Here is a 144,179-nt window from a genome sequence, read left to right as displayed (position 1 = left end):
TCTCCTTCAGGCTTATACCCCACAATTGGGAGGGTAATGGCGACATACTAACAGCTAAGCTATCCCTATCTCCTAAAAACACAATAAACATGCACGTCATCTATAGACCACCAGGCCCTCTGACAGACTTCCAAAGACTCATCACACACTTACTCAGTGAAAATATCAAAAAATCCACTAAAACCCTACTCGTAGGCAACATCAACCTAGGATTTAATTACCCCCTTGACAAAGCCGCCACCTCACTTTCCAAAGACTTGGCAGATCTAGGCTTCACCCAGAAAATCACCACCCCTACCCATGTCAAAGGCCGCCCCCTAGACTGGGTAGTTGACCACAACTGTGACTCCACCATCACTTCTAACTATGCTCACCCCTGGACAGATCATACCTGTATACAATTCACTATCCCCACAGCTCCCAACACTAAAATCACCACTCATGCTACGCTAGCTAGAAGTGCTAAAAAACTCACTGCAGACAACCTCCGCCCTGATATCCCCAGCCTCTCTCCCCCCTTTTTGCAAGACCCAAATGATATATTCAAGGACACAATCACTCATGCAGTGAACTCTGTTGCCCCACTAGAAGAAAAGAAGGGAAAAAAGTCCTTACACTCTAACTCCTGGTTCACGGATGAGCTCCAACACCTACGTAACGACAAATGGCAGGTGCTAAAAAAACTGGCAGGCAAACCCCTGTTACACAACTAAAGAAAACTTCAAAAATAGTGCCAAAAATACAAAGAAGCCATCTTTATTCCCAAATATGAAGCCTACAATAACATAATAACCCAAGTTAACTCCCAATCTAGAGAGCTTTTCACTATCTTTAACAAATTCACAGACCCTCTGATCCGCACGGACGAAATCATTAAAGATGAAGCTTGGTATAACAGCATACAAACTGCTATGCTAAACAAAATTGATATGCTACAAAATAAAATTTTAAAACACTACCAATCCCTTCTCAAGCTAAACACGGGCCAGCCAGCTCTGTCCCTGCCCAATAGCAAAACTATCAACTTCCCCAAATTTGCTTTTAAAGACATTTCTGAAAGAGAAGTCACTGACATTCTTAAACATCTCAAACCATTGCAATGCAAGGGTGATGTATGCCCCCCCCAACATTATCAAGGATTGTGCTGAGCCACTGGCCCCTCTCCTTACCGCCTTCATTAACTCTTCCTTTAATTCAGGCAATTTCCTTAACAGCCTTAAGGAGGCCTGGGTGCGCCCACTTCTAAAAAAGCCTACCTTGGACCCTGCCCAACCTAACAACTACCGGCCCATAACAACTTTCACATTGCTGCTCAAACTACTAGACAAATCTGCTCACGTCCATATCCAAAATTATCTAGAAACCAATTCCACCCTAGGCAAAAGGCAGTCAGGTTTCCGCAAAGGGCACAGAACGGAAACCGCACCGTTAGATCTAAAATATCAAACAGCACAAATCCTAGACAATGGCAAGCCCACCCTCCTCCTCCTTCTTGACCTTTCTCCGGCACTCGACCTGGTAGATCACAAAACACTCACCACACACCTCATACATGATGCTCACTTCTCTGAGCATGCTGCTAACTGGATCACATCTTTCCTAGAAGGAAGAGCGATGAAGGTCTTCTCCAACACAGCTAATGCAACTCCCACCATTATTCACTGTGGAGTACCTCAGGGATCCTGCACTGCCCCTACACTCTACAACCTTTTCACTAAGCCTCTTTTTGATAGACTGGATGCACTGGGGATCGCATACACCAACTATGCCGATGACACCCAAGTGCTCCTCCCTCTATTCGGCTCATACTCCCAAGATGCAACCACCCTTCAACAAATCTACACCACCATTCAAGAATGTATGGCCACCAATGGCCTTTGCCTTAACGGGGATAAGACTGAGATCCTTATCCTTGGCCAAAGATCCACCCTAGTAAACCAATACGGTCTCTACACCAACTTCAATATCGACAACTGCATCATTCCCCTGCTATCATCGGTTAAGACGCTAGGGGTCCATCTAGATGCCACCTTGTCCATGAATAAACAAGTCAGCGCTATTTCTTCTGCCTCTGCCCTAAGCACCACACTCATTAACGCCATCAAACCCTTCCTAACAAAAGACAACTGTCTCTCTATGGCCAGAGCTACCAGGCCCTAAGCGTGAGTATTGTAATGCACTACTTGCGGGATCTTCCACAAAAACATAAATAGACTACAAACCACTCAAAATAACACACTTAGAGCAGCCCTTAGCATACCAAGGAGAGATCACATCTCTCAAGCAAGAAAATTGGCTCATTGGCTCCAAGTCAAAGACCACATCACATTTAAAATTCTCACGATTGCTCATAAATGTGTCAACCTCACTGCACCATCCTACCTCTCAGAAACGCTATTTAAACCCACTTCAACAAGACCCACGAGGACCTACTACACTAACCAACTCACCATCCCACGCATCCACAGAACCAAAGCATGAGGAATAGGCTTCCTGTATCTAGCCCCTAAGTTATGTAATGCGCTCCCCACGGTGCTCAGGTCAGAAACATCACTCTTCACATTCCGTAAAAAACTGAAAACTGCTCTCTTTAATTAAACTCTTCCGGATACTACGGTTCCCTCACACTCCCTTACCAGATGTGATATAAACCACCTCATCCTCAATGAGTACCCTATGAGGCCTTGTTTTTTGCCACCTATGTAACTAAACTGTGCTTCTGCTATCTATGTAACTAAATTGTGACCTCTTTATACTGCTACCTGTGTAACTAAGATGTCACTCATTTCTGTAACAAGTGCCACGATGCTCCTGAGCTGATGTGCGCTATACAAATCCGAATGAATGAATGAATGAATACATAAATAAATAAATAAATAAATAAATAAATAAATAAATAAATAAATAAATAAATTATCTGATTCACTAATCATACTTTGAACTGACCCTTTACACTTTGTGCTGAGCGCTTTGCACCACATACAGAGCAACACTCAGGAAGGGTGAGCGCAAATAACAAAATAGGGGGTGGAACATGCAAAATCCCTGGTCAAGGAGGAAAAAGAGGAAGAACTTGGGTGTGGGTAGGGAGGCACTATGCAAACAGCAGACACACCCCATCAAGCGCTAAGGATACCCTATTCACAGAAGCTATCGTGCAATCGTCTGGAGTCCAAAGCAGAATGCACTTCTCGCTATCTTACTGCCACCCATTACCGGTTGCAAAGCACAAAGCGCAATGAAAGCTCAAGCATAAATGTGCAATGCAACCCCAATTAAAATACGATTGCCGGCATGCTGGATCCTTCATTGCTTGGACTGATATTATTGCATGGAAGGAGGGCCAGAATAGTCCATCCATGAACAATATTATTTGTGATTCCAGATGAGGAGGTGTATGGAAGATAACACTTCCCTCCCCATGTCATCCTAGCCCTGGTCAAGGAGTGGGAGAATGACCTGGTATGGACCACCATATGTTCACAGGCTGCGCCACCTCTGGTCAAAGTTCTATCAGCCCTACACAATCAAGGTGCCACCAACAGGTATTGTGCTGTATCCTAACATGTTTGCATAGACACATCCACATGGCATGCACACTGCAGGCAAGGCAGGATGTGTGTGAGGAATTCTATGCATTTGTACAGTTCCCACAGGTACTGTGGAGCCATAGACTGCACCCATGTATCGCTGCAACCCGTGGAGCGCATATTCAGAGTGTTTAAGTTAGGCTTCCACTACCTTCACCACTTAGGTGGTGTATTGCTATATTCACCCCTTTTAATGTGGTCAATCATTTCCTTTTTTGTGTACTGCATATTATATAGCAGTAGAGGTGCAGGAGGGCTTCCACCCTCATCTACAGGTATAACTCAGGCAAACAAGTACAGGGACATGACACATACAACCAGGTTTCATAAACCTACATTCACATGAATACCAACTCTGGTGGAACACACACAGTAAAGCCACATCTCTGATGGCCTACAATTATGCAATCAAACTTATCCACCTTGTCCATAACAAAAATCTGAGAAAGCGCTTATTAAACTGACAAACTTTGTGTGCCCTGTAGCACAAAAAAAGTACAATGCTATCCCATCGACATACATCAGATGAAGTGCACAAACCACCACCACAGTCCAAGTTACTTTGTCACAGGCCTATAAAGCAAAACATAGTAAAGCCAGCACCAGGAACTTTGTTCCCATAGTAGGTGCTCCCCTGAGCGGCATGCATCAAGTGCAAAAAAGGGCACACCTGACGGCCATCTTGATTATGTGTCCATCCGCACAATTGCTGATGGACCAGTCTACCTATCCCTAACACTGGCCAAAATGCAAAACTTATTAAAACCAGCCTCAAGCACAATGTCTCCATACTATTTGCTCCACTGAATGGCATTCATCAAGTGCAAAAAAGGGCTCACCTGACTGCCATCTTGATGACGTGTCCCTCTGCACATTTGCTTCTGCACCAGTCCACCTCTAGTCACGACCACCAAGTTCGGCCTCCTGCAGTGGGGAAATTCAACATCTGCCCCCCGGACACCCTCCACATGCATATCTCCGATACACTTGTCCCTTGTCCAATCACGAAGATTCCCACCAGAAATTCCAGAAAGCAGAATAGCCAACCACAGAATACACAAACAGGAAGAAGGGCAAGGTAACACACCCGTCTCCATCAACAGCCTTTGTCCATATCAATGGGAACACATCGGGAGCATTACACATGACATATGAGAAAGATATGTCAGCCTGCGACACATGCACCTCACCAGCAATGCAATGCATACCACAGACATCACCCACATGTTTACACATCAAGTGGATGATCCACCTATGTGGATCGTGACAGTCAGTTGTTGAGCATGCCCATGCAACATGGACAGAGATTGACTGGGATCCAAAAGAAGCCCTGGAAATAATATTCAAAGTGGACTTGTATCACATGTCTAGTACAAGGACAACCCTATTCCTATAAGAAAATGTGGAATCACCACACAAAAGAGGCACAAGGTGCTGAGTCCTACCATGAAAGTAACAAAGTTCCCAATAGGCCCGCCCAACCCTTATTGAGTGGCCACTTGAATTGACACATGCCAGGAGATGGCATGAATGGCTGACATGACAGGAGTGCAAACACAATCCCACACAAAAAATGAATCTACTGCAGGAACTCTCACCAAATGGAATGTTCACCTCTATGTGGCAGGCTGTAGCAGTCCACAACTCCATATCAGTTGAACCCACTCAGCATAACCACATGTTCAGTCACCTAGTCCATACTTGTGCCCACCACCATGAGCTGTTGACTCACTGCCCTCGAGATCACAATGACCCTGACATGATGAAACCAACAATAATACAGTCCACCATGGAATGAGGACAGAAATAAATAATACAGTCCACCTTGGATGGAGGTAAACATGAAATCCAGTCCACCTTGGAAGAGGACAAAAATAAATAAATCAAAGACAGTCTAACATGGATGACAAGAAAAATAAGTAATACAGTCCACCTTGTAATGGGGCAAAACAATAAATAAATAAATACATATTTCCACCCTGTAGGAGGAGATAAAAAAAACAAATTGAAAAAAGTGCATGCCCCCACAATGGGCTCATGCATACCAGGGTGCATGAAGAAGCGGTGGTGGCAAGAGTATAGTGGTGTATGCGGAGATGGCCAATGTTATCATCTGTGTGGTTCAACTGGAACCCCTGTCAAGTCATGGATCCTGGAATGGTGAACTCTGACCAGGCAATGCCAAAGACTGGTCATCATTGTCTATGGCCTTTCTTGAGAGGAATGCATACATGAGGGCCCCAATAGCTACATGGTCTTGGTGATGGATGTTGTGAGTGGCCAAATATTCATCATGCATTGCGACAATTAACGTCTCCAACGGCATGTGAGAGATCGTCTCAAGGAATCCATCTCTTGGCAGAGGTTGATCGTTGTTTCAAACATTGCATCATGCACAGATTGCCTCATGGAATCCATGTCTTGATGGTGGGACTACCTTAAGGCTAACATATCCATCTGCAAGCATTTACTCTGTGATTCCATTTCCTGACCTCAGGATTCCCTCAAGTCCATCATCTCCAACTGCAGGCATTTATTATGGAATTCTATGTCAGTGTTCCCTCAAGGTGACCAACTCCTACCACTGGTTGTCCCTTGCGGCCAACAACTCATCATGCAGGGATTGTCTAAAAGCTGAACCATCATAACAAATTGCCTGCCTCAGTTGTTACATGTTCTCTCTCCTCTCCTGCCGTAGTAGGTGGAGTTGGGCAGAGTGTGCAGTATTTCAGCAGCTGGCATGTTTTGCCTTGGCCAAAGAGTGCTAGGGGACCACTCCAGTGGTGATAGTACACAGCACACATATCCTTTAATATTAACATTAACATCTCCTGCAGGACCTCTCCCTGTTGGGCACTTCCACACAGCAACTGTTCCTGCCACTCTGACTGTACAGCTGGCACACCTCAACCATGTATGCAGGGCCTGCCAAGCTGGGATGCTGAAGTCTGGGCCTGTCACAGTGAGTGAACAGTCATTGATTGGCAGTTGTCAACCCTCTGACTGACACCAGCCTCCACTGCTGGCTTCATGATGGGCAAAAGTATCCTTGCAGACACTGAAGCCACAATTGATGCAGGGCTTCCCACTGTTAGGTCCATGGTCTTCTGGCTCTCCTCCTCCAACTCAGCAGCCTCAAAGAACTCAAAGAGCTCTATGTCGCACAGACAACCTAGTGGTGTACCCTCCACCATGTCCCTTATTATGCCCTCCACATAAGAGTTGGCAGCATCATCTGAAGAGTCAGCAGGTCTGCTGATGATGGCCTGCAACACAAGGGGATTCTCACCGGGCAAGGCACCCTGGGATGCACTGATGGATGACTGTGCCTCATCTTCCTTCTCTTCCTGCTCCTCTTCCTGCTCCACCTCATGCTCTGCAACCTCCTCATCCACTGAGTCCTCAACTGCCAACATTCGGACAATAATATTTAGAGGCCTACCTATCTGGCTCAACATGCATATTTGAGTTTAAATGCAGACAGACGTAATAGGGCCAGCCACATATTCATCACACATTGAACCTGGGCACTCTGAAATATGAAAGGCTCAGATGACTGACATGCAATGCCCTGTGCAATTATAACAGTGCATATCAGGATCAGCATCAAGTCACAGATTGGTGGAGTAGGGTATCATACATACATACAGACATGTATGAGAGTGGAAGGTGTAACCATATACCGATGGAGGTACTTACAGTCATTGTTGTTATATGATCATGCATCTCATCACCTAGTGTCTTCCCTACACCATGGGCATCAGTGTTAAACCTAGTTGGAGGAGCAAGGGGGGATTCTCATACAGCATCCAGTCACCAACTCAAGAGGAGTTAGACGGTGATCTGAGCCAGGCTCATTTCTTAGAGCATACAATGGAAAGTGTTATACAATGTAGCCATCCCTTCTTTAAAGTCATTTTTATTTTTGCAGTCCTTTCTTTTAATAATGCATTTAATCTTTCACAGGTGCCATTCACCTGTGGGTGGTAAACTGAGAAAAATATATGCTTAAAGCCTAATAGGAGAACCATTTGTTCAAACAATTAATTTACAAAATGCAGCCGATTATCAGACCACAAGACCTCACACAAACCCCATTGTGGGAACACCTCATGCACAAGGAAGTTGGTGGCACATGTGGCATTAAGGTGCATGCTTGGACCTGCCTCGATGCATCTAGAAAAAGGGAATACCACAACCAGCATACATCTGTAACCATTGCATGTCTGCAGAATAGCCACATAATCAAAATGCAGATGCTGAAATGGGCCATTGGGTCTAGGGATTGCTCCTCACACTGTATGCAAAGTGTGCCATCCAGAAAATGTCTGGCACATGATGCAATTTGCAATAAACTATAACTTTGCACATACTCTAACATGTTTGTTGAAAGCCAATCTTCTGTAATAGTAGCAGCAAGATTCTCTTCAGTCGTATGCGCTGCATAGTAAAGCTGCTCAAGTGCTACCCTCAATAATGCAAGAGGCATAACTGGCTTTCCAGTGCTATCCTGCCTCCAAATTGCCTCTGTGAGTGATAAAGAAAACATCCTTTTCCTCCATAAGGACAGATGAACTGTGATAGACTAGGTTCAGCCAAGTACCTCAGTACGTTTGATCTAACGTCAGGATATTGGCAAATAGCCCTGAAAGACCATGTCAAGGAGAAAATTGCATTCTCCACCCAGGCAGGCCTCTACCAGTTTAGGAATATGGCTTTTGGACTAAAGAATGCACCTGCTACATTCCAAAGGATGGTCAATCAAGTTCTGAAAGGGATGGAGGACTTCTGCATGGCATACTTAGATGACATTTCATTGTTCAACCCTACATGGAAAGAACATGTTGATCACTTAGGATATATTTTGCAGGCTCTTGAGCAGGCCCATCTGACCATAAAGGCAAGCAAATGTCAAATTGGTCAGAGCAAAGTGGTCTACCTTGGTCATGAGGAAGGAGGAGGTGAAATAAGGCCATTGTCTAGAAAAGTACAAGCTGTACAAAACCGGGCCACCAATACTACTCAAACCCAAGTGAGAGCCTTCCTAGGTCTCACTGGGTACTACAGGAATTTCATAGAGAACTATCGGACATAGCTTCTCCCTTTAATGTGATCTCCTCTCCAAAATTCCCTAAAAAGGTTAGGTGGAATGAGGAGTGCACTCAAGCCTTTGAAAGCCTGAAGAAAGCCCTTTGTCAAGCTCCAGTCCTAAGAGCTCCTGATTATCACCAACCCTTCATTGTGCAGACAGATGATATGATATGATATGATATGATAGTTTATTTATATAGCGCCTATACACAATGTGTTTCAAAGCGCTTCAAGGCAAGGGAGGGAACAAGGGAAAAAACAATGACATTCTTACAGGCCATGAACAGTAAGGATGTGAAATTAACTATCGTACTCGGCCTGACGACATTTCAGATAGTGCAAGAGCTAAAAGCTAAAACATAGATAAGGAATGGAGGGGGAGAGTGGGAAGGAAATGGAAACAGACAGGCGACTACCGTACTAGGCCTGACGACATTTCTGGTAGAGCCGGAAAAAAAACAAGAGGTGAGGGAGAGGGATGCAGAAAGGTAGAGGCGGAACAAAACAAGCGACTATCATATTAGGCATGACGACATTTCAGATAGTGCTGGAGGGGCTTTGGGGAGGAAAAACAAGAAAGGGGAGGGAGGAGCAGACAGACGAGGTTGCTATCATACTAGGTCCAGGGACAATTCTGATAGAGTAAGTGCATAGAAGAAAGTAAGGGGAGGAGATAGGAAAAGGGAGAAGGGAAAGGAGGAGAGAATAGAGAGTTAGCAGTCAAAAGAGTGGAGAAGCAATACAGGTATAGGTGCAGTCCTTAGTCAACTGGATTAGAAAGGTAGGGAGCACCCCATTTGCTTCATCAGTAGGAAACTGAAGGAACCAGAAACAAGGTGGGCAACCATAGAGCATGAATGTTTTGCCAGTGGGTGGTCTTTGAAGAAGTTTAGACCATACCTGTAATGCTCACCTGACTCCCACGGAGGCGCTGGTCTAGTCTGGGTTGTTGTGGCCTCTTCGAGCGTGATGTGCAGAATTCTGAACACCAGCTGAACAGGACTCTCAAATCTTGCTTGTCTGGCCCGTAGGAATATCCTTCTGCATATGAGAAAGGGGATTAACATTCTGCGGAATAGTGTGCTTGCTCCCCCCTTTCCCCCTTCGTTCTTCTCTAACTTCCTCCGAAATCCCTGGTTGAAGCTCACCTTATGGTTTGAAAGGATGAACTCTCCATCCTGCTTCTGGTGCAGGGGCGCGTGTTTGTACAGTTACTTCACTGGTTTTCAGAATGGCGCTGGCGAAACCCACTTGACTTTTCCGAACGGAACGCCGTAAGTATGAAGATTACAAAAGTTCAAGTGTAGAGCCTCCTTTTCTGTTGCCTTCCTAACCTGTGATCTGTCCTTTATTTCAGGTGAAGAATGAAGGCGATGCGTTGAGGGACTGAATTGCCGATGGTAAACTCAGGTGAGTTAGCGATGAGGGCGATCCCTCTTAATGTCTTTATATTCCTCCAGTAATGTCTTTTGTCCTTTCCCCATAGGGGCCGGGGTGCGGTACCTGCCAACGAAGCGGCGCCGACCCGAAATGAGGAATTGTCCGCCAACAGAAGATCGGTAAGTGTTATGGCGGAAAATTATGCTTTCCTCATATGTTCCTTCTGCTCACCTTTTGTCTCTTCTTCTCTCCCCTAGGCGCAGAGATGTGGCGACCGGTGCAGACAGTCGCGGTGGAGCCAGAAGAAATCCCTAGGACAGGTGAGTGAAGCGCGGCGCTGCAGCGAGCAACACGGTGCTTTTAAATGAAAGTCTTTTCTCACGAACGCTGGCGTGAAGGTTCCGGATGCAGGTAAGAAGTTTGATCAAATTCTTGGTTTTCACCTTTCTCTTCTCTTCTTTCCTTACAGGTGTTTCAGGATCGAGGCGGGCGTGGCTGGAGACCAGATGCAGGAGCAGACACGGTGAGCGTTCAGCTGCTTGGATGCAGAACAACGCGAAGCGTGAGCTACTGTCTGGGCGTGGCTTAAATAGCTCCCAAAGTAGTTCCAGGTAGGTATCCTTCCCCGGCCACGCCCGAGTGGCAAAATAGTCCCAATGAAAAAATAGTCCCTTTCAGGTCTCAGGGAGGCCTGAATCTTGCAGCATGGTCTGCATCAGGTAAGTGCACTAAACACCTTCCTTCATGAGCCTGGCGCCTATGGCGCCAGGACTGATGTCCAACATGAGCCTGGCGCCAACGGTGCCAGGACAGAGTCCAAAGAGCCCCTATAAGGGGCCGCTGGGCTTTTACCCTGGAGCATGATGCCTGCTCCCGAGGGTGCTGGGCCTGGCCTGGTGCTCCGGGGGTAGGCTTCATGACAATGCCTGTATGGATCTACTTTTGTAATTAAAACTGACCACCAACCCTTGAGATGGTTAATGCAAATGAAAGGTGAGAACCCAAAACTTTTAAGATGGTCAATCTGCCTCCAAGGGTCTGATTTCACCATTGAGCATAGAGTAGATGTCACCACCAAAATGTGGATGGTCTCTCTAGGAAGTTTTTAACCAACTTAATCTTCCTGTCCCTTAGTCTGGGGGGCGGGAGAATTCTCCAGAATGGCTAATTTCCCTTACCTAATGAGTGCCTCAGCAGCTTTGCTATATTTCTAGGATTTATCTTTCTCACCTGGTAAGAGTGTGAGCCTTTTTTTCCACTCTTGCATGTGTTTTCCTATGTGGATTTAACATTTCCTTGTGCTCACAGACTGTGGAGCCTCACCTACTCCATAGGCATAATCTTTTTACTGTATGTTACACAGCACCTTCAGTGCAGTGACAGAGGGTTGTCTTTTTCAGACTTTACAACTCCAACTCCATTTTCTGAGACTGACTACTGTCTCTCAGAAAATGTAAAGTTACCATTGACTTTATTAGTCTCTTTTAAAACTCACAGACCCAGTACAAACTATCTTACATAGCACTGTGGAAAGGGTTAATACTTATCCCTTTTTGTCTGTTTCTCTTGGAACATTGTTTCATTCCCTTTTCATTAGGACTCAGGACTGGCTGGTGGCAGTGGTAACTACCTTATTTTTCATACTGCGGTTATCTTAAATAGCCATGGTATTGTTTTAGGCTATCTTGGTAGCCTCAAACTTAAACCTGCTGGACCATATACATTTTTATACAGTACCGGCTGGGTTTATCCACCATTTCTTTTTGAAAAAGTCTTTCTCGTGTTTTACTCTGCATGCCAAACCAGGTTTGGTTCCTTTGTTCTCCGTTCTTTAGCAGGCTTCTGCAAAGAAGCCTTCCTTAGGCACCTGTATGTCCGAGGGGGACAGGATGTGAGGGAGGGGTTTAGGACTCCCTGCAGAGGGTCTCCTCTGAGACCGATGACGCACCCAGATATGATTGGCTGTGGTGACTGTCCCGGCGGGACAGCCAACCTGCTGTGTGATTGACAGCCGGTCTGTGTGAATGGGGGAAAACTGCATAAAAAGCAGGTCTCTGGGACGGAGAAGGCAGAGTCGCCACTGGATCAAGAGAACCGAGGAGAAGCTGACAGAAGAGGACCTCTACCATGCCTGAACCGCCCGGTGAAGCACTGCTGTGGGTCCGAATCTTCAACTTCGATGACAGGGAATATCTGCAAGAAATCTTGTGCCCTTGAGCTGGTGGGAACAACCAGTTCACCAAACTGCTCGCCAGGCCTCCCTTCTCTGGTCGAATTTGCTGTACAGAGCTCTAGTGAACCAGATAGCCAGGAAGAACAGACTCTGCTTGCATTTTAAAGAGCGCACCTTTTATTTGTCGCTTTGCCCTGCTGCTGGTTTCTTCCCTGGGCAATGCAGGACCCTCCAGTCTTCCTTCTTCTTGTCAGTCACTTCAGGACGCGTGAGCCACAGGACCTGCCAGGAAAGTCTGTCTCAGCTACAGCATTCTTCTTCTTTAAAGGTTCTGTGCTAACCCGGTTGTACATTTCGTACAGCCGCGGTGAAAGTGTGGGAAATCTTTCGCCAATCTGAGGGCTTGTCCTTCTCCATTCTTTAAAGTAACTTTTCATCCAACCAACTTCGTTCTGAACTCTTGGCAAAGACTTAACCGCAAATTACTCTGAACTGTATGATGCTCTGCAAAGACTTTGGTCCATTGACTATGGGCCAGGCCCCTTTACTTTGATTTCTTCACTGTAGTTCCTTTTTCTAGATTGGCCTGCTTATTTACTTGTTGGTGCTGCTCAATTTCTGTCTAACTTTGTCTTTCCCTCCCTTTTAAATTGCTGGAATGCCATTTTGCTCACACTTCATTTTGAGCCTAACTTGTCCAGAATCTATTGGGTGTGGTGTAGTGTATTAGTAACGTGATTTTTCAACTGCTTGATAATGGTGAATTGTTTAATAACTGATGTGTAAATAAATATATATGTTTGAATCATAGTAATTGCTGTCCTTTGTGTAACTATTGATACTGCTCACTTTACACTTGAGATAAGTCTGGCTGCTCAGCCATCGCCACCACTTTCCTGTGTAGTACAGGCTTGTACCAAAGGTACATTTGTACTGTCACTTGTAGTACTGATTGTGTGTGGTGTTCCCAAAGGGTACTGCATATAATTCTGCCTAACATGTTCCAGCAGGAGTTAGGGAAAATGCATCCCCCTGCCCCTATACACTATGTTCTGTTTGCCATGGCCCCTAGTGTGGGCATTCCAAGTGGTACTCATTCTTCCTTGTGCTGCATGTTTCTGCATGCATTTAATTCCATGAACCGGTTCCAAATATTGCTTTTTTCATTTACACAAAGTTATTGCTCACACAAACTACTTTGCACCCACTTAGCACTTTTTCTGTAAATTAGGCCCACGGTCTAGTTGAGAAATGTTTTTGTTAGAAATCTGTAGTAAATAATTGAATGAATAGTTCAATTAGTATTTATTTTTATTGTATTGATTATTTGTGAGGTGCCTGTACAACAGATGGTTTTTCAAGGCATATTATTAGGGTATTTATAAGGAGCAGACTTACCTTTTGGAAACAACTCAGAGCTTAACACCTCATAGAAGGAAGCACATGGTGAGGAAAGCAGAGATATAAGGGAGCAGGGAGCTAACTACAGTTCTGGAGGGGGTGGACAATTTGAAAGCAATTGGTCTACAAGCAACAAGGAGAGAATACAGAGGGAGCAGATCACACAGTCTCAGGTTAAGTGGCGAGTGAAGAGTATGTGGACTGAAGAGTTAGGGAGGATACATTCCTTGATGAGAGGTTCTTCCTGAAATGTAGAAATAAGGGGATGAGTCTGGTGATGACAGGGAGGAGGTTCAAGAGTCTGTGCCATAGACAGAGAAGGCCTGTCTTCTCGTTAGTTCCTTCTTGCACTGGTAGGGTTCAACTCTGCATATTCCATTACTTCATGGTCTATGGAGATGCTGCGTTTCTCAGCGTGTTAGGTCAGGGCGATAGCCTTGTATTTGATTCAGCCGGATTTGTAGCTGATGCATGCAGCATGAGCCATCGCTATTTGATGAGGGTCGAGGGGATGTGGTCGAATTTGCTGATTCCTTTGATGACTTTATTATCACAAAGTATGCACAGTTGACCCATTGAAAGCTCACATTATTTTCAGGCACACACAGTCTCTAATGAAGATAGAGAAGTGGACAACAGGTCATTGTGTGTGTGCGTGCATGTGTGTGTGTGTGTGTGTGTGTGTGTGTGTGTGTGTGTGTGTGTGTGTGTGTGTGTGTGTGTGTTTCTCTGTGCGTGAGGGAGAGAGTGAGAGCAGGATTTGGAGCTATGAGATGGGTATTAAGTAAAACAATTAAGGTATGTTTTGAGTAACTAAAAGAATAAAAAGTACCCCAAACACGTTGATTGCAAAGAATGCAAAAGTCGTCTAGTGTTTCTATGACCTGCAGCCTATTGTCAGAGCTATCATATTTTCAGTTTCAATATGTTCCATGGTCTATGCATTTCGTATATCTGATGTTGTGAATACCCTTCTACAATTTGAAAAAAGGGGGTTTGGAGCATTAACAGAGCAAACAATTTTGACTTTTGTTTTCTCATTTGCCAGTCACAGCTATGATGGTACTATCTGGCCAACACATGACAACAACTGAAACATTGCGTGAGTACCTGTGCGCATGGTAGCAGTGCCTGTCAAATGTATATCTAACAATGATACAGAAGTCAACATTGTTGTCTTTGGAAATACTTGTTTTCCTTATTGCATTAACCAAAGAAATAAAAAGACGGTTTGTCTGCTCAATTTTCTTGGCGTGTTTCAAAAGGCAGCTTCCTTGCAAAATCTGGAAAATCCCAGTTTGCTTTATTCATGTTTGCTTTGTTTCTAATTTACAGCTGTTAATCCTCCAGCTGGTATATCGGTGTCCATAGGATTAGAGCATCTTCGCCCTCTCCAAAATAATTGCACACCCGTGATTAGATTTGATTGGAAAATACCCCAGCTCGCCTGACGATATCCTCTGTTTTCTGAAATAATGTATCACTGATGTGCTGTTGTGGAAGTTCCGTGATTACTCGTAAGGGCTTCAACGTGGATTATGTTACCTTTTTCTTTCAAGCTGATTTTGTGTAGCTAGATAGTATTACGCAATTATTGTTTTTACACATCATTTTCAACTAATGGGTTAAAAGTGTGGTCTTTCGCTTTTACCAAACGTGCTCATAATTGTTCACAACGTATGTATTTGATGATGGTGGTTATCACATGAACTTCTGGCAAAATGTGTTGGGCCTGCCCTTCTCCAGCTCTACTCAAAATGTTTGCTTGGAATTGGGTCTGGTTTCTTTGTGAGCTATGTTGCTGATAAGTAGGTGTGTTTTATTATTATTATTAGTAGTATTATTAGTATTATTATTATTAGTATTATTATTATTATTATTATTATTGTATGGCTTTACCCGGAATGCCCACTTTTAGCAAAACTGGGCAAGCACTACGTCATGGAACACAAAGTGGGAGCTGGGGACCCCTGTGTGAGCCTTTTCAAGAAAACCTGTCACCTAATAAACTGGGAACCACATTTTTAACACTGCAATGAGTTCCAGGTACTTAAAGGGGTCTTCACTAGGAGAAGTGGGTTTGGCTTCGAAACAATGATCCTCTATCACGGCTACATGGAGACCGATGTATGTGCCAAGCGACACATATATATTTGAAGCCTCAATGTTATCTGTCTCTTTGCCCTGATCTGGAGGGTCACATATCCCGCCAACTGATGCAGACAAATCAGCTCCCGGTGCTCTCTGTATGTGGTGTAAAATTGAACTTACCAAAAGATGCAAGGTATTGTAGAATCTGCAAGATCCCTGATAACTTGGAAACTGCAAAACATCTCCTTACCAAATGGCCCTGCCTAGGGCCTCTTTATATGACCACTCCGAGTAACCTAGTGTATGATTATGATTCCATTAAGTTGAATGAATTTTAGATCTACTGCTCTAAAATCAGCTGCAACCCATTTGGCGTGTATTGGGTAAGGAAAATAGGAAAATTGAAATAGACCGAAATGGTAGCAATTTGATTGGAACTGAGGTGAATTGACTATGAACAGACTTTGTCTCTGAACTATAATGACATGTTTTTTATAATGTGTATGGATGGGTTTTACCATTGTTTTATTATAATATGTTGTCATATATTAATACTTATGTATGTGTCAGTTGTCGTGCATGTTTGATTTATTGTAAACAAAAGTTCCTCATGAACTAAATACAATAAATAAAATAAAATAAAATAAATAAATAAAACATTTTCTGCAAAGATGGCTGGTTACCTTTAAGAATAAGGTGATCCGTTAATTTCCTAAAATAAATCTATGTTATTCTTACATGCCCCATTTTTGTCTGAATTGGGCATCACATCTTTAATGCAGTAACAGGGCTGCCCATCACTTTCTGAACATTTCATATAAGAAGTCTTAAAGGTCAGACCTACATAATCTTGACAGCGTGTGCACTTTGATGCACGTTTTCATGAATCATATGCATAGCCATGCACCTAATGCGGAATTGAGTTATTTTCTTGCATCACCAAATAAATTGGCATCCTTTGTACCGACGTAACTTGTGTTGGACGTATCCTGCAAGTGATGTTTGTAAATCCGTAACACGGATACAGCGCTCTCTATCTCTCCCTCTGTCTGTCCAACTCTCTCTGTCCCTCATTCACTCTGCACCTCTCTTTCTTAGTCTTACACACTGATACTTTTTTTTTCACTCTCACAAACACACGCACAAACATGGGCACACCAACTAAAGCATCTAGACTTCTCTGAGAAATCTTGCCATCTTGTTGTTTTATTTACTACACCAAATGCACTGTTCTTTTCTTGTTGATTGCAACCTTTTAAAAATTCATATGCAGCCATTGCAGTAAACATGAGACAGGATTATAATGGCATTTGTCAGAAGGGAGCACAGAAAGCACTAGATATACATCAAGAACGGAGGTTGAAGACAATCAGACCATCTCATTTTCACATAAATCTGATTAATGCTTGCAAAACTACCATAGTAATAAAATGTGATGTGCACAATTGATGACATTATATTGCAAACACTGTCTTAATAATACCGGCGCGATCATATATTGGAAGTTTGATGGAAACAAAGCTATACTCATCGCAATTTCCCTGATCTCCCTACAGATTAAAAAACCAACATTGCAGTAACATAGAAATGAGTCAAATCACATCTCCAGAGGAACAAAAACCTTCCTTAGAAACCAGAAACCCACGAAAACATGCCAATGCAAGTAATACAGTAAATATGTGTAGTCAGTCTTGAAGAACTAAAATAACATTTGTGTGAAAACTATATTGTTGAATTCAGGCTCGTACTGGCCTATGGGGCAATAGGGCAATGCCGAACCAAACACGCAAAATGCTAGTGTGGGCCTGTTTTTTCTGGTCAAAGTGGGCTACCTTTGTCCCATGTGGGCTAGTTTGACAAGTTAGTTCACCATGCAGCTGGTATACCCAGTGTTGCTGAGTTTACAGTGTATTAAATGCACGATGTGTTATCAAAAACCTTCCCCTAGGGTACTATTCAAAGAGACTGTCACAAAAGGAACGAATTGCCATTTGCAACTGCGGCTCACTTTTTCATTGGTGCCTGAGAACATTTTACGTCCCAGTACGATCCTGGTTGAATTGTCTTAAAAAAAAAAAAGAAATAGTACCTGAGTTATGTCTGTTTTATGCAATGTAATACAAGAAATGCATTGCTTGAATGGCATGCATTCTGAGCAGGAACAAAGGCTATTGCACTGATTTCATTCACAGTCTCCTCCCTTCCATGGTTATTAAACATTCATTACGATATGGATTCATTAAGTTTGGTGTCAGAAATGTCATTATGCTGTACTCTATTATGTGAGTATTAGTCCTAAGGTAGGCTGTCTTTTGCACCTATTGGCAGTCAGGGCAAAGCAACACAAGCTAAGCTCCCTCAACTGGAGTAGGATGAGTGAGATACAAAATACAGGATTCATTTTACATAACATGTCTGTTCAGACAGAGGTATGTTTTAAGTACTGTGTTATCTCTCATATGCAAGTAGATTTGTCACATGCATATACGATAAGTGTTCTGCATAACAAACCTCCGAACGCTAGATGGAAGCATTCTAAAGGTTCATGCTGGCCACAGAAATGGCCAGCCATTGCATTTCCACCAAGGTGTATGTCAGTCTTTCCTTGGTCCATTGAGCATGCTTGGTTGTAATTCTAAAAGGTGTATGTGTGAGTCGATGGCACAATATGTAGTCGGAATTGTCGGCAGCTTAGGCTCCTGGCCCAATTCTTCTGCCCAAAGGAAACATTTGTTTTTTTCCGAATCAGCTCGAAAGAAGGAAAGCTTGAGTCAAAAACAGAGCAATTGCTAGGACAGTTACATATGGTTGGCACTTATCAGCTGGGATTGGTCCTCGTTCTTTAAATATTCAAGTCTTTAAACCGTTTTTTTCTTCAGATTTCGTAGGGTGATATTGATAGAGCTGTAAAACTCTCAGGGCATGCAATGGCTTTTTCACAGAGGTCCTATGTAGTTAGGATAAACTTCAAAGAGGATCCTTCCATGTCAGAGGAAGGAGCTACAGATAAACTCTGGTGTTCGATGCAGATTTGTTGGGGTCTTGTTGTTGCACCCCCTTTGAGAGTGGCACTCCATGCATAGAAGTTAGGCCACTATGATGTGAGCTGGTGCATAGGCTCTATTCATACTAATGAATACCAGGGGAGCTTGCACAAGGCATTCTATAAGAAGGGCTCACACTGAAAACTGCAAGTCACTGCTGTTGTAATTAGAGATTCCCAACACACTCACACAATATTGATCTAGTTGGGGGTGATGTGGAACAACACATGAAAAACTGGCATGTGCCATTATCTATTTCTTCTCCTTTCCCAAAGGAGTTTGCACATTTTTCAGGTATTCCGGAAGGAACACTAAGGGAAAGATACCATGCACGTTTTGAATGTTCAAGAAATCCAACAGTGTCTCAACATCATGAAGTTCATGGACCGGCTGGATTCAGATGGGCTGCGCCTGTGTTCATCAACTGCTAAACAGCAGGCACAGTTCATCAAAATCCAATCTGGCAGAGGCTCTGATTGCAAAAGTAAATATGGTTAGGGTATTTCTGCCACCTAAAAAGATGGACACCCTTTGCATCAACTCCAGTGTCCCACTGCTATATTTTCGACCCTAAATGCAGAAAAAATCCAGGGCACTATAACAAAACTGCAGGGTATCACGTTTTGCATTTCACCACACATATTTTAGATACGAATGTGTTGCAGCTAATCCCGGCTAGGTTTGACTCCTCTCAGTTATCAGTGTAATTATGAGGTAGTCCAGCTGCATGCCCTTGACCCTTACCTACCTTATACCATATGGTGAAGTCAAGTCTATGGAGATATATAGACAACAGGAGCAACAGGGGTTATCTTTCTGTTGTGTTAAGCAAGTTTAGGGACTAAAGCGTGTTTGGACCTTGATGCCTCTTAGTTATCTAAAGTGGCAAAATGATCTCAAGCTTGCAACTGAAGGCTTATGCACACTTTTAATTATTCTCTAACTTTTTATTTATCACTCAGATGTGTCCCTCTGAACAATATATGTGTTTTGAATTCTAGTGCTTGGGAAATAGATGGTTCATAGAGAACAATGTTACACCTCTACAATGTCTTCTGTCACTCTCTGTTACCTGATTACGGGTGTTAAGGCTGTCAATGAGGCAACTGTAGTTCTATTGTGTGTGAGGGACTTCAGATAGTGCTACGTGAAGCTCAAGATGGGATTCACCTCTGATGGGCCTTCTGTGGTTCTGGTTCGTCTTTAGTTGAGCAGAACGATCTTCAGTTATATAATTATGTGGAAGTTAGAGATAAAAAAGAAAACTATATATATTTCTAAGACATGTGTTCTTTCGTTGGCAATCAGCTTTTAGGCCCCGGAATTGGATGACAATCGAAATTAATATATGTCAACTGATTAGTGATGGAGTCCAAATGGTTTGAAAATAAAAAACAGGATCTATGTTTTATCAAGGGCTAAAAAAGACATGCAAGACTTATTAGTACAGGTGTTCACTCTACAGCATGTCATTGAAGGAAAACTGCAAATTCATACTTAGGGTAAAGGGAAATCAAATGGCAACATCATTTAATACAGATGTAAAGAATACATTTTGATTTAAGAAAGATTATTCCTCACTATAAATATTATTGCTAGTGCAGCTGAAGAGAGAACCCATGTTGAAACGGTGTGCCTGCAAGCAGAATGGAAACAAGTGGCTTGGCAACTAACAATGTATATACTCTAATATTTGTAATGTGCTGCACTAGACAATCATTTTTACACGACAACAATTATATAAGAGCACATGATCGAAGTCACTTCAAATGAATGTTGTTAGAAGATTATAAACGCTTAATAGTATCAGAGGTGCATATCTGTGTGGGTTATCTCATGCGGATTCCAAGTTGAACTTGAGCGGCTAACCTGGCTTGGCGGTACGGAGTATGAAAATGTGTTAATCGGGATACACTGAATTCTTCTCTTGTGCGGTCATGGGATCTTCGACTCAATGCATTGAACCTATTATAATGTAAAGGATAGCACAATTATGGGATGGGGTACCACAGTCTGGGATTGGATGTGGGAGCTGCTGGTTCTTTGTGTGTATGTTCATCCTATAATGGTGCTATTAAAAACGGGACGAACCAAGCTCCTGCGAGATAAAGTCTTGCATAAATTTTCCGTGGGAAACTACATGCAGCCAACTCCTTATGTAACAGTACAGTCAGATCATCACCTGTGTAAAAGAAAGAAGGAGAAACAGAAAGATTGATGTTACCATTCCTCAGACACAGGATATTTAATTAGATCCTGTAAAACAGGGGTATTCCTGTCCTGCTGATTTACGAGAAAAAAGAAAAGCCTTGAACGAAAAATGTAATTCATACTGTTTACGGGTATTTGAATTAAGGAGTGTCCTGAACAACCAACATAATCCTGTAACTGTGTGGCTTCACACCATGAATCTACCTTATCAAATCTAATCATTAAAAAATGTGTGAAAGAGGCTGTTTGCTACTGGATGTTCAATTATTCGTCAAGGATTGTTTTTGGCACCCTACATAAATATACCTCTGCATATTTTACCCTTCTTCCGGCTCAGAGCTTTGTGACTAGAGATTGCGCATGACTTGGAGCCCTGCTCCTTGACTTTGATATGTTTTTGGGGTGGACAACAAGGGTCCTGCATTTAGATTGTGCATCCTTGAAAAGTTGATATGGTTCAGTCTTCCGTCCATAACATGTGTCATTGTATGAAGAAGGCCGTCACCCTAAATGTTTCCTGCTGGATTTTCTATATTACTGCAATGGTCATTCAATGTATCACACATAACCCTTTGATAAATCATTTTGCACTTGTACGAGCTTCGTAGGTTATAACCAGGGTTGATGCAGGGATCTCTGCCTGCGATAAGCAAATGCTGTGTGATATTGGCAGCCTGGATGTAACGGAATGGGGAAGAATACATTTTTGAGATCAATGACCGTAAAATATGTCACGTGGGGATACTGCAAAGAATAATGGCTGGATAGCATAACACAGGGAATTCTGCTTCTACAATATTATTCAGAAGGCAGAGTTCTTGTATCATCCTCCAGGTTGACCACTTTTGTGTTTTCACTGGGTGTGTAGCTGTGTTGTTTGGGAATTGTTGATTTATGCCTTGCTGCCATAATGCTACAATGGTGTCATGCATTCCCTCGTCTGCCTCTCGTGACAAGGGGTAGTGTCATACTCTACGTAACACTGCACCCTGCTTTATTTGTATGCAAACAGCCCCTATGCTCTTCAATAATCCTACATTTTGGGGGTTACTAGTCCATAAGTTACTGGGTACCTTGGCTGTGTCCTCCTGTAAGTGCATTGGCACTGCCTTGGCAATGAGTGTAGTGTGGAGAACCCCTCTGTGTTAAACTGTTTTCAACTGTGTTGAACAACTGTTCGTCAGATACCCCTCTTAGTGGCAATGTCGGGCCAATGCACACACCTGTACACCATTCATCTCCTTCATAATGTACGCATAGCAGAATTACCTTATCCTGTTTTGCGATCACTGTTTCTAAAGCTTGTGTAAGGATGGTGCCTGGCGTATGTTGCTAGGGGACTGATGGCCTAAATGAAAATAACCTTGGCACTCAATGGTTTGTCATTTATCTGTGGCACTCAGCCTATTAAAACTGTCACTGTCAAATCTGAATGTAGGGACACCCCTCTCGTGGCACTGTCACTAGTCAGCACCCATGTTATTGTGGCGTCCCTAGCATGGTAAATTCCTGGTGTTGAGCCACACCTTCCTCAGTGAATTAAATCGTCATGTTTGATTTAGTCAGGAGGTCTTTCCCTAAAGGATTTACTGGGGTGTCCTGACAAAACAATAAGGGGGGAGGCAATTTGTGGGTACCTACCTTGATGGGTAAATCTTAAGTAAAAGGAATTGACATAATTGCCCCAGAGAATCCCTGCATGTCCATAACTTTGCCTGCAAAGTGAAAATGTCCTTGTCTTTTACAAGATTTTGTGGCTCCTGTATCGACCAACAACGTAAATGTCTTGTTTCCTATCTTTACTTCTACCCGGGGTTCCTCTTTCAGCCGCAGTGACTGACAGAACCGGGCATGTCAGAGTTCTCTCTGGGCTGTCCTATTAGGGTAAGTGTTCCTTCCAGGCAGTGGGAAGAGGTTTCTCCTCAAGAAACATGCTCCTTTGTAATGTGTTTTGGTCAATGTGGCAAGGTATTTTTGTCGTGGGGATCAGTAGTGGTCAAGGGGCGGAAGTTGTTGCACATACAACTGCACAGTGTTTTGAGAGGGGTAGTAAATTGTTTATGGAGCAGGTGTTGGGTATTGGAACTACTGTGGTTGCATGGTGTTATGCGGCTGCATGGAGCCAGGGGCATATGTGGCCAGCGGGAGCTGCATCTTGGATGGTGGGTGATATGTGAGCACATACGCCGGTCCACTATGGTATGCTCGAGAATCATGTGTGGGTCTGCTCCTACATTCCTGTGTAAAATGTCCCATTTTCACACACAATGAACATGGTCCTCCAAACCTTGGTCTCACCCTCACTGAACCCACCTCCTCTTCCTCTTTGAAACTCCCCTCTTCTCCTCTGGAAATTCCCCATCTCCCTTCTGTCATTTGCGTACCCTGGGTACTCCAAGGCCCAATCCTTCGCATGTCTCGGGTCTGGTCTTCCCTCGGCAGAGCTGGTAATCATAGCTCCTTCTATGCTTATTTTTGCTAGCTTCTTTTGGACCAATTTTGCTTCTGCCGTCTGTGCTTGCTCAGCTTTTTCCTTCTTCTTCTCTTGTCTTATCTTAAAACGGTGCACTATATTTACCTGAATCCTGGCTCATCCCTTTGCAGCAATACCTACCATCTTGTCCAAGTTTTTTTGTAGTTCCTTGGGAAGACCATTATTCAGCATGTGATAAAATGTTGCTATCTTATTTTGCCATGGTTCCCATGTCTCTGTCCTCCACATCTCCTGAATATGATTTAAATAACGGGCAGGGTCTTTGTCTGGTTTCATAGTGTGGACCATAATTGAATTAATATCAAGGGTGTCTGACAGGGAAATAATTTCGGAGTCACGAGGGGTCGCACCTGAGACCCCTGAGGTCTACCTTGCTACCCCTGTGGTCTCCAACACTACACACGAAAAAAAAATGTAAAAAAACAATAGATGATCCTGGGCTGTGGCCAGCGCCATGTGGTTCTTTGTTTCTGGAGTGTCTGGCTTTCTTGTGCAGGCCTGTTAAAAAAACACAGGGGGTTCCACAAGTGTAAATCTTTGAGCAGAGACTCTAAAAAAGAAAGAATAGGAAAAACAAATCATTTGTATTTCTGGAATTCTATACAATGATTGGTAGACTCATTAAAGGTGTATTTCAGACATACTTCAAGGGGTGAGTCACAGATTTAGTGCCACAATTAATGCTTTGTTGTAATGTGCCTATATTTCCTATCTCAATGGCAGACTGTTCATGATGTTTGTTTCCATGTATGAGTTAATGGGTGTCCAGAATGCGGGATGCCGTTCGAGTGTGCTGCTTTCCCTAACCCTCTTCTAAATTCTTGAATACACAGTTATGAAGCCCCCCAATGGTATGCATTTTGCCATCTCTGAAGACTGAAAAGTAGATTCACTCAGGCTTGACATGTGGCCAACTTTGCACCAGACCAGCAGATGAACTGGCCTGATGTTAAGTCTCAGTTAGCAGTTCAATGGTATCCACTACAGAGCATGATTTGCTTTCTGACATTGAGAACATTCAGACGTGTAATTGCTCATTTTACTATAGCCGGTAAGATAGTTCCAGCCGGTAAAATAGCTCAGTGGGTTGACCGTTCACTGCTGCAATGTGTGTGTCATCTGCAGGTTGCAGGTTCGAATCCCGGCAAGGCCAACTCATCCTTTCATCCTTCTGAGGTTGATACATGAGTAACAACACCAGTTGGGAGATATTGAATGTATATTAGTACTATATAAAGTGCATAAGAGTAAGTGCCTTATAATAACACATTAGTATCATTGGCCTTGGACGTCTGCGCACATTCACAGTAATTTTGGTGATATGGGCTTATACACACTGATATTAATGATACATATAATAATCCATTCTTGTTTGAAATGTATGTCACATTACAGTGATAATGTAACCATATTATTTGTAGTGTACTTAGGAAAAATGCTATGTGATGCCATTTCCTGTTTTGTCAAGTAGTGAAAGTTTGTGTTGCATTGCTTCCTGTGATGTCACTTTGGGGTGGGGTCAAATGTCATCAGAGGTCAAGGGTCATGTGATGTCACTTCTGCTACCCATGGCATTGTGGTGAAATGACATCCCTGGTGTCTGAGTATGCCAACATAAAAGCATTCCATACATGTGCTCTACAATTATTTAAAAGGCCATGCACTATGATTATAAATGTTCATCTCTACCCCTTGGTACCCTGTCTCCCATTATATATTGTCCACTTGTTCCCCTAACAATGATAAAAAATAAACTTTTCATGTCCCCTACCGCTAATGTAGTCCCTGCTGTTTGCCTTTCTAAAGCATATTTCAATTTGTCTGCTCCTGCTGAGAGTTCTCGCTCCCTTCTTCCTTTCATCAGAGCCACTCGGCCCAGGTGCAACCTCAGTCTCATCCGCCATGAGGCCTTGCCCTCTGAGCTCCTTCTTGTGCAATCCCCTGCTCCTCATTGCTCACTCCTCCTCTGCAAGCTCTGCTTCCCTGTCTGTATAAACTGAGTCATAATCCACACTAACGATGCACTGCAGAAGCTCGGGGAGGCACCCCGGATTGGGATTATGCTCACTTATCGCTACCTGGAAATCTTTAATGACTCTGCTATCAACCCAAAATAAAATCTCACCTGCTCTTCCCCTCAGTGTGTCCCTGGTTCGCTCAAACTAGCTCCTCCTCTTTTGTTTTCAGTGCTACTTCTAATTCTCTAAATCTATAATCAAAGTGTTGGTTGTGGTATTGGTATGTCCCCCTGGGGCTGCTAGCTTGTGCTTGAGGACAGGTGCATAGTGAGGGTTGGTGTACCCCACAGCGGGCTGGAAAGGGAAGCACCCATATGGAGGTGGAGTTGAGGGGGTCTTGTTGAGTGCAGGCACAGGCTTGACCTCTCATTACTGTGAGCGGCATCCTCTAAATATTCAAACTTCTTCCATAGTTCCAAAACACTCTGGGCCTGATTCATGGAAGTGTTTTATAATGGTGCAATCCCATAGGAAAACGTTCCATGAATCAGGCCCTCTGTCTACTCTTTAGATTGTCCCTTTATGTAAATATGTACACATGTGCCCAAGCATCTCCTTGTTGTTTGAACCTTCTTCTCAGGCCAACATGTGAACATGTGAACATCCTTCCTACAGTTCCCTGAACCCATTCCCAATGATATTTCAATGTCTTCTCCTTATACTGTGGAAGTGCTGCACACATATATTCTAAGGGGTTACTCATGCTTCATTTTGAAATCTGTCTTACTCTAAATCTCGAATTTTACTGATCGCCAGTCCAGCAGCATTTCCAAAACTCTCCCAGTATCACATGCACACCCCATTTTCCCCCTCATTTCAGCCCTGCCCCTTTCTTGACACTTCTACCCACACGCTCACCACATCACGCCCTTATCTCCACAACTGGGCACTCAAAGTCCTACACCAACACAATTCTATATACACAATTTTTAACAATAATCATTAATAAAAACACAGTTATTTACACAATGGCGTAGTGCCTTCGCCCAGTCTCCTTGCTTACAAGACAAGGGAAATCAACCCTCCTGTTGCTCTCTTCTGCGGAACAGAGTGATCCCGGGTTCTCTATATAACTACAGCACTGTCTTCCCTTTTATCATAGGAGATATTCCATATCAATCCTTTTCCTGTATCCCTACTACACTGCTTATGATGTAATTGTTCCCTGCAATGGAGGAGATTCACCTGGCCACTACTTCAACCTTAGCTAATGTCACCATGTGGTCTTTTCTGCTCACAACACATTAACACCAATCTTGCTTGTTTGTTTGTTTATTTGTTTTATTTGCTTATATTGCGTTCCAAACCCAGGGGTATCTGGGTGCTTTCCTCAGGTACATAGTTACAATAATATACAAAAACAGTAGATAATACAATACGGAACACAAGGTAAATACAAAAATTTACAGAAATATTCAGAGGTGCAGAAAGAAAAAAATGCAAGTTCAAGACATAGTTAAGGTAGCGGATTGCAACGGGTCTAGGTGACCTGTGGGCATATCGTACCTAAGCTATGGGCAGGGTAGGTGAGGATGCTGGGTCATGGTCATGATGGTATGCAATGGTCCTTAATTCGATTGCAAAAACAATAAAGTTTTCACTTTGTTTCGGAAGTATGGGAACAAGGGTCTGGACCTTAATGTCACAGGTAGCTTGTTCCAAGTCTTAGCCGGAAGCACTGGAAAGCTGGAACCACCTGCTTTGATAAGTTTATTTTTCGGAATGTTGAGACAGTGGGCATAGTTTGATCTAAATGTGGCTGGCGCGGGGGATATTAAGATACGTTCTAAGAGCATTGTTTTGCAAAACTTGTAACTTGTGGAGATTCTTCTGGCTAGTGCCCAAGTAGAGAGTATTACTTTAATAAAATTTGGACAGTATGAGGGCTCTTGAAAGGGTGATACAGCTATCGGAAGTCAAGAAAGGTCTGCAGGCGTTCATGAGTTTTGATGTGTAGGCTGTTGAGGATGAGGTAGCTTTAATTTGTCTTGCGAGAGTTAAGGCAGAGTCAAGATAGAAGCCTAAGGTTTTTGCTTCCTTCTCAACCTTGATGAGGTTGCCATCAATATTGAAGGAGGCATATTTAGGGCCTAGCTTGTTGAGTCTTAACTTGGATCCGATGGGAAGAAGCTTGATTTTGTCATTGTTGAGACAAAGGCCATGTTTGGCCATCCAAGCTTGTATTTTGCTGTAGATTTCGTTTAGGAGAGTGGCATCTGATTGGTAATCCCCTGACAGAGTGATAAGTATTTGTGTATTATCTGTGTAATTTGTGTATGATATGCCTAACTCGTTTAGATGGTCAAAAACGAGCTTGTTGAATATATTGTAGAGGGTAGTGGATAGACAGGAGCCCTGTTGGACTTTGCGCGTGATAGGGGAGGGGGTGGCTGGCGCAGTGGGGGAAAAAACCCTCATGGATCTGCCCATAAGGAAAGAGTTTACCCATGCTGCAGCTTTGTTGGAGAAGGAGGCGGCTGTGGTAAGCCGCTTCCTTCTCACCTCACCCTTGTTTTTCACCCGCCATGGTGCACTTACGTTCTATGTTTTCTTCCAAGTTCCTCTGATGTGGTGTCAGCCTCCAATCAACTGCACAATTGGGAGTATTTCCATACTCCAAGGAGCGTCATGCAAATTTACGACAAAACTGAAATCATTCAAAATAGGTCAACGCGAATGGCACCTCCGAGACCACACTAACTGTAAAAGTGAATGTGTGTTATATTGTATCCAGTGCCCATGCGGACTAAAGTACGTGGGCCAGACCACGAGGGCAGTCAATCTACGTATAGCGGAACACCATTCACGGATCAGGTGTAAGAACATAACCGTTCCATTGGTGTCCCATTTCATCACAGCCAGACACACACCTAATGACCTCATCTGGTGGGTACTTGAGAAGGTGAAGGAAGGCCCTGACCCCTTGAAAAGCTTATTACACTGAGAGTCCAGATGGATATACCGGCTGGATACATACCATCATGGTCTGAATGAGTCCTTCCAACCAAGCCTATTTTGATCTCCCGTGTCCCAAGGGACACATACATACCTCACCCATGACCAGAGGGGAGTGCACCACAGCAAAGCCCTTGCTTCCCTCTCCCAGGACTAAATAAAATACATGGGCACGGGCTGCAGTCTGCACTATTTCCTGTGATGTATGCTGGGCCATTTATACCCACACAGACAGACCTATCATTCTTTCACTCAAATACACAAGCAGGATCCCCAGTATTCCCCACCTTCTGGCTCTACTGGCGTCCTGCAGTGACGTGCCTTCACGACCCGCACAACCAGACATACAGCCTTAATGCTCACAAGTCTCACACGGGCACATACCTCCGCACATATCCCTGGCCCACGATCCAGTGATACCACTCGCGGCATTATCACGCACAGTGACACGTCCTGAGCCGTCGCAGCTCAGGCGTCGTCCGTTACCCAGGAAATACAAAGCCACCAATCATGAAGCATGCCACACAACGAGCCCCATGGCTCCTGACATTGCGCCAATTAGAATCTAGCTCCCTGTAGCGGTCGCCATAACTACCTGGCGGCGTTCGCACACACAAGACTCTTGTACGCGTACAACTAGCTGCAACAGGAGACATGGGCACGGGCAGTGAACAGGGAGCGTAGGAGCCCCTCCCAACAGGTGAGAGATGGCAAGACAGCCTGAGCTCCTCTTTCTTCACGCACGAGTCATGGGATAAGGGGAGAGAGATACGAACAGTACCACATTACCGCTCCCAGTCCCCCGGCCATTGCGGGTCAGATGACACACCAGTAATACTCTTTCCTCCCACAGACAGACGCTTAACCTGTCCAGAAGCAAGCACTGCAGAGAAGTGGTCTCTCCCTCGCACAGTCCAGATTCCATCTCAGCGACTGTAAGATGGCACACCGGCCACCACAGAAGCACAGGTCTACACACAGAGACCAGGATTAAGGTAATCAGGCATCACTAGCCCAATACTCCAAATTCACTACCCTTTTCTAAAATAGGTTTCCGATAAGAGTTGACCCCCCCTCTACTTTCTCTACTTTTTGTCCCCTTCTTCCACATCGTATCTCCAGAGGCACTGAGGACTATACTAAAAAGCTCTCTACAGTCTGCACCAGCAGCCGTCTGCCACGGGTCCTATGCGAGTGCCCCACCCACCCCGGATTTTCCAGGAGACTTGGGATCTTGATACAGACGATGCCACGAGCAGAGCCGGTACCTAGAGCTTTTAAATCACTAAATACAAGCTGCACTATCAGCTCTATAAACCTGAGGTAATCCCACACTTTTCTTCTCCCCCCACCCTTGTTTTTCTGATCTTGACACAGGGTCTACCAATTGGACGCCCTGAAGAAGGTGCCCTGTACTTTGCAAGTACTTTAAAGCACCGAAACGTGCACACACGAATCAGCGCATAGATGAAGACCATGGACAGAATATTTACCTTTTCTTCACCCATTAGTGTGTTAACCAAATGTTTTCGAACATGTTGGCTAAATCTAGAGATATCCCTAAAAGTCCAAAGACCTAGACTTTAAAAAGTCAAACTTGAGCACTGAAGTTTAGAGAACTGTTAATACTACTCTGCTTAAATAACCAACCCTCGAGGAAACCACGCCTCAGAACTCATGTGACACTCCATACATGTTCTATAATTGTTCTGTTTGATTGTATGTCACGAAAAATATGTTGTAGGAAATATTTAGGCTGAATTTATGCTTATTCCTTCTTTGTACATTGATTGTTTGGCACTAAGAATTTAAAGTACAACACGGTTATATTTTGTTTTGTTTTGGTTACACACTGTATATATGAGTCACTGTAAATTGGTCGCTACACACTTGTTCCATATAAATTGTTCTTTTACTATATAAATTGTTTTCTCAATACACTTGGTTGCATACGGTCATTATTCTTTAGTTTGGCAGCCACAGGGCCCGAATCAATAGAGGCATTTGTACAAACTATAGAAACAGACATAGACCGCAACCAATGCAGAGAAATGTGAAGAGCTCCTCAGTAGTCCCCTTGTCTAACATTCAGTGACGACTCAGACAAAGACAAGGCAGGAACAAGTTTTTCCCCCTATCAATCTAAGGAGGGCCACATAGAATTTATAAACTGGGAAAGGGGACAACTTTTTCTTTGTTGGCATAAACTCCAAGGAACAGGCATGGCTTCTGACATCACGACACAAGCAAACCTCCTCAGGTTGTGCATGTGGGACTGTTTGCTGCAGATGGGCTCCACAACCCATGATGTGAGTTGGGGAATCCTTGAGCTTCCAGAAGATCTGGAATCATGTCTGGGCCCCTAAATGTGTAGGCACAGACCCAAAACATATCAATAAAAAGAAATCCAAGAGTGTCAAATAAGCACTGCATCCTTTGCGAGAAAAGCATGTTTATTACACACAAATACAGTCAGGAGTTTCCAACAGTCCTGTGGAACTGAAAATGAAACTAAGAACTCGGCTTGTCTATTTCAGGTTACATCTTTTATAGGAGAAATTGTGATTAACATAAACTAAGTATATTAGTTTCACAACATAATCCCACAATAGCCACTGGTCAATACCTATACAAAAAATGTAAACATCCCCAATATTTGATTACCCTATTGGTCACATTTTATCCAAAGACAACCCTTCGGAAATTACCTAATGTGTAATCATCATACACCACTGTAATTTGATGTGTGAATTATACTCAGGTACTTTGCTGCACTAATAAACGTTCCTTATTGGTTATGGTAGTGTGGACCATCTGATGATGTGCATACCCCCAACAGGACCCAATCAGGGAGGGGGTGTGAATGACGAGGTTACTCATGCTCGGTAAGGCAATGGTCTTCTCATTGTACAAGACACTGTGGCATGCACAAATAGCTCCGTTGACCATACATTTAAATGTATTGGCATCACCTTCTAGTACTCCCATCTCAGAACATGGTACATATCCAGCATATCTACCCCCTTATCTCCCTCTGAACTTAGGTTCCCATGATTGGTGTGATTGGGACACCAACTCTCAGGCCTGAATGTTGTGTATTTATTTATCCTGTTTGTGGCACTGCTTGCAATTCAGATTGGCCTGGCAGCTTTTTGATGGGGGCAGTATTGCTCCGGAATCTAGTTGTACCACTTGACACCCTGCTTCCTTCTCAAAGAGCTGGCCTGTGAAGCTGCATCCCTAAACATCAAAGTCCAGTACAAATATTCTGTGAGCTGCACGGCTTGATACAATTAGCAACTGTCTGCGCAGTGCATCTTCCTGTTATCTTAGATGTCTAAACATTCACAGGGAGCGAAATAGATTTCTTTTTATTATAAACTGACACAGCCCAAGCTTTAAATGGGGCCTGCTTCTTCTCCAAAATGGGCACAGATCACCACAAGGCCCCTAGATCCAAAATGGGCCGGACTCTCGCTTACTTGTCACATAGCCCTCACATTCACCGAAATACATCTCTGACTCACTGTCTTGCTCTCACCCTTTCTCAACTACCTGTTTGAATACTCCTCTAAGCACTACATAGGTGCTTTTGCTTTTTTCTGCTGTATCTTGAAACCTATGCTCTTTCTCTCTTTCCAGTAATCTCACATCTAGATGTTTTTTTTTCTGCTGTATGTTGAAACCAAGGCTTGTTCCTTTTATCCTGGACACTTGAATCTAGGTTGTTGCTTTGCTGTTTTGTGGAGTTGGTGTCATGCTCCTTCCTCATCTGCTCTCAGGCCTCCCTTGGCCCCTCTCTCCCCTCCCTTCCCACTCTCCTCTATTTTTCCCGCTTCACCTGATGAGGTCTCTAGACAAGTCGACTCTATGAAAGTCTCATCCAAATTGGTGCTACCTGGCTCTTGGGGAATTATCATGCATAACCTTGCCTCGCTTAGCTGTTTCTGCTTTCATTCCTTTGCTACTTGGCTCCTCCCCCTTATGCATCAAGCATTCTCTTGTGCACCTTTTCCTCGAAAACTCCTCAAAAGCTCCCTCCTGCCTGAGCTTTACCCTTTCCTCCCCGTCCTGCACTTCTCCTCCTCCCCTTCTCCCCTCATTTCTGTTACTGCACCTGCATGCTCCGAATCGTCTCATAACCTAGTAGCAACATTGTTGTTTGTCTTCTCCCCTGCTCATCTCATCCTTCACTCCCTTCCTCCCCTTCCCCCTTTTCTGTTACCGCATTTGCACGCTCCAAATTGACCTAGTAGGGATGTTACTGTTTGCCTTCTTCCCTGTTCACCCCAACATTCACTCCCTCCTTCCTCACCCTCCCCTGCATTCTTGTTGCTGCACTTGCACAATCAGAATGACTCAAGACCTAGTAGGCATGCTATTCTTTCTTCCCGGTACCTCCCACTCCCTTGTCTTGATGTGCCCTGAAACACCATTCGGCTGTATAAGTGCATTACGAATACCCAATAAATAAATAAATAATCCACTATTGCTAAATACACAATCTACTACACATCACCCTGGCACTATCTCGATGTCCACAACATCATTGCATTGTGGCTATTTGTATAAGACTTTATGATGCTTCTAATATTTGTCAAAGAAAACTATGAATAACACGTCAGCAAACTGCTGTGCCAAACAGTAAAATACTAACACTGAAGGCCTACTAATATATTTTGTGCAATTTAAACTTGTTTTCACGATTGGGATGCTGCACTTACATCCCAACACTGACCATGGTCTGAAGTGCCACACCCCACTTGCTAGTGATGTGTACAAAGTGTGACCAATCAGGGTTCTGCATTTAGACTGCCTCCTTGAAGAGCTGAACAGTCGGTGGCTGTGGAGATTTCAACTACAGAGAGAAGTTGTGGGTATGCATTGTTTAACACACAGAGAGTTACTTTGATACACATTACCTCCAACAATGGGTATAGTATCCTTTCTGTTATCAGATATACTGTAACACACAAAACAGAAAAAGGACAGGAAGCTTCACTTGAGCTGATTTATTTATTACACCATCAATGCAGCCCTAACACTCTCCCTAAAAAAGGACACACTATCCTAGCCCTTCATGATGTTCCTCACCCTAGAGAGTGCTGGTGCACCGACTAAGAGCGGGGGGTACATGCGGGCGATTCTCACCCTGTTCCTACATGCGATGAGATGATTTTCACAATATGATTTTTCACAGAGATTGCATTGTACCAAAATTTTTATTCTGGCACCAAACAAGTTAAAAAGTTGCAATTACAGGAAAGCACGTTTCCCGGCTGCACACTTAAGTCAAACAGACAGTTCACGTGGGACTGCACGTCAGTGATTCAGACAATTTATTTTCCCTCCGTGAGGTGTGTCTGGTTGGCCCGAGTGTAATGTCTAAAACATTTTAAGAATATAAATATCAACAGCACACACTCGTCAAATGAAAATGCACCCGCTACTAGGCTCTTTCTTTGGAGTACATACACAATTAGATTGTGCGAGAGCACGTGATGATACATTAACAAAATGTATCATTGTATCATCACTGATGCTGCACAGAACACCTAAGGTGACGCCATGGGCGGCACCTTGGGTCCCAGACCAGAGTCCGGGAGGAAGTGTCTGTGATGCCTAGGTCAGGGAATCTGTAGGAAAAAATATTGATTACGTTACATAATACCTATAATAATGGCACAAGATCTTGTACAATATGGTTTCACCAAACAGGTAAATAGAGTCACTATTTGTGGTGTTCAAATAAAACAATGAAATTTGATCTCTTCATTGAGACCGTTAGGAAACAGACTTCCCAATCTGTCAATCCAGAATGTTTCTCTTTTGTTAAGTCGCTGACCCAGGTCTTTGTGTGGATTAATCTTGGTAAGAACCTCAAGGATCAGAAATCTTATTTGAGCCAAGTTGTGGCCTTCGCTCATCCAGTGGCATGCAACTGCGGAATTCGTATTGCCGTTCCGAATGCAAGAACGATGTTCATTCCAGCGTGTTTTAGCACTTCTTGTAGATTGACCCACATAATACTTGACGCATGGGTATTTGATTGCGTAAATGATGTTCACGCTATCACAAGTGCCATATGTTTTCAGGTTGATTTTTTTTGTCCGTGCGCGTATGATGTACGATATTTCCCTTAAGTACAAAGCTGCAATTGGTGCAGTGTAAACACGGGTAGGTCCCGGTGTGTTGTGTCAACGGTTCTTTCATCAGTGGTCTAGTGCTCACTAACTCGTCTCGTAGATTTCTGCTTCTTTGATATGCAAACACTGGTAGCTCTTCAAAAAGATTTTGTACTCTAACATCATCTTCTCTGTATCTCTTTATTACTTCTTTCTTCCTCGAATTGCTATCTTTCTCTTATTTCCTGCCTTACATTTTTTGTAATGTTTTGACACTTGTCACCGCAACGCGCATGCATCTCACATGCACGCCGCGGCTCCAACTTGCCTTCCTTGAACATTGCTTCGCAACATAGTCAACAAGTGAGCCTCCCAGCTTACATCACGCATTCCGTGCCACGAGGACATAAATAGTTCCGTTGCCTAGCAACGGCCCGAAACGGAAGCTCCTGATTATTCACTCGCTCCCAGCTTGGGTTGGATGCTGCTTGCAAGCGCTCGTCCCGCTGACCATTTGGTACGTGTTTTAGGCATCTTTTCTGATAAGCTGACTTATAGCATTTGAACATTTCTTGATATACGCATTTCTGCTCACAGACATTTTCACACCAGGAGTACAACGTCAAACTAGGTGGTTAATTGGACTTAAGCTGGCATACCCTACACAGGATTTTTCCTGTCTTATGAATATGTCATTTAAACATTCAGGTAACCTTCCTCTTCCCCCACTGATCTTTGTTCTTTTATTATTCTTTTACCACACTAATTGGCTTGTTCTTCTTTTTATTTTTTCCATTATTCTGTTTCTCCTTATCATTCCTTCACGACTACAACTACAACAATGGGTATGTGTTATGCTTTCTACTATGTTTGTGATATATTTATTTGTCTACTTCACATTTCTGTACAGATTTGTTATATTGTCTGTATGCAGTAATTGACTCGCCCTGATGATCGAGATTGTTTTCTCCGAAATGCATTGGCATGTTAAGTCAACTTATTTTGGATGCTGTGACATATTTGCTTCCTCGCTAAGGAGTTATTAGTGACTGTCAACTTTTGATATAAATCATTTATTTTTCAATTATGGACAGCGCCATTTGTGATAATTTACCACAATTTCATTTGAATTCATCGAATTGAATAGAGAATTATCTACTACATTAGTGTTTTTCTAAGTACTTTTGAAATCCCTCATCCCAATTGGGACCAAAAACGAGAGTGATTGCGTGACTAGGTTTGTTACTTGGCCTTTTGCTTTGTATGTTTTTGGAGTTTGGGTGTCTTCTTTTTGTGGAAAATGGTGTATCAACATCGCACAACACATTTGTGGGGGTTCCAGTGACCGGGCTGAACAAACCATCTTAGTGGAAACAAAGTAATGATAGGGCAGTCTTGGCTGTGATAATGCACCCAGAAACCGCTGTGGTTATATAGGATCTAGAGAAAACTGATTAGTAAGGGCCACACAATCATGCAATGCAAATTAACATGTTGAACAGCTAAAGTGGGGAGATCTTTAAACACCACAAAGTGGTTCTTGTCACTGTTCCTGCCCTCTGTCATGGAATGTATTCAACTACAGGACTCTCTATATATGAAGTGCTATTCTGTTGTGAACAAAACCAGGGAAAGAAGCACTCAGACTACATTGGATGATATTTAAGGATTTGTATTTTAAAAATTAAAAACACCTAGCTAACCCTATCACTATGACGAAAGTTCCCTACCTAGCAAAAACTACGGGTGCACCTCAAGTCCAAAGTAAAACATCTTCTGTCCAAATCCAAACCAACTAAGTGGCCCTAGCAGAGAGGCTTGCACAATAGCCTTGTTATGGGCCTCTGCCTGGCCCAACTTGTAATTTACTCAAAGTTCCTTTAGATTATAGTGGTATAATTTTCACTATCTTCGTATAGAGACTCTTGGTTAACATTATAATAATCTTCTGTATTGGTTTCACTCGGCCCTTGATAAAAATAAAAAAAAAGAATTAACAAAACTCTTCCTTCTTTTACTTTTCTCAGGTTTTATTTCAAATGCCCCAATCCCTCCAGGATTCCTCAAAAATACACTGCCTCCAACTTGTGTGGCACTGGGAGTCGCCAAAGTCCCCAGGTAGGTGTCCTGTATCACAATTACAATATTTAACTTAGGTTGTCTGCCTGCTCAGGTATTGTGGATTCCTGTGGCTGCATGCACTCTTCTAGCTTTGATGCAGAGAATTCACCCTCCTTTCACTCTGTTGCCCATTGGACATATGTCCGTGCATCCGTTTTTAGAAGCCTTGTGGGCTTTTCCATGCTTGATATAAAGCATACACATTCCTTTTACTCTGTTCTTCATAGGGCCTGTGCCAGTTAGCTTCTCTTAAGTTCTCTTGCTTTTGGTGGCTAGTCCAGCCTTAATATACAGCGTTCGTATCTCTTTGACTCTGTTGTAGTGAGGTAGTGAGCCTGTTAGCTTCTCTTAATTTTGTTTTTGTTTTTGGCAGCTATTGCAATCTTGATATATAGTGTTAGTATCTCTTTCAGTCCATTTCAGTGCAGCCGAATGCCTGTTAGCAATTCTTAGGTTCTCATGCTTTTGGTGGCTATTCCAGCCTTGATATATAGGGCCTCATTACACGGACGGCGGTAAGGGTTAACGGTCACCGTTAATGGCAACGGTGACCGTTAACCCTTACCGCCGTACTACGAGGTCCTTTTGCGGGTTGGAGGATTTAACGCCTGCTTCTTGCAGGCGTTAGTATCCAACCCGCTAAGGGACCTCGGAGCTAATTACGGCACCGCAAAATTGCGGTGCCGTAATTAGCGCCTTCCCCATTTCCATAGAGCCCTATGGGGCAGAAATGGGAATGGGGAAGGGCAATGGCGGAAAGGGGATTTACCGCCCCTCCAACCTTGGAATGGGGCGGTAAATCCCCTTTCCGCCAAGGCGGTGCCGGTATTTTACCGGCATGGACCAAGGTTAGCACCTTGGTCCACCGCCTACCGTGTAATGAGGCCCATAGTGTTCGAATCGCTTTGACTCTGTTTTAGCGGGCCGTGTGCCTTTTCCATTCCCTCTGTTTCTTGTACCTGCATCGGTTTCAGTACTCCTGGAAACCAACAATCTCAGGCCTCCCTGCCAAGGTGGTAGCATCTATTTCCTTGTCAGTACTTCTCTCAGCAAAGAAGATACTTGCCGGATCCTTTAATGTCTCTGGTCTTGGCGTCGGTTGCTCGGTGCCTGGCCCACCACTGCTCTTCAGTGGTCACGCCACCAGAGAAGACGTTTGTCTTTATTTGGCATATAATTCATTTTTGATACATATTTTAGTTGAGCATTCTGCTCTTGCAAATGGATGTTTCACTTTGTATTTTATTCTAAGGGATGATAAATGGAAATGTGTTGTTTATTTCTATGAACTACTTAAACATGAGCACTTAAAAGTTCATGCAGTAGAAGCCGCCCACCAGATGCGTGAGCGAAGCCCACAAGCTGCAGGCTGAATCCTTGCCATAGCCAAGCTGTTCTGAACCCATCTGCAGCCAAATGGGGGCATTGGGACATGATTTTAGCAGACTGGGTGACTGTGCTAAACAGACATGTCTTAGCTATCCTGGCTGAAATCTCCCAAAAGCATTGGCCGCCAGTAGCCCCACTTCTGCCTGACATTAGTGATAAGATAATCAAGGCTGACAACCTCCATTAAACAGCTTACAAAATAATTTCCTGGGATTGACACAGATCCTGAGACAATTTAGGCCAGCACTCCATTATGGTTGCAAATGGGGAATTCCTTTCACAATAGCTGAGGCTTGTCTAACTAAAGACTGCAATACCTTGCCTCATACGTGTTTATATCACTGAATAATAAGATATTCATCTGTATAAAGGAAAATCTTCATCTGAGAGGCCAGGCACAAGTATGTACTTACCAATTCCATGCAAAGGCGCTGTCACTCCCTCAAATACCTGGGTGTTAACATATGTTGTGAGCAGTTGCTATATGGCAAACATTGTGAGAAAATGACTACTGCCCCACAGAGGAACACAGGTGAGAAGTTCTAAAACCATTCCTAGTCCTAAATCGTCTATGAAACAACAGTTATCCCAATCATAAGGGTAAAATAGGAATAGGCAAGACATATACCTCTTTCATCTTTGGTGGTATTGTGTGCCGAGGGCAGGCTATACTCTCAATAGAGGTGTGAATGTGAGACAGTGGCAACCCAAACATCAATAGTACAACATTAAAAATAAAGGAATGGGCAAAAGAAACCCTCTAAACACATGCATTCCTGAATTAAACACACCGATATACAATACAACTGTACTAACACAATAAATCAAAAACATGTTTTCAAAAACTCATATATCTTTGGTTGAAAATGGTTTAATGGGGCGGCCTAGCATGCTCTAGTGTCTCAAAGTAGACTGGGTACGTGGGTTGGAGCCTTCCAACAGTACCTTAAACAGTGCTTGGCAGCTCGGTGAAGATTAATCAGGCTTTTTAATGTTGTGTGAGTAGGACACATCAGGTTTGAATGTTGTGAGTCATGTTTATCCAGAAGGGGAGCAGGGGTGAAGTCAGGTTTGAGAAGAGGTTTACTGTGTGAGGAAGGATGCAGTCCGATTAGTCTAACCGGTTCAATGTTTGAGCTTGGGTTGCGGACAAAGATTCTGGTGGTTCGATATGCGGTAAAAGAGGTGGCGGTTCAGAGATTACTGCAACACTGAGCTTCCTGATTTAGTCAGGGAAATCAACATGCTAATCATGTGCTGTGCAGCAGCAAACTGTTTCGAGGAGCAGTAACAATGCTTCAAAGAGGTTTGAAGAAGTGCCACAGGCAGCACTGCATCCTGGTGGTTTGAATTTGTTTGTACTTGGTTATGATGTTTCAGTGCAGTTTGACATGGTAGAATCCAGGAGACAACCTGCTTTGCTTCTCCATTCGTTGTGAGTGCCAATTTAGGGGCTATAATACAAGATTATTCCACCTGCATGAGTCTGTTACTTTCACTTTCAGTGAGGTTATGGGTTCCACTGTAGCTGGCAGAGAGGACCCCTGGGGGCTGCCTGGGTACGACTGTATTGCTGTTGGGCTTTATTTCATTGTCTTTCTTTATTGCATTTTAAATATGGACCAATAACACTGACAATAATATGGCTGAGCTTGAGAAATTGGGCACTAAGCCTATACCAAGCATGGCCAAGTTGGGCATTAAGCCAAAATCAAGCATGGCCTTAGGGGGCCCAGGAGTTATCATGGCCTCCTCTCCAGTGATCAATAGACACCGTGTACTGGAGGTCTTAGCGCTTAGTGAGTGCAGAAGACTAAGAGTGCAACACAAACAAAGCAAACCTCCTGTGATTAAAATGTCCTTACCAAAACCGTCTATCTCTCCGTGTATAGCCTTAAAACTAGGGCAGGACATGGAGAGCCCAGATAAATTACCTGTACCAATGGCTAGCTCACATAGCACCATGGATTGTCTGGTGTCTATGCTGACCATAAATGTTCCTTTACTGACTAGGCCTGAGTCACCCATAACTCTACCTTCTCTTGCATCCCAAGGGAGGGGTTCACACAAACCTTGTCAACCTGAGGACACAGCCCTTTCCCATTGGCCTGTACTATGGCCAATATTGCTAAAGAGCTACTCCTCTGTAAGGAACCAATCAACCTTGCTCTTCTGGCAAATGCTTTAAACGATTGGATAAAGGACCTACAGCCGCCAAAAGTGAACTTTACTTCTCCGACTTATGGGCTTTATAGTGCAGATGCTCTGTCACAGGCATCACGAGTAAATACTGCCTGCCAAACTTTCACACAAAAAGAAATGACAGATCAAGCCACGCAAACTGATGTATGTATTAAGATTACTTTACGATCCATTGAGCCAACCTCGGCATATAAGGAAGGGGTAAAAACTCATAATGTAGATCTAACACACGAAACCGCTCCATTCACATCATTACAGGAGTCAAACGCTGGCGATAAAGAAGACAAACAGCCTAGAACAATGAATGCTCAACTGAAAAGGATATCCTTACAAAATCTTCAATTAAAAAAATCACAAATGCCAACGATAAGGGACGCAAATTCACGTGACTTTGTACTGGACCACAGAAACGTCATCATAACCAACATTCAGAAAACCAGTGAAAAAGAGTTCAAAGAAGCATTGTGCCATATGGTTCTTGCTTGGCTGTGCCAGGGAACAGGCCGAGGAGCAGTCAGAATTAATGATCTAAAGATCATCAGGAGAATAGATCTGAGTGACTGGTGCTCAATATCCGATAATGACTGTATTTTAGCAGGCTGCGGAGTTAGCACCCTACCTGCTTATTTTAGACAATGCAAATATCTTCCTAAAGGGACCTCAAATTGTAATCTGATTCTATAGGGCCTGATCACGACTTCGGTGGTAACCCTTAAATCCGGCAGTAGCGCTAATACCGCCAGATTTAAGGGTCCGCCGAATCAGGGCTTTGGCGGATTTGGCCCCAGCTCTGAGCTGGGGGGAAAATCACCGAAAATTTGCGCTATTACCGCCGGCGGGAAATCCGCCGGCGGTAAGATCGTGAAAATTCCCCATTGAGCCCAATAGGGAATGGGGCCTTCCCGAATGGGCTCAATGGGGAATGGGGAATTACTTTACCGCCAAACTCGTGATCCAGCGCTATTAGCGCCGGGGAGTTCGGCGGTAGGGCTACTACCACTGGCGGTAGTACCGCCAGCGGTAACGGCCAAGTCGTGATCAGGCCCTATGAATTTAGTTTTTGGGTCCCTGCTATTTGCATGGTTCGTTCATTGTTAATATGTTCACCTGACTTTGGTTAATATTTGATCTGCAGCTATTAGCCAATGTTCTTATGCCCCAGTTGCTTATATGTATTTATGTTGTTTTGTCTTGTATGCGCCCTCAAGCCTTTGGGTCAATAGGTGCACAATATAAATTCAATAAAGTAAAGTACCAGAAAGTCACTCCCAATGTGCGCAGGGTATGTGGTAGGAGATATTGTCCCTGCTTGGGAAAACCTATTCTTCTCCTCATTTGTGGAAGTCTTTAGACAGATATGTGTCCCAAAAGAGGTCCACATTTATTCTTCAAAGTCCAGGAGTGAATCAAAGGAATAAGGAAATACCCCTTACATAGAAAGGCAATACACCATGGCAATCCTTGTTAAGATAACAAGTGACGCATGCATTTTTGGATCATTGTTAGGACACGTCTCTGGGCTGAGAGGCAGGGGGGACCTTTGTAGCGAGTCCGAGCCTGGCGGCTGTATCCCTGGTTTTGGGTGTGGGGAGATGTGCTTTCCTAAGTTCCCCGTCTCACGGGGTGTCATTTTGTTGTGTACAAGTTGGTGCACATGCACCAGCCGCGCGGGTCATTCGGGAGCAAGTTTACATTCCAAGCCTCGTTCCCACTATGGTCCTGCTTCCCCGCATGCACTGGCCCGGATTGCTTTTCAGGCCTTGTTTTCATGCCAAGTCCCTTTTTAAACAATCGGGTCTGGAAACCAACCGCGTCTCAAAGCGGTCCAGTTCCTGACCCTCTGCTTTGCTCCTGGACTCTGCCTGATTGTTCAAGTTACTCCTTGCTCCTTTTTTTCCTGAGCCTTGTTTCCTTTCCTGGGATCTGGTTGTTCTTGTCCTTATACCTCTTCCTCTCCCAGCCTCAGTCTCCCCCCTGCTTGGGTCCCTGGTCCTTGGTTCACACGCCGTTGCCATGGGGTTTACGCTCCTTGCCCCGACCTTCCCCTGGTTGGCTGTCCGCTGTCCTTTCCGCCTTGCCAGTTTCTTAATGCTTCCTTGGTCTGGCTATTTGCTTTGCTTACCGGAGTTCCTCTCCTCTTAGTTTTGCCTCGCTGCCTCCTGCCTTGCTTGGGTACCGTTGTTCTGAGGACTCCTACACTTCCATCGCAGCAGCTTTGGACCACTAAGTATCCTGTCCAGCATTCACAGCAGCTTTGGGCTAATACGTATCCTGTCCAGCATACACAACAGCTTTGGACCACTACATACTCTGTCCAGCAAATCTACAGCTACCGACCTTCCCTGCCAGTGCTGGCACTGTTCTGTTATCACGTTAAAAACAGGGAAGAGTCCATCTGTCAGGAGCTGGTCCCTTTTCAACCCTGTGTTATCAGGGCGGAATTGAGGCTGGTTCTTTGTGCTGCCTTCCATCATCCAGCCTACGACTCAAACGATCTGGCTACTCCAGTGCACAAGTCTCCTGGAAACTCAGGTACGCAGCGCCCACGGGACACACGACTTAACAATCATACACAAAGTGCTGTCCAGGAAGTGCAGGAGAATGGAAGGAAAGATAATCTCACAGAAAATCAAGATGGAGGAATTCTTCCGCCCCGTGCTCTGCTCTGTCTGACTGCCTAAACCCACCCCTTTCTCTAGCCCAGCACTTCAAGGGCCCTAATCTCTTCCAGAACACCCTGGTTTCAAATTGCGCTGTGGAGGCATATATCTTTTGACATTTCCCATAACAAAGAAATTCAGGCTTGGTGAGTGAGCTTTCTCTAGCCATGTCCCAAAGCTTTGGAATGAGCTACCTCTTTTTGGAAGTAGAAAATAAAATCAAAGCAAATTTAGGAAAAAGATTAATGCATTTCTCTTAAAACCAATGTTTCTGTTGTGTATTGATTTTTGTTCCAGGGCCTAGTTGGTGGTAACAGCAACCCACTATACAAATATTGAAAAATAACAACTGGAAAGTAATAAACAATATCATTCAAGATGTGGGGAATGCTGAACTTCTCTGCATCATTCTTTAATCTGCAGATACCTCACTTGCTATAAATTTAAACTCATAAGGAATTGTTGGATGTATTGTTGTCTACTGCAATAAAAATGGTCAGTGTTAATCAGTAGCCACTTTCTCTCCACATACTTAGTGGGATTTGTGATTCAATATAATAAATATAATTAAAATAAAGTACCTAACAAAACATGGAATGCACTTCCTATAACATTTGGGATCCTCCCAGTACTTACTAAGAGATCATTTTTAAGATGCTTTTGAAGTGTCAGATATGCTTCTCTGCTTCAAGGTAATCAATTTCATATGCCCGTATATGAGCAACTGTCATTTTAATTGTGTTTTCTCATTAAAACCATTTCATGTTTACGACCGATTTATATATTCTAAAAATTGAATATCATTACACTGTCTGACCTATTTATGCAAGTCTCCCTGATTTTTGTATCATATAGACAAGCTGTATTTCAAGCTTTTGAACAGCAAATACAGAAAACAAATTTACTTTTGTTCTCTAGAATATTAACAGTTTCTGGATTAGGACTTCTGCGGTAGTCCTTAACTCTAATCCACCTACAGAAAGGGGGTGGGTAGAATACCCATAGGACATAGGGGCACTACCTAAAACTTTATTAAAAAACGTCAAGATGTGTGAACTCATCGGGTGCAAGTAGTTATCTAAACAACCACCTGCTCATGTACATGTCAGGATTTGTTGTGTTTCACAGTATCAGATATGGAGTGCCCAGATTGGTTCTTGACTTCTAAGCCCTGGGAATGCAGCCCCAGCACAATTCATGACCAACTCTAATGATCTAGCATGTTCTCCCCTTGCTTTGGGTATTACTTGGATACACAACTTCCAGGAGGCAGTACATCTTTTCTTGCATAGTAACTTCTCTTAGCCCAGGCATGATCAGCATCTGAACATGTGTCACAGTCTTATAATATTATACTAGCCGTTACAGGTTAGACATACACCAAACAGCAAGTAATTGGTCCAGATGCATGGGGTATTCGTTTTTCAACACTGCTGCCAGTAATTGTTTCATCTTCCTTGTGTGTGTTTTTTCAGGCTCTGATATTGTTACTTACCAGACATAGTTCCCGTTGCTGGACAAAAGCTGTCAGCCACCAATAGGCTAGTTGGTAACTTCTTGAGTTATGTCTCCATGCAGGGTCAGAGTCAAGTCCTTCAATTGGTTTAAAGCAGATTTAATGTCTTCCTTTATAGTCTCTGCAAGTGGGAGACATATGGACCTAGCATATTTGCAGTTTTCTTTATTCTTCCTGTTCTGATTTCTGACAAGGTCTGGATTACAGGTCTGAGCAGGCTTGTACCTTTCTGCCCCTAGTTAATTCACATCTCCGCTTTCCTCCAGTTTTACAATCTATACTGTGGCCCACTCTTGTACACATGTAGTGTCATATTGTTCCTCTGCATAACCTGCTCAAAACATGAGGCTCCATAGCCTTGGTATATCCTGGACTGTAACTGGCTTAATCCCACCTATGGGGGTGGTTTTTAATCTGCCTTTTCAGGTTACAGTAATCCTTTTTGTTGGCATTGTAATTTGTTTCACTTCATACTTCTCTACTGGTGAGCAGGGTGGGCAGGGATTTACAAGCACAGGCCACCATTCTAGAGTCAAGTGGAGGTGCTTCTGCAGAGACATGGTTCTGTAGTACAGTGATCTGTCTGAATAGTGTATCTCTTTTGAACAACACAGGCATTTTGGATTGGCAAGTGCTTGTGAACTAGTTGAGTGAGCCAGGTTCTTGACACACGCTGGGCAGACAGAACAATGTCTTGTAGCTCAGAGAAAGGGCTAGTGAGCTGAGGAGCGGCAAGAACTTCCTACCTCAATACCCCCAATTACACTGATTTAGGTAAAGTCAGTTCTGTATGGGAAACACTGTGATGCTGGAAATGCTTCGGAGGACAGGGATTCCATATTCTTGTCCTTTACTGTTTTTATTGTGTGTTCTGTCATGTTTTCCGCACAGGAGTTCATGTGGGACTCCTGGCGGTGCTGCTCTCTCCTTTGGTTTTGGTGAACAGACCCATGGGATACACTTATGGTACTGTAGGATTGTTTAGCGTGTTTTGGGAGCACAGAGTACAGCACCACTGCACAGGATCAATGTATAGCATGTTTTTTTTTTTGAAGTGCAGCGCCACTGCATGGGTTTGGTGCATTGATATAATGTGGTACAGCAAGACATGTGTTATTGAGCATTTTTATGCAGCGCCACTAAATGGGTTTGGTGCATTGCTATGATGCAGTTGTTTCAAGCTATGTGTTGCCAGTGTAACATGGAAATAAAAGTAAGGGCAGGTTATTCAGTCAAAAACGATTTTTACATATAAAATGCAAATACATTTTTCACAGTTAAAAGCACACATCTGTACCTTCAAAATGCACACCATTTCTCACCTGAAATGCCTATGTTGCAAGAGACACATTTGGTAATTAACAAACTAATCTCACTAACAAGAATAATAATTATAACTCATTAATAAACAAATGTGTCTTCACTGCAAAATGAGGCCTACTCTGAAAATCAGTTTTAATCACACATTCAAGTTTTTTTTTTTCTTTTGCCTTTCTGTGCTCTGTCCACAGTAACTGCAGGAAGCAAAGACTTCGAATAAGCAGGAAATCAGTCTGGTTACAGTTGCAACTGTATAAGCCAAGCCATTGTGTGCAGAGGGTGGTTAGGGCATGATAGAATTGTATTGGTTAGGATTCTTTGGTAGGAGGGAACCAGAGTTTTTGTTTAATCTCGAGGAAGGAGCTGAGGGCAGACGATTCTGGACACAGCTCGAAGAAGGACGGGGTTGACAGCTGGGGATGCCTGATTCCTAAAGCAGATTCAACTTGGTTGCAGAGACTGGCTTTTCCAGTCAATAAGTCCCAGTTTGAGTGACAGCAGATGCTTGTCCTTGCTGGGTGAACCCCTCCAGAAGGCGAACAGCCAAAGAAGTTACATGCTGAATAAGCCTGGTAATTATCTCGCTGAGGTGTGGGGGCTGAGTGTGTACGAGAATATTCAGTCAGTGTAGGAAAGGAGATTCCTGTGCTTTACCCACGTTTTTAATGTTGCAAATTGAATTCTTGTCTCCGCCACTCTCTTTTCAGTGTATCACAAATAATGCTGTTACTGTGCTATTTCATTTATTTCTGTAAAGAGTGAGATCGTGTTTAAATGCTACTTTTATAATACAAAAAATATCTGAAAGCAGACGGGTGGTGTGTTTTATATTTACCAATACAGTGCTGATGATGTGGGGAGATGTTTAGACAGTGCAATTGTCATTTTCAAGGTAGCTAAAAATAAGATTTGGCTGAAGCCATTCAGTGTGTGCACAATGTCATTTAGTATGAGCAATTATAACTAACTGTGTGTGTTGTAGTCTGCTGGAGGTCTATGAGTCGGCAGAAAGGGAGGCCCAGGTCATAGTTCTCTACCGTATATGAGGTAGTGAAAATTACCACATATAGCTCACTGTTGTAAATAATTCAGTGGGAATCGCCCATGGTGGCACACTAAAACTGAAGATGTGGTATTCCTGAAATGTAGGCCTGAGGTCTCTCTGGTGATCACAAGAAAAATCTAAACAAAACAAGGGGTTCTGGATATTGGGGTCACAAATAAACCAAAGGAATTATGCTGACAACTATACATACATACCAACCGTCCATGCCATCTAAATAGGTCTGTGTGCTGAAATAATGCATGTCCACTGTATTATTGTTGTACATGGCCCAATCTGAATACAAGGAGTGATTGTTGCTAAATTATTTTTCGGCGGTAAGAAAATACCGCCAGGCCCCAAATCTACATAAAATACCCAACAGTACCCATGGGAGGGGGTACAACCCTGTGCCCCTATTGTATATTTTTGGGCACCTGTGTGTGACCCACAGAGCAGGGTACGGGCTGGTGGCATCTCCGTGCTGAATTCACTGGTGCCCTGAGCGTCCTCCATTTTGGGATGCCTAGGCCCTGTCATTGGAATCGGTAGATTCCTGATGGAGACAAAATGTCCCCCATGGCCTCTTGCCTTGCATCGCCTGTTACCTTGATCTTCCCGAAGTCCAGGGAAGGCCTGACTCTGTCCCTTCCCTCTGACTGGCTGTTGGGTGGAAGTTACATATATGGTAGTGTGGGGAAGTGGTGACCAGACTGGCTGGAGCCTTCCCAATGACCGTATGTTGTGGGTACGCCTGTGGGTGGGACCTGGGTGAATGGAGTGTGTGACGAATATGCATTCTATGTTGTGGGTGTCTAGTATCTGGTGTTTGACACAATGACAGAGACAGCCCTGCCCAAAACCGGCATAAATGCAGTGTGGAGTGTTGAATGGCTGGGTACTTGTCCCAATACACATAACTTGTTGTGAGAGTCTGGAGAGAAGCGAATGTCCTTAATGCACTGTGTGCCTGAATGGCTGCCTGCCTGCATGAATGCCCTTCGCCGTGATTGGATGCTTGAGTATAATCCAGCGGAATGAATGGGAGTTCAACAGTATATCTGGGGACCACTCATTGCTAGGATCGTGTTCAGAAGCTGAAGTCCACTACGACGAGTAACTGGAGTATCTGAAGCTTGACCTTGAAGCCCTGCTGGACAAGAAGAATTGCTGTTGCTCTCCTTCACAATCTGAAAGCTGCTGTGCCTCCAAGGACTGACCCAGAGAGGACCTGGTAAGGCGCCCTCTTCCCGAGCTACGAGGGACCATCGTGCACCAGCAGATCTTTGCCAAAGCGCCCTGGTAGACAGACCTTCGACAAGCTGCCAACCAGAGACGGGGACTGCTGCAAAATCACAAAGAGAAGCGCCCGGACTGTTGTCCGCCAATGTCGATGACCGCCGTCGCTGGCCAGAGCTGCCATGCTCCCGTTTGCCTAAGAACTTAATTTGATCCACGGACACTCTCGTCTGCATCGCCCCTGCTGTATCCTGCTGGAGAAGGCCTGACTGTCGACGCGCCGAGCAGCATCCACCAGTGAGTTTCCCGCCACTCAAAGACCACAGAGATGCCACCCGACTCGACTTCCTTGCTGGGCCACAGTTCTTCAAACTCTTTGTGGTCCAGAACTATCGACACTGAGGTGCCCCGAACGCCTCTTCCTTGCAGGACATGTATGCTTCCCTGTCAACGAGCACCGCTAGGAACGAAGCTGCCACTTCACCGTCGTAGCTCAACCTGTTCTCCGTCGGACGTTCGACAACCCGAGGGCACTCAAGAAGGGCTGTCAATTCCCCACTGAGGAACGCTACAACGCCAGGTACTTTGGGGTTGCAGAACTATTGGGAAGTCTAGTGTGAACAATATATGGACTGGGCTTGTATCGTTTTTCTACAGGTTGCCCAGGTGGGGGGATCTCTACACAGAGCTGTGTTTAATGGTAGTGACCAGTATTCTGCCAATTGTTCAACCATCTTGCTTTCCTTCCTCTCTCTACTGCTGGTTTCCTCTTTATTGATCTGTGTGATATTTTGACCGTATAGTTGATGCACTTTAATGAGATCTAGTAATTTTTGTGGTACCACTTTAGAACTGTATATATTTACAATTGTTGATTTCCTGAGCACAAAGTGAGTTATCATGATATTGTATACACCTTTGAATATTAATTATATAAAGACTGTGTTTTAACCGATACAGTGTGCAGACATTCCTTTGTGGGTGCTTCGGGACTACACTGTACTTAAGAACCAGCCCGCATCACCTACCTGAGAAGCTAGGCCTTGATTGCTCGACTACGTTACCAATAATAGAGAATCTTGGCTGGGGTCCTCTGTGCCTCTCCTCTACCATAATAGAGAGCAGAAGTACAGACACCCCCATCCGGTCCTTTACAAACACCAATGGACATTCTTTCACTATCTCACTCTCATTCTGTGGACATACAGATAGTATGTCTCATTTTCAGGTCTGTATAAAGTATTGTAACATAGGGATTTAAGAATATCACTGAAGGGTCCCCCATATACTATCTCTGGGTAGCACATCACTTAGTTTCTGGGCTTCTCTGTCTCTCAACATCCTTTAAACTCTCATAGGCAGCTCAACCAATGCCACTCAATTACACACTCCGGGTACCATACCACAAAAGTAATTTGGGTTTTACAGTGGAATTACCTAAACCTAGGGGTTACACCACATTCTAGTTTGACTCTTTTAGCAAAATATGTCTTTAATGAAGCTTCCAAATGCACAGGACTGTGTACAAATAATGTGTTATTTCTTATTATTGAACATGATCTATCCACTCCCATTATAATCAGTGCTTAATTTGTAAGAACATATGTCCTAGGGCTCAAACATGTTCCTGCATGGGGGAGGGGCATTTCCCCATCTACTGTCGACACCAACCACTGTTGCTCCATGCAGTGTAACACTCCTGCTTCATATGGTGTCAGCATATTTGGGGTTAAAGCTCCAAATCCCACGGGTTTATCGTGGGTGAAATGGACATAAAATATCACCTGTGTTTTGAAATAAAATATATGTTTAAGTGTTTCTTTAAAACACATTATTTTTAACATTTTGCTCTAATCCTATGAGTGTCAAGTGGAGCATGTTAACCATCTAACCCCAGGAAAAAAGAGCAAAAATGCTTTCCTCCTATGGTAAATTGATGGACGAATGTAGGCAAATTCATTACAGAACTGATGAGTTTCCTGTCAAACACTGCAGCTATATCATCGTGCATAGGTTGGCACTGAAGATCAGATCTCCTGTTTGATATGGGTCTCTTCACTTACTTTTCCCCTGTGTTGGGTCAGTTCCTGTTGCGGTCAACCCACCCTGCTGGTTATTACACTAGAGAATTTGCAGCAATGTCATGCAGGATCAGTGGAGCAGTGTGTGTACATGTCCAGCATTAGTACCTGGGATTGTCACCTTGCATCTCATTGTTTTTCATGTAAATTGATAAATAGACCTGCCCTGCTAACCTGGGTCATCAAGTCTGCGAATAACAAGAAGCCAGCCCATGATGCAGAGACCTTGGTCAGTGCACACTGTTATGTATTGTTATATTATTATAAATTACTGACAGTTAAATTAATACATGTTCCAAAACACCAGAACATAAACAAGCTGGACTTAAAAATAAGTGCCACGGCTCAGAAATAAGCACTGGGGCTGAGCCCTTGCAAAGCTTCCCACAAATTAAGCAGAGATTATAATCTACAGTGAAACTTAATTTGTCTTCCAATTTTAGTGAGCCTTTTTGTAGCACCATAGGCTCTGAAGTCCATCTGTCTAGCAAACACCATTCTCTGACGGATGGACTCACTGAATGTTTTAAGCAGCATATTAAATGTTATCTCCAAGAAGATATTATTGGAGAGGCAGAATTCTGGTGGTTCACCTGTAGGAAGAACAAAAGGTTGGTTTACACTTTCCATGTACCTATTAGCGGGCCTAGTGACCCTGTACTATGGCTCACTGAGCCCAAGGTAAACAACAACATTATCAATCCAGTAGTAATGCAACATACACTACCAGCATATTTTAAACTACACCCATTGTTTAACACTTCACTTTTAAAACCATTTTGTCAAAAAACATGCTCCATTAAATTCCCGCCTTCCAGGATTTTCAAAGAGAAATGAAGATCTAGTCAAGGCTATGTAGATTCTAAATATAGCTTGAAAAGTTTGACATATCTGGTTGACTGGAAAGAGATTTGTCCTTCAAAATGACCGGTATATGGGTAAGCACACCAAATACTTTCTCTGTTACAAATTCACTGGCATTATTATCAATATCCATGAAAACCAGGATTTGGCAGCAGATAACTGGGGTTCATTATGACATATCTCACAAGACAAGCAGACATTACAATTGAATAGCAGCAAATCCTTCAATGGCATAAATAAATATTATGTCAATGGGCGGATGTAACCTTTTGGTAAAATAAAAATGAAAGGAGAAATTCTCTAGTCTAGTAGCAGTTAGTGACAGGGGCATGTATTCAGGTGACATCTCTACTGGCAGGAGTGATGTCATTAACTGTGCTTCAAATATACTGCAGGATAGAACAACAGATTAATGACAGTGGTGGAAATGGGTGACAATACTGTCACCGCAAGAATTCCCTAATGCACAAAGAAGAGAACCAAGTTTTCAGACAATTGAAAAGAGCAGCGTGGACATATTTGTAGGAAACACCAGAGATTTAGTTTGTGAAAAAACACCAGTGGCAACAAGATTCACAAGCTCAAACATCCTCTCCCTCCCAAAGCAGGCTTGGTTGACCACTGATTACCTAGGGAACATTATGCAGGCCACATGACTTTCGTTGCAAAAACTGTTAGGCAACAAATTGGTACAATTAGAGTCATGCATTTGAGAAGTTACAAGATAGAAGTTAAAGGAGAGCTCAATGCAATGCTCAGTGAAGACAACCAAACTTAGTGCATTCATGTGTACAAGCAAGCATGGCACACACATGAAAACAAACATAAAGTGAGGGCAGGAAAATGCTCCTTTCTGGCCTCCATTGACTCAACCTGGGCTAATAAGCCTGCAAGGGATTATGTCAATTGTAGGTTGGCAGGGGTTGGTAAATATGGTGGATGGAGTAGTGGTGGGCCTATGCGATAATGCAGGAATAGTTGATCCTTGACTGGTTCCTGGCCTGCAATAGTAAATGGACAAATTCTAAATGGTAGTATCATATTATCAATAATTTCCAACAACAGTAAAAACTCACCAAAGATTCTCCAATGCATAGTAGACAACTGTTGGATTGCTTGTGGCTTGATCTATGTAATTGGTCAGGGGGGCAAAATCTAATCTAGAGTAGGCTGGGAAAATGGTTCTGCTCATTCTCCGGATGTACAATGTGGATCGTGTAGCCTGCATCCAGATATCTTTCTCCAAGAGATCAGCACCTGTCACTTTAAGAAGGATTACAGTCTCAGTTTGACTCATTGCTTGCATGTGTGAGTTTTCATTCTTGCTAATTGTACTGGGCTCCATGCAGTGTTCTCTTATGTTCTTTTATATGGCCTGAGGTAGGTAGTGTTCATTAATGTCCACCTGCTAACTGGTGATCCTGCTCTGATGCTCTGATGCATATAGAAATTGGTATCCACCATTATGAGGCATATCCTGCAGAATAACACTTTGAGACCCCACACCATTTCTGTGCATTGGAAATGTGATTCACCACACACCGTTCCCACCTGGTGCGAAGATTCCAACCCACTCATTGTAATCCAGATCATAATCACATGGACTTCTCCCTAACATACTGCAAATCTAGTATGTTTGGGTTCATATATGTCCATCTGCTAAAGGGTTGTCCTGCTCAGGTGCACATGGAAATTGGGACCCAGCATTATGAGGCATATTCTGCAGATACACACTCTGTGACCCCAATGCACTCCTGTACATTTGAAATGTGATCCACCACATATTGTTCCCACCCAACCCAGTGACTCTACCCCCTCATTGTCAGCCAGATCTATAATATTATGGACCTCTCCTCAAAAAACTGTGGATCTAGCTGGGGTGAAAGTCGACCGATTGTGGCTAGGAGCACCTGCAGATATTCAACCACCCTGACTCTAGTGAGCTGATAATTTCCGTTCAAGCAATAGTCTTGATCCTCAACACTGCAGGTATGACTGGGATTTTTTGTTACCCTTCAGTATATGGTCTTCCTTAGACAAGACGTCACAAAATATTCCTTTTTATATTTTCTCAGGTATGAGGTTCCATGTGGTACTGGATGGCATTGAGTGTAGGGAGTCTGCAACAAAGTGGTGCAGCAATGTGAGACAAAGGAATGTGGTAGTCTGTTGGAGCTGGGTTGGTGGCACGAGGAGTAAGGAATGACAATAGGTGACTGTGCAAGTCAAGACACAGACGGGAGTGATGCAATCAACTGGATGGTGCAAATGACTCAGGCACATACTTGAGGCAGGTGTCCAGAAGGCCAAGTTTGCTGGGTCAGGTGGTTCAATGCAGCATGAGTGGAAACAAGCCTATTTGGGCGTGTGTATCAACAGGCAGCAACAGATCATAATTAGTTGTCTGAGGTCTCTGCAGAGTCTCAAGCACACTTTCTGGTCGTATGTGCGACAGAGTGTGATTTTAATTTTTAAAAAAAATGTGCAAGCTGCTCTTTTGTACACATGGAAAGAATCTTTGAAGTGGTGCAGATAATCAATATTCCTGTTTATTCTCTGCATGCTAGGTATCTTGGCTCTGCATTGGTGTAGAATATCCTTTCCACTACATGTTTCTTCCACGTCATTCCTATTTGTACTGCAATTATTTGAAGTTTTTAGGTTGGGTTGTAGAAGAAGTAGTTGGGCTAATTTCCAGTGCATTGAGGAGCAACAGATGGGTGAAAATAACATTTAAATTAGAGCAATATTTCTGTTGTACATAGCAAATGAGCAGAGGCATTTACTACCAGAATATGTCAAAGTAGCTTAGGATATGTCTAAATAAGAATGGTTGATTATTGTGAAGGGAGCAGTAACAATTGTCTTCACTTCTGAATAGATTACATTAGCTTCAGTTCTTTGATGTTTAGGCAGATGTCTCAGAGGTAAAATAACAGAAGGTACACCCATTGCCTCTCCATTCTCACCACACCATTATATAACGTGTAGAACTCTATAAAGCATTGTTTTCCCTACTTCATATTGCAGTAGCCACTTTAGCTGTCCAATTTGCCTTGGATCAATCATTTCACCCGATTTCTCTTCTATGAAGAAAACACAGGACTTTATAGGCCTCATTACAAGGTGGGCGCAAAGGGATACCGAGCACCGTTAAGGACATCGGTGCCGGTAATCCCTTTGTGCCCTATTCTGAGGTCCCTTAGCGGGTCCCTTCCTGAGGCGTTATGGATGGGGCCCTTTAAGGGACTTCAAAGCTAATAACGGTACCGCAATTTGCGGTACCGTTATTAGCACCTTCCCCCTTCCCATTGAGCCCTATGGGGGCTGAAATGGGAATGGGGAATGGCTTTTTCAATGGGGAGTTACCGGTCCCGCAAAGGTCAGAATAGACCGGTAAATCCCCATTGAACAAGGGCGGACTCAGTACCGGTATTGGAGGTAGTCATGGCGCTAATAGCCCCATGACTACCTCCAACCTCGGAATGAGGCCATATGTGTAGAAAAAGATGAGTGGTAAAAATAAGAGCAATACGCGATGTAAGCACTCTGACCTCTGCAGCCTTTGAAAAACACTGCAGCTGTGCAAAGAGAAGACTCATAACAGGAGACATATGTCAAAGTCTAGAAACAGAACAACTCTGTCCTCTGTAATCGTAAAGCCCCACTGGTCTTTGTGAGGTGGCACAGAACACTGAAGAAGGCAGAAGTACAGCATCCCGCAGTTCTATCATGCATCTGGTTGCAGCGGGATTCTTTATGCATGTGTGCCCATCCTTACCCTAGAAATAAGAAATTAACACAAACACTCCCCTGCCTGAATAATCTACCTAAAATCAATGATGCTGACCAATCAAGGGGAGCCCAAATCAGCCTGGATGGTCTCCATTGTATCTTTAAGTTAGATAAGTACCGTCTTCCTTGCTGCTGAAATCCCCTGTAACCTGGCAATATGCTTTGAAAAAGTGTAGACAGATATCTTCAAACTGCGGGGCGAAGCAATTTTCCTTAGAGCATTCTACCATAAGCAAATTATTCTACACCCATTGTTTTAAACCTACCCTAAGCAATAATCAATTATCATTTATTTCCAGAAACTTGTTTTGTGTAGGTAAGGAACTTGTATTTTATATTTGGAGTCACTTCAAAGCATTTTTTTTATTATCTATGCATATTTATTTAAACATATTCTTATAACTAACAGTCCATTCTTGTGCCCATCATCATTTCAAGTTGCTACCGACTGGATCATATTGTAGTATTTTATTGTATACGTATACACAGTATTGAGCATAAATTAGGAAAATTAATTTCAATGTGCATGTTGTTTGACTTTGTAATATGCTGATTTGTATCTCTGTTTTTTCTACACCAGGGTGCTTTTGTGTATTTCCATTTTGCTCTGTAAATATTTGACTTGGAATGACATAATTCATGTTTCTATAATTAATTTTAATCATTCTTTTATAACACGCTTAATACCGGCGAGTGTTTACTAAGCTGTGCTGCATTGGGTTGTTTTGCTTCTAAGACACACATTGCCCCTGAGCTATCCATCCTCTGCATTCTACTTGTCAAAGGTGCCTTACTGCCCTATGGAGCCTATGATGAGTTTTGCCTCCAAATACACAGTCAAGTTATTATAACGTTCCAATTCTCTAAACAATTCTTAAACCTTCACTTACATAAGCAAGTTCAGCTGGAACCTATAGAACCTCCAACTGTTGCACTCTGCACACCAATGGGATAATCCCTTTGTTACTAGCTTCACCAAAGTACAGCTTTGTTCCCATGTAAACATACTAGTTTGCTCTTGCTGTGGGCCACACAATATAATCCTGGTATGAGAGACTTTTTTTCTTTCGATCAAGGTTTTCCATAGCCATCATCAAAGACCACATCACAGATTACAATCAGGACAATGCCTGGGTTAATTTTGTGGGAAAAATAACAAGCCACTTTAGTTTGTATTTGGGGGTCCGCCAAAACGTCTTCATTTATTTTTTGGGGGATGTGCGCAATTGAGTTCAGACAGAGAGATTTGTCTTTCCTTAAAAGGACCATGTATATTGAGCCATTAAGCAGTCACCAGAAATCTTTCACCCAGTAAGGAAGAATGTTTGTTCCCAAGATTATCATTATAACTCTCGATCACAAAGGCAGTTGAAGTGCCCACGTGTTGCAGGTTTTGTGGCAGAGAATAGTGCTGTGCCTGACACAAGGATCTGCAGAGAGTGTAATCTCTTTGCTTAGTGCAAGTGAAGCCACTATCCCCGAGTACACGAGGTTCTAATTCTAGTGTATCTAGGAACCAATTATTACTACCCTATTGGTTATGATAAACACTATTAGGGCAATTCATAGAATTTCGCTCAAAAGTGGCGCACGCGGCTGGCGCACAGTGTCCCCGTGCGATACACTGCGCCAGCCGCATGCGATAAAATCCATTTCAGCGCACAGCGTATTCATGGATTTTAGCCCCCAAAACCAGCCGTGGCGCAGAGTGGCGCAGCGACCCTGCAGCAGCGCCAGTTACGCCCCCAAGAACGCCCTCGCACAAGGAAAATCCATCAAAATCCCCAATTCATCGCAAATGTCTGCGCTAACCCTGGACCAGTTTACAGGGCTGCCAAACAGCAAACGCCAAGCGGGGTCTGTGTATTACTGGGCTGCGCGGGAAGTTTCACACGCGATTGGCCCTGTGCGAGCGGGGTACGTGTATAACTGGGGAGCGCGGGAAGTTTCACATGCGATTTCAGCAGGGTACGTGTATTACTGGGGTGCGCGGGAAGTTTCATACGCGATTGGCCCTGTGCGAGCGGGGTACGTGTATTACTGGGGTGCACGGGAAGTTTCACACGGGATTGGCCCTTGTGCGAGCGGGGTACGTGTATTATGGGGTGCGCAGGAAGTTTCACATGCGATTGGCCCTGTGCGAGCGGGGCACGTGTATTACTGGGGTGCGCGGAAAGTCTCACATGCGATTGGCCCTGTGCGAGCGGGGTATGTGTATTACTGGGGTGCGTGGGAAGTTTCACACGCGATTTCAGCAGGGTATGTGTATTACTGGGGTGTGCGGGAAGTTTCACACGCGATTGGCCCTGTGTGAGCGGGGTACATGTATTACTGGGGTGCGCGGGAAGTTTCACACGCAAATTCAGCAGGGTACATGTATTTCAGGGGTGCGAAAGAAGTTCCGCACGCGATTGTCCTGGGTATGTGTATTACAGGGGTGCGCGGGAAGCATCACACGCAAATTCAGCAGGGTACGTGTATTTCAGAGGTGCGCAGGAAGTTTCACACGCGATTCCATCAGGGCACATGTATTTCAGGGGTGCGCGTGAAGTTTCACACGCAAATTCAACAGGGTACGTGTCTTTCAGGGGTGTGCGGGAAGTTCCACACGTGATTTTCCTGGGTACCTGAGCTCCAGGGGTGCGCGGGAAGACTCACACGCGAATTCAGCAGGGTAGGTGTATTTCAGGGGTGCGCGGGGAGTACTACACGTGATTTGGCCGTGTGGGTCCTCCCAGGTGTTCGCTCTACACCCTCCCCGGCCCCTGCACGCAGCCCACACCACAGGGGACAACCCTGCACCCCTGCTAATGTCCTGCAGGCAGCCCATCCACCATGGGCATGCCCCCCAGCCAAGCCACATGTCACCTTGCACTACTGATCAACATCGCATGCTCCCAGCACCTCCACCCCCCAGCACTGTGGGGCACCTGCCAGCAGGCCCCCACTCATGTCCAACTCATGTCCCCCTGCACCCCCACCCCCCAGCAGTCAGGGGCACCCACCAGCAGGCCCCCACTCATGTCCAACTCATGTCCCCCTGCACCCACACCCCCCAGCATCCAGGGGCACCCTCCACCAGGCCCCCACTCATGTCTCCAGCACCCCCACCCCCGAGTATCCAGGGGCACCCTCCACCAGGCCCCCACTCATGTCTCCCTGCACCCCCACCCCCCAGCATCCAGGGGCACCCCCCACCAGGCCCCCACTCATGTCTCCCACCCCCCAGCAGTGCAGGGCACCGCCCACCAGGCCCCCACTCATGTCCCCCTGCACCCCCACCCCCCAGCAGTCAGGGGCACCCTCCACCAGGCCCCCACGCATGTCTCCCAGCACCCCACCTACCAGCAGTGGAGGGCACACTCCACCATGCCCCCACACATGTCTCCCAGCACCCCCAGCATCCAGAGGCACCCTCCACCAGGCCCCACTCATGTCCAACTCATGTCCCCCTGCACCCCCACCCCCCAGCATCCAGGGGCACCCTCCACCAGGCCCCCACTCATGTCCAACTCATGTCCCCCTGCACCCCCACACCCCAGCATCCAGGGGCACCCTCCACCATGCCCCCACTCATGTCCAACTCATGTCCCCTGCACCCCCACACCCCAGCAGTCAGAGGCGCCGTCCACCAGGCCCCCACTCATGTCTCCCAGCATCCCCACCCCCCAGCAGTGCAGGGCACCCTCCACCATGCCCCCACACATGTCTCCCAGCACCCCCCCCCCCAGCATACAGGGGCACCCTCCACCAGGCCCCCACACATGTCTCCCAGCACCCCCACTCCTCAGCAGTGCAGGTCACCCTCCACCATGCCCCCACACATGTCTCCCAGCACCCCCGCCCCCCAGCACAGTGGGGCACCTGCCAGCAGGCCCCCAATCATGTCCAGCTCATGTCCCCCTGCATCCCCACCCCCCAGCATTCAGGGGCACCCTCCACCAGGCCCCCACACATGTCTCCCTGCACCCCCACCCCCCACCATCCAGGGGCACCCTCCACCAGGCCCCCAATCACGTCCAACTCATGTCCCCCTGCACCCCCACCCCCCAGCACTATGGGGCACCCTCCACCAGGCCCCCACTCATGTCCAACTCATGTCTCCCAGCACCCCCATCCCCCAGCAGTGCATGGCACCCTCCACCATGCCCCCACACATGTCTCCCAGCACCCCCACCCCCCAGCATCCAGGGGCACACTCCACCAGGACCCCACACATGTCTCCCAGCACCCCCACCCCCCAGCATCCAGGGGCACCCTCTACCAGGCCCCCACTCATGTCCAACTCATGTCTCCCAGCACCCCCCACCCCCCAGCAGTGCAGGGCATCCTCCACCATGCCCCCACACATGTCTCCCAGCACCCCCCAGCATCCAGGGGCACCCTCCACCAGGCCCCCACTCATGTCCAACAAATGTCCCCCTGCACCCCCACCCCCAGCATCCAGGGGCACCCTCCACCAGGCCCCCACTCATGTCCAACTCATGTCCCCCTGCACCCCCACCCCCCAGCAGTCAGGGGCACCCTCCACCAGGGCCCCACGCATGTCTCCCAGCACCCCCACCCCCCAGCAGTGCAGGGCACCCTCCACCATGCCCCCACACATGTCTCCCAGCACCCCCACCCCCCCAGCATCCAGGGGCACCCTCCACCAGGCCCCCACTCATGTCCAACTCATGTCCCCCTGCACCCCCACCCCCCAGCATCCAGGGGCACCCTTCACCAGGCCCCCACTCATGTCCAACTCATGTCCCCATGCACCCCCACACCCCAGCAGTCAGTGGCACCTTCCACCAGGCCCCCACTCATGTCTCCCAGCACCCCCACCCCCCAGCAGTGCAGGGCACCCTCCACCATGCCCCCACACATGTCTCCCAGCACCCCCACTCCCCAGCACAGCAGGCCAGCAGGCCCCCACTCATGTCCAGCGCATGTCCCCCTGCACCCCCACCCCCCAGCATTCAGGGGCACTCTCCACCAGGCCCCCACACATGTCTCCCTGCACCCCCAGCATCCAGGGGCACCCTCCACCAGGCCCCCACTCATGTCCAACTCATGTCTCACAGCACCTCCACCCCCCACCAGGCCCCCACTCATGTCTCCCACCCCCCAGCAGTCAGGGGCACCATCCACCAGTACCCCAAATCATGTCCCCCGGCACCCCCACCCCCCAGCAGTCAGGGGCACACTCCACCAGGCCCCCACGCATGTCTCCCAGCACCCCCACCCCCCAGCAGTGCAGGGCACCCTCCACCATGCCCCCAAACAATTCTCCCAGCACCCCCACCCTTCAAGCATCCAGGGGCACCCTCCACCAGGCCCCCACTCATGTCCAACTCATGTCCCCCTGCACCCCCACCCCCAGCATCCAGGGGCACCCTCCACCAGGCCCCCACTCATGTCCAACTCATGTCCCCCTGAACCCCCACCCCCCAGCAGTCAGGGGCACCCTCCACCAGGCCCCCACGCATGTCTCCCAGCACCCCCACCCCCCAGCAGTGCAGGGCACCCTCCACCATGCCCCCACACATGTCTCCCAGCACCGCCCCCCCGGCATCCAGGGGCACCCTCCACCAGGTCCCCACACATGTCTCCCAGCACCCCCACCCCCCAGCAGTGCAGGGCACATTCCACCATGCCCCCACACATGTCTCCCAGCACCCCCACCCCCCAGCACAGTGGGGCACCTGCCAGAAGGACCCCACTCATGTCCAACTCATGTCCCCCTGCACCCCCACCCCCCAGCATTCAGGGGCACCCTCCACCAGGCCCCCACACATGTCTCCCCGCACCCCCACCCCCCAGCATCCAGGGGCACCCTCCACCAGGCCCCCACTCACGTCCAACTCATGTCCCCCTGCACCCCCACCCCCAGCACTGTGGAGCATCCTCCACCAGGCCCCCACTCATATCCAACTCATGTCTCCCAGCACCCCCACCCCCCAGCAGTGCAGGGCACCCTCCGCCAGGCCCCCACACATGTCTCCCAGCACCCCCACCCCCCAGCAGTGCAGGGCACCCTCCACCAGGCCCCCTCACATGTCTCCCAGCACCCCACCCCCCAGCATCCAGGGGCACCGCCCACCAGGCCCCCACTCATGTCCCCCTCCACCCCCCAGCAGTCAGGGGCACCCTCCACCAGGCCCCAACTCATGTCTCCCAGCACCCCCACCCCCCAGCAGTGCAGGGCACCCTCCAACATGGCCCCACACATGTCTCCCAGCACCCCCACCCCCCAGCATCCAGGGGCACCCTCCACCAGGCCCCGACTCATGTGCCCCAGCCAACTCATCATCACAATCTAGATCCCTGGCCCTTATGGGCTGCCTCCACATGCCAAACACCCACCCAAGTATTGCATCCACCCACTTAGAAATGGCAATTACATGATACAACCCCAATGGCAAGTATGTAAATGAACACATGTCTCTCACATACACACAATGGGTTTCAGTGAATGTCAAAACCCATATCATGATATGCATGAAACCAATGAGATGATACTACACATTGAAGTTTGATGAAGAAAATGTATTAAAAGCAACATAAATGGAATAAAAAATAAACAAACGACAATGGAATTAAAAACCAAAAGCAGAATGTCCGTAAAATAAAGTAAAACCACAAATCATAATCCAAAGGAAAGGTGTCCAAAGTCACAGTTCAAAAAAGTAAATCCAATGGAAAATCCAAACCGAAAACCATTGCTCCATGGGTAAATTCCAAATAAAAAAATAAAATCCAACACTCAACTATATACATATAAACAATCCAGGGTCCATGATCCCAACAGAAGAAATGAAAACTATCTAATAATACTACCTAATAGAAAAACTATATACAAAAATGCGGTCCATTGTCCAAAAGGTAAAACCTCATGTCCAACTCATGTCCCCCTGCACCCCCACCCCCCAGCAGTCAGGGGCACCCTCCACCAGGCCCCCACGCATGTCTCCCAACACCCCCACCCCCCAGCAGTGCAGGGCACCCTCCACCATGCCCCCACACATATCTCCCAGCACCCCCACCCCCCAGCATCCAGGGGCACCCTCCACCAGGCACCCTCTCATGTCCAACTCATGTCCCCCTGCACCACCACCCCCCAGCATCCAGGGGCACCCTCCACCAGGCCCCCACTCATGTCCAACTCATGTCCCCCTGCACCCCCACACCCCAGCAGTCAGGGGCACCATCCACTAGGCCCCCGCTCATGTCTCCCAGCACCCCCACCCCCCAGCAGTACAGGGCACCCTCCACCATGCCCCCACACATGTCTCCCAGCACCCCCACCCCCCAGCATCCAGGGTCACCCTCCACCAGGCCCCCACACATGTCTCCCAGCACCCCCACCCCCCAGCAGTGCAGGTCACCCTCCAACATGCCCCCACACATGTGTCCCAGCACCCCCACCCACCAGCACAGTGGGGCACCTGCCAGCAGGCCCCCAATCATGTCCAGCTCATGTCCCACTGCATCCCCACCCCTCAGCATTCAGGGGCACCCTCCACCAGGCCCCCACACATGTCTCCCTGCACCCGCACCCCCCAGCATCCAGGGGCACCCTCCACCAGGCCCCCACTCACGTCCAACTCATGTCCCCCTTCACCCCCACCCCCCAGCACTGTGGGGCACCCTCCACCATGCCCCCACTCATGTCCAACCCATGTCTCCCAGCACCCACATCCCCCAGCAGTGCAAGGCACCCTCCACCATGCCCCCACACATGTCTCCCAGCACCCCCACCCCCCCAGCATCCAGGGGCACACTCCACCAGGACCCCACACATGTCTCCCAGCACCCCCACCCCCCAGCATCCAGGGGCACCCTCCACCAGGCCCCCACTCATGTCCAACTCATGTCTCCCAGCACCCCCACCCCCCAGCAGTGCAGGGCACCCTCCACCATGCCCCCACACATGTCGCCCAGCACGCCCACCCCCCAGCATCCAGGGGCACCCTCCACCAGGCCCCCACTCATATCCAACAAATGTCCCCCTGCACCCCCACCCCCCAGCATCCAGGGGCACCCTCCACCAGGCCCCCACTCATGTCCAACTCATGTCTCCCAGCACCCCCACACCCCAGCAGTGCAGGGCAACCTCCACCATGCCCCCACATATGTCTCCCAGCACCCCCACACCCCAGCATCCAGGGGCACCCTCCACCAGGCCCCCACTCATGTCCAACTCATGTCCCGCTGCACCCCCACACCCCAGCAGTCAGGGGCACCGTCCACTAGGCCCCCACTCATGTCTCCCAGCACCCCCACCCCCCAGCAGTACAGGGCACCTCCACCATGCCCCCACACATGTCTCCCAGCACCCCCACCCCCCAGCATCCAGGGGCACCCTCCACCAGGTCCCCACACATGTCTCCCAGCACCCCCACCCCCCAGCAGTGCAGGGCACCCTCCACCATGCCCCCACACATGTCTCCCAGCACCCCCACCCCCCAGCACAGTGGGGCACCTGCCAGCAGGCCCCCACTCATGTCCAGCTCATGTCCCCCTGCACCCCCACCCCCCAGCATCCAGGGGCACCCTCCACCAGGCCCCCACTCATGTCCAACTCATGTCTCACAGCACCCCCACCCCCCAGCAGTGCAGGGCACCCTCCAACATGCCCCCACACATGTCTCCCAGCACCCCCACCCCCCAGCAGTGCAGGGCACCCTCCACCAGGCCCCACACGTGTCTCCCAGCACCCCCACCCCCCAGCAGTGCAGGTCACCCTCCACCATGCCCCCACACATGTCTCCCAGCACCCCCACCCCCCAGCACAGTGGGGCACCTGCCAGCAGTCCCCCACACATGTCTCCCAGCACCCCCACCCCCCAGCAGTGCAGGGCACCCTCCACCAAGCCCCCACTCATGTCTCCCTACACCCCCACCCCCCAGCATCCAGGGGCACCCCCCACCAGGCCCCCACTCATGTCTCCCACCCCCCAGCAGTCAGGGGCACCATCCACCAGTACCCCAACTCATGTCCCCCTGCACCCCCACCCCCCAGCAGTCAGGGGCACCCTCCACCAGGCCCCCACGCATGTCTCCCAGCACCCCCACCCCCAGCAGTGCAGGGCACCCTCCACCATGCCCCCAAACAATTCTCCCAGCACCCCCACCCTTCAAGCATCCAGAGGCACCCTCCACCAGGCCCCCACTCATGTCCAACTCATGTCCCCCTGCACCCCTACCCCCCAGCATCCAGGGGCACCCTCCACCAGGCCCCCACTCACGTCCAACTCATGTCCCCCTGCACCCCCACCCCCTAGCAGACAGGGGCACCCTCCACCAGGCCCCCACGCATGTCTCCCAGCACCCCCACCCCCCAGCAGTGCAGGGCACCCTCCACCAGGCCCCCACTCATGTCCAACTCATGTCCCCCTGCACCCCCACCCCCCAGCATCCAGGGGCACCCTCCACCAGGCACCCACTCATGTCCAACTCATGTCCCCCTGCACCCCCACACCCCAGCAGTCAGGGGCACCGTCCACTAGGCCCCCACTCATGTCTCCCAGCACCCCCACACCCCAGCAGTGCAGGGCACCCTCCACCATGCCCCCACACATGTCTCCCAGCACCCCCACCCCCCGGCATCCAGGGGCACCCTCCACCAGGTCCCCGCACATGTCTCCCAGCACCCCCACCCCCCAGCAGTGCAGGGCACCCTCCACCATGCCCCCACACATGTCTCCCAGCACCCCCACCCCCCAGCACAGTGGGGCACCTGCCAGCAGGCCCCCACTCATGTCCAACTCATGTCCCCCTGCACCATCACCCCCCAGCATTCAGGGGCACCCTCCACCAGGCCCCCACACATGTCTCCCAGCACCCCCACCCCCCAGCATCCAGGGGCACCCTCCACCAGGCCCCCACTCACGTCCAACTCATGTCCCCCTGCACCCCCACCCCCCAGCACTGTGGAGCACCCTCCACCAGCCCCCCACTCATGTCCAACTCATGTCTCCCAGCACCCCCACCCCCCAGCAGTGCAGGGCACCCTCCGCCAGGCCCCCACACATGTCTCCCAGCACCCCCATCCCCCAGCAGTGCAGGGCACCCTCCACCAGGCCCCCTCACATGTCTCCCAGCACCCCAACCCCCAGCATCCAGGTGTACCGCCCACCAGGCCCCCACTCATGTCCCCCTGCACCCCCACCCCCCAGCAGTCAGGGGCACCCTCCACCAGGCCCCAACTCATGTCTCCCAGCACCCCCACCCCCCAGCAGTGCAGGGCACCCTCCACCATGCCCCCACACATGTCTCCCAGCACCCCCAACCCCCAGCATCCAGGGACACCCTCCACCAGGCCCTGACTCATGTGCCCCAGCCAACTCATCATCACAATCTAGATCCCTGGCCCTTATGGGCTGCCTCCACATGCCAAACACCCACCCAAGTATTGCATCCGCCCACTTAGAAATGGCAATTACATGATGCAACCCCAATGGCAAGTATGTAAATGAACACATGTCTCTCAAATACACACAATGGGTTTCAGTGAATGTCAAAACCCATATCATGATATGCATGAAACCAATGAGATGATACTACACATTGAAGTTTGATGAAGAAAATGTATTAAACGCAACATAAATGGAATAAAAAATAAACAAACGACAATGGGAATTAAAAACCAAAAGCAGAATGTCCGTAAAATAAAGTAAAACCACAAATCATAATCCAAAGGAAAGGTGTCCAAAGTCACAGTTCAAAAAAGTAAATCCAATGGAAAATCCAAACCGAAAACCATTGCTCCATGGGTAAATTCCAAATAAAAAAATAAAATCCAACACTCAACTATATACAGATAAACAATCCAGGGTCCATGATCCCAACAGAAGAAATGAAAACTATCTAATAATACTACCTAATAGAAAAACTATATACAAAAATGCGGTCCATTGTCCAAAAGGTAAAAAAATAAATAAAAAGCAAAGGAAACCTAACACTAACTACATAACTATTTACAAGGGCAGCGGGCTAGTCCGATGGCTCACTGGTTGTTGTCATGGGCCAGGGCATCATCGAACTCCTGTTCAATGGCTTGGAGAGCGGGCATGTTCCCTGGCCCGAGGTCTCGCAGGAATAATGCAGTGTCCAGCTCCAACTCCCTGCGAATACCCTTGAGGCACTCAGCCCGCCTCAGCGCACTCCGCATGGAGTTCTCCGCCCTGACCATTGTGAGCCGTTCCTCCTCTGCCCGCTGCCGCTCCGCACCTATCTGCCGGCCCAACCACTCCCACATGGAAGACACTCCCATTCCAGGGTTCTCCTGCCCTCCGGCCGATGCCTGCACCCCTGATGTTGATGGCCCCGAGCCATGATGCCTCCCACGTCGAGCCTGCTGCTGCCTCCGACGCAACTGCCTGTGCCAGCATGACGGCATCCAGGCTGATGGAATCACCGACGCTGTCGTGCACGTGCCCTGCCTGATGATGCCGTCACATCCTCCATCTGCTGGGGTCCAGTTGCTGGTGTGTTCACCCCTGCTGGACCTCCGACTCCCGACTGTGGCAGGGATGGGATCCCCACCGAGTTGGCTGCGTTGGTCGGGGCAGGTCCACAGGGGGCCCTGGTAACATCTGGGCTGGAAGACGGCATGGAGAACGACTGGCGCATAGCCTCCACAGAAGAGGAGAGGGTCGCCAGAGTGCCCGACACATGTACGAAACCCCCGACCATGGCCACTCCCAACTGGGCCACGTTGGCACGGTGCTCTTCGTGATGACGTGCGTGCTCCCCCCGGGAAGCATGCACCTCATCACGAATGACATCCGTGCGCAACGCGACACCAATCAGGACCTTCTCCATACGGCCAGGGGTCCCCTCGTCCGCAGGTGGAGGGGAGTCAGATGACATGGACATCCCCCCTACCTGCAGACGGGCCTGGGATGGGGCATCCCTGCTGGGGCATGGTGGTGCAGTCACAGTGTCAGGGACAGTGACATGCACAGGCACCTCCACGGTGACCTGTTCTGCCTCCTGCCCCTGGCCCTGGACTGCACCACTTGCACCAGCAGGGATGCCCCCACCAGGCCCCATGTGCGGCTCAGTAGCGGCCTCCTCCTCCTCTGTGGAAACCACCAACCTGGATGGCTCCACCCCGTCTTCCGCCATTGCAAGCCCCTGTGGGGGCTCATCCACCCCTTCCGCTGCAGCCGTGGGGGCATCCCCGCCGCTTTGCTCCAAAGCGCCGTCTCCGCCCTCTTCTTCACTTTGCCCTGTGTAGAGGGAGACATAGAACACAAGCATCAGGGTACTGTACAATGGTCCCCTAGACAGGAAGCAATAGCAGATGAGTGGCACTGTCAAAGATCCCTTCCATCATGTCGCTCCACAACACATGGGTCAGTGCAGGCAAAACACATGCAGTAACAGGCATGGCGCATGCTATGGACATTAGCAAACATGTCCAAGGGACTCTTGGAACATACAATGTTGTTTATGAACTCACATGCATCATGGGTCATGCCTATCACATGCACACACTTCACCGTACTTTCATCCATCTGGACACTTACACCACAGACAAAGTGGATGCAAGGATAACTAGGCTGCATCAGTGATTCTGAACACTGTCACAGACATGTGTCATGCATCCATGGCATTAACAAGTCACAGACATGCAGGTCAGACACACAGACATGGACACCATACATGCACATGGCATCAGCACCCATCCCTCATCCCCACCCATGTCCAGGATCAGAGACTGGCATGCTGTCATGTGTCCATTCCGCATAGGGCTCCCCATGTTGCATTTAAACACATACACCAACCGTGTGCTTCACACATTACTGTTCTCAAATGCATGACCATGATGTCCCTGCACACACACACGCGTACATGGCTTATGTCACACATACAGGCAAGTATCAGACAACCAGCACACTGCAACATGCCCTGTCTCACACAGCAATGCTTGGCCACTCACTGATCGACTCCAGACGGGTCTGCCTCTCAAGGACCTGGACGTGGAGCGCGGGGAATATGCGTTCCAGGACCCTCATCTGATCTTCCGACAAGTGGCCCCGGCGCCCCTTAGCATCCGCTGTCTTCAAGAGGCGCCGGGCCTTATTGAGGGTCCTGGACCTGAAGTCCTCCCAGCGCTTCTTGTCATGATGGAATAGTCTGACTGCCACCCCCTCCGCGTTGATGGCAGTCACGATGTCCGTCCAGATCCGAGTCCATCCTTCCTTCTCGGCGCATGATGATCCGAAGAGGGCATCATAATGCCCCAGGACAAGCTCCACCAGGACACCAACTTCCTTCTGACTGAAGCTGGTGGCCCTCTGCCCCACTGACTGGGGGTCGCCAGTGGTCTCGGATGGTGTTTGCCCCGACATGGCGACCCCCGAGGCAGGCGTGGGTGGGCAACTGGGTCCTGGGGCTGGGCTGTGGAGCGATGTTATCCCAGTCGGGATTCTTCTGTTCCAGCAGGGGTGGACACAGCAACTGGACCCCTGCAGATGGCTGATGTGCAGGCACCAAATGGCAGGGCACGGTGGCAGCAGGCAGGCAGGCAGGCAGCAGCAGATGGCTTGTGGGAGGCTGCTCGGGGCTCTGGGGGGCAGTAATCCGCCCTTTTGGGCAGGAGCGTGGTCTTCCGTGTGCTTACACGTGGCCAGCTTGATACGGAGTGATGTGGCACGTGAAAATTCTGCACGTCAGCGTGTAATTCGAGGAAAGGCCCTTAGCGCGTAAGCGCGTCAGCACGCATACGCGATTCCATTGGACCAAAGGCCCTTAGCGCGTAAGCGCGTCTGTGACGTATCACGCACGGGCGTTGCCCTGGCAGGGCTTGAAGATCCCACGTGGATTTCCATTGCTCAGTACGTGCCTTTCGTGGGGTGCGGTGCGTGTGTTATGCAGGCGTTGGGGTTCATACACCATTACTTCACAGCGGGTGGGTGTTGGCTACGCATTCTTCTACACGCAAGGCAGACGGTGAGTGGTACCCTGCTTTTATTCACACAGCGTGTGTCCGTGTTTGTCGCGTACCCCTTTGCACGTCATTTAAGGGTGCATGGGAAGTTTCACACGCAAATTCAGCAGGGTACGTGTATGCCAGTGGTGCGCGGGAAGTTCCACACGCGATTGTCCTGGGTACATGTATTACAGGGGTGCGCGGGAAGTATCACACGCAAATTCAGCAGGGTACGTGTATTTCAGGGGTGCGCAGGAAGTTTCACATGCGATTCCATCAGGGCACGTGTATTTCAGGGGTGCCCGTGAAGTTTCACACGCAAATTCAGCAGGGTACGTGTCTTTCAGGGGTGCGCGGGAAGTTCCACACGCGATTGTCCTGGGTACGTGTATTACAAGGGTGCGTGGGAAGTAGCACACGCAAATTCAGCAGGGTCGTGTATTTCAGGGGTGCGCGGGAAGTTTCACACGCGATTCCATCAGGGCACGTGTATTTCAGGGGTGCCCGTAAAGTTTCACACGCAAATTCAGCAGGGTAAGTGTCTTTATGGGGTGCGCAGGAAGTTCCACACGCGATTCCATCAGGGCACGTGTATTTCAGAGGTGCGCATGAAGTTTCACACGCAAATTCAGCAGGGTATGTGGCTTTCAGGGGTGCGCGGGGAGTACTACACGTGATTTGGCCATGTGGGTCCTCCCAGGTGTTCTCTCTACACCCTCCACGCCCCCTGCAGGCAGCCCACACCACAGGGGACTACCTTGCACCCCTGTTCATGTCCCGCAGGCAGCCCATCCACCATGGGCATGTCCCCCAGCCAAGCTACATGTCACCCTGCACTACTGATCAACAACGCCTGTCTCCCAGCACCCCCACACCCCAGCACTGTGGGACACCTGCCAGCAGGCCCCCACTCATGTCCCCCTGCACCACCCCCACCCCCCAGCATCCAGGGGCACCCTCCACCATGCCCCCACTCATGTCTCCCAGCACCCCCACACCTCAGCACTGCGGGGCACCCTCCACCAGGCCCCCACTCATGTCCCCCTGCACCCCCACCCCCCAGCACTGTGGGACACCGGCCAGCAGGCCCCCATACAGGTCCCCCCAACACCTCATGACGATCCATAATCATGGCCCCCATGCCCACTCAATACACTGCCTGCGCCACCCCAGTCCGAACACACCACCAGGTATGACATCCACCCAACAAAGAAATCACCAGCACATGATGCATCCCAAATGGCTAGTCTGCACATCAACACATATCCGTCAAACCCACACAATGACAGCATGTGAATGATAGAACACACATTGTGACATGCATGAAACCAAAGAGAGAATACCACACATTGAAGTACAAAATTATAATGTATTAAACAGAAAAGCAAGGCAATGAAATGGAACAGAAGAAAATGGAAATAATAAATGAAATCCAGCATGTCCAATAAATGAAAAAAATGCTTAAAATCCACATGAAAGGCAATCCAAAAGCAAGCCTCCAAAGTGTCAGTCTGAGAAAATGAATCCAATGTTCCAAAATAAGAAAAAAACATTGATCCATGTGAAAAAAAAATCAAAAATCCAAATCCATTGTCAAACTATGTACAAGGTGAACATCCAGGGTCCATGTGCCCAATCCTTTAAATGAAACCTATAAAATAAAATACTACCTAATGAAGAACTATATACAAGAAGTTGGGGCATTGTGCAAGCGCCCCAAAACAAAACAAAACCGAAAGGAAACTTAACACTAAATAACTATTTACAAGGACAGCGGGCTAGTCCGACGGCTCACTTCTGGATGTTCCGGGCCAGGGCATCATCAAACTCCTGCTTAATGTCCCAGAGACGGTCCTCCTCCCTGACCATCGTGAGCCGTGCCTCTTCCGCCCGCTGCCGCTCCGCATCTATGGTGTAGCCCAACCGCTGCCACACGGAAGACACTTCCCATCCTGGGTCCTCCTGCCCTCCGGCCGATGCCTGCCCCTCCGATGTCGAAGGCCCCGAGCCATAATGGCTCCCACCTCGTTGCTGCTGCTGCTGTGCCTGTGCCCGCGCCCTGGCTCCTGCTTCCTGCACATCCTCCACCGGCCAGGGTCCAGTCGTTGATGTGGCCACCCCTGCTGGACGTCCGACTCCCGACTGTGGCAGGGATGTGTCCTCCACCAGCCTGGCCGAACCGTCAGCGGCAGCTTCACAGGGCACGCAGGTGACAAATGGGTGGAAAGATGGCACGGAGGACGACTGGCGCATAGGGTGTTCAGTTGAGGAAAGGGTCGGAACAAGCTTCAGCAAACGGAGGAATCCGGCCTGGGTGACCTGTCCCAGTAGGCCGACGCAGTCAATGAGCCATTCGAGATGACGTGCAGTCTCCTTATGAAAAGACTGCAGGTCACCTCACATGGCCTGTTGACGCAACGCCACACCAGTCAGGACAGGCTCAACCCGTACCTGGATAGCCACGTCCGCAGGCAGAGGAAGGCCAGTTGTTGTAAACTCATCCCCGGCCTGAAAATGGGTCTGGACGTAGGCATCCCTGCTGGTGCAAGATGATGCAGTGACAGGATCAGGGACAGGATTGCACACAGGCACCTCTGCGGCGGCCTGTGCTGCCTCCTGTCCCTGGTCCTGCACTGCACTACTAGCACCAGTGGAATCCCCACCTCCAGACCCTGTCTCTGTCGCTTGCACGGCCGCCTCCTCCACCAAACCCCCCACCAACCTGGATGACTCTGTGCCATCTTCCCCCGTTGGGCCCTGTGGGGTCCCAGGTGCCATTATTGCTGCCGAGGAGTCCAACTCCGACCTCCGCCGCTTGGGCCTCTCCCCGTCAGCTGCGGCCTGGGACGCGGCACCGGACTCCTCACTCCTCGACGAGATGGCAACCTGGGAGGGGAGCCGGGCCTTGCGTCTCCGGCTGGTGGTGCAATCCCTGCCGCTGTGCTCTACAGCACCTTCTCCGCCCTCTTCAACAGTTGATGCTGCAGACAGGGAGAAATAAAACACAGGCATCAGGGCACTGTACAATGGACACATACACACATGACAGTTGTACATGAGTGGCATTTGGAAACCTCAGACATGGCATCACATTTGCCAACACACATGTCATTTCAACTCGCACACATGAGCCATACACAGCCATATTGCAACAGCCAGCACCATCCATACACATACAACAGCATGAGCAGGCAAAGGTGAGTGTTAGGCGGAAACCTGTGCAGTTCCCTCTGGGACCACTGCAAAAGATTTAGGACAACAGGTGTTTGGTAGTAAACCCACTTGGTAGCAGTCTGTACCACACAGATTCACTTGGTAGCTGTGGCTGAGCAGTCAGACTTCCCTCAAGAAGGGTTAGGCAGTATGTGGAGTATACAAAATAGGGCAATTTACACAGTAGAACAAGCAAACACGGAACAAGGCTTCGGTGTAAAGATACATAGTTATTTATTTATAAAAACACATCTATGGAAAACACACTGGCACTAATACGGTAAACAACTTCAATCACAATTACTATAAGTAAATCAATCCCCCTAACAATAGTTCGACAAGTCTAGGTTCAACGGCACCACTTATTTGCAGACAGAGGTGAATGCTTTAACCTAGATGGCACTCTTATATTCGTTAGGACGGGAGAGAAAAGGCAGGGTATGAAATCAACTCGGTACCAACACTTTTACGAACAAATGCAAGGCAAGTAAGGCAGGGTCTACTGTAGATCGCAAAGTTCAGAGGCCAGGCCCACTCGGAGAGAGGCAAGGCGATATGTCCCAAAAAGTATCACAGTGGAAATGCACTTCGAGTCTTTGTCGCAAATTGTTATAGAAAGATTGGACCAGTTCAGAACAGAAAGTTAAGAAGGCTTGGAGGCGACCCAATGGATAGGCGAGGATTAAGACACCTCATGCTAACCGACACAAGGGAAGCCAGGTGGACACGGTACCTTGTATGTGGAGAGACAGCTCCGACGGGGGCAGAAGTTCCTGGTGGTGGATGCAAGTCGGGGCTTTGCCAAGAGAAGAGATGATCTCGTCGTCGAAGGAAAGTTGAAGATAGTTGCACCACCAGGGCAGAGACCAGCTGCAGAGTGCTCCACCACAAGGCACCACCTTTTGGTCACAGTACAGTGGGTAGTGGCTATCCGGTTGGCGGGGTGCTCTGCACGGGCAATTCGACCACTACGTCCTGGAACGAAGAAAAAGCAAAGGGGCTAGTTGTTCCCACCAGTCAGGGGAAGAGACTCTCCGGCGGGGAGATCTCCTCTGTCGTCGGGAAGTGGTGAGTCGGTTCAGCAGGGCTCCACCGGAGGTGTCGTCGTTGCAGGTCAGCTCAGCTTTACCCTCGTCGGATTCTTAGGTCCTGTGGCGACTTCTGAAGATCCAGTCCCAAAAGCCCTGCTTTTATGCAGAAAACCCCCATTCATTCAGCCTAGCTGTCAATCAAAACACGCTAAGTGGTGAGTGGGGTGGCTCACCACTTGGGCCAATCACACCAGAGTGCGACTTGAGTTGGCAAGGCAATTCAGTCCAGGGTGCCTAAACCCCCTCCCACACCCCCTGTGGTTACCCAGAACGAATGGCACCACTTTGGAGGGCCTCTGTGCAGAAGCCTGCCAAAAGTGGAACAAAGGGCTCAACCTTTGGTTTAAGAGTCACAGAGACGAACACAGACGCCATTTTAAAAACCGAGTTCTGGCAGAAAATACCACCCGATAGATTTATTTAAGATAAATAAATCGTTGGTATGTTAGAGATTGACGAGAAAAAGTATTAACCTCCAACAATGGGAAGAATCCCATAGAGTTATATTCGGGGTCGAATATAACAAGTAGTTTCCACTGACACCAGCCAAAACTCGACGAGGGGGGACGGGACAGTACCCCCTCGAATAACAGACCCAGGAGTAATCGAATTACCCCTACTAGTACGTCCACAATAGGATGGTTTGTACTAGTTCTGTTAGTAAATTTAGGTCTAGTAAAGCCAATGGTGACTTTACATGCCCGGGGAGACAGTAGTCAGCCCCCGGGTATGGAGTCTATGGCGGGGATCCTCTAGGACGCCCCAGTGTTACGGCACGGAGGGTGCGGTGTAACACACATAGAAAAACATATGAGGCCCTATGGAATAAAAGACCCCATAGCCCAAAGAACACATTGGGCCTCATTACACGGACGGCGGTAAGGGTTAACGGTCACCGTTAATGGCAACGGTGACCGTTAACCCTTACCGCCGTACTACGAGGTCCCTTTGCGGGTTGGAGGAATTAACGCCTGCTTCTTGCAGGCGTTAAGTACCAACCCGCTAAGGGACCTCGGAGCTAATTACGGCACCGCAAAATTGCGGTGCCGTAATTAGCGCCTTCCCCATTCCCATAGAGCCCTATGGGGCAGAAATGGGAATGGGGAAGGGCAATGGCGGAAAGGGGATTTACCGCCCCTCCAACCTTGGAATGGGGCGGTAAATCCCCTTTCCGCCAAGGCGGTGCCGGTAATTTACCGGCATGGTCCAGGGTGCTAATAGCACCCTGGATTACCGCCTTCCGTGTAATGAGGCCCATTGACATTCAAAGGAATTAACCACATTCATGTCCAAAAGTGGGAGAAAAAGAGTCTCACTCTTGGCAGGCTGGAAAAAAACAAACTCCAGAAATCCAGCAAAGCTGCTGGGGGACTCACTAGGTTAGGAAATTCAGCCTAAACAGAGAATTCACCCTAACACTCGCCCCCCCAGACTAAGGGACAGGAGGATTTATTCCACTCCTGGATGAATCTCATACCTCTAGTCGATGACATACATCCTAGAGAGACCATCAGCATTTTGGTGGTGACACCCTGACCTGTGCTCAATGGTGAAATCAAACCCTTGCAGGCAGATCGACCATCTCAGTAGTTTTGGGTTTTCCCCTTTCATTTGCATTAACCATCTCAAGGGTTGGTGGTCAGTCTGAATGACAAAAGTAGAACCATACAAGTATGGCCTAAACTTCTTCAGAGCCCACACGATAGCAAAGCATTCTCTTTCGATTGTTGCCCACCTTGTTTCAGGATCCTTCATCTTGCGGCTGATGAAGCAAACTGGGTGCTCCCTAACTTTCCCATCCAGTTGACTGAGTACTGCACCTATTCCTACATTTGAAGCATCTGTCTGCACAATGAAAGTTTGGCGTTGCACTCTTCTTGTTGCTCGGGTGTCAGATTTGAAGAGAGATTTACTCCTTCAATTTTTTCGTCTAAAATTAAGCCTCTGAGGAGATCCGGAAGAGCTTCACTCTCTTCTTCTTCCTCGGAGAAGCAACGCTCCTACATCAGGTCTTGGGACATACGCTTTGAGTCGGTTGGTGTGGAAGACTGTCAGAGCCTCCTTGGGATTGCCCAAGTCCACCAGATAGTTGACCTCTGTGAGTTTACCCACAACTCTGCGGGGTCCCATCCATTTGTCTTGCAAGGCCCTCTGCCTTGTTGGGATCATAACGAGAACAAGCTGGTCTTGAGCAAACTCAACCATGTTAGCCTTTTGATCATGCCAGTGCTTGACCAATGCTTGTCCAGCTTTCAAGTTATCGCTTGCTTCTGTCATCATGTGCGACATTCTCCTCCGGAGACCTATCACGTAGTCAGTCACTCTGACTGGCTTGGGGGAAGGAGCACTCTCCAACCCCTCCTTAATCAGGGCCAATGGACCTCTGACGGGATGACCATAGAGAAGCTCAAAGGGAGAATAACCTACTCCCTCCTGAGGGAATTCTCTATAAGCAAATAGAAGGCATGGCAGTAGAAGGTCCCACTTACGCTTAAGGGGTTCCTCTAAAGCACCTATCATGCTCTTCATGGTTCGGTTGAACTGTTCTACCAACCCATTGGTTTGTGGGTGGTACGTTGTTGAGAACTTGTAAGTAACTCCACAGGTTTTCCACATGGCTTTCATGTAGTGGGACATAAAGTTTGACCCCCGTCAGAGATTACTTCCTTAGGAAACCCGGCCCTGGTAAAAATACCAAGGAGGGCCTTAGCCACAGCCGGAGCTGTAACAGTCCTCATAGGAATGGCCTCAGGATACCTAGTAGCATGGTCTACTACAACAAGTATAAATCTGTTGCCTGAGGAGGTTGGAGGATCAAGGGGACCAACAATGTCAATCCCTACTCTCTCAAATGGGACTCCCACAACTGGGAGAGGCACTAAAGGTGCCACATTCTTGGAGCCAACCTTACCAGAGGTCTGGCAGGTGTGGCAGCTCCTGCAGTGTTTTTCTACTTTGGCCCCCATCTTCGGCCAATAAAAGTAGAGAGAGAGCCTTTCCTTAGTCTTCTTGAAACTCAAGTGACCAGCCAAAGGAATCTTGTGGGCTAACTGCAAGAATTGTGGACTGTTCTCTTGGGGTACTACAAGTCGTTTGTAGTCTCCAGGTGCAGACTCGGTCGGTTCACTGTAGAAGAGGCCATCTTCCCAGTGCAACCTGTATTTCCCAGGCTCTTGACCTTCAGCCTGAGCTTCTGCCTGGTGGCGAAGACCTTACAGAGTTGGACATTCTCTCTGTCCCTTACTGAAGTCTGCCCTGCTGGGTCCACCTTCTGCCAGTAAAGACTGCAGCTCAGGATGGTCAACAGGATCCAGATCTCCAATGAGTTCCTGGCCTTCCATTAGCTCCTCTTCAGAGTCTAATTCTACCACACAGGGTTGTAGTTCCCTCTCAGCCTCAGCTGGAGGTGGAGTTACGGGTGTAACTTTGGACAACCGCGGGGAAGTCCTTGTCGGCTGCACTGAATTGCTGGCTGCTGGTTTCGGGGTAGAAGTCTTAGGTTTCCCTTTCGCTTCTGATTTCTTGGATACAGCAGCTGACAATTCCAGTGGAGCAAGAGTGATTTCTTTCTTCATCATCTCCTGGAGAGTTCCTCGCATGGTTCTCTCCCTTGCAGGTCTGGTTAGCTCCTGTAACCGTTTACAAGGAGGTCTGGGGGTATGCGATACAACTCTGAGAGTTTTCAAATCGTTACCCAACAGAACGCGTCCTGGTACCTCGCTCTGTATGCTGACAGGTATCTTCACAGTCATGTCGTTACACTGGTTGAGAACTGGTAATTGGGGAAGCATCTGCACAGGCCCTCCAGCTAACTTGGTGAGGCGTTTGGGTGCCTTAGCAACATCCTCAGCCTGAAAAAACGATTTATCCACCACAGTTATGCTGGCCCCAGTGTCCCTAATGGCAGGAGTCTCCTGACCATTCACCTGGACACTGTCCTTATAATACTCTTTAATATTCTCGGGGATAGAATTATAGACGTCTAAATTCTGTTGTTCCCACAACCCCAGAGACACTAAAGAAACGCTGGCTGAGACATCAATGGGTTCATCAGCCAGCAGTAGAAAGTTTCCACTTGTCATTTGGACTTCCTCCTCTGGAGCGAAGGCTAAGGAGACAAGCTGGACCCCTGAAGGTTTACCCTTACATCTGGGATCTCCTTTCACGTGGTCAGTCGAGCCACAAACAAAGCATTTTACCGAATGCTTTCTGGAATGGTGGCTTGTTCTGGCCTCCTTCCGGTTTGGCACCAGAAGACACACTATTCTGCTGCGGTTTTCCTTGTGGCTTACCCTTCTGGTTTTGTTTGGGGCCCTCTTTGGAATTTGAGTTATTCGAATTCTCTTTTGAGTCTTTCTTAGGCTGTTTTCCCTCATCCTTTTTCTGAGTTGCCCCAGAATCCTTATGAGTAGCCCTGTTGGCAACCCACAAGTCAGCAGCCTTAGCTAGCTTCCTGGAATCCAATTCCTTCGAATCAGCCAAGTGCTGTCTGATCTCAGGAGAACAGGCATCATAAATAGACTCCAACATAAAAAAATTCTTCATACCCTCATAAGTGTTCACTTTGTAACCCTTAATCCATTCCTCTAAGTTTTTCAACCCTTCACTCACCCAGGTAGCCCAAGGGGTACCATCATGCTTTTTGAGGGTTCTGGGAAGGGGTCTTCTGGGAAGGGGTCTTCCCGAATCTAGCTATCAAAGCTAGTTTCACACTTTCGTACTCTTTCCTATCCTCCTCTCCCAACTCCATTACCACATCAGTTGCAACAGGGGGGAGCCTAGAGACCAACCAGGTAAGCAACACATTACCTGTGATGTTCTGGAGCCCATGATTGTACTCAAACAAACTCAGCCAATCCAACACATCCAACTTTGGTTCATACATACCAATTAATTCCTTCGGCATCCGGGGTCTTTTGGGACTGGAACTTCTAGAGGAGCCAGAGACAGAAGCGGTTTCGACAGACAACCTTTTCATTTCTAACTCATGCTTGAGCTCCATTTCTCGGAGCCTAAGAATTTGTTGCATTTCTTGGTGTTTCTGTTCAGATTGAGCAGTAATCCTTCTGAATTCCAAGTCTATTTTCATTTTTTCTAGTTCAAGGATTTGAGAACTTAGTGTGGGACCTGTTATAGGCCCTGTAGGTACAGCTGGTAAAGCAGACAGAGGGGCCGGGGAGACAGGTTTGTTAGCCTCTCCTTCCTCTTCAGCCTCTTCATCACTATCATCAGAACTATGATTTAGATCAACACCTTTACTGTTATCTACATTTGCTGGAGAAGTTGGTTCCTCTGAACCAGTACCCAGACTTGCGTTTGCCAGCAATCTCGCTATCAGTTCTACTTTCTTGCCTCTTACAGAAAGATTCTCTTGTCTACAGAGGGCTCGTAAACTCTCAGTATTTTCACCTGACAAGGATTCTTGATTGTAAACTTCCATAGTAGACATGTTTTTGAAAGTTGCTTTTAGTGCTAAGCTTTGTGGTTAGTTATCCTAAAGTGTTGAAAAGCACTCTAAACTGTATACTCGATACAAATCCCACCGCTGTACACCAGTGTTAGGCAGAAACCTGTGCAGTTCCCTCTGGGACCACTGCAAAAGATTTAGGACTACAGGTGTTTGGCAGTAAACCCACTTGGTAGCAGTCTGTACCACACAGATTCACTTGGTAGCTGTGGCTGAGCAGTCCGACTTCCCTCAAGAAGAGTTAGGCAGTATGTGGAGTATACAAAATAGGGCAATTTACACAGTAGAACAAGCAAACACGGAACAAGGCTTCGGTGTAAAGATATATAGTTATTTATTTATAAAAACACATCTATGGAAAACACACTGGCACTAATACGGTAAACAACTTCAATCACAATTACTATAAGTAAATCAATCCCCCTAACAATAGTTTGACAGGTCTAGGTTCAACAGCACCACTTATTTGCAGACAGAGGTGAATGCTTTAACCTAGATGGCACTCTAATATTCGTTAGGACGGGAGAGAAAAGGCAGGGTATGAAATCAACTCGGTACCAACACTTTTACGAACAAATGCAAGGCAAGTAAGGCAGGGTCTACTGTAGATCGCAAAGTTCAGAGGCCAGGCCCACTGGGAGAGAGGCAAGGCAATATGTCCCAAAAAGTATCACAGTGGAAATGCACTTCGAGTCTTTGTCGCAAATTGTTATAGAAAGATTGGACCAGTTCAGAACAGAAATTTAAGAAGGCTTGGAGGCGACCCAATGGATAGGTGAGGATTAAGACACTTCACGCTAACCGACACAAGGGAAGCCAGGCGGACACGGTACCTTGTATGTGGAGAGACAGCTCCGGCGGGGGCAGTAGTTCCTGGTGGTGGATGCAAGTCGGGGCTTTGCCAAGAGAAGAGATGATCTCGTTGTCGAAGGAAAGTTGAAGATCGTTGCACTACCAGGGAAGAGACCAGCCGCGGAGTGCTCCGTCACAAAGGACCACCTTTTGGTCGCAGTACAGTGGGTAGTGGCTATCCGGTTGCCGGGGTGCTCTGCACGGGTAATTCGACCACTACGTCCTGGAACGAAGAAAAAGCAAAGGGGACTGGTTGTTCCCACCAGTCAGGGGAAGAGACTCTCCGGCGGGGAGATCTCCTCTGTCATCGGGAAGTGGTGAGTCGGTTCAGCAGGGCTCCACCAGAGGTGTCGCCATTGCAGGTCGGCTCAGCTTTATCCACGTCGGGAGGTCCTGTGGCGACTTCTGAAGATCCAGTCCCAAAAGCCCTGCTTTTATGCAGAAAACCCCCATTCATTCAGCCTAGCTGTCAATCAAAACACGCTAAGTGGTGAGCGGGGTGGCTCACCACTTGGGCCAATCACACCAGAGTGCGACTTGAGTTGGCAAGGCAACTCAGTCCAGGGTGCCTAAACCCCCTCCCACACCCCCTGTAGTTACCCAGACAGAATGGCACCACTTTGGAGGGCCTCTGTGCAGAAGCCCGCCAAAAGTGGAACAAAGGGCTCAACCTTTGGTTTAGGAGTCACAGAGACGAACACAGACACCATTTTAAAAACCGAGTTCTGGCAGAAAATACCACCCGATAGATTTATTTAAGATAAATAAATTGGTGGTATGTTAGAGATTAACGAGAAAAAGTATTAACCTCCAACAATGGGAAGAATCCCATAGAGTTATATTCGGGGTCAAATATAACAAGTAGTTTCCACTGCCACCAGCCAAAACTCGACGAGGGGGGACGGGACAGTGCCCCCTCGAATAACAGACCCAGGAGTAATCGAATTACCCCTACTAGTACGTCCACAATAGGATGTTTTGTACTAGTTCTGTTAGTAAATTTAGGTCTAGTAAAGCCAATGGTGACTTTACATGTCCGGGGAGACAGTAGTCAGCCCCTGGGTATGGAGTCTATGGCGGGGATCCTCTAGGACGCCCCAGTGTTACGGCACGGAGGGTGCGGTGTAACACACATAGAAAAACATATGAGGCCCTATGGAGTAAAAGACCCCATAGCCCAAAGAACACATTGACATTCAAAGGAATTAACCACATTCATGTCCAAGAGTGGGAGAAAAAGAGTCTCACTCTTGGCAGGCTGGAAAAAAACAAACTCCAGAAATCCAGCAAAGCTGCTGGGGGACTCACTAGGTTAGGAAATTCCGCCTAAACAGAGAATACTCCCTAACACTGAGCCAGACATCACATGCAACACAGGGAATGCACTACATATGCACACACACCACCACACTTGCATGCATGTGTACACCTCTGCCAACTGTTGCAGTGTTCAGATTGGCATCCATGTCACATCTGCCAATCAGGCTTCCACATCCCGCTGTCACATGCATCCATGTTGCATCACTGTTGCCCCCTTGTCAAATACACACACATGCACATGTACACAGTGCTGATACATGCAGCTGAAACCAACATCCAGGTGTGACATCACGCACATGCCTAATTATATACACATTCATCCAAACATGTGTGCCCACACATCTGCATTTGGCATGCAAGCCTACACCCACAAGCACCATCCATGTCTCACACATGAGAGCCCTCGCATGTGTTAGCCTCACGGCCCTGTACCCCCCCCATACTTGGCCCCATAAAAACACATGTGCAACCTGCACACTACTGGCACACCACCACACGCACAGTTTACAATCATGATGCATGTACACTTACCGCTCGACTCCAGACAGGTCTGCCTCTCAAGGACCTGGACGTGGAGCGCTGGGGATATGCGTTCCAGGACCCTCATCTGATCGTCCGACAAGTGGCCCCGGCACCCCTTAGCATCCGCTGCCTTCAAGAGGCGCCGGGCCTTGTTGAGGGTCCTGGACCTGAAGTCCTCCCAGCGCTTCTTGACATGATGGAATAGTCGGACTGCCACCCCCTCCGCGTTGATGGCAGTCACGATGTCCATCCAGATCCGAGTCCGTCCTTCCTTGTTGGCACGCAAACCTCCGAAGAGGGCATCATACTGCCCCAGGACTTGCTCCACCAGGACACCAACTACGGTGGCAGTGAAGCTGGTGCCCCTCTACCTCTCTGGCCGGGGGTTGCCAGTGGTGCCAGATGTTGCAGTGCCCGACATGACAACCCCCGAGGCAGGAGTGGTTGGGCAACTGGGTCCTGGGGCTGGTCTGTGGAGCGATGGAATCCCAGTCGGGAGTCTTCGGTTCCAGCAGGGGTGGTCACAGCAACAGCACCCCTGGCTGATGTGCAGGCAGCAAATGGCAGGGCACGTGGGCAGTAGGCAATCAGGCAGCAGCAGATGGCAGGTGGGAGCGTGCTCGGGGCTCTGGGGGGCAGTAATTCAGCCTTCTGGGCAAGAGCGTGGTCTTCCATGTGCTTACGCGTGGCCAGCTTGATACGGAGTGATTTGGCACGTGAAAATCAAGCACGTCTGCGTGTAATTCGAGGAAAGGGCCTTAGCGCGTAAGCGCGTCAGCACACGTACGTGAATTCATTGGCCCAAAGGCCCCCAGCATGTAGGCGCGTCTATGACGTTACACGCACGTGCGTTTTCCATGGCACGTAGAAAAAATAAGCACGTCAGAGTGTCATAGCGTGCAATTGGTGGAAAAGGCCTCAGCACGTATGCGCGTCTGTGATGTGCGTGTGCGGGCGTTTCACTATGACTGCACGTCAGAGTGTCAGCTCGTCTAATTGGAGGATAGGGCCTTAGCGCGTACACGCGGAAGTGACGCTGGACGTGTGGGCATGTTTAAAAGGTACGTGTAGAACGCCATTTCCTTGTACGTGCTTTTCGTGGAGAGCGAGTGGGTGAAATCTGTACTTGTTGTCGGTTCACACGCGATTTACTTCACAGCGTTCCAAGTTCGTACTCCCTGTTACTTCTGACAGCTTTTTCTCTTTTTGTCTTTTTCCTGGGCCTGTTTCCTCAAACAGCGTTCACTTCTTCTGTTGTCCTGTCTTCTCAGACAGCGTACAATTCTTCTTTTGGCCGGGGTGTTGCCAACGCGCACACGCGCGTATTTTTCACGTGATTTTTCCTGGCAGACGGTGAGTCGCGCACGTATTTAACATCTGTACTTGCCCCGTGTGTTGCGTACCCCTTCAGAGGTCAGTCTAGGCTGCGTGTGACATGCATACGTTCATTTTTGTGTTTCTGGGTGCCACAGCGTAGTTCAGGTTTATTTTTCCACGCACGTGGTCTAGGAGGGGTTGCGTGCACATTATCTCCTTTTTTTGGGGTGCTTGTGCGTTGTGTGACCTGTCATTTTCCCCCTTGGTCACATACAGCCTTGCTAGAGCACTAGGGTACGAATTCCATCTAGTACCCTACCCCTTTGACCCCCAATTGCCCAGGACAATAGTTTACTGCAACTCCCATACGCACAACAGCATCAGTGCCATGGTTGGGAGGTCGAGCACGCGGTAAGGGTGGCAAAGGTGGCTGAGCCACAAGAGGTGGCCGTGGTGGATACGGTAGGGGACGTGGACGGGACTTGCAGGGTGCCCCTAGCCCCCCATGTGTGGGTGACCAGTCAGGGACACCCATGCCCCCCCCTGGTTGAGGGTAACGTGGCTGACACCATCCCTGCTCAGCCCTTGTTGGACCAGCCCATTGTGGCACCAGACCTGGCACAGGGTGACTCCATGGCTGACTTCCAGGTCAACAGGTCTAGGCCATTTGTGGCGGTGCACGTTGGTGTCACCAGGCCACGTGGATCAGGGGCAGCTATGTCATCTGCTGCCCCGAGTAGGCAGGGTGGGGAGGCTGCAGGGGCAGCTGCGGCTCCATCCACCCCAGCTCTGAGTCTCCCAGCCAGGACAGTGTCGGTCCCAGTCCATCCTGCTGACATTCCCCCTGACTACATCACACTTCAGCTAATGCCTGCACCAAGTCCCATGGTGAGTGTTCATTCCCACACTCCTAGTCCACAGTCCACCGGGGCTCCTGCCCATAGTGTCCAGAGCGGTGTAGGACACTCAGGATCCCCACCACCTTCCAAGCGGAAGAGGAAGAGTGCTCGTCCAGTACAGGCTGATACCCCAGACACGGCTACACAGTCCGGCCCACCAAGGAAGCCCAGCTTCAATCAGGCCGAACTTGATGCACTTGTGGAGTATGTGTCCGCACATGACAGCGAAATGGTGATTACTGCAGGATGCAAGACCACACCTGCACAAGGTCAGGCACACTGGCAGACCATCGCGGACATCATAAGTGCCCTTGGATTCGTGATGCGCACAGCTAATGATTGCTACAAGCGCTGGAATGACCTGAAGCGCAGGGCAAAGAAAAAGCTGGCCTCAAGTCATGCCACAACTCTAGTGACTGGAGGTGGGTCTCCAGCAGAGGACATAGAACTCACTCCACATGAGTATGTTGCTGGGACCTACGTCACGGAGGAACAGATCCAAGGCGTGGGAGACCTGCCAGATTACGAGGCATTGTCCGGTGTGTGCACATGCATGTGTGTGTCATCCATGTGCATGGTGTGTGTGTGAGGGCTTCTGATTGAGTGCCAGGTGAGGGTGTGTGTGCCTCAGTGGTTTGGGTCACCCATGTGCTTCATCCAATACATTCTGCGCACCAGGATTTGGGTATTGCAGTATCCCTTCTGGCAACAGTAGTCATTCAGCCCAACCTCACGCCAGTTGCCCTTGAAGTGTCATCTTGCCACAACATAGTTGCGTATTATCCTGTGTTCATTCAGGCTGATTGTTTGCATTCCACCACTTTCACTAGGCATTTCTCAGTCCTATTGTCACATGTGTGACATGGCTATGGTACATGCCATCTGTGTGATGCCATGTGTCATGTATGTGTATTGGACATGCCAATCACAGGCCAATGTGTGATGGCACTGCTAGCCAGCATGCAGCAAATGTGTTGGTCTTCCATCTTGGTGTCATCAATGTGTGCCATTTGCCTCCCCTTCATACGCAGTGACGGTGCATGCATGGGAGGGTTATAGTCATGCGGGACATGTGTCAATGACGTACTGTCTCTGTTGCTTCTCAGCCCTAATTGTGTGCCATGGTGCTAATGCCTGTTCCCATTTCTTTTCTTTCATTTCTTTGCAGGGGATGACGCACTTGATACTGCTGGGGTTGTGGAGATGGTGCAGACCCAGGCGGGGTCCCAGGCCCAACCGGGCACCAGTGAGGGACGTGGTATGGTGGTGGGTGAGAACACACACTTGTTGCGAACCATCATCTCAAGGGTTGTCTCTGGGTGACCTCCCCCGAGCTCTATTCAGGTGTCGATTCGGATGATGAGACCTATGTGCAGTCGCAGGTACGTGTTTCTGGGAGGGATTCTGTACTGTCCAACCCACCTGCACCAGGGGTAGAACCCTCAATGGGGATGTCAGTGTTGGTAGGCCCGCCTTTGGTGGTTACGGATGCAGGGTCACACTCCGCAACATCTGATCCTGTTCCTGGGCCAGCAGATCAGAGGGGGAATGCAGTCCTGCATCCTCAGGCAGTGCCGGCACAGCAAGGCGCAGTTCGCCTTGCCCAAGACAGGTGTGGTGCCCGCCGACGAGGTGGCTGTACGCCACCTGGCAATACCGCATGGGAGCAATCCATATACGGTATGGCAACCCAACAGGCAGCATCATCTGAGATGATGGCTCAGGCCATGGATAGGGTGGCCACTTCCATTGTCCCCCAAGAAAGGCTTTTGGAACAACTACAGCAGGCAACAGACTCCATTTGCCAGTCACACAGGGAGGACATGTTGGCGTCCAACAGGGACAGGCGGGCGGCACTGGAGACTCTGCGGGAAGCCATTTCTATTGAGTCCCAGGGCCACAGGGAAGCCCTGGTGGTGGAACTCCGTCAGCTCATGGTGACTCTTGTTGAGCTTGAGGCTTCAACTGACACGAGGACAGAACAGCAGCTGGAGCGGCTCACACGTATGCTCTCAGCTGAGATGCAGGCAACTAGGGAGGAGGTCGGGCATCCCGTGAGTTGTTGCATGGGGACCTCTGCACGATTATCCTCCAGAACCAGACCTTCCACACCCACATGCTTGCTGCCATGGAGGACCAGACTCGGGCTTTGCGTGGGCTGCCTCCCATAGTGCCACCACCTCCTGATGCAGCTGCAGAGGGTGAGGAGAGCGACAGCAACAAATCTCCCACAATAGGGTAGCCGTGCAGGCCATGAGCCCATGGAGGTGTTTTTTTTTTCCGCAAGATCCACACAGGCGGGTTTTGGTGTGCACCCTGTCCTCGGACCTCCTGGGTGGCCTCCCCCACCCCCCTGGCCCATTCATGGCCATTTTGGATTTTTGATTTTTGATTTTTGATTTTTGATTTTTGATTTTTGATTATTTTGACAGTGTGTTGCCTTGTGTGGCTCCCGTGGGCATACGCTGTATTGTGGCTGGGCACATGCAGGCTTGTCCTGAATTTGGGTTAGATGCTTCGGTTTGTGTGACACACACCCCTCCTGCTTCCCTTTTCCATGGGCTTGCAAAGGGTGTGCCCAAGTGACATTGACTTACACAGTGACGTTGGACTCCTATTTGATGTGTGGGCAGTCTGTAGTCAATACTGTGTATACATTCCTAGTGCATCCATCTCATCCTCCTAATTTGCAAGTCCATTTCTCATGTCTTCACAAGGCGGTCTACTTTGGAAATGGAGTCCATGTTGTAAGCAGTGCACCTACACTTTTGCGTGGCGCTAACACTGTACAGTTGGAAGTGTTCAAAGTGCTGGCATTATCAGGTAGTGAGACTACCAATTTTTTAAATCCGTACTGTCATGTTTATGGTAGGTTGGAGGTTGTGTAGGTGATTAGTATTATTGGTATATATTTGGTAATGTGTGTTGTTGGTCCTGCATTACTGTGAGCATTTCATGTGTGGCCAGTTTCCATTAGGGACACTGTAGTTTGTGACACTTGTGTCATGTTGTGGGGATTAATTTGTTTGCACTCACATAGCATGACATGCCATGGTGTGTTGTGTGGCGGTGCCGGGGAGGGGTTGGGTGACATGGCACTGTTCTCATGTTGTATTTAGCAAGTGGGTATTCATTTTTGCTGCATAGAAGTGTGTCTTTTGATGACACTGCATTGGTGGTGTTTGTGTAGGTAGGGATGCACACATTATGACACTTCCAGGTGAAAAATCTCAGGCTGCTATGGTTCTGACAGTCGCTTAATTCATCATAATTGTCAGATTGAGTCATCATTGATTGTCAGATGGTATGTGCCAGGGCTGTGTGCACTCCACAGGGGTGTGATTTCTATGTGAAGTAATTAGCCACCAGCTGCGTAAGGGCTGCCTCACCCCGTGCCCTTTCCCCTCCCATGTGCAGCGGGCGTGCATGTGGTTGGGGATGTGGGGGCACCACCATGTCCACAGCCAGGCCCCGGCGTGTTGCAACATTGTGCAGGACACATGCTGCCACTATGATCCTGCACACTACTGGGGGAGCGTATAACAGCTGCCCCCCAGAACGGTCAAGGGAGCGAAAGCGTGACTTGAGCACTCCGAATGTGCGCTCCACTATGGCCCGGGTTGCAATATGGGCTGTGTTGTATCTTACGTCGGGAGGCGTGATGGGGTTCCGAATTGGCGTTATCATGTGGGTGCTCAGAGGGTAGGAACTGTCCTCTGGGGAGGTGGTGATGGGGATCATTAGTGGGGTAGTGACATTACTCTGTATCTGTCATGCATGCGTGTGCTGTGGCATTTATACTCACCAAGCAGCCATGCATCGCCATGCCGCCCAGCTTCCATGTCCCGGTTTAGGGTTGACATCCTGTAAATGAAGCTGTCGTGGGTGGACCCTGGATAGTTGGCATATACTGAGGTGATGATTCCCTTGGCATCACATACTACCTGGACGTTGATGGAATGCCAGTGCTTGTGGTTTCGATAGATGTGCTCAGATGCCCTGGGGGGATGTAGAGCCACATGGGTGCAATCAATGGCACCTAGCACTTTGGGGAATTGTGCCACCCTGTAGAAATCTTCGCTGACAGCCTGCCTTTCTGCAGGTGTTCTGGGCACCTATATGTGCCTGAGGACTGATGGGCATGCAGTGATGATGGCCAACACCTGGTGTAGGCACTGTGACTGCGTGGCCTGTGACATCCCCCCCACTATGGCACTTGTCCGCTGAAATGATCCGTTAGCCAAGAAGTGCAGTACATTGAGGACCTTCTCCAGGGGGCTCAGTGCTTGGGAGCACAGGGTGGGTGATGTGAGGTCATCCTCCCACTCACTGACTAGGTTGAGTATTATGTGAGGTGGAAACCTGTACCTCCCATACACCTGGTCATCAGGCATACCAAAAAGACTGGTTCTGGGTGTGAAGTTTCTGGCCCTGACTATCCTCCTCCTCCTCCTGCGGTATCCCACGGCCACTGCTGCTAGGAACGGTATATTCATCCTGGCGTCTGAGCTTGTTTGTTGTTTGCGCACACTTTTATGCTGCGCGGGACGTGCGCCTGCTTCATGCTAGCGTACGTGTTCCCGGATTGGACCTTTTTTTTTGGCGCGTTGTAGTTGACCGTGTAAATCTTCCCGCCCACCCCAGGAATACACGTAACACGCTCTCCCAGGCCCAGTCGCGTGTGGAAGTTCACGCGAACCCGTATTACACGAACCCTGCTGATATCGCGTGTGGAAGTTAACGCGAACCCCGTAATACACGTACCCTGCTGATATCGCATGTGGAAGTTAACGCAAACCCCGTGATACATGTACCCTGCTGATATCGTGTGTGGAAGTTAACACGAACCCCGTAATACACGTACCCTGCTGATATCGCGTGTGGAAGTTAACGCGAACCCCATAATACACGTACCCTGCTGATATTGCGTGTGGAAGTTCACGCGAACCCCGTAATACAGGTACCCTGCTGATATCGCGTGTGGAAGTTCATGCGGACCCATAATACACGTACCCTGATGAAATCACGTGTAAGACTACCCGCGCACCCCTGAAATACACGTACCCAGGCAAATCGCACTGCTGGGGGTGGGGGTGCAGGGAGACATGAGTGGGGGCCTGGTGGAGGGTGCCCCTGACTGCTGGGGGGTGGGGGTGCAGGGAGACATGAGTGTGGGCCTGGTGGAGGGTGCCCCTGGATGCTGGGAACTGGGGGTGCTGGGGACATGAGTGGGGGCCTGGTGGAGGGTTCCCCCGGATGCTGGGGGGTGGGGGTGCAGGGGGACATGAGTTGGACATGAGTGGGGCCTGGTGGAGGGTGCCCCTGACTGCTGGGGTGTGGGGGTGCAGGGGGACATGATTTGGACATGAGTGGGGGCCTGGTGGAGGGTGCCCCTGACTGCTGGGGGGTGGGAGACATGAGTGAGGGCCTGTTGGGGGGTGCCCCTGGATGCTGGGGGGTGGGGGTGCAGGGAGACATGAGTGGGGGCCTGGTTGAGGGTGCCCCTGGATGCTGGGGGGTGGGGGTGCTGGGAGACATGAGTGGGGGCCTGGTGGAGGGTGCCCCTGGATGCTGGGGGTTGGGGGTGCTGGGGGACATGAGTTGGACATGAGTGGGGCCTGGTGGAGGGTGCCCCTGACTGCTGGGGGGTAGCGGTGCAGGGGGACATGAGTTGGACATGAGTGGGGGCCTGGTGGAGGGTGCCCCTGGATGCTGGGGGGTGGGGGTGCAGGGGGACATGAGTGGGGGCCTGGTGGAGGATGCCCCTGGATGCTGGGGGGTGGGGGTGCTGGAGACATGAGTGGGGGCCTGGTGGAGGGTGCCCCTGGATGCTGGGGGTAGGGGTGCAGGGGGACATGAGTTGGACATGAGTGGGGCCTGGTGGAGGGTGCCCCTGACTGCTGGGGAGTGGGGGTGCAGGGGGACATGAGTTGGACATGAGTGGGGGCCTGGTGGAAGGTGCCCCTGGATGCCGGGGGGTGGGGGTGCAGGGGGACATGAGTTGGACATGAGTGGGGCCTGGTGGAGGGTGCCCCTGACTGCTGGGGGGTGGGAGACATGAGTGGGGGCCTGGTGGGGGGTGCCCCTGGATGCTGGGGGGTGAGAGTGCAGGGAGACATGAGTTGGACATGAGTGTGGACTGGTGGAGGGTGCCCCTGGATGCTGGGGGGTGAGAGTGCAGGGAGACATGAGTTGGACATGAGTGTGGCCTGGTGGAGGGTGCCCCTGGATGCTGGGGGGTGGGGATGCAGGGGGACATGAGTTGGACATGAGTGGGGCCTGGTGGAGGGTGCCCCTGACTGCTGGGGGGTGGGAGACATGAGTGGGGGCCTGGTGGGGGGTGCCCCTGGATGCTGGGGGTTGGGGTGCTGGAGACATGAGTGGGGGCCTGGTGGAGGGTGCCCCTGGATGCTGGGGATTGGGGTGCTGGAGACATGAGTGGGGGCCTGGTGGAGGGTGCCCCTGGATACTGGGGGGTGGATGTGCAGGGGGACATGAGTTGGACATGAGTGGGGCCTGGTGGAGGGTGCCCCTGGATGCTGGGGGGGTGGGGGTGCATGGGGACATGAGTTGGACATGAGTGGGGCCTGGTGGAGGGTGCCTCTGACTGCCCGGGGTGGGGGTGCAGGGGGACATGAGTTGGAAATGAGTGGGGGCCTGGTGGAGGGTGCCCCTGGATGCTGGGGGGGGCTGCAGGGAGAAATGAGTGGGGGCCTGGTGGAGGGTGCCCCTGGATGCTGGGGGGTGGGGGTGCTGGGAGACATGAGTGGGGGCCTGGTTGAGGGTGCCCCTGGATGCTGGAGGGTGGGGGTGCAGGGAGACATGAGTTGGACATGAGTGGGGCCTGGTGGAGGGTGCCCCTGGATGCTGGGGGGGTGGGGGTGCATGGGGACATGAGTTGGACATGAGTGGGGCCTGGTGGAGGGTGCCTCTGACTGCCCGGGTGGGGGTGCAGGGGGACATGAGTTGGAAATGAGTGGGGGCCTGGTGGAGGGTGCCCCTGGATGCTGGGGGGGGGGCTGCAGGGAGAAATGAGTGGGGGCCTGGTGGAGGGTGCCCCTGGATGCTGGGGGGTGGGGGTGCTGGGAGACATGAGTGGGGGCCTGGTTGAGGGTGCCCCTGGATGCTGGAGGGTGGGGGTGCAGGGAGACATGAGTTGGACATGAGTGGGGCCTGGTGGAGGGTGCCCCTGACTGCTGGGGGGTGGGGGTGCAGGGGGACATGAGTTGGACATGAGTGGGGGCCTGGTGGAGGGTGCCCCTGGATGCTGGGGGGTGGGGGTGCAGGGAGACATGAGTGGGGGCCTGGTGGAGGGTGCCCCTGGATGCTGGGGGGTGGGGGTGCTGGGAGACATGAATGGGGGCCTGGTGGAGGGTGCCCCTGGATGCTGGGGGGGTGGGGGTGCTGGGAGACATGGGTGGGGGCCTGGTGGACGATGCCCCTGACTGCTGGGGTGTGGGGGTGCAGGGGGACATGAATTGGACATGAGTGGGGCCTGGTGGAGGGTGCCCCTGGATGCTGGGGGGTAGGGGTGCAGGGGGACATGAGTTGGACATGAGTGGGGCCTGGTGGAGGGTGCCCCTGACTCCTGGGGGGTGGGGGTGCAGGGGGACATGAGTTGGACATGAGTGGGGGCCTGGTGGAGGGTGCCCTGCACTGCTGGGGGGTGGGGGTGCTGGGAGACATGAGTGGGGGCCTGCTGGAGGGTGCCCCTGGATGCTGGGGCGTGGGGGTGCTGGGAGACATGCGTTGGTGGGCAGTAGTGCAAGGTGACATGTGGGTTGGCTGGGGGGCACGGCCAAGGTGGATGGGCTGCCTCCGGGACATGTGCAGGGGTGCAGGGTAGTCCCCTGTGGTGTGGGCCGCCTGCAGGGGCCGTGGAGGGTGTAGATTGAACAGCTAGGAGGATCCACATGGCCAATTCACGTGTAGGACACCCCGGCACCCCCGAAATACACGTAGGCTGGTGGATTCGCGTGTGGAATTTCCCACGCACCTGGAGTACACGTACCCTGCTGGAATTGCGTGTGGAACTTCACGCGCATACCGAAATACACGTACCCTGCAAATTTGCGTGTGAAACTTCCCGGACACCTTGGAATACACGTGCCCTGCTGAAATCACGTGTGAAACTTCACGCGCACCCTGAAATACACGTACCACGGACAATCGTGTGTGGAACTTCCCGCGCACCCCGAAATACACGTACCCAGGCCAATCGCGTGTGGAACTTCCCGCGCACCCCTAAATACACGCACACGCTATTTTTCACACCGCGGGTGTCCGTGTTTGTCGGTACACCTTTGCACTTCATTTGTCCTAGCGGGCCACAGTATGGATCATTCATCATAGCTGTATATAGGTGCTTTTTGTAAGCGCACATTTTGGCGCACATTTATTTCAGGCGCAGGGACGCTACCGCCTGCTTTCTTGTGGCGGACTTGTTTTGCCCTGTGCGCGTCTTTGACCGTGCGCTGGTTTGCCCTATTCGATTCCATGAATACGAGTTGTAGGCGAGCGTGTGGGCGTTCTGCGCACTTGCCTCCTGTACTTCCCCCGTGATGCCAATATTTTCATGCGTTGTTCCCCATTCCGAGTGTTACGGCCTGTGTTACGCCTACTTTTGTTATGTGCGCCGTGCTTTGTGCGATTTCGCTGGTGCCATGGCGCACGCCGTTGGATGACCTGTGCGCCGGCATACGCCGTACACTTTTTCAGCGCACATCCAATATTTTTCTCGCGCACGGACTTACATGAATCGATGTGCGCTAGTTTCCCTGCGATTTTCGCACTTGCACTGCGATTCGCACGTTTTGGCACCTCTGCTCCGGAATTTTCGGCACACATTCATTCCATGAATCTGCCTGTATATGTTAAAAATATCATCTTTAAATGTGTTATAACTGGAGCAACACATATTTTGTAATATTGGATATTTTCTACTGTAAATAGAAACAAATTAAAAGAGGTCGCTCTATTTATGTTGGCACTCATGTACATGTATTCTCTTGTAAAGATAATATATGAGAATTACAAATAGTATAGCGAAACACTATGCAGTTGCAAATATTTGGAAATAAAGTAGTCCTGGCATCCTACTCTCCTTCTATTCATCTATTATCAGCAATGTGCTCAGTAAATGTGGTTGATTTGGGAGGCTCCAAGTGCTGAATGGTAACTTAAAGTGAGACATACCGAATAGAACTACTTGGCATCGGGCTAGTTTGGCCACCTGCATTGACTATATATTCATGTCCACCCATATTTTTGAGAGTGCTTAGATTTCCGAGTTCTGGAGATGAATGTGATATGAATACACATGTTAACGGTTGTTGTAAATTTGCTGTTCCATGACATCAAATATAAGTGTCTGTTTGATTTAATATTTTGACATGCTGTCCATCATATTTGGTGGACTCGTATTAATTTAAAATTTTTCAAGAGGAAGGTTGAGAGTTTTTATGTCTCGTCCACCTTAGAAGAAAAACATTTAGGTTATAGATTCACCTGGTTTCTCTACATTTATTTCCAAAACTTTGCAAGTTCTATTGGTGAAAAAAAAACTGTTAAACAAGGAACCACCCCTAAAATATAGGGTCCATTTAAAAAACAAGCACTTTTCACAGGTCATTAAAAAAGAACCTACTTCTAAAGAGAGAAAGATAGAGGAATCGACTTTTAAATCTAGGTCTTGGTTAATCCCTGGTAACTCATGCATTCCCCAATGCATTTTGACAAACACAATTTCTCAGTTTTCATCTTAATTTACTTCCTACAATGGAAATGATTAGCATCCAAAACCACACCAGTTTTTTGCTCTCCCTATAAACTCCCAGAAACGATTTATACCATCTACTCGTGAAATGTCCATCGCTGAGTTCATTGCAATGTTTGATTTTTTGATAAATGTGTACATAGCAACGCTTGGCTAACTACTGATGAATTCTCGTTTCCAGTGTCAGTGGGTCACAAGTGCTCTCTTACAATTGCTTGAATAATTTCTTCACACAGCATTCATTTATGTACTTTAAAATAGATGTTAACTGCTTCACATAACTGAATTTACATGTATGTTTAATACCTTTTTGATCTATTCTTCTTTTTCCTAGTCATTTCCTTTTGCTTTTTTCTCTTTAGTGTTGCATATTATGACACTGTATATGAATAACATTAATTGTTTGGTGTTTATATAAATAATATAAACAATTTGGATATTAATGTTTATAATAGTCTAAAATGTATTTTTAAACCGATTAATTTAAACAAAAACATTCTGTCACATCAAAACTGAACATACTGAACATTTTACCAACAATAGTGCTGTCAGGATTGGTGACCCAGAGAACAGGTGTGGCTATGCACACCAACACCATTAAAATCCACTAAACTGAAAAGATTAAACATGATGTCAAAAGCCTGTGGTTTCCAAGGGTAATTATCTATCTATCAAAATGTCCATTTGCCTCTTTGCCATTAATTGTCTACTTTCATCTCCAAAACTGCAAAAGCAGTTTGCCTCATCCTCAAAAATATTACGAAAATCAGCCACCTTATTCCTTTCAACAATGCCAAGCATCTCTCAAGCACTCTTGTTTTCTATAGACTAGTCTAGTGTGCCAGCATTCTCTTTGGTCTTCCAAACTATGTGTTCTGCACTCGTGAGAAGATCATTAACTTCTCTACCAGGATCCTCTTGGAACTGCCTCACTTCCCGCCTACGTCCTCATAACATCACCTGGCTGGATGGGTGATGATGCAAAACAGGGCTAGATTTAAATGCCTTGTCCTGCTTCACAAATCTATCCATGGTAAGGCACCATTTTATCTATCCTCCTCTATCCAACTCTACAAGCCTTCTCATAATTGCTGCTCTGCCTCCTTAACTACCCTTCCTCCCCCTTCCTCTCTTTCTTTCTCCTTGCTCCGCTTGCTTGGAATTATCCTCCCTTGGATATCTGTGAAACAGTCCACACAATCTAAAAGCATACATCATTGCCTCTGAGTTACCATCTTAACCTACCTCTCATCTGGCTGTTAGCTAACATTTTTCCGTCACCTTTAACCTGCCTAAATACAATTCACCAACACAGTTCAATGTTTTGCCTACAGGAAAAGCAATACAACCAGTTTTGTCCCACAAATGTGAACATTCTAGGTTCACTTGATCAAATAAAAACAGCTCTTGATGGAAAAAGAAAGCACTGTTCCTCTTGAAAAAACATTGACAGCACGCAATAGATGATCGGTAGTAGTACATTCAAAGTTGGCTGTCTGATTGACACACTAACAGACTTTTCTTGATCCCTACAAAGGCACTCAATTTTCAAATACTATTTGGAGCAAGTTATAGTGCAGAAGATGGACAACAATTTGTGAGGCTGTAGCTCTATTGTATTTTTTTGACTCCAGCAGCAACACATCCTGATAGGCAGGATAGAGCCAATGCAACTATTAGCATTCACCCACTGCCTTTGGGTCAGTTCTGGATAGATGTATACCAAATATATAAAGAGGTCTACCATGCAATGTCAGGTCAATATTTGTTCACCTAATTTCCCTCTTTCAAAAGTGTATAGGGATATTAAGGGCTAGAGTTAAGATGTTTAACCAAGGTGATTTGCTAAATATTGAAGATGACATGGAAGAATTGCTGGACATGGCTGATCTTGTCTGTTTTCTTAGGTATGTTGACGCATGTTGGTTTGACAAATGTATCCTAGTGAAGTGGATAAATAAAACCCACTGGGAACATTGTGAAATTCCATTTTCAGAATCACCCACTCAAAAATAACAGATTCCCTGTATAATTGTAAGACCTCATCAAACGGCTGTATACAATTATGAAAATCAATATAATTTTCCTACACTACTGAATGATGATGCCTTCTATTGATCTACAGACACTGTAGAATTTGGTAGGATGTTTTATGCTAACAGGACCGAGGATTCATGATGAGAACCAGGCACTCTGAACACAACATAGGGAGAGCTGATTCCTTGCAAGTGCATGGGGATTGTAGGGATATATTCTTGCAGGAAATATTTGTGCAAACAACAGCACATGTGTACAGAATCAAAGGGAAGTAAAAAGGGGGGGTGGTCATTGTTTAGTATGTAGATGCAGCTTTTTCAAAATGGGTGCAAGGGACAGCTTTCTAGCAATAGGCCAGCAAGCATTATTGTTAAAAGTATTTAGAAAAACATTGTTTTAGCAGCATGCCAGCAAGCATTATGTTAAAAGCATTCAGTAAAGGGGTCAGTCATTTTAAAATGAAGAAGTGTGCATATTTACAAATTGGATACTTTTATATCTGCGTGGAACTTCATTGGAAATATATAACCAACTAATGACTAATAAAAAAGTCCACTAACCAATTAACTGTCCCAATTAACTTTATAATGCAGTTCGGTAGGCACATTTTGAAAGTCATTTCAGTTTGTGTTTTTCCATGGGGATATGCACGAAAAAAAAAAAAAAATGAAAGGCTGTTTGTTATGTGCAAGTTTCTTCACTTTATGCAGGTTGAGAGCTGCATTGTCCTCGCAGGAAATTACTTGATACATACAAATAAAAATGAGGATGTATGACATGCAGTGTACTTATTGGCAGACAGCTTAGTGAGATAGGTTTAAAAAATATGTTTCATGTTTCTCTCTGCATTTCTGCACTGGGAATAGAAAGTGATGCATACGAAGTTCATTTTGTGAGGTGTTTCATTTTGATGTTTCTTGATGCATTTATTTCAGAAAAATTGCATACACTTTTTATTTCTTCCATGTTGCCATGTGTTGTTGTTTTTCTATCTCTGAGAGAGTGAGAGCTGGGCTTGCGGTTGGTAAGAACATGTAGTTCTGAGATCATGTGATGTATTGTTTTATCTTTTTATTGGTGCAACATAATGGTAGTAATAAAACCATAATAGCATAAAAAAAGAAAACAGAATGAGGTTGTTGCTCGGTTTTTGTGTTTTATGTTTGCCTCTAATGATCATTCTGTCAGTGGGAAAGTCAAGGGGTGATCCTGGTGTTATATCACTGTGGTAAACATGTGTTACTTCATATACCACCTGGGAAAATGTTAGTAAAAATAGTAAATATATACAAATAAGCAAGATAGAAGGTTATGTGTGTGTATGGATGCACTTTCTCTGCATGCTGCAGAGAAAGTGCTGCCACAAGGCACATAGGTTACTGAATGTAAATAAGTCAGTAACTTGAAATACATCCAATAAGTGGCATTCTGAATAAACTCACTGGGTCCCATAAAGGTGTGCTAGGTCCACGGAGTACCTACAGTTAGCCAAAGGTGGGTCACAATTGTAATGAGGGAGAGTTTGCCCTATTATGAGGCGGCAGTATAAAAAACATGCTCACCACTATACCGCAAAAATAAGATAATTCTAAAATACCACCAAATTAGATCCCACAAAAAATTACCACCAATATAAGCTAATACTATATATCACCAAAAGAGGGTAATACTGAATTGCTCCTAACGATAAGGCCAGGTTACCACAAAATTACTGCAGAATTACCACAGGTAGAAAATACTGTCAAATCCAGATTTTATCCCAAAAGACAAAACCTCCTACACAAAACTTTAGAAGTAGCATGTAGGTTCACTTACCCTATATTATTTCTTTTAATTAATACACATTTTCAGATAACCTGCAACAAGAAAAACATAGCCTTTGACCCAGATTGCAAAGTCATAGAAGACAAATTCTGAGATTAAAAGAAAGCAATAGAAGCTATGCTTACTGGTAACAAACACATGCCATATGCTCCATGTATGCAAGCCTGAGGAGGTATACAAACCAATGAGTGTAACAAATGCTGCTTGGGGTCAAATGAAGGTCCTTTTACAACTTGAGTTTCATGTAACACCTCCGAAAACATTGCAATCTCTGTTGCTAATTGATGCAGGTCAATGATTAAGCATGCAAAGTTGTGCTCTTTCATACATTATATTAACACATGTTCATCCAGCATGTGGATAGCAATTACAAAGATGGTTATGCAAAAAAGGAAGCTTATACAGATACACCCTGGGAAAAAAATGAGTACATTCCTGGCAAGATGCTTTTAAAGCAATACAGCATGTAGAATATCATACCGTGGAGAGAGGCTTCCATGGCATAGACGCCAACTTGAAAGCACTACAGAAATGCATATATTGCCTTAGTTATGTCATTGCTGATATGATTGCCACAATTGACCTTGATTTATCGATAACGGGAAATGGCCAATAGGCATCTATGAATCTTTCAAGAGTGAGTCTGCTGCGAGGCACCTTTTTTAGAGGTGTTTCAGATTGGAACACACTGACCTGTTACACAAAGATGCAACAAAGGACAAAGCACATTCAACAGAAAAGGGGAATCCTTGATGTTTTTTTTTTCAAAATCTGCACCTCTATTTGATATCCATGGATTTCGATTTATGGTAGGTTGTTTTTAGATGTATTAATGTATTTCTGTATTTATTCATTTATATACAGATGGAAACAATCCTCTTTACATCACAAATGAACATTCAATAGATAAGACATCAGATTTGACAGGAAGCAGTGGGCTTCTTACAATAACATGTGTTTGAGGGACATTCTAACTAGGTTGTGGAAGGCATTGAATGGACCAGTCACCAGGGACAATTCATAACCGGATATGCATAGATTAGGGACAACCAACATTGGACATTTCTAAGTGCAGGTAGGCAGTACGGCCAGCTGTACTCGGGATGTGACCATGATGGGGAGAAGTGCTAGAGTAGAGTCAGAGGAATTGAGGGACACTTAAGGTGTCTGTGTCATGCAACCTTTCAAAAGCTCAAGAACCGTCCTTCACTGTGCTGCCTTCTACCAGGAACTCGTTCTGATCACCTTCAAAGAGTCCCACTGTAATGTTCTGACAAGCAGTTGATATGACATGGTGAGGGAATGGGAAGTATTGTATAAGTCATGCAAGTGACAGAAGACAGCATTCCATACAGTGTTTTAAAGTCATATTGTAATTGGAGTGGTACATTATTTATACTCTCATTACTAAGGGCAAGCACTCTACCACAGAGAAAAGGATGTACTTCATCAGGGTGTGTTTGATGGTCAGATTTCCCCTAACAATTATCTGCGGGTGAAACTCATTTGACAACTGCAAGATACATTCCAAACATGGCATAGCTTCTCTGAAGGTTTTTTTAATAAAAAGGCTGGCCCATTGTCAGCTTAGAGTGTTTTAGGTGCTGCAATTGGTCCTAGGGATTGCAAATCCTTTATGGTGTCTTTACAATCAACTTTCTTCTGGAGGGAACAAGACATTAGAATTTAGTGCACAAGCCTACTTCAATTGACACATATTTTTATGAGTTAACTACTAGCAAGGGACCAAATTAATCCATGTATGTTGTTTCAAATGGTGTTGTTAGCCCCAGTAGATGCCATTTGTTTAGCTTACTAGTATGATCCATTGTTGTTTACAAATGTGTTGTGTAATTGGCAATATAATATAGTATGTCCTTTCCCAGCCATGGCCACCAGTATGTCTCAATATATTGTAGAGCTGTTTCTAATATTCCAAAGTGGTGGACAGTAGTCATTGCTGCATGAGCAGCAGATACAGATGAACCTGTCCTGCTTTTTTGATTTACCCTTAGAGCACGGTTTACAAATGTGTTGTGGAATTGCAGCTATTACTTTGTTGTCTTTCTGAATATAGGTATGATGTAAGGAAATCATATTGTGTTAGGACAGCTTGCTTCTAGGTGGGATTTTACATCCTCTGCATTGTGTACAATGGAGTGTGTCAAAGCTGCCAGCATACATTTTGAAGTCTGCTTTCTGGTGGACAAGTCTGCTAATGCATTACCAGCATTCTGCACAGAAACTGTTCTTTGGGATTTGAAATGTGTAACCCAAACAAGAGGATTTCCCGCTGTGATGTTCCAAAACTTTTGTCAACGCTGTTTGAATAAAATGTGTTTCTCTTTAATATCTACAAAAAAATACACCCATCATTGTAGGTCCAAATTATATCCCCAGATTGTGCATTTGTAATTATAGACAATACGTGTGGGGATGTGTGGAGTAACCTATTGGAGTGGTAATAGATTTCCTTGTAGCTCTACTCTTTGGGTCCATGTATCTCCATAATGCCTTGTTTTTCATGTCGAGACATTCAAAGACAATTTATGGTTACATTGGCCTTTAACAGAAGCACATGCATCTGGGAATGTCCATGTTGTTCCACCATCTAGAATTGCTGAACCATCAGTGTACAATATTTCTGTAAACATTCAAAACCGATTATTTGGTAGCAATTCTTTTGTTTCTGTTTTTAATGACCAATCAAGATCACACGTTTGTTTCAACTATGGTTTGTAATGTTAGTTCAAATCCGGAGTGAACTGAGTATCAGTCCATTGAATCTGTCTAGTGTGCAGTGCTTTGGCAAGCAAGACATGTGAGTGTGTTACTGCTTTAGGCTTAGCTAGGGAAGTATTCAGATGTATAGTTATATTGGTTGCCAGAGCCATACCTTTCTGTACTATAAGCTATACTATGGGATTGGGGTTGAAAGACTGAGGTAGAAAGACTGAAGATTCGTTTTTTTCTCCCCTGAAAATTTCTGACTTGGCCCACACCCCTAGCCACACCCACACCCCAACCCACCCGTACCCACTCTCCCAACACACCCACACCCCCACCCCAACACACCCATCCCCCACCCCCATACTTACCTTGCTTCCCACTCGCTTTTCCCTGCAATGCCTGTACCCTTCACTTCTGTGATTGGGAACCGATGCTGCAAGGTCCTTTCCTTTTTATTTCTTTGGGACAGCTGCAGGGGACACCCTTGCATACCCCGTTCACAATATAGCGAGCAAGGGTACAGCACCGAATGTGTGATCTGGTCGAACTATTCGTCCATTCGGAATTTTTGAATGGCCGAAATTCAGCCAAATCACGCACTTGGTCATTTCTTTTGGTTGGGTCATTTTCGGTAAGGTCATTTTGGGTAATTCCATACTATGCTGCACCGATCTTCTCTTCTGGAGTGAGCATTTGTTCTGGTACCCTCTACACATGTGAACAAAACGCTGTTGGCTTTGGTGCACCAAAATTAAAAACTGTGCATGCAAATTCATTTTGACCAGAAAGTAATGTTACTTCTATATCTTCTTCAGTGTTCCCGTCTTGAAGAGGAATGCTTTGGGATGGTTGACTCTAAATGTATTGCAGAATGTCTGTTTCTTTTGCTGGACAATACAATGAGGAGGAATTCATTTTTACTAATGCAGAGAGTGGTTTTATTAATGATGCAAACTTTGCTACTAATGTATGACAATGAGTGCTCTCAATGACAGAAGATGGAGCCCAGTGGACTAGGGGCCAGCTGTAGGCAGGTCAGGATAGGTTCAGTTGCAGGAAAGTCAAAGTTCCAGAGTATATCTCTTCACACAATTAAATATTAACTTCAGAGTTACTTCAAAGTGTTCAGGGACTTCACAGAAAGCCTCCCTATTTATGTTCCAGCATTAGGACTGGGTTAATGGTATGGGCAAACTCCTAACCACAAAAATTACCCACTCAGTCTCACAGGGTTTACACACGATGTAAGGTATTACCCAAGCCAACACAGTACCTTAGGAGATAAGAAGAGCTTCTGTTTGGATGCCTTCAGGATTCAGCAGCACAGGATCCCGTCCTTGGTTTCTTAGTCTGGAGACTGAAGAATTGGACACTGAAGGAAAACTGGCCACAATCATCAATGAGGTAGGCTTCCAACAAAGGATTCTTCAGATTCTCACACCTTTGCAGATTTGTCACCCTTTTACAGGAGTCAGATGAAGAACAAATATCGCTCGTCGGCCCGGCCCTGCACTAGAGTGAGGGGTTTTCAGGGATTTGAATTGTGTCTCTGGCAATCCAGCAGCTATCCACCAAAGTTTCCGCTGGATTCAGACTTCGGACGACTATGCACTGCACTCAGGCTCGAGGTTGCTTGTTATTGGAAGTTTGCAATCCAGCAAGGTCACTGCAAGTCAAGGGATGGCTCATTTTGCAGGTCTTCTCAAGTTTAGTTGATATCATAAGCCTCTGGGTAGGAGCCTTTGCATACAGGACACCAGGTTACTTAGAAGAAAGGTTTATATCAGGCTCTGCTTACACAGCAGACTCTCTGTTCACTGGAAATGGTTAAAGGTGTTGTTTATTCATCTTCCTCTTTATATTTGTTTCCAGTGGTCGACTTGTCAGCATCTTACAGGATAATATTATTTAACAGGAACTACAGCACAACTTCAGCAAACTCTCCATGCAGTTAACAGAATGGGATAGTGTGGTTGTCCAATCAGGACAGCCCGCCCCTCAGTGTAGACTAGTTCCTTTCAGGCAAGGTGAAAGACAAAGAGCTGCAGAGTTTTAGACTCCTCCCTCACTTCCTGCCTTCTCAAACACTCTGCCTCAGCAGGGAATACCAAGGATTTCTGCCGAAGAGACAACTTCAACCAACATCTTTCCTGCCTAGAATGGCAGAGGAAGACATAAGAAATAGCAAGCAAAGGAGAAATGGCTAAACAAGAAGGAGTCCACCATTCTAGCAGAATGGTGAGGCTCCTGTTCATTGCCAAGGCTGATTTGACAGCCTGCGAGTAATAATAACTAAACGTGATTAAAGGTGTGTCACTGCAACCAGTCAAAAATGTTACCAGGTAAGAAAGAAAGGGGATACATTGTATCCGCCCCCCAGCACTCTACCTAACGTGTGATGAGCTTGCTCACTAAATAAATATAAAGAGGATGATAATCCCACTTTACTTCTTGGGAACAGTTCACCAAAGAAGTAATTAGAGAAATGAACAAGGGAACCCCAAAGGGGCAACCCAGCATAAATCCAACAGTTATAGGGAACCATAAGTCCAAGTACAAACTAGGGGGGAAAAAAAGGTCCCCCATAAAAAGAGTAAAAGACTCGCTGAAAAGGAAAAAATATGCCACGTAGAGACAAGGTAAAATAATTACCAAGTCCAAGAAAATGCTCTGGGGTTGACACAGGTCAGGAAGATTATTCACATTTATGAAAATCGCAACTAACACTAATTACTTTTTAACTCCTTAGCCTTACTGAGGAATCCTCTGGAGTTATGGAGCCCCCTTTGAAGAAAATCCCATTTATTTGTTTAAATGAATAGCAGCAGAATTGCTCAGAGATACAACATATTGAGTGCCTTCTCCTGTAACTACGGTTACATGCATCCATGGAGCAGTAAACACAGAACACACGTTGCAAGCATCCAATACTAGTTGAACAGGCTAAGTAAAAAGTGTGGGATTGAAGCAGAAAAACACTCACTTGTATATTTGCATACCCACAACACTTTGTGAACAAAACATATTTAAAGCTTCACCATGATATTATTGACTGTTTACGAAAATGTAATGAATCAGCTTGTACACAATTATTTTGCAGTGCATACAAGTAGGGGTGGGTGGAATGGCTTATTATTTTTCCTTGATATGATGTACACATCCCAGATAAAGTTTCCTGATCTGTCAATTTTGCCCGTCGAGTGGAATTGGTAGTTTGTAGCCTTCCCAACCGAAGTTTAGTTTTTAAAGACTTTGGCCCTAATTCATGGAATGATTCACGTGGAAAATAGGGGGCATGAGCGCAAAATCACGTGCAAGCCCCAGTGTGTGTATTCACGGAACACAATGCATGGGGCTTATCAGGGACTTGCGAGGAATCCGCACTGGCCCAACACGTCACTGCTAAACCATGAATGCCTTGTGCAAGACTCGTAGCGAATCGGCATTGTGTTCTGTGCAGTCACCTTAAAAGGGGGCAGAACACATGAAATGGGGAACAACAAGCAAAAATATGGGCGTAACCAGGCATGTACCAAAGTCAAATCCCTGCAACGCCTATACATGTGCTAAAAACCTGTATTCATGGAATTGAACAGGGCACTCCATCACGCGGATAAAGACGCGCAAAATCGGAAAGACGTATGTCACGCGAAAGCTGGCGTAAGCGTCACCCCGCACCAAAACAAATGCCTATAAAGTGCGTGCGAACAACAAACACGCATATACATTTATAATGAATGTACTATTTGTCGCAGCAGTGATCGTGTGACACCGCAGGAGGAGGAGGATGGCCAGGGTACAGATTTTTCTACCTAGGACCAGCTTTTTTGGGATGCCTAATGGCCAGGTCTATGGTAGGTATAGGTTTCCACCACATATCATATTAGACCTGGTCACGGAGTGGGAGGATGACCTTACATCACCCACCCTGTGCTCCCAAGCACTGAGCCCCTTGGAAAAGGTGCTCAATGTAATGCATTGTTTGGACACTGGGTCATTTTCATCGTGTTAAACCCGTTGCAGGGAGGAAGATTGGTGATAAAGTCCATAGACAGGGTATGCCATGGTGCTGGGGGTACAGTCACGGGACGTAGTAACCGTGCTAGGCTTAACTTCTGAGATTTGTGTTGCGTGCAGACACCACAGGTCGCAATGAATTGGGCATTGTGTAGAATGGGGTCTGTCCGGTGCTAGTGTGGATGGAATTATTGTAGGCGAATTCGGTCAACCACAGGTCGCAATGAATGGGCAATGTCTTTTCTCCAGGTTGGCCACCAACAGCCCTTTTGTATTTTAGCTCGAGTCGTGGCAATCCCTGGGTGTCCTTCGACTGATGAGTCATGGTGATTTGCTATTATCTGGTCTTGTAATTTCTTGTCCGGAATATATAGGCCCTGATTCATGGATTATTTGCACTGAAAAAAACGGGATTTGTGCACCATTCTGCCTGCAAATCCATGTTTAACAAATGGGGATTTACGAGCAGAAAGGCGCACAAATCCTGTTTTTTTCGGCGCAAATAATCCATTAATCAGGGCCATATTCTCCCTTGAAAATAGGGTACATCATTTTAGATGGTGTATCAGTCTCCTCTAGCTAGCCACTCCTGTTGTGCTGTTTGGTTCATCCGAGATTGGAGATCGGTTTTCAAGTCATCCAAACAGGTGGTTCCAGCAATTTGGTTTTGGCTCCTTTCTTCGGGAAGGCTCGGATGTGGTGAAAGCTTCCTTGTCCTCAACCATGCGTGACAGAGCTTCTGCTTTCCCATTGCGTACTCCTGGTCTGTAAGTAATGATAAAATCATATTCGGCAAAGAAGAGAGCCCAGCGAAGCTGGCGTGAGGATTGGGCCTTGGCCGTCTACAAGTATTGTAGATTCTGGTGATGTGTGATAACGGTGACCATGTGTCTTGCTCCCAGAATGCAGTGTCTTCATGTTCTGAAGGCTCCCTTAATCGCTAGTAGTTCCTTGTCAGTGATTGCATAATTCAATTCTGGCTCAGAAAACTTACGGGACCAAAACGGTATGGGATGTAATTGCCCCGTGTCAGGGTCCATTTGCGATACTACCACTCCCATGGCTATGTTGGAGGCATCTGTTTAAACCACGTATGGCAGGTCTGGTTGAGGGTGTCGAAGAACTGGTGCTGTGGTGAAGGCAAGTTTCAGCTCCTGAAAGGCAGCCTCCACTTCGGGAAACCAAAAGAATTTCTTATTTTTTCTCAGTAGGGAGGTTATTGGATGAACTATTTGCGAAAACCTTGGAATAAACCAATGGTAAAAATTGACAAATCCGAGGACACTCTGTACTCCTTTTGTGGATGTTGGTGATGGCCATTGAAGTATAGCATCCACCTTTTGTGTGTCCATGTGTACCCCTTGTGGTGTGAGCATGAAGCCCAAAAATTCAACTTCTGTAACATGGAAAAAACACTTTTCTAATTTGGCAAACAGCCGATGCTGTCTAAGCTTTTCCAAAACTGCTCTTACATGGCCGACGTGGTCCTCCTTGGATGCCAAGTAAATAAGAATATCATCTATGTAGACGAGTGTGCAAACGTCCAATAATTCTTGAAGCACATCATTCATAAAGAATTGGAACGCCACCGGGGCATTACATAGTCCAAAAGGCATGACCTGATACCTAAAAAGCCCATATTTGGTTTGGAACGCTGTCTTCCACTCGTCCCCCTTTTTAACTCTCACAAGGTGTTCGTAGGTCCAGTTTAGTGTACATTTGAGCAATCTTCACCTGGTCTAGAAGCTCTGGAATGAGTGGCAGGGGGTATCTGTTCTTTACTGTGATTTGGTTAGCGCTCTATAGTCTACACAAGTTCTTAGGTCGCCCGCTTTCTTTGGTATGAAAAAGAGAGCCAAGGAGGCAGGGGAAGCCGTTAGCTAGGTATTGATCCAGATAATATTTCAGATGCTGGTTTTCTTGCTCCGTTAGTGCGTAAATTCAACTGCATGGAATTTGTGCTCTGGACACCAGATCAATCTGGTCGTCGTAAGGTCTGTGTGGAGGCAGGGTGTTCACTTGCTCCTTCTGGAACACATCCTGGTAATCCAGGTATTCAGGGGGTAGGGAACCAGAGAGCCCCAGGATAGATTTTACCTTGATTTCCCGGTTCTTTTGATTTCTGTGCTAGCAGATGTTAGCACATTCTTGAGGGAGGGTCAGCACTCGTTTTCGCCAGTCAATCCTAGGGTTGTGGGTTTCTAGCCAAGGCATTCCTAAGATCATCTGGAACTGGGGAGCTCCTATGAGATCGAAAGAAATGTCTTCACGATGACCATGCTGACACATCAGCATGACTTTTTCAGTATGTGCGTCACTGGGACGGTTGACAACTGAGAACCATCCTCTGCTGTGAAGTTTTCCGATATCAGCTTTTGCTGGAGAGGAAGGCCTATTTGTGTGGCCAGATCTTGATCAATATAATTTCCCACCACTCCCCTATCAATGTATGCTTCTAAGGCATGTACCGTTGATGGTTGTTGGTGGTTGACCAAAAGTACCGGTATGACCAGATGTGAGGTCTGTACAGTTTCCTCCTTTTCGCTTGACAAGTGGACCCCTACTCTTGTCGGGCGTTGGAGTTTTCCGGGTTTTGTTCCTTTTCCTCGTTGCCATTCTCCATCACACCAACTATCTTCTTGGGGGGTTTTACCAGGCATTCCTGTAGGAAATGTCCTGCTCTTCCGCAGTATAAACAGAGTTGTTGTAGTCTTCTCTGTTTTCTCTCAGCCTTGGAGATAGGAGTGCCTAATCCCCCGGTCTGCATTGGCTCGTTTGTTCGTGGGTTTTAGTTTGGTTGTCCCGGGGTCGCATATAGACCGACCTCTCTTCAGTCCTTGTGCAATCCATGTTTTGATCCTGCAACCTGTGGTCAAGCTGCACAGTCTGATTGATGTATTCCGCACAGCCTTCAGGAGGATTGACCACTTGGGCTAGAAAATCCTTTAGTTCCCCACGCAATCCCAGATAAAAGTGTGTGGCCCCCTTCTCTTCTGGCCTATTTGTCTGTGCTATGAGATGATTAAAAGTAGCAATATAGGTCAGCAGATCTTGTTTTCCCTGCCTGAGTGACAATAGTTCATTATCCAGGGTTTGTCCTTGGATGTGTCTAGCAAACCATTTTTCCATCTCCCACTAGAATTCCCCAAAGTTTCGGAGTCGAGGATCATCCTGGTTTACTAATGGTATTGACCAGTCCGCTGCGCTGCCTCCTAAATATGAAATAACAAAGGCGACTCTTGCGCTATCATTAGGAAAAGCCCCAGGCCTGCACAAAAAGTAGAAGCGACATTGGTTCATGAATATAGTGTACTTATTGGGGTCACCAGTAAAGCGTTCGGGCGGGGCCCGTGGCACTGCACCTGGAAGTACCACCTGAACTGGTGGTGATGGCTGTGGTGTCCGGTCAAATGGTCGAAAATAAAAGATCGAATGACCATTTGATCGAAAAACAAATGGTCGAAAAAAAAATGGTCGAATTTTTTATTTATTTATTTATATATTTTTTTAGTTTTGTTTGGTAAAAAAAAAAAAAAATATTGAAAAACAGGGGATGGGGGAACCCCTCCATAAAAAAAAATGTTAAAAAAAAAAAAATCGACAATTTTTTCGACCATTTGACTCTCGATCAAATGGCATTCGATCATTTGGTTTTCGACCAAATGACCTATAACCGATGGCTGTGGCATTGGAGAATGGGCAAGCCCAGTTAATGGAACCTGACCTGCGTGGGTCTGAAGCATTTGTCTTGCCAAGTTGTCAGTTAGTTCACAAGCTACAATAAGGTCCCTTCTTAAGGCATTGGTTTCTTGTCTGGAGGCATGAACTTCTGCCCGTAGTTCCCCTAGTAGTTGGGCCAACTGTTCTTTTTCCGAGGTTTCCATAATGCCCAGGCAGAGATTCGGAGATGCTTTTTGTTCTGTTATGCTCACCTGGTCTCTGTGGGGACGCTGGGGCATGGTTGCAGCCCTCCCTGGAACTGGCTCCCCTTGGTGAGGCTTCTTCCCCTGTTCCTGTGTTGTGGACTGTGCTTCTCGTTGGTACTTCCCCTGCGAGAATACGAGAGGCTGTGAGAATGCTATGATATAACTGTGGTCTCCCTCGAACCATTCTTCTCAAAATGGGGTGAGCATGCGCCTACCCATATAGTCTCACCTGTTTAATTATGGTGGCGAGCGCTCTGTCCTGCTTCTCACTGCAGGGGCGCTTCTAGATAGACAGAGTTTCTTCACTGGTCAATTTGCATGGCAGCACAGACCGGCTGTGGCTTAACAACTTCAAAGGTAAGTGTCCTTTGATTATGATTATTGTCCGTATCCTTTTGTAATGTCTTTTGTCCACAATGTCACAATAGGTGGTAAGTTTGGTTCTTAGGTCAAACGCGAGGATTGGTTTGAGCGCGACCATAGCGTCTTGTCTTTATAGTTTTTCTAAACTTATTTTGTTCTTGTCTCTTGCAGGGATGGCCTGCCGAAGTCAGACGGGAATGCTGTTGTCCGGAGATCTGCCGGTGGATGAAGGATTCCTGGATCTGCGATGTAGCTGGCCGAAAGTGGGCTCCCGAGTAGTGTTGTGGCTGGGAGCCGGAATAAGGTAAGGATATGCTCCGACTGCAGTTGCTGATGGAATCAGGTAAGGATGCGTTCTGACTGAGCTTGTTGTTGGAATCAGGTAAGGATGCGCTCCGACTGCAGTTGCTGCTGAAAACAGGTACGGATGCGCTCCTACTGCAGTTGATGCTGGAATCAGGTAAGGATGTGCTCCAGCTGTGGTTGCTGCTGGAATCAGGTAAACTGCTGGAATCAGGTAAGCTGCTGGAGTCAGGTAAACTGCAGGAATCAGGTAAGCTGCTGGAATCAGGTTAGGGTCCGCTTCAGGTAGCAGTGAGCGTTACGCTGCTGTAAGCAGACTAACTCAAAGTGCCTGCATGCGGGTGGGGCAGGATTAAATAGCCTGGTACTGGCCACGCCCATTTGTTCTGACTCATGGCCCCACCCTGCCACTCCTAGAGGATGCTGCACGTGCAGCCCAATTAACTTCTATGGCCACGCCCGACCTGGAGGCACGTGGTGGCCCTGCAGGGAAAAATAAGGCACGTGCACCAGAATTAAGTGTGCAGAGCAGTTATTCATGGGCCTGGTGCCAAAGGCGTCAGGACTGGGTTCCACTGGACCTTGTATGTAGTGGAGATTGTGGTCCTTGCCCAGTGGCCATGACTGTAAGAGATTTTGTTCTATTGGGGTAAATTTGGGGTTTGGTGGTATTTTTTTACCGTAGAAATATTGGCGGTAATTTGGCAATAAATTAGTCTGGCATTTATATTGTGTTTGCTATCACACTATTTCAGTGACCATACCTTGTTAGCTTATATTGGTGGTAATTTTAGTGATATCTTGTTTTGCGGTATGTATACCTGTGGTATAGCGGGGAGCATGCTTTTCTTTTTATACTATAACCCCATCATAAAACAAACGTTTCCTTTCTATTAGAATACCCCCCAGGTTTCTGTAGAGAGCTCCAGACCTATGCACTTTATAAGAACCCAATAATTTTGTTTAGAGCGGCACCTATAGTTTGTGGCTGGTATCACTGGCTTATATACATCCAGTGATCTATGTGCCATAAGACATCACTGGCTTATTTACATCCAGTAATCTATGTATCAGATCCTTTCCCATCAGCATGCGAGGAAAGAAACATTCATCATACTGCACACAAACCTTCTCTTGTTTGTTATTTTACTTGCATTGATACATTGGCAAATGGACTACTGAACAGATGTGAACTTCCCCTGTAAACTTCACTTATATAAATTAATTCACAGATGCAAAAATGACACCACAATCCCATTTATTTTCATATACACTCATTATATTATGTATTATTCACAAGTCATTAAGTCTTACCATGGGTAAATTACATCATCATCTGGAATACAAAAAAGGAAACAAAACAGAACAAGCAGGTCTTTTGAAACATGGGTTAATGTTCCCACATTCTGAACATGACGAAAAATAAACATGCAATGACTTTCTGCACTGTATTAAACCTCAGCCACTCATACGGCAATTCACATGGTCCTCACTTGGCACATATCTTACCAAGATTAGTTTTTCTTTGAAGTTCCCTGCACAACCTTGCTATATTCGCAAATGCAAGCCCTGTGTCAGTGCGAAATGCTTCTGTAATCTTGTGTGGGGAGCACTAGCGAGATACCTCTCACAGCCAGCGCTCTGACCCCTTGGAACTCCGTCAGTCTTCTCAGCCCAGCCTGATCTAACTGCTCTGTTCAGAACAATGAAGGCTTTAGGGCTCCCTGCATTAATGGTTCATTCTGTTTGTTGCTGCCTGCCACATGCTGTTCCAGAAGCTGAAGAAAATGCCAGTGTGAATTTAAAAATAAATTACAGAAGTGCCACCAAAACATGGATTTGACCTCATTTTACATAGAAGACTACATTTTAATGTTATATAAGTTAGAATTAGTATTTTAGTAGTGTTAAATAATGTTAGTCAGTTATGTATATTCTAATGTAGTTTCCATGCATGAAGCATCCAAAAAAATGGTGCACTTCAATATTTGGCCTGGCACATTAAGCTTCTATGGCCCTCATTACGACCCTGGCGGAAAGTGACTGACCGGACCGCCACAGCGTAAATAGCGTTTCCGCCATTGCATGATGGAGCAAAGTGCGGCCCATTCCGACCCATCGGGCACGAGCACCACGGCATGGCGGAAGTGCAAAGTCCGCGATGGCGGAAATGACCCCAAAACGGCCCACACCGCCGCCGTACGGCGCCCTAGGTGCAATACTGCCACCCATCTTAGCGGACACCGCAGTGAGCGCCAACCGGAAAGTACGGTGACCGGAAATATACGGAAACGGAAGTAAAAACATGGGCCCGGAACGGGAAACATCCCGCCGTACACCTATAAAACCACAAAATCCACACAACCACTAAAAACACTACCCTGAGGCACACCCCAACCCGTCATCCACCCTAGCGAAACCAAGAAAAATGGGAAAAGTAGCGAAGAAAGCGTGCGACCGCAAGCGGCAGGTCCACTTCTCCCGTGAGGAACTCACCGTGCTAACAGAGACCCTCCAGGAGAATGCCGCCGCCGTCTTCTCCACGCAAATGACCAGGACGGCACTTGCGAACAAGAAGGCCATATGGGCTCTGGTGGCACAGCGGGTAAGTGCGGTGGGGACCGCACCCCGCAACCCACAGCAATGCAGAAAGCGATGGGACGACCTGTGGATACGCGTCCGTAGCATATTTTCTGCCAACCGCAACATTGCCACAGCCACCGGGGGAGGATCGGAATCACCCATCAAGTTGACCCCCTGGGAAGAAATCTGTGCCTCCACCATTGGAATGGAGAGTATAGAGGGAGTCGGAGGGATGGAGAAAGGAGTGCAGACATCCGAAGAATCAGGTAGGTGGGCTAAATAAAACCATGCCAAATCCACAAAGTCCAATCATGTGAATAACATGTGTCCACATAGCGCAACAGCAACACATGGCCAGGAGAACGTCCACACACATTGGCCTGATAGCGCACTTTAAAACTCACAATAAATACATAAATAATTAAAAACCCCAAAAACACCCACTACACGTGCAGCAGGCACACCCTAACTACAGGCTGCCAAACAACTGCACCCTCACTCCACACACAAATGAAAGCACCTCCAAGGCCCCGACCCAAATCACCCTCAGGTACCACCCCAATGCATGTGATACATTGCCATTCCAATTCCCACAGACCCATTAATAACGCTCGCCCTCCTTTACTCCACCACAGGGTCCGATCCAAACGACGAGCTTCAGGACACCCCTACCAGCACACCTGCAAAGAGGGCCAAGACCAACGGCCAAAGACCCTCCACCTCAGCTGCACGCATCAAGACACGGCAGCAGCACAAATCAGGTGGCAGCACAGAGGAGGGAACATCAACAGGCACCCCAGCAGCCAGCATGCCCAAAACAGCAGCACCACAGGTCCCCCCAATGGATGCCACAGAAGGCACTGCCTCTGGTGGCAGCAGCACCATAGGTGACACCCCATTAATGATAGCATGCTCCGACACAGAAGACGGGGATGTCGAAGTCAGATCCATCCATGACCTCTCCCAATCCCCCTGTCTGTCCCATCCCGTACACCATGAGGATACCACGCAGGGGCACCCACAAGACGACGACTGGCCATCCCCCACAAGCCCTGTGTCAGGGCAACATGAGGCGAACAGCCACTCTGTGACACCACCGCAAATGGCCATGGCCCAGCAGAGGCAACAGTCCCTCGACCAGTTAATCGTGCAACAGCAGCATTTGGCCACGCTCCTCAAGGACCATGCCGATGAATGTGGGGGCACTAAGGCAGACATAGAAACATCAACTGAGACACTTAGGGCAGAAATGGAGAGAAGTACAGAGACACTAAGGGCACAAATGGAGAGTAGCACCGAGAGCCTGAGAGTCCAAATGGAGAGTAGCACCGAGAGCCTGAGAGTCCAAATGGAGAGAAGCACCGAGAGCCTGAGAGTCCAAATGGAGAGAAGCACCGAGAGCCTGAGGGGGGAACTGTATGCGACGTCCAAAGACGTATGTGCCGAACTTGCCGCAGTGCGCCGTGTGCTCACTGAGCTCTCACAAACCCTTAGGGACATGCATGGACGTGAGCAGGCAGAGACATCATCCGTTGCAAGTTCCGTCCAGGGCAGCCCCCAACGTAGATCTGGGAGGAACCTGCGCTCCACAGGCAGGGGTGCCCCTGATACCCGCAGAGGGGGCTTGCAATAGCGACTGCCCACTGACAATGAGCATCTTTGGACACTGGTGTTCGGGGGGGAGGTAGGAGGGTGGAGGGGGTGTGTTGGGCTCACTTGGGTGGCAGGTCGATAGGGTGTTCAACATGATATCACATATGCCATAAACAATGCACGATCAACCAATGAGATGTGTGGACAATGATCTTTGTGTACTAGGCCATCATAGGCGTACAGTCCATATTGTGCATGTACCAGACACACACAGTGCCACGAGTCCCGTGTCCATGTATCAGCCACCAGGCGTGAGTGCTAGAAGCATGCATCAATGAGATGCTGACGAATGTCACGGCCCTCCTGTGCCTCGCAGACTCCTTGAGGTGCTGCCACATCCCCACCCTCATCATGACCATCTTCAGGTGCTTGCAGTTCTGCGTCAGGGGGCATGGGCACATTCCTACGTACGCACATGTTGTGTAGCATGACACATGCCATCACCATCTTTGCAACCTTCTCATGGCGGTACAGGAGTGCCCCGCCAGACCTGCTGAGGCAGCGGAAACGAGTCTTCAGTAGGCCGAATGCCTGTTCAATGACTACACGGGTACGTGAGTGGGCATGGTTGTAGTCCTCCTCATGCTGGTCCCGTGGGTTCCGGACTGGTGTGAGGAGCCATCTCTTCAGTGGATATCCAGCATCACCTGTATGTGGACGATAAACAAATTATGTGGAATGCCATTGCTACGTACGCACACCCCCCCCCTTCCTGCCAGGTCATTGCCGCATCACATACCCCACATCATCATGCATGAAATGAGACTCACCGAGTAGCCAGGATCTGTACCCTGCGTATCGCTCCATGTAGCGTGGTATTGTAGAGTTCCTCAAGACCATAGAATCATGGGTTGATCCAGGGAATCGTGCACAACAATGTGTAATGATCCTGTTGGAGTCACACACCATTTGTACATTCAGAGAATGAAATTGTTTTCGGTTGCGGTACTGGGCCTCCATGGCATGTGGGACGACCAATTCCACATGGGTGCAGTCGATGGCACCAAGGCAACCCGGTATGCCGGCAAGTGCATGGAATCCCACTTTTGTGTTGGTAATTTCCTGCTCCGAGCGTGGTAGAGAGATGTAGTCGTCTGCGTGCTGCAGGAGGGCATCAAGCACTTGCAATAGTGTCCGTGAGAACAGTGGCTGAGAAATGCCATGCAACTGTCCGACTGTGTGCTGGTAGGTGCCTGTGGCCAGGAAGTGGAGTACAGACACCACCTTCAGTAGGGGTGGGATGGCGGTTGGGCTATCTATCATGCTGACAAGGTCAGCCTGTGTCATGTCCACAATGGCGGCTATGGTGTCCCGGTCCAAACGGTAGAGGGTGTGGATCTGCTCATCAGTGAGGTTGAACGGATGTGCTCGGAGGCGTGGGATTGCGGGCTGCCTGCGTGGTGGTAGTGGCTGTGCTGGCGGCCCTTGCTGGCCCTGCCTTGCCCTCCTCCTCCTCCTGCGTCTCCTCCGTGCGGCCGGTTGTAGTTGGTGTTCGTCTTCTTCTTGGAGTTGGAGTACTTGCAGTGCTATCAGGTCCCCCAGGGCCAACATCGCGAGTCCTGCCGGTAGCATTTCGGAGTGGGTGTGGTTGTGGGAGGAGACTGGGTGTGCAATTTATGTGTTTTCAGGCTGTATGGCCTCCACCTGTGGTGATTCATTCCACCTGTGCAAACTGCTCTCCCCTTTGGCCGAGCACGTCCCGCACACAACGCTGCAATTCGAGGAATGGCATCTTGCTATTACAATCATGTATTTGTACCCGATGGGCGTGTAACATTGGTTGATATGTTCATTCGGCTATGGTCCCATTGTTTCACATACAATCTTTGCAGTCGCGAACAGACTTGTGAAGGGTCAGTGGAACGTAGTACTCGAGTAACGGTGGACCCTCATGCATCACTGTACCGAGTTGCAACGACGGGTTGGGCGTCCCATTTGTGAGTGAAGGCAGTTGCCATTTTCACACACAGCCGCACTAGATGGATTAATTTGTGATTTCAAGCGGCCACAGATGCCTTTTCGACGTGATGTTGCAAATGAGGAATTCGAAGGGCGGCGCTTTCGGTTATCAGCTAGCGGCGAGGAGATGCCCACAGGTCTGACTGCAAATATAACGTTCTATTTTTCAATGTCCTTGGGACAGGGGCCATGGCGAGGATGCAATGATTGATATGAATAGTTTGGGATGCGCAATAGCGAAGTGGACGGTGAGGCCGGACGTTCCCAAATACATGTTACTTCACAACACTGGAATAACGGGCTGGGGCACAGTGGATTTTGCAGGCTGCATAACGCACAGACTCAATGGAAATTTCACATGTTATGTGAGTATGGAAACAGGCGTTTTCATTACGGGATGAGGGAATGATGTATGGATGCATGGACAGATGATTTGATACAGAGTTTACCATGTACAGGGCTTCTTGGAATCTATCCGCCTCCCCTGCGCTATGTGATGCAGGGTTGCCATAGTGGGACCATCGTCTATCTGGCCTTGTTGAGCCCTCCCTGTCTCGACGCGCCTTCAGACACTTGTGTCCATGCACGTTACCAATCCCATCTGATGGATTCTGTTTTCACAGACGCATGCACAGGTACACTCGTTTGTGATGGTGTTTACACCTCGATATAGATAGTTATGAGTCGCAAGTGGTTTTGGGGTGGTGATGATCCTTTGGAGTGGGCTAGCATGCATATGGCTGTGGATTTAGTGTGATCATTGAAGTGAGTTGTTCGAATGTAGTTCTGATGGCCATTCTGTTCTTTTTCTTTTCTTTTGGTTGACAGGTATCTCCTCCCCTTTTGCCACTGCCATCTGTATGCCACTCCTGCAGATGGCTTTTACTCCCGACACCTGCTGCTTCGTGTTAATCAGTGGAGCAGCATTACGATCTTATGGGACGATCGCCAATGGGCCACATGCCCTTACGCAGTACTAGTGGCTCGGAGGAACATTTCGGCCTTTCAGCTGGACTAGTGCCTCCCCATTGGGACGGCCCTGCGGTTCTGTGCGCTTCCATGTTGCCTTTTCGTACGTGAATGTGGCTCTGTGTACCATGAAGGAACAGGGCGTCACACAAGAAGTAGCTGGTCATTTCTTGCGGATGCAGCCCACAATGGTGAAATGTGTTTTGGAGTTCATGGCCTAATGGCTGTATGGGCTTGGTGATTTTGTTGTGCATTAAATTTCTATTCTGATATGGGCCGTGTAGCGTTCTTCTTTGCAAGTGATGTGGCATATTCCTATTTGGGGAGCGATGTATTGTGAGGAGATCTGCATTGGGTTCCAGCTTCGGAGTATAGTTGCGTGGTACTGTGCTGGGCGCGTTTGCCTACAAAGCCCAGTGAGGTCAGGGATGAGGGCTGCCAATATGACTGTTTGAATGATGTCATGCTCAGGGGCGGGGGATTAGGTTTTGTGTAACAGATGCCGGTCAGCCAGGTGGACTGGTGGAATGATGTGATTTTCGGAATATTGCTGGTCACAGGTGCCTGTGTTTGCGTGCGTTTCTTGGTGGGGGACTGTGGTCATGTCCATTGGAATGGCTTCTGTATTCGTGCCATCTGTGCCCTGCAGCTCCCATTGGCCCCTCTTGAGATTCTTTTGTTCGTTGGCATGCATGGGTGACTTGTACATTTCACTGGTTGCATTGTGACTTCATTGCACCTACGGGGAGTTGTACTATGTGGGCAGGGAGCGGTGTACAGGCACTCAGTGGGGCCGTTTACGGTTGATTCGCGATGCCGTACTTCTCACCATGGCGGAATGGTACTTTCCGCCGTGCTTGATGGCGTTAGGTACATGTCCGCTAGGGTCGGAATTCGCGTACCCTTGCGCCATGGTGGTATTTATGGTTTGGCATGGCGCGCGCGCGCGTACTTGGTGCAGTTAGCGTTGGCGTTCACTACGGTGTCGCTAATGGCATCGTACTTTGCGGTGACGGGTCATAGTCGCACCGAGCGCTATTCGATGGCAGCATTGCATTTCCGCCATCGTTTTTCGATTTCCGCAAGGGTCGTAATGAGGGCCTATGTGTGTTCTGGATATCTGCAGTTTCAAATTGGGCGTGGCTGTGTTGTACATCCTGTACTTTGCATACTACCAGCAATGCTGTGTTATACTGGCAAAAAAAAATGTGTTTATACAAATGGCAAAATACCACTACATGCTGGCAATAAAAAAAAATATTATATAAATACCCCCAGGTTGTCTGTAGAGAGCTCCAGACCTATGCACTTTATAAGAACCCAATGATTTTATTTAGAGCGCCACCTATAGTTTGTGGCTGGTATCACTGGCTTATATACATCCAGTTATCTATGTGCCATAAGACATCACTGGCTTATTTACATCCAGTAATCTATGTATCAGATCCTTTCCCATCAGCATGCGAGGAAAGAAACATTCATCATACTGCACTCAAGCCTTCTCTTGTTTGTTATTTTACTTGCATTGATACATTAAGCTTCTATGTGTGTTCTGGATATCTGCAGTTTCAAATTGGGCTTGGCTGTGTTGTAAATCCTGAACTTTGCATACTACCAGCAATGCTATGTTATACTAGCAAAAAAAAAATGTTTTTATACAAATGGCAAAATAACACTATATGCTGGCAATAAAAAAAAAATATTATACAAATGGCAAAATACCACTACATGCTGGCAACAAAAAATGCCATTGCATTTTGGTAAAATACTATACATGTCCTTACACATACCCTCCTTTTCCGACAATTCTGGCTACCCAAATCCACCATTGGAGGAAACCCAAATTGTTCTTCTTTCTTTCCATCTTATGAATCACAATTGAAATAATAGCAACTTACTAAAATGAACATTTAAATATTTCATAATAAACCACTGCTTAATCATAATAACAGTAAAACATATCCCAAATGGGTCCATATGTCCTCATACACATGTGCATGTGGATGTACCTGTATAACTTTCTTTTCAGCCGAAGTGTCCGCCAACAACATTTCACATATGATAACAAAACAATAAATAAATTAAATAAATGCCTAATATAACTAACTAAAACAAATAATTAAAATAACAAACGTGATTCTCCGCCACACTTCTTTTCTGTCCCATAAAATCTTCATCAGGAACGCTATAGAATTAAGTTCAATTCACTACTGTTCCATTAATGAAGTTCACCATTTTTATGACCGCATCTTTGAGATGTCTCGATCATCAACTTTTCATCATTTGGTTCATTCGGTGAAACTCTTTCCTTCTGGCACTCTTGGATGCTTTTCCATATGAATCATCTCTTTAGTCATCCCAGTCACTTTGTCTTCACCTGCATACTTCGGTCGGGATGCCTTTACTTGAGCCTCATCCCGTGGGCTCCCTGACTCCGTCACCTCTCGTGTCCTCCAGTCCTGTGACTTCCGACCCCAATCAAAGAGCAGTTAATTTGTCTAAATTAAATAGAAAAAGGACAGATTAAGTACATAGCAAATACCAATTTTACCCTTTCTACCACACCAAAACGAAATATAATCCAAAATACTCTGATCGAGCAACCAAGCACATGTTAAAGAGAAAACAATAATATACATATGACATCATCATACATCAAAACAATTTTCATGTAAAATATTCTAGCACATTATACCATAGCAAATCCACATGATTAAGCACCTTATCTCAATTTTTATTACTGCACCTTTCTTGAATGTGGTATTTTTATCTGCATTTATTTCTACAATAAACATTACATTTATTTGTATTTTTATGGCGTGGGACACTATGTGGACAGCCACTGTGTTTTTCTTTCCATGTATTCAGGGCACTCAAGCTGTTTCTACTTGCTCAAGCCTCCTGATTTCATTATTTGGGGTGACAGGGCTTAATTTGGATATCATGAACAAATTGTTCTGTCACCATTTCACACTCTAACTTTAATATCTTATAAACTACTGGGGACACCTTATCCACTATTCGAAATGGCCCTTGCCAGGCCAATCAAGTAAGTGTTCAATGGCTAACAACTCTCCCATAACAGCCCCAATCTTGGCTAATTGATCTGCTTTATCATTTCCCTCCTTATCTTCTCCTGGACTTTTCAAATGCCATTGAATGTTCCTCCAGTATACTGTTAAATCATTCTCTGACACTAATTTGTCTATAGCTTGTATCATATTTCCATATTTGAGGGGCTTTGTATTATATGTAAGCCTGCCTCTTGCTTGGCAGCCAGGCAAATATTCTACAAAGCTATTTTGTGCATAATCAGAATCAGTCACCAGCACAATTTCACTGAATTTATTATCAACTGCAGTAGTAATTGCTTTATAAATGGCTGCCAACTCTGCTACCTGACTACTCCTAGCCCCAATTTTCATTCCTATACTAGGAATGTCCTCACATTTCAACTAGACATTTCCTATCCCTGATACCAACTGTTTATTGCTGTCATTTTCAATGTGAAAGGCACATCCATCAACATATACAGTTGGTAAATTCTTACATGTATTTTCATCAAAAGCTTTGTGTGGCGATTGTTCAAACTCCTGCAAACTAGATTCCACCTCTATTTCGTCCAAAAACAAATGGAGCTGCACAGTCATGTAAATCTGCTAATCCTTGAGCAACTGGGCTCTTTTTATTTTGGCCATACCTCACTTCTACAGGAAAACCTTGCAATGCCAATGTCCATGAAGTAATTCTGGTCTGTGCTAGGTTACCTGACCTAATCCTTTTACTCTGTAAAAACTGCAATGGTTGATGATTTGTCTCAATAATTACCTTTTCCTCTTGAACAATGGGGCGAAAATGCTGCAACGCCCACACAGTGGTGAAAAGGGCTTTTTCACATTCACTGATTTGATCTAAACCTGGGAAAATGCCTTACTTGCATACGCAATAGTTTTATGGTTCAAATCATGTTTTTATGACAACACTGCTGACATACAATGTTCAGTGAAACCTATTTCTATAATGAAATCTCTGTTTTTTATGGGGTATGCTAAGCATGGTGCCTTTATGATACATTCCTTCAATTTAGCAAGTGCCTCAGATTGCTCCTTTTCCCACTTTCAGGGTGTATTCAGCTTCAATAGTTTAGTCAATGGTTGAGTAATTTCAGCATAATTTTCAATACATTTCTGGTTATATCCCGTCATTCATAATAAACGTTTTAAATCATTCACATTTCTAGGATCTTTCAATTTCTGTATGGCCTCCACCTTTTTCTTTTGTGGATTTAGCCCACGTTCAGTTACCTCATGGCCTTTTTCTTGCACCATTGGGATTTTTGTAAAGATACTTTGCCACACGCCTTTTGCAATTGGTCAAGTACATGTCTAATTTCCTCAAAATGGCTTTTCAAGTTTTCATTTTTTATCAGGACATCATCCACATAAACTATAGTTCCTCTTTCCACTGCATCAGGGATGGCCTTTCTCAAAAATATGCCAAATTCACTCCCACCATTAACATACCCAAATGGTGTTCTAGCCCATGCGTATTGTGTTTTATCAAATGAAAATGAAAACAAATTCTGAATATCCTCTGCCAGTGGCACACACCAATATCCAGATATGAGCTCTAATGTGTTAAACACCTTTGACCCATGCACTTGAGCAAGGACTTGATCAATGAATGGCAGTGGCCATCTAGACACTGGCACTCTTTTATTTAACTGCCTAAGGTCTGCACACAGACACCATTGACCATTTGGCTTTAACACACCCAAAATAGGAGTGTTAGAGGTACTATGAATGGGCCTGATAATTCCCCTAGACTGCACATGTTTAATTATCTCTGCCAATGACTCTAAGCATGTCAGTGGCAATCGATATTGGCGCACAAATACTGGATTTCTACCACACCCCTCTGGTAATGTGGCAACATGTAAATTAGTTAGGACACAATCATATGCATCTTTGGCAAAACGTCTTTAAATTCCATATTTATTTTTCTGAATTCATTCTTATCCTCTTCACTATCACATGCATCTGCTAACAGAATCTGCTCCTCTACCATTTTTGAACATTCTGGGAAATCCTCCAGTGGAGTAACCTCTGTGCTTTCTTCCAACTGTGTGGCTGTATCTCTCTGTAAAGCTGTCACTTTTAAATATGTTGGCATATCAGCTTCCATTTCAATGTGCTGATTTTCTTTTTCATTTTCATTTCAGTCAAATACTATACAATTTTCTTGGTGACAGCACACTGTCTCATTGGAATCATAAGGGTATAGAGATTGAATTTGAAAGATCCCTTTGTGTTGAGAATCCAGATATTCTGGCATCACACCCTGTGCATCTACATATCTCTCAGGGATATTTCCCATCACCATGTTATTGAAATCTACAGTACAATGTGATTTCTGTATGGCCATTTCTAATAAATAATTCTCTTCTAAGTGAATATCCTGACATCCTTTATTATTCACCATAATTTTGACAGACCCTTCCCCAACATCTACCAATATGGTGTATTCATAATCCAGGCCTTGCTGTTTCATGAATTCATTCAAGCACACAAATGCATCAGAATCTTTGATTTGGTGTCCATTCTTGCACTTTAGTGTTATAGCACCGTGCTTGGTGAATGCAGGAATAATAATATCCTTCTTCACCTGTAATTCAATTACATATGTCACCAATTGTGCACAATGATAAGCCTTTCTCTTGTCTTCAAATTCAGGGGCAACCCACCTAGTCGGGACCATATTTTTTGGTTTAGGAAATCTAACACCATGCACATTCTATGCATGATATCATTGCCCAGATAAAAATCATTTTGTTTTCCACTCACTAGCCACACCTTGTGTTACATGGTTTTTTGTTCAATGTTAATCTTTAGCATGCATCTTCCTGCAATTTGGTTTTCAAAGTCTGGATTGTCAAAACCAGAGACATATTGGATTTTAATTCTAAATTTTGGGATCTCCTCCCTTTCCATTTTTCTCTGTAATAGTTTCTCATTAATAAAACTCCTTTCCTGTTCAAGCGCCAAAGTGGCTTTTATCATTTTAGAATGGTCAAATATACCAATGTGAATCCACGGCTGCTCATCTTCCATGTGTAGTTCAGCAAGGGTGGTGATGTGTTTTTCTGTGTCTGCTTTAGGAATAGAATTCTGTTTGCATTTCTTATTTTTTAAATAGAAGCGCAATGAGTGTTCATCTATTTCAGTTTGCCATTTCTTCCTAGGATCCAAATAATTCTGCACAGACTGTTTTTCTTTTTCACTTTGCATTGTATCCTGACACATCAAAATGACACTGACACTAGGCACACAGCTATTCTTTAGGTACACCTCCACTGCATCATTTATTTTGGAAACAGTATGGCATTCACTTACATTGCTGTTTTGGGACTTTATTTTCTTAGGTCTTAATGATTTTTTGGTTAAAGACCATTTACCCCATCAATGAGAGGAGACAATCTTTTCAGGCAACCTGTCCCCATCAAAAATGGAATTTCACAAATAGATGTGATCAACACTTCCTGTTTCATTCTATGTTTCCCTATCTTTATTTCAACATCAGTAGCACCTACGAAAGGCACCTCTTCACCTTTAAAGTTATGTACTGGGCCTTCACTCTGACTCACTGTGATCTGATTCTGTGGAGATCTCCCTTCATTGATACTTTTTACCAATTCTTTGGACATAATTGTGGCCTGTGCACCTGTGTCAATCATTGCAAATGTATTGCATTTCTCTTCCATAGTAATGGGAGCATAATATCTGTCTTCAACTTCCTCTAACACATACAAAAAGTGTGAATTCTTACTGATTTCAGGATTCTCTTTTCTCAGACCTTTTTCACTTTTGGCTAAACACATTGGTAAATGAAAGGACATTTTCCCCTCCTTTCTGTCCATTTCCGTTTGAGAAACCTTGATCATTTCACCATATTCAAAGGCCCTTTGGAGTGTGGCCACTGTTCGTCTTCCATCCAGGGATCATCAGAGTTCACACTACAATCCTCCAACTGAATATGCGTAGAAAATGTACTTGATCATTTATCATTGTCTAATTCTGGGCATTTGTGGGTAATTGGCATGGTACCAATCTTTTTAACTTCCTCAAAAATCTGTGGCTCAGATAACTCTTCAGGTGACTGATCTGTACACTCCTTTTGAGTACTTATTATTCCTGCCTGTATTTTATTAGCGTCTTGATTTTCTAGGGAGAGCATTTTAGCATTCACATCTGCCGCCTCATCAATTATTTTACCCGTGCAGGAGTCATCTTTCTTAAATCTCTCTCTTGGTTCTTTTGGAATTTCATGTTTTCCTTTTTCATTTTTGCAAATTTTCAATGTTTGTTTTAATTCCGGGTTAAACAGAACTTCTTTTTTAGATGTATTTGCCAGTTCTGTCACATGTTCATTTGCCGGTATTTTTGTTTTAAAATCATTACGCATCTCAGAGTCATTATGCAAAACCAGATCAGGGCAATCTGTCTTTTTAGCATCGCAGGTATCATGAAGATTTAATCACTTATTATCGGAAGCCACCTGGTCACTACTATGGCCTTCTGCCCCCTCTTTTTGGGCCATACAGAGCTATCCTATTTGTTCAGCCAACATTTTCACTTGGGCCTCAAGACACTGGAATCTTTCCATCTCTCTAGAATCTTCGCTCTGCTGCCTATGTTGATATTGGTTGTTTTCCCCCTGGTTAAATCTATTCTGATATCTCTCAGGAAAATGATTCCAATTGGGGTTATTTCTGAACTCTTGATTCATGTGGGGCGGGGAGCGTGTTGTACCTATCCTTTGGATTGTAGACCCCTGGTGGCAGTGATTGATTGTATTGAGATGGGGCATAATTCATACTCTGCCTCATGTCCTGTCTTTCATTTTGTGAATACTGTCTCCTATGCTGATTCCCATTTTCAGTAAATTGATCCACATTCCGGTGTCTGTCCTGATTACCATATATCATGGTGTTAGGGTCACATCTGCTTTGTGTCCCCAATGGAGGTCATTACGACCCAGGCGGTAAGTACACCAACATAGCACTTCATATAGTTTTGTACGATGGTGCACAATCCACTCAAGGGACTTGTCACAATCAAATTTGCGGACTAACTGTGATATAATGTCTTTCTGAAATCCATAGAAGTTGGCAGTTTTGAACTCATTGGAATCGGGGTCAAAAGATACATCAAAGCGAGAAAAAGCTCTTTTTAAGTCTTGCAAAAACTGGCAATGGGACGTACTTGGCCCAGCCATAATCGTGTATGCAACTTTCTCTGTCTCCTGTAATGACTGAAATGGAGAAGAATGATGTCTGAGCTCTTTTTCAAACTCTGCCCATGTCATGTTCTGCTATTCATTTAATCCTCTAATGATACGGGCTGTGGGAGCATCCAGGGTCAAGTGAAAGTATTGTCTGTATTGTTCTTTAGGTATCTGGAGGGCTTTAAATATGTTCTACACCGCTTCTAAGTGGTCCTCTATACAACACTCCCCTCCTTTTTGAATGGTTTGATTAGGGCCTTGATTGATTTCATTATTTTGATAGGGCTGCATGTTGCTATGCATGCGATTGCACTACTTTGTGATTCAACCCTTGTTTCAGGTGTATGGCATTGGTGGCAGCCCCCAATGGTTGTGTCAAATTCCCCAAGGGCGCTACAACCAATGTCAGACACCGGCACAGCCACTGGGGCACTATCTCTCTGTGTAGAAATAGAATTCACCTCAACTCCATTGAATGTGTTGCCCTGTCGTTTGTCCTGGGACCTGGAAATGCATATTTGCTGTTCCAAATCCTTGCACTTTTTACAGAGTCGATCTGCCTCCTTACGCAAGTAATTGTTTTCATCACCCATCCTATTTATCACATTTTGCACATCACTCATTTGCATTTGGCATTCATTGAATTCTTTGTCTCTCTTGCCTCTTTCTTGAAACATTTCAACTATCTCTGGGTCATCACTTAGAAGATCACTTTCTTTCTCAAAATGTTCTTTTTGTAAAATCTGCCTTTCCAAAATAACCTCGTCTTTAACTTGTCTAATATGATCTACCAACCCTTTCAAGTGTTTTAATTCTTGCTCACTATCTTCAAACTGTTTCTTTCTTTGGGACAATTGAGTGTTGAGGTCTTTACACAACTTTTCCTCTTGTTCACTAGCTCCATCCAGTTCCACTTTTAATCTGCTAATCAACTTGGCATCATTTTCTTGCATTCACAGAGACCTATTTAAAATGAACCATGTTGTGGCACATGGCCGTATCAGACAATCTTTCTCTGCATGTTTATCAGCAGCATTTAATAATCTCAACAGACAGACCTGGATTATACGACCCTCTGCAAAAATGTTGTTCAATGGTTCTTTCTGCACATCCCCATACATACGGTCATGCCACTCTGTGGCGTTATTTGATGACCATGTTCCATGTGCATTTAACTTTGCCTCCATATATTACACTAACTCTTGGAATGTGGCCTCCATTTGAGACATTCTGAAATTCACTTCTGGTATCACACTGCTCTCATAAAATGGGTTGCCTTTAATGCATGCATGGTAGTGTTAGACACACTTGCCACGCTCAGTAGGTGCTCTACAGTCACTTTCCCAGCCAATGCATCATTATCTGTAAGAGATGTTGTTCTATTGGGGTAAATTCGGGGTTTGGCAGTATTTTCTTACCGTAAAAATATTGGCAGTAATTTGTTGATAAATTAGTCTGGCATTTAATATTGGGTTTGGTATCACACTATTTCAGTGACCATACCTTGTTCGCTTATATTGGTGGTAATTTTAGTGGTATCTTGTTTTACAGTATTTATACCTGCGGTATAGCAGTGAGCATGGTTTTCGTTGTATACTATAACCCCATCATAAAACAAACCTTCCCTTTCTATTAGAATACCCCCTTGTTGTCTGTAGAGAGCTCCAGACCTATGCACTTTATAAGAACCCAATGATTTTATTTAGAGCGCCACCTATAGTTTGCAGCTGGTATCACTGGCTTATATACATCCATTGATCTATGTGCCATAAGGCATCACTGGCTTATTTACATCCAGTAATCTATGTATCAGATCCTTTCCCATCAGCATGCAACAAAAGAAACATTCATCATACCGCACACAAACCTTCTCTTGTTTGTTATTTTACTTGCATTGATAAACTGGCAAATGCACTACTGAACAGATATAAACCTCTCCTGTATACTTCACTTATATAAATTAATTCACAGATGCAAAAATGACACCACAATCCCATTTATTTTCATATACACTCATTATATTATGTCTTATTCACAAGTCATTAAGTCTTACCATGGGTAAATTACATCGTCATCTGGAATACAAAAAAGGAAACAAAACAGAACAAGCAGGTCTTTTGAAACATGGGTTAATGTTCCCACATTCTGAACATGACAAAAAATAAGCATGCAATGACTTCCCCAACTGTAATAAGCCTCAGCCACTCATACGACAATTCTCATGGTCCTCACTTGGCAGATATCTTACCAAGATTAGTAGTTCTTTGATGTTACCAGCACAACCTTGCTATATTCGCAAATGCAAGCCCAGTGTCAGTGCGAAATGCTTCTGTAATCTTGTGTGGGGAGCACTAGCGAGATATCTCTCACAGCCAGCGCTATGACCCCTTGGAACTCCGTCAGTTTTCTCAGCCCAGCCTGAACTAACTGCTCTCCGCATTTCTTGTTCTCAAGAAAGCTCCTATCCTTCCCCTTTTTACGTGGCTTGTCTGCCTATGATTTCTCCCAATCAGGTTAACAAGAATGTGTACTGTATCAACCCTCATGTTCAGAAAAATGAAGGCTTTAGGCCTCCCTGTATTAATGTTTCATTCTGTTTCCTGCTGCCTGCCACAAGCTGCTCCACAAGCTGAAGAAAATGCCAGTGTGCATTTAAAAATGAATTACAGCAGTGTCACCAAAACATGGATTTTACCTAATTTTGCATAGAAGACTACATTTTTATGTTATATAAGTTATGATTAGTATTAGTGTTAAATAATGTTAGTCAGTTATGTATATTCTAATGTAGTTTCCATGCATGAAGCATCCTAAAAAAGTGGTGCACTTCAATATTTGGCCTGACAGCACATTAAGCTTCTATGCGTGTTCTGAATATCTGCAGTTTCGAATTGGGCTTGGCTGTGTTGTAAATCCTGTACTTTGCATACTACCAACAATGTTATGTTATAATGGCAATAAAAAAAATATTATACAAATGGCAAAATACCACTACATGCTAGCAATAAAAAATGCCATTTCATTTTGGAAAATGAATATGCATGTCCTTACATGAAAAACATAAACCATCCCACATTTATTTTCAATGCCCTTGGCATATATAAATAGCACAACAGGCCTTGGCCATCACAGCGCTGTTACAAAAGGCTTACTCGGTTACATTAGTCTTTGTCAAAATATACATGTTGCCTACCCCCATGTTGCAGGGGGGCAGCATCACACAAATGCAGAAAGTCAAGTTAAGAGGCTGTGGCTAGGAGGAGAGGGAAGAGGGGAGTGGGAGGAGAATGAGAGTTGTGAGGCATACACAACATCACAGGCAACCATGGAGCGGTAAGCATACACCACATCACATATGACAATGGGTGGGGTCATACACAACATCGCGGGTGTCCAAGTGTGGGTGGGGCATACACAACATCACAGGTGACCATGGGGGGCATACACCACACCACAAGCGACCATGGGAGGGGGGCATAAAAAACATCACATGTGTCCAGATGTGGTGGGGGGCATACACAACATCACAGGTGTCCATGGGGGGGCATACACAGCATCACAAGTAACCAGGTGTGGGGGGGCATACACCACATCACAGGCGGCCATTGTGGGAGCATACACCACATCACAGGTGACCATGGGGGGGTGCATATACAACATCAGAGAGGACCAGGTGTGGGGTGGCATACACAACATTACTTGTGCCTCTCACTTGATCCATCTTAGATGTGCAAATGAACTGTATACTTTTATTTTAGAAAAACTACTTACCTGTACTGTTTAGTAGTGCCCTTCTACATCTACTGCCATGCTAAGGCACACTGCCGGCACGTCCTGCCATCTACTATTGATCATATCATAGTATGCTATGATATAGAAGTTTACATTGTTTTTAATTAATTGTGGTGGCACTAATCACAATGTGCATTACTACTGACTTGATAATGATGACATTTCAATCTGTGCCCGTATTACCATTGGACTGCTATAGACTACTCAGGTATTGTTCAAGGGTACACATTTAAAGGTCTCCACTAATCCACTGCTATTCTGCCTCACAATCTTTTGGCTCCTACTGAACCTCGCAGACAACCGGCTTTACCTTCCCTATTTCAGGGGCGACTCAGTTCTGCCAATAACATGAACCTCATGCCTCCTCTGACTAGAAGAACTCCACCACAATCCAACTACATTTATCCTATGTACTTCTTGCCACCTTTCTATCCTACACAGAACACAACATTTCTGCGCTGAGGGACCGCCAAATCCCTACCTGACCTTATGACACCAGCCCAATGGATTCAGAAATTCGCAAGGAGACCTAAACGTAACCAATCATGCCCTACTAGTGTACACAACCTTAGATTAGGATCCGGACTCTCCAAATTCTTATCATCACCAGCCAACGTATGTACCAATCAGACCCCCTTTTAACCGCGAATAAGGAACACTAAACTCACACTAACTGTGGAGTCTAGTACTCCATCCATCCACCTTAATAGCCCAAACAAGATTTTAGTCAAGAAACCTTACAAAATTAAAGGAGCACTGATCAATGCAATATCCTTAGTAGCCCATGCCACAGACATTGCAGACATCATCTCGGGCAATCAGCTTGACTTTTTAGCCATCACAGAGACTTGGCTTCATCGAGCGACTGACCCGGCCCTCTTGCTAGCTATCCCTGAAAACTACACCATCATCAGTGTAGATAGAGAAACTTCCAGAGGTGGGGGCATCGCCTTCATCACTAAATCTAACTTGGATCTGACAACATCTGCCTGTACTCTCTGCTGAACTCCTTTCAGTTAAACTACCCCTATCAGCTTCCCGGACGATCACTATGCACCTTGTTTATAGGCCTCCTGGGCCTATTGCGTCCTTTGAAGAGGACATAACAGCCCTACTGAACACCAACTCTAAACCTAGGTCAGCAACCTTTGTACTCATGGACTATAATCCAGGCCTAAACAACCCTAACAATGCTTCCATACTAGCTAATTCAATCGCTGAAGCTGGTCTTACTCTCAGAAGTAATGCACCTACAAACATAAAAGCCTGTACCTTCGATTTTATTGCTGATATCAACTGAAATACTACTATTACCGCAATCGAACCTTGTACATGGACAGATCACCATTTGATCTTGTTTTCCATACAAGATAAACTACCGATCAACTCAACGAAAGCCATGACCCCACCAGCCTTAAAAAGAAATAAACAAAATATCCCAGTCAGCAACATCATGCCCCTCATTCAATCTATCACCAATACAGTTATTCTCTCTACAGACCCTACCTCGCTTGTTGGCTTATACAACACCACGGTGTGCAGTTATAATGTCGAGTGCAAAAAGTCGAAAACAAAAATGTCGAAAAAACAAAAATGTCGAAAAAATGTAGAAAAAAAATCGAATGTGTTTTTTTTATTTGTATGTTTTTTTGGGTTTAGCAATAAAAAATAAATGGGGGGGTTGGTGGGAAACCCCCCATTTAACCCCCCATTAAAAAAATATTTTTTTTCAACATTCTTTTTTTCGACATTTTTGTTTTAGACATTTTCACTATAAACCCAACACCACTATCAACTGAGCTATTGACTATCGCACCACTTAAACTTAGCAAAGAGAAACCTCGGGCTCACCTGAACACTTGGTTTACTCCTAGACTGAAAGCTTTACGGGGAGCTAAAATCCTGTGTCATCCCCATTGATACCTGCATCAAAAACCAAACGTGGTGCACTAACATACAAAATGCCCTTTGTAACAAAATAACTACACTTCAAGAAAAAATCACAGCCAAAATAAAACCTGCTCCACATGAATGTACTAGTGGCTCAAGAAACTATACTTCAGGAAGCCCCTAACAACCAATCCAAACCGAATAATCAGTTTAAATTCAAACCAATCTCTATAACAGAAACCAAAAAGATCATCTCATCCCTCAAACCATCTAGATGCCTAGGGGACTCATGTGCAGAACCTATACTCAAATAAGCAGATAGGAACCTAGTGCCTTTCATTACTACACTAATTAATTCATCATTCGAGTCCTGCTCAGTGCCGACAAATCTTAAAGATGCCTCGATTTTACCTCTTCTAATAATGGCTAACCTAGACCCAAGTGTACCCACAAATTACAGGCCAATAACAACTGTACCGTTTCGCTTAACAATTCTAGATAAGGCTGCTTACCTTCAGATTCAATCCTATCTGGAGACCAACGATTTGCTAGGTACCCATCACTCGAGCTTTTGGCTGAGACACAGGACAGAGATTGCCCTCCTCAACCTAAAGAACCACATGGACGAATGCAAGGACAAAAGAGAAGCCTCCATTCTCTTCCATTGGACCTACCAGCAGCGTTTGACTTGGTTGACCATTAAGTCTTGTGCAACCACGTCAAATCTGCTGCCCACTTCTCAAATGAAGCCACCACGTGGATCAAATCTTTTCTTAAAAACCACGCCATGAGAGTCTTCTTCCCTACCTCTGCAGTGGACCCAGTACCTATCACATGTGGATTGCCGAAGGGATCTTGCGTCTCCCCAACTATGTATAATATATTTACCAAGCCCCTGTTCAATATACTTGATATGCTGGGAGTCTTATATACCAACTATGCTGACGACACCCATATTCTTATCCCTATCCAAGGAGATTAGGACACAGATGTAGCGTTGATCAATAAAATCTATTTGATCATACAAACCTGGATGATCACACATGGCCTTTCACTCACTGATGATAAAACCAAGCTCTTATTCATTGGGTCAACTAACAGACTGAAGAAACTCTCCCACCAATACAACTCCTTCACCATCGATGGACTTAACATAATAGTTTCTAAGGAGGTAAAACCTTAGGATTTTATCTAGACTCAACTCTGAACCTCAATAAGCAAGTTAACGCCACAGCCTCGGCCACTAGCTACACATGTAAACTAATCTACGCATGCAAACCGTTCCTCTCCACTGAAAGTTGTCTAACGGATGCTCGAGCCCTCATTTTATCTAAGCTGGATTACTGTAACACTCTCTACGTACCGGTAAACACAACAGCAGCAAACTAGAAACCCGCCAAAATAATGCCTTGAGATCTGCCATAGGCATCCTGAAAACTCCCCATATTTCACACGTTAGGTGCTCACTCAATTGGCTCTCTATAAAAGACAGAATAAAGTTTAAATCCTTAAACCTCACCTTCAAATGTCTCGCCAACATGGCACCACAATACTTGGTTGAGAGATTTACTAGACACACTTCAGGACGTCCTATCAGAATGGCACAAACCAACAGCCTTAGGGTCCCAAATTTAAACTTAAAAAGGCAGAAGGGTCCAGCTTCCCAGTCATGGCAGCCCAACTATGGAACTCATTGCCCAATTCCCTTAGAGGTACACCATCCTTTCCAAACTTCAAGAAGGATGCTAAAGCCTGGCTGCGCTCCTTTGAACACTAGGCATGACCTCACTGATAACAGCAATGTTTCTGTTCTCTCTATATATAACTAATACTATAAATATTATGTTAATATTGTAAAGTGTATATGCAAATGTATGTCATTGTACCTGTATAACCATTATACTGTACTGCGCCCAGATACCTCAGGGTTGGGAGTGCCATATAAATGAATAAACAATACAATACAATACAATACAATACAATACAATACAATGCAGATGACAATGGGGGGTGTGATACACAACATCACAGGTGACCATGGGGGGAGCATAGACCACATCACAGGTGACCATGGTGGGCATAGACAAACATTGCAGGTGACCAGGTGTGGGGGGCATACACCAAATCACAGGTTACAATCGGGGGCATACACAACTACACAACATCACAGGTGACCCAGGAGGGGCCATACACCACATCATAGGCAACCATGGGAGTGGGGGCTTACACAACATCACAGGTGACCATGGGGGGAGCATACATCACATCATAGGTGACCATGGGGGGCATATACTACATCACAGATCCAGGTGTGGGGGGCATACACAACATCACAGGTGACCAGGTGTGAGAGGGGCATATACAACATCACAGGTGACCAGGTGTGGGGGGCATACACCACATCACAGGCAACCATGGGGGGAGCATACACCACATCAATGGTGACCATGTGGGGCATACACCACATCACATGTGACCAAGTGAGGGGGGCATACAAAACATCACTCGTGACCATGGGGAAGCATACACAACATCACAGGTGACCATGGGGAGGGGGGAGCATATACCACATCACATTGAGGTGGAGGTGGATTTTGTCATCCGGAGGTCTATGTCTGAGAAGCAAGATGAAAGAGCTGAGTGGGCGAAAGGTAGAGGTTGAAGAGGAGAGGGGAGAGGGACTCTGTGGGGCAGGTTGTGGGAGGCAGAGTAGAATGGATGGAGGACATTGATTTGGGAGTGGTCAGAGTGTAAAGAGGATATCCATCTAAGTGCAGGGTCCCTGTTTCCTAGGGTAAAGAGCTTGTTCATGAAAAAGGAATGGTTGATCATGTCGAAAGCTGCCAAAAGGGCAACAAGGATGAGTGCAGCGCAAAGTTCAGAGTCCGCTGTTCTTTTTAGGTCATCCCAGTTGAAACATCAAAGGTTCTAGTTCCATGGAGGGGTCTGAAGCCTGATTTGGAGGGGTCAAGAAGGCTGTGGGATTCTAGGAAGAGGCTGAGCTGAAAATTGGCAGTGCAATATAGTAGTTTGGCTATGAAACGATTGTAAGAGATGGGGTGGTAATTTGAGGTGAGTAGGGGGTCAACGAGGGCTTATTGAGTAGAGGCTTGACATGAGAGGTTTTGTATGCCTCTAGTAAGATTCCAGATGTCAGTTGGGGGCTGATTATCTATCTGGTGAGGCTGCCTTCGCAAGTCGAGGAGAGATTGTTTTTGTGAAGGACCCGGGTCATGGCTCTCAAGGGGTTCCTAAGGGGTGGCTATTAGAGAGATACCTTAAGAACTCATGGTGGGGGATTGCAGAGAAGGGGCGGGGGAGAGGGGAGGGAGGAGGATACATCCAGGGAGATGGTTACCTAGCTCAACAGTCGGATCCTGCAGGAGTAGGTGAGGGGACAGAGGAGGGGAGGGAGGAAGGAGTCAGAGCTGAGAAGAAAATAAGCAGAGTGATCAGTCCAGATAAGGGGCGGTCAAGGGGGGTGAGATCAGATTGGAAGAACTGGACACAACATCAAGGGTGTGACCAAAAATGTGTGTAGGGCCTGATATAGGTTGGGTCATATTGAGGGCTTACAAGTTGTCAATGATATCATGGGTCATAGGTTTGGAGGGGGTGTTGATCCAGATGTTCAGATCACCTAGAAGGGTAAGCGTGGATGAGAGATTAGGATGGCCACTATGGAGTCACTCTGATAATCTGTGAAAGTTCTGTTATAGCCTGTGGGTCTGTAAAGGAGAAGGGAGCTGAGGGAGAACATGGGAAACAGTTGGAATTTGACTAGCAGGGATTCACAGTCATCACTGCAGGGTTGTTTCTCGACTTGTAGGGGTGTGAGGTGATGTTTGTGGAGGATGGCTATTCTCCCTGCTCTGCTGGCTCTGTTAGGCATGATCACGGAGTAGCTGGGGGAGGCTCATGTGCAGTCGGGAGGAAGTCATCAGAGAACCAGGTTTCAGTGATGAAAAAGAGGTCTGGGTTTTCATCAGAGATAAGGTCAAAAACATGTGTTTGCTTCTGGCAAAAGATCTGGCATTGATGATTTTACATGAGTAGGGGTGCAGTGGGCAGTTGCCTGAGGACTGGGGGTGGAATTGTGGAAGGCGATGATGCGGATAGGAATGGGGGACCAGGGTGGGGTAAAAAAACAGAGTGGGTGATGAGTGGGAGGATGGGAAAGGTGAGTGAGAGAAGAGCGTGGAGGCTTGCAATTACCAGGGGAGATGAAGAGAGGATGGACAGGGTTGGGGAGAGTGGTGGTGGGTGTAGGAAGGTGTGAAAACATATGGCTGGGGCAGGAATGTGGTGGGAGGCCTGCAAGTAGAGTGTATTCTGTGCCTAAGCCAATGGGAGGGTGCCAGTGGTGTGTGGGTGAGGGTGGGAAGGTCTGCTGAATGGAGAGCCTTGGCTAAGGCTGTGCGGGCTGCTCTTAGGGATGTGAAAGTTTAGTGTTGGGCCGGAGGGATGTGGGCATAGTGGTAAATGGTGAGGGATGCAGGGGGTAGGGGATGGGGTGAAAGGGAGAGGGAGGATAGTGGAGTTATCAGAGGAGAGGAACAGAGGATGGGCAGGGTTGGGGAGGGGGGAGGAAGGGATTGGGGCATAGGAAAGTGGGAAAGGATGAGGTTGTGGAGGGCGGTATGGGGATTGCAGTGGGAGCGTCTACGAGTAGAGGGGCCTCTGTGCCTAAGCCGATGGGAGGGTGAATTGGATTGACTTTTCTTTTTGTTCGTTTGAAAACATATTTTTGTCTATTTTACTTTCAAATATTTTATCCAAGTATCTTCTCGCCAGAAAGATGAAGAACTTGTTACTATTGGAGTAACAGTCCTCCACAAGCCAGAATGTTGATTACAGATTGGCACTATGTAAGAGAAATACTTACATGGTTGTTTAAGTGTTTGGCCATTGGTGAGATAGGCCCAAATGGCACTTTGAGGTACATTCTTATAAATTAGAGAGGACACTTATAATCAGTATTATTTTTGTAGTATTTCGAATTCTGTCATTTGCTTGTTAATTATTGTTCACTGCTTCTCCACATTTTAACATTTTGAGACATACTTCGTGTGTTTTGTCTCTCCTTCCCTATTTTGTTGCGTTTTAAATTAGGGATCAACTGTGTTATTTAGTTTACTTTGAAAAGTGTGTCAGCATATATATGGAGGTTAATTGGTAGACTCATTTTTTATGACTATATATTAATATTATTAGTTTTAGATGTTAACAAATGATTACTTGTGGTAATAATTATTGGTATATGTTGAATGTTTCTACATCTGCAGTGAAGATGTTTAGCGAACTATGATTGTACTGAGTTACCATGGACTACTCATCAGATACTTTTTAAATGTGATGGTATGGTGGTAATACTATGGTTTTGAGTTACTCAGGTGAGCAGTTAATATTGGTGGGACTAGGTCAGTGTCACTCTCTATTTTTCAGAACCATGATATGCCAACATAAGTGATCAGGAACCTTATTACATGCATACAAAATGATCTATGACCCTGAGGATTGTCCAGTATTTGGTGACAGCATCAGGACAGAACCATGTAGGGCGACTATAAATGCAGATTATTGTATTGACAAACGACTGTATTTTTACTTCCAAGTATAAATAGGTGTGAATCAATATCTAGGGATTAGACTAAGAGCATGCAATATACATGTGTATACCTTAGAAAACAAAATGTTGTTTATTTCGTTGTTTTAAATTGGACTGTAATTGTTTAATACCGAATGGGATGCTTTTTTACATTTGTATAATACATAATTGAGTTGTATGGAAATGTATTTTATGAAGTAGGTCCATTATTTTAGGACACCTTAATTGTATCATGGATGAGAACACTTTGAAATGTCAAATATGTATGATTCTTTCCTTTATTTTGATGCTATAATAATATTGATAGCCATTTCCGTTGTTTTGACATTACCAAATAACTCTGAATGACCACAGTCAGGAAATGTATAGTCTATGTTCCTCTTGCCACCTTGTGGTTTCAGATCTTCCAAATACGTATACACCAGTGAGGCAGTTCAAATAGCTAAAAATGCAGCTGTATCTGTCATGGATTGAGACCTTCATCTGGTGATTTTAGTGATCAATTCCATAACTACTTATCATGGTCAAGTTGCCAGACAAATCCATCCAGTTTTTCATTTTAGCAGATCATGGCCATTCCCAAAGAGTAGAGATATCATTGTGCCCAGAAGAGTAATACTTGCTTAGTTTTGTATCAGGTAAAAATGCAAGCAATGTATTTATGATGGAACTATTGTAAATGACAATGAGGTTAGGTGAGAGATGGGATGTGATTAGAGATATACACAGCCAATTGGTGTAGTTTGTCTTTATACCAACCCATTGGCCACCCACGTACATGTGTATTCCTATGACCATTCCCACCTACTATTTGGCCCTCCTCACCTAAAACACATTCTCCTGGGACCTCTTTGAGATAGCTTTGTGTTTTCTGAGAAACCATCTGAAAGTAATGGCTTGAATGCAACTATAAAGCAGCTAAACCATCGTATGATATAATACAATGTTCTCACCAAGTGTCTCTTCATCCAATTGATTCCTAAGCAATATATGTGTCCTTGAATATTTTTCTTGCGCTGAATTCCTGTTAGAAAATGCATTAGCAAAAACAACAGATTTGGCTCTTGCATTGGCGGTCAATAGACATTTGGCAAGCACTACTATAATATGCCCTTCTGCTAAAACAATTTCTCATCTGTTTCCATCTTATAACAAGGTGCAACCAATACAGCAGTGCCTGGAAAATGTCAACCCCATGCCAACACAATATTGAAAATAGTGTTCTTTGCCAACGCTTGTCCATGTTCCCTCCTCTCTTACAGATTGTTTGACCTGTTCAAGGATGATCCAATGGAAATCATTAGGGTCAAGTTGATGATGCCTGAAATGCTCAACAGTGGGACATCCATCTGACTGTTCCAGAGGCATAACATATGTTAAATAATCCTTTCTTTGCCCATCCTTGTGATCATGGTTACACATGGGCCTCATTACAACCTGCCAGTCCGGGACCGTGCAAAATCCGTGACATCGGTAAAAACGTTTCTGTGTCTGCAAGGTTGCGGAAAAACCGTCCGATTACACGCTGTCGGTCGCGCGCACCACACGGACTCGGAAACGTTGTTACTGCTGTCACGGAAAACCCCACGGAAATGGAAATAACGCAGCCACAAGTGGCGCAAAACCCGTGTCCGCCTCCGCCGCCACGGACACAGAACCGGAAATACCATGATCGCCAAAACAGGAAACAGAGAGGCGGCCATCATATAAAAGCACAATCCATTGCCATCCAGAGTCAGCACAAGCACAATCCTAACTCTGAGAAGCCAAAAGGGACCACCAGCATGTCGGCCAGGATTCCTGCTCAGAGGCAGCGCAAACAGCGCTTCAGCGAGGCGGAGCTAACCGTCTTGGTGGAGCACATTGTGGACAATACAGAGATGCTGTTCAGCGCCGACCAACGGAGTGCCACACAGCAGTGGAGGAAGGAGGTGTGGGCCGAAGCTGCACGCAAGTGCACCGCTGTGGGCGTGACAATGAGGAGCGTGAAGGACTGCCACAAGCGGTGGGACGACCTGAGGCTGAGGGTACGCAACCTCATTTCCACGCACCGCCAACGCAGCAGTGGGACAGGCGGAGGACCCCCTTCCCCACTGAGGCTGCAAGCATGGGAGGAGCGTTGCAGCAGCGTCCTCCACCTTGAGGGAATCCATGGGATCGGGGAGGCTGAGGCAGGAGTGAGCCCACCTGCAGATGCCGGTAAGTGCCCAAACATGAATGCCACATGAAAAAAAGCAGTTGTGAGTACTGGGCCAAAGGACCCATTAACAACCCCCCCCCAGGCAGTGCATGTGTGGGCCAAAGGACCCATTAACAACCCCCCCCCAGGCAGTGTATGTGTGGGCCAAATGACCCATTAAACCCCCCCCCAGGCAGTGCATTTGTGGGCCAAAGGACCCATTAACAACCCCCCCCCAGGCAGTGCATGTGCGGGCCAAAGGACCCATTAACAACCCCCCCAGGCAGTGCATGTGTGGGCCAAAGGACCCATCATGATCCGTATGGCAACCAATATCACAGAATGCATACACCAGCAATCAGATGCATGTGACTAACACTATTCAATGTGCAATCTTAATGACGCATGTGATGCACCCATCTGCCACCACAACAACACTAATTGCATGCCCTTTGTGTCCCCACAGCCGTTTCAAGTGACAGTGATACTGCACAACAGGCCAGCCAACCTGCACCGGCAAGTACACAAGCCACCGCCACCACACAGGAGGATGCTGCCGGCAGTTCTGCACCTCTGGCCACATTACCAGCCACTACAGATGTGCCGCCCACCACCACCACCACCGACATCCCCACCGTCTCCACACTGCCTGAGTCTAGACAGGTGCCACGGGAACCTATCATGGCCACCCAACACAACACCGAAGGCAGCAGCACTGCAGAGGGGGCGGCCTGCAGTGATAACAGTGCCCTGCAAGAGCACTCGGAAACCGGGCCACAGGGGGAGATGCCCACATTGGAAGACCTGGGCTTCTTCCATGAGCTGGAGTTCAGCCCCACATCACTGAGGAGTCCCATGAGGTCGCCCACCCCATCCATGGCCGAACTGAATGCCCGCATGCAGCGGATGGAGGAGCAGCAGGCTAACCTCACCCAGCTGGTGGAGAGGCAGCTAGAGGAATCCAGGCTGCAGAGGGAGATCTACAGCACCTCAGTGCGTCGCCTGTCGAGGTCCATCGGACGCTTCGCAAGCACTATAGTGACCCTTGCACGCCATGTGCGGGAGGGCAACGACGACACCTCCAGGCTTGTAGAGGCCATGTTGATTGGCCAACAGGCAAATCTGGCACGGATGCCCTCAATCCCAGATTCTGCGCAATCAAACACAACCACCCCATCCAGCTCCACTACTGCCAGCCCAAGGAGGCGCTCGAGTAGGCTAACGGGTCCCTCGGGCAAGGTTGCACATGCACAGAAGCGCACACGGAAGTGATGGCATGTGTGTGGGGCAGTGCAGGACACATGTGGACTACAAGGGTGTGAGAGGGGTGGGCACGTTTGGGTGGTGGGGTAGGTAGTTTAGGGGGTTTGAACAATGGGGCCTGGGTGGGGGTGGCCCCGGGTGTACAGCTTCCCTTACCAATGCACCTCCTTCCCTGTTGTTATTACATCAATACATCACCATTTCGAATCAAGACATACATGTGTGGACATTGATCATTTATTTTGCAGTGCAACTATTAATTCATTGTCGTCACCATGTTCGTGCATTTCTGTGAATGGGCTGTGACTCAAAAGTAAATGCGAATCAGGGCATCCCGTGCTCTCTGGCCATCATGTTGACCCCCAGGGGGAGGCGGTGCCATCCCATCCCCATCTCCATCCCCATCCCCATCCCCATCCCCATCCCCATCTCCATCCCCATCCCCATCCCCATCTTCCTCATCTGCGTCTGGTGGCATTGGGATGTTCCTGCGCAGGCATATATTGTGCAGCATGGCACATACGAGCGTGATTTTACCCGTCTTCACTGGGCTGTACAGCAGTGATCCGCCAGATCTGCTCAGACAGCGGAAACAGGCCTTCAGCAGTCCAAATGTCCTCTCAATCATTCCATGTGTGCGGATATGTGCCCTATTGTATGCCTCTTCATGCCTGTTCCTTGGTCTCCGTACAGGTGTCATCATCCATGGTGTGAGTGCATATCCTGCATCACCTACATGGGATGTAGATGGGGGAACATGTCAGTGTTTGTGGCATCATGTCCTCATCTGCTGCTGTGCATTCTTGTATCATCATTCATTCATGCATATGTACCATGCAGTGTATGGAGGTATGTTTTGGGCATCACGATGTATGTCGCTAACTGGATATGGGCCTACACATTAACTTGCATGTTTACTGTGCCCTGCGGGTGACATTTGATTGTGTGCATGTCACGGTGCAGTGCTGTCCACACATGGCAGAGTGACTCCACTGTACGGAAGTAGTAAATACACGTCGTCTCATGTACACGCCTCTCGTGCCTTTTGAGGCAGTGTTTCAATTGAGGGTGGGTGTCTGCAGTGGCACAAGGTTCATGGGACAGTGACGGGATTGGCTGTGCCAGCGTGTGCACGGGCACATTGTGGTGCCCTGTCATGTCTTCCTTCATGATGTTTGGCATCCGCTGTGTATTTGGTAGATGGAAGGGGGGTGATGCATGTGCGGTCACAGCGGCTCACTCACAATGCTCATTGGCCTGGACACACACACACCACTTCGACAGGGTTGTGGCATTGTCAGCTGTACTCACCCAATAGCCATGTGCTTTGTCCGGCATAGCGTTCCATGTACTGTGGCAACGTGGAATTCCGCAGTACCATTGAGTCATGTGATGAGCCTGGGAAACGTGCGCAGCAGTGTGTAATCAGTTGCATGGCATCACAAACCATCTGGACATTCAAAGAGTGATACTGTTTCCTATTGCAGAACACTGCCTCAATTGCACGTGGTACTGTCAGCTCAACGTGGGTGCAGTCAACTGCGCCTATGCAATTTGGCATGCCTGCTATGGCATGGAAGGCCAACTTGGTGGCAATGACCTCGGGGAGGGTGCGGGGTAGGGCCATGTGTTCCGACACATGGCGCAACAGGGCATCCAGTACCTGTACCAGGATTTTTGAGAAACAGGGTTGTGATATGCCGTGCAGCTCACCAACCGTGTGTTGATAGGTGCCAGTGCCAAGGAAATGCAGTACTGAGACAACCTTCAAGAGGGGGGGTATGGCGGTGGGGGTGTCAATTTGGCTGCTGATGTTGTCCTCAATCATGGCGGTGATGTGCAGGATTGTTGCACGGTCCAGCCGGTATAGTGTGTGGATCTGTCCTGGGGTGAGGTTCCAGGGTGAGGCCCTGATGCGTGGTATTGCTGGCTGGCGGCGGGGTCAGGCTGGCTGGGCAATGGGGTTTGCCATAGCTGCAGGGTTGGCTGGTTGCCACCTGCGCCTCCTCCGCCTACGCCTCCTCCTCTGCGCCATTACTGCCACCATGTGCAGTGCTGCCTGTTGGTTGAGTAGGCCCAGTCCCAGTGCTACTAGACCTGCTGCCGGCATGGTTCTGTGTTGTGTTGGGCTGGGTGTGGCCCTTTTGTAGGCTCCCAGTGGCCTGCTAGGTCCAGCTGGGCTGATTTGGTGCACCTGTACCCTGATTCAGTTCAGCAGGCAGTGTATAACGCCATGTTCGCGGTGGCGGCGGTTCCGCAACCGTGATCACGGTATTTACGCCATTTTTTTGCCGGTATTTCCGTGTCCGCACTAGTTGTGATGCTCACAGTGTTTCCGTGCAGACGGACTTAACGGGACCCCTATTTCCGCGGTGGCGGTTGAGGGTGGTGCTATTACCGGGGCCCCGGGTCATGATTGGGCGGACATGGAAAGGGTGCCGGTATGGTTTTACCGGCAGTGTTAATTCCGGACCGGAGTACTTGTAATGAGGCCCATAGAGTTGCATGGACACATAATAAAACTCAAAATCCTTTCTGTACTGTAGTCTGTGGATATGTTTATATCCACCGAGAAACAGGTCCAAGCTGCAATTCTTTTGTACATTTTGTTTGAGGGCAGACAATTGAGATGCCTTTACATAGACAATTGAGAGGCAATAAGAAAAAGACTCATGCCAGTCTGACTTTGAAGAGTCCCACCCTAATGAATGCTGAGCACTTGGAATTGAGAAGAAATTGTTAAACATCTGAAAAGAGAAGTGTCTTTAAAAATTGCCATAGGTCTGAAAGCACTTTTTTATTAAGGATTATTATTATTATTATTATTATTATTATTATTATTATTATTATTAGAATTATTATTATTATTATTATTATTATTATTATTATTATTGATAATTTTAGGGTATGTATTGAGTGTGGACCTAGCTTCGAGAAGCAATGACTAGATTTATAATCATAGGGGGAAGAATAAGGTTAGGAAGCATAGAAACAAAGGAGTGGGGATCTAACAACAGGGGAATAAGGACAATAGTCAGCAACGGATCTGCAAGGCTCAGGTAAGGTGGGGAGTGGATGGTGTATGGACCTAGTTGTTAGGGAAAAGCCATTCCTTGAAGAGGAGGTTCTTGAGCTCCTTCCTGAACTGTAGAAGTGAGGGGGCGAGTCAGATGTTGATAGGGAGAAGGGTCCAGTGTCTTGGGGTTTAGACAGAGAAGGCCTGACTTCAATTGTCTTCCTTCCTGCACTGGCAGAGTTCAAGTTTACACATGTTTCTACTTCTGGTGGATCGTGGGCCTCCAAAAATGCCGGGTTTTTCATTGAGGTACATTGGGGAATTCATGGTGACAGCCTTGTAGATGATGCAGCAGGATTTGAAAATATGAACTTGCAGAGGTAGCCAGTGCAGTTTGATGAGGGTCGGGTTGATGTGGTCAAATTTGCAGAGTCCTTTGATGAGTTGTGCTGCAGAATGCAGGACTCATGTCAAGGGAGCCAGAGTAGTTGCTGGACGGCCTTCCAAAAGGCAATACACGTTAAGAGTGGATAGAAAGACAGTTACCCATATGGTCCACAGAGAATAAACATTGGTAATGGGTGCCTATGTGGGTAGTCTATGTTTTAGTATATACAGCAATGGCTGCCTATTGATTTTTTGGGCACATCAGTCCAGAAAACAACAGAAAATACATTGTGATTGTTGTCACACAAACTTACCGTTAGGGAAATAGGTCAGGAACAAGGGGCATTTTTATTTTTTATTTTTATTCACACCATTTCTTTTTTAAAACATATTCAAATAAGCCTATGACCCAACAAAATCACAGTGTCGTTCTATATAGCATTATGATAGATCATCCAACTTGTCAAACATATCTGGTGAGAGGCATTTGTCAAATCCATGCTATACATAAATGTAAAGTCTTAAACTGCACTTGCAATACAAAGCCAAACAAAGTGTCATAAATGACACTTAAAAAAGTGGCACCTGTGACATTTGTCAAATTGAAAATACATTAAAACTAGCTGTTCCCAGCATAACATGCTGTTTCAGCGTATCTTTAAGATCACTATTGGTCGGTTATTAATAGGGTCACATCTGTGCCCCTTCTTAAATGTCGGAATTACCAGTGATCGCTTTCAGGAAGGGAGCGTAGGTCCCTGTGACTTATTAATGGTCATTGAAAAGGCTAAACTTATCAGATGGAATGATAGGTATGTGCAGTATGAGAACAGTATCTAAGTTCCATTGATCACACTGGCATCTATGTGTCTTTGTAGGCACGTGATTGTCAACCTTGTTCCATTGCAGAGTCCCTGTGATGGCATAAGATTGCATAATAGCATAATTACATCATCTACTTTCAGTTTTAGTGAGGAAGCATTCGTCCTACAGCTTTTCGCTCTTTAGAGACCAAAACATTGAGCCAGTAACTAAATGTTCCTTGACACTGAAACAACTGTGCCCTGTGTGAAGAGAAGCAAGGATGGAAAGAAGTAACCTCCGAATGTTTGCGACGGTGGAAGTTGAAGCTCACCTGTAGAACAGTGCTCATTCTGCTTGTTGAAATGGTAGCTGTTGCTGAAGTGGGTGCACTTTGCCATTTGGACAGCAGAGGGCAACCTAAAACTGATACATTGCATCCATATGTTGAAATTATTGCTGTTGTTGAAGTGGGTGCATTTTTGCACTTTGCCATTTGGACAGCAGAGGGCAATTTAACAGTAACAAATTTCAGCAGCTGAGAAGGAAACATACCTGATTTTATATATATATATATATATATATATATATATATATATATATATATATATATATATATATATATATATATATATATATATATATATATTGAAAACACCAGAGGAGAGGGGACGGACCGCACTCTCCGTGGACCCAATGAGGTCCTACAATCCCAAAAGGGAAGAGAACCCAGAAATATAGAGCTCACACGGTAAGAGTAGGAAGTTATTTTAATCGTAGAAGACTGCACAATTGTGCAGAGCAAAAGGCTGGGGAAACAGCAAGACAAACAGAGGCAGGACGCCTAGTGCACGGCCCACCTACCTATATATATATATATATATATATTCAGTGAAAAAACTTTGTTAAAAGGACGTTATGGTTAAGTTGCGCTACTAAAAACCTATGAAATTCAGTGAAAAAACTTTGTTAAAGGGATGTTTTATTTCCAAGTAAAACCGAAAAACCCTTGAAATTCGCCAGTTATGGTAAGCTAAGCAACCATAACTCGCGCCACCACTGTGCACTGCTAAGCCTAACACCCAGGACATCAAAGATGACTTCACAAATGTCATTGATGACATCACTGATGACATCACATGTCTGACACCCCCTTTTTTCCTTTCCTGACATATCTAGGCCACATGATTTTCTTCGGTAACAGTCAGGAACTAAATATTGTAAATGTACTATATTTGTAGACATCCTTCAAGTATGTTCTTACAATAATTCCCTTGTGGTCCAGTCATATTATATGAAACATATACGTAGGGGAAGACACAACCTTGAAAGACAGCAATCCTTAGTGTGCATTAAAATTATCAGTAGAGTTATCAGCACTTTCCGATAGTTTTGATGTTTTTTTATTACT

The sequence above is a fragment of the Ambystoma mexicanum genome, chromosome 7q (assembly GCF_040938575.1).
Source record: "Ambystoma mexicanum isolate Mex_15411 chromosome 7q, UKY_AmexF1_1, whole genome shotgun sequence".
Classification (NCBI taxonomy): Eukaryota; Metazoa; Chordata; class Amphibia; order Caudata; family Ambystomatidae; genus Ambystoma; species Ambystoma mexicanum.
This window is presented reverse-complemented; position numbering follows the sequence as displayed.